We start from the raw sequence: 143,567 nt of genomic DNA, 5'->3' as shown, positions 1-143,567 counted from the left end.
CTCCCTCCAATTATAATGAATCCAGTTCTTATGAAAACATATTGATCTTTTATATAGGGGCAAACTGATAACTAGGGAACAAGTGCAACTAAAAATACAGGATGTTACAACCAACTGGCTACTTATAGAACAAGTACTAGTATTACCAAAAATGTTAGTTAAAATGCTAGGAAACTGGAGAGCTCGTACAAAGTATGAAATGGTCTGTGTTACTAAGGGTTTACTGACACAACTTTGTTGTTGGTTACCGAGGATTAAATGACACTGTTTTCTTGTTTGTTGGTTAACTGAAGAAAAGTTCCACATTCAATCATGCTAGAATAGCATGGGAATCTGATATATATATATATGAAATTATAGAGATATAGTGGGTTAAACAGTATTCTTTAGTTTTGTCAAACTCAGTGTCTGAACATATCAATAGAATAGAATAGAATCTTTATTATGCTCATAGACCAGAATAGATAAAAAGGGGATATGGAATAAAAGGAGGTAAAAACACAAGTTAAGAACAGTATTTAAAATATTATTTCAAATGTCACAGCTCCAGTATAGCAAGATAAGATTGGTACAAGCTCCAGTATAGCAAAACAAGATTAGTACTAGTCTACTATGGAAGTCACCTGGTGCATTTTAACAGCAGCTGCACAATCTGGCAACATTAAAATGTTGTATCAGGGTTGATGTCTGAAAGCAACAGAATAGTGTAAAATTGACCGGTATGTCCTTGGTACCTATGCAATAGTGGTGAAATAAGACTGAGACAGATGTCCCTGGAGTATGAGCACTGGAGCAACACATGCTCTGTTGTCTCTATTTGGCCAGAGTTACAGGGACATAATCTGTCTGAGAAAGGATCTTCTTATATCAGCCCTCAAGGACTCCTGAGGGAGGGTATGACATTGTGCCAAAGTAAAGCCTCTGTGAAGTGTTTAGGTACTTCATGTTTTGCGAAGTATGCCCATTCCTTCCTCTGATATATAGCCTAAAGACCTGATACTCATTGGGCCTTATCACACGTGAAACTGGAGCTCCAATCTGGGGCCCTTTCGCAGCCCTTCCATAATGAAAGAAAAGCAGGGTCACTTCGAATCCAAGGCAATTCACGTGATGTATTATCACATGTGAAGAACGAAATTGTGGTGATTCCTGAGTCAAAGCGGAGCGAGAGCACTTTGAATTACCACACTGGTATATACCATGCGGATTCAATGATTTGAATTGGCACCCTTGCGCATGCTCAGTGGGGGTCTGAACGCATTGAGACCTTTTACACTTCCGGGGTGAAGAAGGGGGCCACTTCCTGGTTCCACTTTCACGTGAATCGTTCCTGTCATCTCTCCCCCCAGCCTCCGATGACCCCTCCTTTGCTCCCATCTCTCCTTCCAGCCTCCTGTTTCATTCCCTTCATCCCTGCCAACTACATCTAAATCTACCCTCCATTTCAATCCCTTCACCCCTGTCATCTAGATCTAAATCTACCCTCCATTTCATTCCCTCCATCTTCTGTCATCTAGATCTAAATCTATCCTCCATTTCATTCCCTCCATCCTGCTTCCTGCAAATGTATCCTGATTCCCCCTGTCAGATTTCTCTACATCCCCCACTTTCTTTGCAGTGAAAGAATATTTTTATTATTTAAATATTTATTTAATATTTATTTATAATAATATTTCCTTAATAACAAATTATTATTATTATTATTATTATTATTATTATTTTGCAGTGCCTTGTTCTCCTTTAGGTACCCTGCCTCAAGCCTTGAGGAGAGGCAGGAAAGAAATTATTATTATTAAGGAATTATTATTATTGTTATTATTATTAATATTAATAAATAATAATAATATTTTATAATAATAAAATTCTTTCACTGCAAAATAGTGTAAAAGCTGCAAGTTTACTGGGAAGTAAATCCTTTGGATCTGAAGGAGACCCATTTTGAGGAGTGCAGAAATGATCCGGTTTCCCTTATTCTCCATGCTCCCTAAAGCTGCAGCTTTACTTGGAAGTAAATCCTTTGGATCTTCCAGAGAGCTTTGGTGCCTCAGCAAACTAATAAATTATTATTATTATTATTATTATTATTATTATTATTATTATGCAGTGCCTTGTTCTCCTTTGGGTACCCTGCCTCGAGCCTTGAGGAGAGACAGGAAAGAAATTATTATTATTATTATTATTATTATTATTATTATTATTATTTCTTTCCTGCCTCTCGTCAAGGCTGGAGGCAGGGTGCCTTGTTCTCCTTTGGGTACCTACAAATAAACATTGATAAGGTAATGTAAGTTAATTGTGGCAGCCCAAAATCTATTAATACTTTTTGGATTGTCTGTTTGGAGTTACTCTCCCTCTTTCTGTTTTTCCGGTGTTTTGCTTGTTTTCAAGAGCTCCTTAGGATGAAGAGCACCTTTCTTGCATGGATGTGTGTTGGGATGAAGACATTATCTTTTGGTTTCTCCTACCATCTGTATGCCGATGACACCCAGCTGTATCTTTCCACCCTTGACCTTTCTCCAAGGCTTGAACGGCAAGTCTCGTCTTGCCTCACAGCTGTCTCACAGTGGATGTGCCATCGGCGTTTGAAGCTCAACATGTCCAAGACAGAGCTTCTTGTCTTTCCCCCTAAGCCCACCCTTCAACACTCCTTTTCTGTCTCTGTGGACAACATTTCTATTCAACCAGTCCAGCAAGCCCGCAGTCTTGGTTTTATCTTTGACTCTTCTCTGTCGTGTATCCCTCAGATCCAGACCACAGCCAAGGCTTGTAGATTCTTTCTATACAATATTGCCAAAATCTGACCATATCTCTCCGCCTCTACTGCCAAGATCCTGGTCCATGCCCTAGTGATCTCACAACTTGATTACTGTAATGTTCTCCTGGCTGGGCTTCCTCTTTCTCACCTCCGTCCTTTAATCTCTGTCCAGCATTCAGCTGCACACATTATCACTTCCACCCACCGCTCTGACCACATCTCTCCTGTGCTGGCATCCCTTCACTGGCTCCCCCTCCCTTTCCGCATTCAGTACAAGCTCCTGCTGTTGACATTTAAAGCCCGTCATGGACTAGCCCCTCCTTACTTATCAGACCTTCTTTCTCCTCACCTTCCCACTAGGGCCCTCTGTTCTGGTAGTCAAGGTGTGCTGTCCCAGCCCATGATTTCCTCTGCCCTATCTCAAATTCGCCCCTTTTCACTCGCTGCCCCTCACTCCTGGAACCTTCTTCCCGCACGAGCAAGAGCCATCACTTCTTTAACCAGCTTCAAAACGGAGTTAAAGACCATCCTGTTCAGGGCAGCGTTCCCAGGCATTGCATAATTGTCACTTGCTATTTGATGTTCCTTTGTTTCCTGTTTTATTGAATCATTTCCTGTATTGCTATGTCCTCCCTCCAGTCCATCTCCCCTGATCCAGGCCTCGGAGGTAGAGAAGAACTGTTGGCCCACATCCCCTTCCCCTTCTCCTTTTGTGTCGTGTCTTTTTAGATTGTAAGCCTTAGGGCAGGGAACCATCCAATTAAAAAGATTGTATGTACAGCACTGTGTAAATTTACAGTGCTTTATAAATAAAGGTTAATAATAATAATAATAATAATAATAATAATACTATTATTATTATTATTATTATTATTATTAAAGAAATATTATGCAGTGTCAGTTCTTGAAGGAGCACCGGAAGCAAATGGAGCCAAATTGCAGCGCAGCATCATGGGAAATTTGCCACCTTGGAGGTTTGGGGGGATATACCAGCACTGAAGCAAAGTTGCATTCCACACCAGAACAATTCGGATTGAAAGCAAAGTGAGCTTGGAAACAATTTTTGTGAATTCACTTGTTACCGAATTCACAAAAATGAGAATTCACTTCGGATTGACTGTGGATCCGCTTCGGAACGACCCCCCATAGAAAGCATGGTTGGACCAGGAGTGACTCTGGATCTGAGCTGCAAAACCCCTCGTGTGATAACTGCCATTGTCAGTCTCCCATCCAAGTGCAACCAGGCACACCCAGCTTAGTTTCCAATATCAGATGGGACCTGGCACCTTTGTATTTAGGCCTACGATATGTATAGGACAATGGTGTAATTCTACACAGATTGTCTTTTCTTTTAGTGCCTTCATTGTTAAACAGCTTGTGAAGCACAATACTGACATGCAACCCTATTGGCTCTTACTAGGTTCATTCATGTACACATTGCAATATTCATCCCAGGAATTGAACAGGGTCAGTTAAAAGAACACTTAAGAGAAACTGCTGAAATCCAGGTGGGAATTGGGGCTGTTTGTGTTTTAACATGTAAAGTAACCCTTGAATATCTTTCATGCATTACGAACAAAAACAAACTGACACTGTTAAAGTACTACAGAAATCCCTCAGGAGCTACAGAACTCAATATAGTGTGTGATTTAGTTATCCTTACCTTTGATGAGTTCTTGCAGAAAGAACATGTTTTTTTTTAAACTTCTTAGCGTGTGGTTAATACCACCGGGAAGTGATTTTGCTGTCAGAAACGGATGCCAGGTCAGCTCTTGACACTGTAGATGAAAATCTTGCCATTAGTATTCTCCACCTTCCTACTAATGAACTGTCTAATCACATTGTTGCTGTCTGTACTGATAATCCTCCCCTGTTGCCAAGGTTGCAGGAGGTTTTTTAGAAAGAAGAAAATAATATATTTTAGCAAAAGCTTTCTACATCTTTCATAGCTAAACAGATTGTGAACTTTTTACCTTTCAGAGGAGGGATTAGTAACTGGCAATGCTTCGGGAAAATCTGGCATCTGGAAGACTGTGGCTTTCTATGTCCCAAAGCAAATGTGTTGTTGTTGTTGTTGTTACTATTATTAATTTATTTGTACCCGCATTCCGTCCAGAATTGGGACTCAAGATGGATTACAGTTTAACGGAGCAACACAGTTAAAAACATATAAAAAGTGAACATTAAGATGGAATTAAACCCATTTTAATTAGATTAAAATCTAGTCACGATATTAAAAACTCTTCATATCTCTAGTAAAAGAATAAATTACAATTAGAAGATTAAAAAGCTATTTAAAACAGTACAGTTTTAAACAATACAGCACCCCCTAACCCATTCTTTAAAAACTTTCTGTATTAAAAGCTGTTTGCTGAAATAAAGACACAAAGGAAAGGGCCATTATGACATCCCAGGAAGGGAGTTGCAGAGTCTCTGGAAGGCCCTCTCACACATTCCCACCAGCCTTGATTATAACTGAGAAGGGCCTCTTCTGATGATCCCAGGACCTGGATCAGGTCGTACAAATAGCCTTGACCTGAACCATACAGGGCTTTATAGGTCATAAGCAGCACTTTGAATTGTGCCTGGAAACAGTGGCACCATTATGGGGATGTGATAGTGTGGACCATACTGGGCAACACCCCAGAGGGGGGTGTCACCTGCTGGGGTAGTACACACCGGGTGGAGTGTGTGGCTGTCTTCCAGGTCCCATGTGGCAATGTCCACGTGGGACTCGGAAAGTGTGGGGAGATGGCTGCCTTCCACATCATATGTGGGACTTGGAAGGCTGGGCGGGGGACTGCTGAGAACACTGATCACTCCCCTCACCACATTGCAGTGGAGCCATTCTACACACCATGGCAGCGAGGTGAAGGAGTGCCCTTTTAGCCTGGCCTCCAGAAGCCCCACCTCCAGAAATTCCCACACCAGGTGACACCCCAGGCAGGGATGCCACTGCCCAGAAAAAACTGGCAGCCAGTACAACTGTTTCAACAGGGCCCCAGTTAACAGTCTGACTCCAGCTCTTTGAACCAGCTAAAGTTTCTAAACAATCTTCAAAGGGAGTCATAGAGTATATTACAGTAGTCCAAACAGGATGTAACTAAGGCATGTACCACTGTGGCCAGATCCAGCACCTTAAGAAATGAGTATAGTTGGTGCACAAGCTTTAAATGTGCAAAAGCATTCCTGGTCACTGCAGAAACCAGTGCCTCCAGGTTCAAAACTGAGTCTAGGAGTACACCCAAACTGCAAACCTGTGCCTTCAGGGGAGTCTACCCTCATCTAAAATATGCTGAATTTCTATTCCTTTATCTGCCTTTTATTTGATCAACAGCATCTCTGTCTTGTCTGGATTAAGTTTCAATTTGTTTGTCTCCATCCAGTCTTTGTTCCACAGACAGGCCTGAAACCAGATTGAAATGGATCTAGATAATTTGTTTTACCCAGGAATCACTGGACCTGCAAGGCCACCACACACTCCAATACCTTGGCCAAGAATGGTATGTTAGACACTGGCCAATAATTATCCGTTATAGAGGGATTCATTTTTCAAAAAAGGCCTCAGCTGCCTTCATGGCAAAAAAGAGAGAGAGAGAGAGAGAGAGAAGAGAAAAGAAAAGGAGGAGGAAAGAAAGAAAGAAAGAAAGAAAGAAAGAAAGAAAGAAATCTGTAAGTAAAATAAAGTGTGGAGGAAATCATGGCTATTAAACTCTGGAGTCAGATTTTGGCCACTGGTTGAACATCACCCACTTTTTTCGATCTAGAATGACCTTTCAGTTAAACTAATAGCTGGCCATTAAGGATACAAAGAATATTCAAAAATATTTGGAAAAATAGTTTTTAAAGGTGTTTCTCAAGTGTTGAGAAAACTTGATGAGAATCCTGAACAGACAAGAACCTTTGCATTTTGTGACTCATTCTATGCAAAATTGTTATGCGTAGAAAACAGCATTTTCTGCACAGAAGACAGAATCTACTGCACACAGAATGTAATATTTCCGTGCGTAAAAATTATTTTCTGTGCAGAAAATGTCATTTTTAATAGTACACCCAGCCCTCCATATCCACAGATTTTTTAACCCACTGATTCAAGTATCCACGGTTTGAAAATATTCAAAAAATACATAAATTCCAAAGAGGAAACCTTGACTTTGCCATCATATGCCATCTTATATATATGTTTGTTTGTTTTAAATACCAAGCTGTTTCCGGGAGAGGCAGATTTCTTATTGTCATCATTCTGGCCAGCTGGAATAATGCGCAGCCTGTTTCCGCTGAGCTTTCAGAAGTGGCTTCTATATCCTACTCTAATTAATTCTACCTTGGAGAGGAATGCTCTGTCTGAACAGAAATTAGCCATACTATTTTTAAAACATTGCATGTCTCTTCACTCATTTACTACTCATAAAATTTGGGACGTGGGATTGTAGAATTTTATAACAGGGCTCTTCCCTCCTCACCTCCCTAGCCAAACTCCAGAACGCTAGACAGTTTCTAAATAGTAGAGCAAAAAGGAACAGTTATATGCCTCTGAGCAATGTCATGTCAATATCAAATATTATTCCAGACAGCATTCATCATAATTTTGGTGCATTTCCTCCATGCCACAGCTTTGTACTAAAGTTACTTCTGAATGATTGTCATGGTAAGTTATTGTTCATGCACTTGCTAAGAAATGTTATGCATTGATCCAAAACTCTCTATATTCAATTTCTCTTTGAACTTTGGTCGGTCTAAACCAGATGTGGGTATATTGCTTAAATGCCCATCGGAGAATCCCCCAGTCAGCATGCCTTTCTGCTGGCTAGGGGATTCTAGGAGCTGCATGGTGCAAAAGAAATTTTTCTAAGCTCTGGCCATTACAGTTGAACCTTGGTATACACTAGAATTTGATTCCAGGACACAGACACACACCCTTAGGTACCATAATCCGTAAATGTTCAAGTCTTATTACCGTGATAGTGAACCTATGGCTCTCGTGCCACAGGTGGCACATGATGCCATTTCACCCAGCACGGGCCAGGGAGAAGAAGGAACAGGCATGTGCATGCTCACTCCTCCTCCATGCTGTTTCCCAACCTCCAGCTCTTTCTCCAAGATGGCTGGAAGCCAGAAAATGGTGCTGGGGAGAAACAACTCCTCCTCCCTGCATTCAACTGCCTCTCCAAGCAGCTGGAGACTGTGAAAAGGGTAAGGGAAGAGGAGCGACCGGCGTGCACCAGTTGCTCCTCCCTAGAGACTTTTTGGGCCTCAGCTATCTCCAGAGGGACAGCTGGGGGCAGGGAAAGGTCTGGGAAGAGGAGGACCAGGCATGTGCCCACTCCTCCTCCTCCTCACTTACCTTTCCTGACCCTTAGCTGCCTCCGGAAGGACAGCTGGGATCAGGAAAGGTCCAGGAAGAGGAGGACCAGGTACATGCCCACTCCTCATCCTCCCCACAGAGGATATTAATATAATTAATATTAGTTATTAGTTATGAGATATTAGTGGATATTAGTGAATTATAGATGGAAATTTATACCATCAAATACAAAAAAAGCTAAACACAAATCCAGATATTTGCACAGGAGCCTTTGTAAAGAAATTAAATTTTCTGTAAAAATTCTACATCAGAAAAAAAGACCCCAGATAATTAACATCCCAATGTTAGTTATATCTTGGCTAATCTGATCATATATATATATATATATTAGCATCTTGGTAGAAGAAGGGAATGCTGTAGACATAGCAAATCTTGATTTCAGTAATGCCTTTGACAAGGTCCCCATGATACTCTTGCAAAAAAAAAAACAAACCAATACCTAGTAATATGTGGGCTAGACAATGAAACTGTTAGGTGGATTAGTAATAGGTTGACCAGCTGAACCCAAAGGGTGCTCAGCTATGGCTCCTCTTCATCTTGGAGAGAAGTGACCAGTGGGGTGTCACAGGATTCTGTCTTGGGCCCAATGCTATTCAATGTCTTTATCAACGACTTGAATGAAAGAACAGAGGGCATGCTTATTAAATTTGCAGATGACACCAAATTAGGAAGAGTAGCTAATACCCCAGAGGACAGGATCAAAATTTAGAATGACTTTAATAGATTAGAAAGCTGGGGCAAAACTAACAAAATAAACTTCAACAGGGAGAAATGTAAGTATTGTACTTAGACAGAAAAAATGAAATGCATAGATATAGGATTATTATTATTATTATTATTATTATTATTATTATTATTATTTTATATCCCACCCTTCTCCCAAGATTGGGACTCAGGGTGACTTATAATATTAAAACAAAATCAAAACAGAATTAAAGTACTACAGTAATTAAAACAAATTATATATTAAAATATCAAATAGTTTTAAAAGATAAAAAAATGTATAAAACACATTAAAACATTAAAACACCCCAGCCCATTCCTTAAACATTTTCTGTTTTGAATGTCTGTCTGAAGAGGAAGATCTTCGCTTGTTGGTGAAAGGCCATCAAGGAAGGGGCCATTCTGGTTTCCCTGGGCAGGGAGTTCCAAAGTCTAGGGGCAGCCACTGAAAAGGCCCTCATGTCTCATGTCCCCACCAACCATGCTTGTGATGGTGGTGGGATGGAGAGAAGGGCCTCCTTTGAAGATCTCAGAGCCTAGGCCGGCTCATATAGGGAGATACGGTCTGTCAAACAGCCTGAACCTGAGCTATATAGGACTTTATAGTCATCACCAGCACTTTCAATTGTGTCCAGAAACAAACCAACAGGTAGTGGAGCTGTTTCAACAGGGGTGTTGTGTGATCTTTTTAACCTGCCCCAGTTAGCAGCCTGGCTGCAGCTGTTTGGACCAGTTAAAGTTTTCAAACACTCTTAAAAGGCAGCCCAAAGTACAGTGTGTTACCATGGTCCAAACTGGATGTAACCAAGGCATGTACCACTGAGGCCAGATTCGGTGTCTAGTTGGCGCACAAGTTTTAAATGTGCAAAAGCACTGCTGGTTATTTCAGCCTCCAGTTTCAAAGCTCAATCCAGGAGTACCCCTAAACTGAAAACCTGCAATTTCAAGGGGAGTGTGACCCCATCTAACACAGGCTGGATCCATATTTCCTGACCTGCCTTCCAGCTGACCAGGAGCACCTCTGTCTTGTCTGGATTAAGTTTCAACTTTTTGCCCTCATCAAGTCCATTACTGATGACAGACACTGGTTTTGGACCAGGACAGCTTCCTTGGATTGAGATGGAAAGAAGTAGTAGAGTTGAGTGTCATTGGCATATTGATGGCACCATACCCCAAAACTCCAGACGACCTCTCCCAGCAGCTTCATGTATATGTTAAATAGCATAGGGGACAACCCAGAAACCTGAGGGACCCCACCGGCCAACGGCCAGAGCATTGAGCAGGAGTCCCCCAGCATCACCTTCTGGATTTGCCCCTCCAGGAATCAACGGAGCCACTGTAAAACAGTACTTCCAAGTCCACAGAGAGGTGGCCCAGAAGGATACCATGGTCATTGGTATTGAAAACCACTGAGAGGTCCAGCAGAACTAACAAGAAGACACTCTCCCTGTCCGGTTCTCTGTGTAAGTCATCCACCAAGGCAACCAAGGCTGTCTCTGTTTCATAGCCAGGCCTGAAACCAGACTGAAATGAATCTAGGTAGTCTATTTCATCCCCAAACCCTTGGAGTTGGGAAGCCACCACACGTTCCACCACCTTGCCTAAAACAGTAGGTTGGACACTGGCTGATAATTACTGTATTCATTATAGTGGGATTCAGGGATGGCTTTTTTTAACAAAGGCCTCACAACTGCCACCTTTAGGCAAGATAGAACTCTGGAATGGGGGGGGGGGCATCTGGCTTAACAAGGTTACATGGGAAAGGGATCTGGGAGCTGAAACAGACTGGCAGTAAGTGTCAACATGGAGCCAGCGTTTGATGTGGTACCTAAAAAGGCCAATGAGATTCTAGGCTGCACCAATAGAAGTATAGTATCAAGGGAATTAATAATGTCACTCTATTCTGCTTTCTTTAGGCCTCACCTGGAATACTGTGTCCATTTCTGGGCACCACAATTCAAAAAGGATGTCGACAAGCTGGAGTGTGTCCAGAGGAGGGTGTTTAAAATGGTTAAGGGTCAGAAAACCATACCCTATGAGTAGAGACATAGGGAGTTGGATATGTTAAGCCTTGACAAGAGATGGTTAAGAGATGATACAATAACCCTGTTTAAACATTTGAAGGGGTGTCATATTTAAGAAGGAGCGAGCTTGTTTTCTGCTGCTCCAGAGAGAAAACAAATTTCACCTAAACTACAAGAAAACAAATTTCACCTAAACTTTCTGACAGTAAGAGCTGTTTGACAGTGGAGCACACTCCCTCGGAGAGTGGTGGAGTCTCCTTCTCTGGAGGTTTTTAAACAGAGGCTGGATGGCTATTGGTCAGGTATATTTTGATTGTGAGTTCTTGCATGGCAGGGGTTTGGACTGGATGGCCCTTGTGGCCTCTTCCAACTCTATGGACTTTATCACACAGGGAAAATTGGGGGGGGGGGGGGTTAAACAGCTATTATCCCATGAAAATTGTGCAGTCACAATTAATATTTTCACACGATGTCGCAATTAAAGTGCCATTATGCCAGGAATAAACAGGCAATAAACAGCAATAAATCATTCAAGGAGATGTCTTTGCTCACAATTAATCAAGTCAGAACTCCCCATGATTATTTTTTAAAAAAAGCACAGGAAGCTGAGTATGTGGTACTGACAATATGGGAATGGGTGTTGAAGGTGCAGCCATGTTATCCAGTTACAGCATCTTAAATTTAACCTACCATGCATTCTCCTGGACTATGGACAATTTCATTAGATACATCTAAAGGAAAGTTCATGTTCAAAAACATTTGTTAGTATTTAAGTTGCCACAGAATTTTATTTTATTTTTGTTGCCTATATGTTCATTGTCCAGAGCTGGCTAGCCAACCCTTACTCTTCAAATGAAAAGGGAAACGTATTTCCCAAATAATCATTAATCCATCTGAAATGTGGAATAGTGCTTTTCAAAAATTCCAAACGTGATTCATCAAACCCTGTTCTAACAATATCCCTCTATAAATCCAATTCACTTTTCTGTATTTGAACTACCTCATTGGGTACAGGCATTATGCTTTTCAGTGACAGGGCAATACTTTTTATATTAAAATGCACTGTGGCTATGTGGTGAGACGAAAAACTCTGCTGTAATATTCTGCTTAGTGGTGAATATTTGATACATGAGGTGACCTACTTGATGATATAGACAGCCGGTGTGGAATGGTGGTTTGAGCACTGGACTATGAATCTGGAGACCAGGGTTCAAGTCCCAGCTTGGCCATAGAAACCCAGAAGTTTATCGCATGGGGGTTAAACTGCTCCCCAGCGCGTTCTAACGGGGGTGAGCGGGGGCGCGCACGGAACGCGATGGGCACCGGATGGGGCCCAAAACGCGACTTTATCGCACGGGGGGACGCCGCCGCCGCCGCCGCGCGTTCCCATCGCGTCCCAATTCGGTTCCAGAGGGCGCCATTTCTGGGAACTGTTTCAAAGCGTCCCCAGAAATGGCGCCCTCTGGAACCGAATTGGGACGCGATGGGAACACGTGGCAGTGGCGGCGGCATCCCCCCATGCGATAAAGTCGCGTTTTGGGCCCCATCTGGTGCCCATCGCGTTCCGTGCACGTCCCCGCTCGCCCCCGTTAGAACGCGCTGGGGAGCGGTTTAACCCCCATGCGATAAACTCTATACTCTCTCAACCTCAGGGGATGGCAATGGCAAACCTCCTCTGAAGAAATTTGCCAAGAAAACCCCATGATAGAGTCACCATAAGTCAGAAATTACTTGAAGGCAAACAATAACTTGATGATGAAACCATCTGAAGATGAATTATCTTTGGTTGTTCGCACTCCACATTTGGAAGACCAAGGATATTTTCCACAGACTAGTAGAAGTACTAATACATTATACCTTTCCCTCTCTCCCTCCCTTTCTTGAGCAGGTATGGTCAAAGGAAATTTCAGAATCAAAAGTAGTTGCTTGAGTACAATTGATCAGAGAGAATAAATCACAATGGCCTTGAATAGTCATCTCATGCAAATGCCAAGGCAGACCTGAATCTGACTATTAAAAGATAGCCCCACTCCTCCTCCCTGCTCTTGCCAAAAAAAAAAAAAAACCCTAGTAAAATGTGGGCAAGACAATGCAACTATTAGGTGGATTAGTAATTGGTTGATCAGCCAAACCCAAAGGGTGCTCAACAATGGTTCCTTTTCATCCTGGAGAGAAGTGACCAGTGGGGTCCCACAGGGTTCTGTCCTGGGCCCAGTGCTATTCAACATCTTTATCAATGACATGGATGACAGAATTGGGGGCATACTTATCAAATTTGCAGATGACACCAAATTAGGAGGAGTAGCTAATACCCCAGAGGACAGGATCAAAATTCAAAATGACCTGAATAACTAGAAAGCTGGGCCAGCGCTAACAAAATGAAATTCAATATCGAGATATATAAGGTACTGCATTTAGAGCAGAAAAACGAAATGCATAGATATAGGATGGGGGACACCTGCCTGAATGAGACTATGTGTGAAAGGGATCTAGGAGTCCAAGTATGCCACAAGTTCAACATGAGTCAACAGTATGATGTGGCAGCTAAAAAGGCCATTGTGATTTTAGGCTGCATCAATAGAGGTATAGTGTCTAGATCAAGGGCAGTAATGGTGCCACTCTATTCTGCTTTGGTCAGGCCTCACCTGGAATACTGTGTCCAGTTCCAAATTTAAAAAAGGACATTGAGAAACTGGAGCGTGTCCAAAGGAGGGTGACTAACATGTTGAAGGGTCTGGAAACCATGCCCTATGAGGAACGAGTTAGGGAGCTGGGGATGTTTAGCCTGGAGAAGCAATGGTTAAGAGGTGATATGATAGCCCTGTTTAAATATTTAAAGGGATTTCATATTGAGGAGGGAGCAAGCTTGTTTTCTGCTGCTCCAGAGAACAGGACACGGAGCAATGGATGCAAACTGCAGGAAAAGAGATTCCACCTCAACATTAGGAGGAACCTCCTGACAGTAAGAGCTGTTCGACAGTGGAACAAACTCTCTCGGCGTCTCCTTCCTTGGAGGTCTTTAAACAGAGGCTTGATGGCCATCTGTTGGGGATGCTTTGACTGAGAGTTCCTGCATGGCAGGGGGTTGGACTGGATGGCCCTTGTGGTCTCTTCCAACTACAGTATATGATTCTATGATTCTATCTTTGTGATGGCCCTTAAAATATTTGAAGATAACTATCATAACACCACTCATCCACCTCTTTTCCAGGCTAAGCATGACTGTCTCTTTCAACTTTTTCTCTTATGACGTGGTTGTAATCTTGGGCTAAGCCCACTCCATAACTTTCCACAAAGGGTCCAATAATAAATAATAATAATAAATGTTATTTATATACTGCTTTTCCAAAAGATCAAAGCGGTTTACACAGAATTAAAACCAGTTACAAACACATCATAAAAATAGGTAAAAACCAGTAACACAATATACACTATACAAATCTAAAACAGTCATTCAATAGCGTGAGGCAGAGAGTCGATTGGATCAAAATACACAACTTCATTTTCCAGAGGGGAAGGCTTGACAGACGAGGAAGGTTTTAAGCCTCTTTTTAAATGTTTCCAGGGGGGAGATAAGGCGGAGCTCCTTGGGAAGACTGTTCCAGATTTGTGGGGCCGCTACTGAGAAGGCCATCTGGGATGTAGTAACATATTTAGAAGGTGGGATTTCCAGCAAGTTCTTCCCAGTTGTTCTGAGTGTGCGGGGCGGATTATATGGGGCGATGTGTGTCAGCGCAACTGCTGGGGTCCAACAACCCTTGTCAGCAACTCAAACGAGTCCTGGGGTTAAATCAGACCCTTGGAGCAGAGCTGGAAAATTTCCAGAAGCCGAAGCGTGGCTCCCAGAGTCCAATTGGGATGACAGCAACTGGATGTCTTCCAGGAACTGCAGCAATGCAGGAGCGTCCAGGGACACACAGCAAACCGATGCTGTAGCTTCTTCTGATAAACCACCAGAGAAACAAAAGTCCCCAAAGTGCTCTTTATTCACAGTGCTATAATACAAAACCAGATCTCTAAAACTCCAAAACATACCAATCCAACTCCTACTTCAAACCCACACCACACCCTTGCAACCCCTGGGTTTATATAGTCTCCAGACCATGTGGTCTCCCAAACCCAGTGAGTTCAGGTGTGTAGCCATGTCATGTGTCTCCTGTGCAGTCCAGACACATGTTTCATCATCCATGGCTACGTGTACTTGGACATTGAAGTGTCCTTGGCCCAATGAGCATCAGCTGTGGATGATCAGCCTTGCCACTATGCTGAAAGCTCATGGCCAAACACACACACACACACATCAAGCATTTCCCTGTGTGCTGTGTTTTAACCCTTCAAATCCTGACAATGTGTTCCCTCAAGTAACTCGGGCTCAAGCCATGTAGGGCTTTATTGGTAATAACCAATACCTTGCATTGCGCTCGGAAGCGAATAGGCAGCCAGTGCAGATCTTTCAGAATAGGTGTTATATGGTCAAACCTGGAAACACCAGTGACCAATCTGGCTGCCATATTCTGTACTAGCTGAAGCTTCCAGGCTTGATACAAGGGTTGCCCCAGAAATAGCTGTGATGCCATGGCTTTACAGCGCTCCTTCGTCACTGCATTGTATGGATGCAGTGCCAGAGGAGTGCCGTGAAGCCACGTACTGTGAAGTGTAGCACTTAGTATCACACTGCCCTGGGGGCGAAGCTGGGCCATGTGTCATACGGACGTTATGCCTGACTCTGCCCCCAACCCAGCCTTTCAGGCCGGTCTGCACATGGCCTTTATTGACTATTAAAGGATGCAGCAAATATTTCATAGCAAAGAAAAGCTGCTACTCTGTCTACAGTGGAGAGCTTCAGTCCACGGAGTGTACCTTTTGTAGACCATCATAATCTCTAATATGTGTGTATATTTCCCTGCTTTGGAGAGAAGCTTAAATTATGGTAGTGAAGTCTGACAAAGTCATCCTAGAAACTTCAAGAATAGAGAGGCAGACAACCACAGCAAATTCCCAACTCCACCACTTCTTAGGCCTAGGCTGAGTGGGGTATGAAAAAAACATTAATGTTTTTTTTTTTTTTGGGGGGGGGGGGCTCCTGAGTGCCCCAGATGGTCCTGGAAAATCCAAAGCAAAAGGTACATTTTAAAAAAAATTCAGTTTAAGACAGGGATGGTCCAGATTCAATGTGGAACTGGCCTTCCTATGTGAATACAGTCCACATTCAAATCAGGGCTTTGGCACTGTGTTCTTTGGAGAGGGCAACATGAGGGTGACAGAAACTGGTGTAAATGGCCCATACAGACATATTCCAGTTAAGTATGTAGACAATGGAGATATGGGCCTATATTTTTGGGGCTGTGTATGCAAATTAAGATGTGTGCGCTCATTGCAAGGGGCTAACATGACTGCTTGCTAACTCTAGTATCTATCATATCCTCAATCCTCAATCTCAGTTGTTGGATGTGTTCATATAGCAAGCTTCATGGCTAACTGCAGAGTTTAAAATAGCCTGACACTCCAACCTTTCTCCCACAGTAGCTCTCAAACGAGCAATCATCCAACAGGAACCTGAAACTGTACAAGCCTGGTTATGTTTTTCTTTTTTATTCTGCTGATTGTATGAACTGTAAATAATTTCCACTAAGCTTACTGTTTAATAGGTGTGTTTAAAACTGAAACCAAGGGGAATCAGTTCTGTGCATAAGAAAATAACAATACCGAAAGGTCTTCCTTTATTAATATTAAAGCAAACACAGTAGTCTGGTGTATATTATGCAAGTAGAATTAAAGAGAGTCTAGCTGTACTAGGCATAAAGCCATTAGGAATAATTGCACAGAAAATCAGCAAAATAAACCTTAATGTGCATTTTCATTCTGCCAGGGAAATGTTTTCCATAATAGAAAAGAACCATAGGCTAAAGGAGGCTTAGCAATCTAGGAGTTCAAGAACATTTGGCTTCTAAAGGTGAATTATCATAGTAATGCACATCATACTAATGGATCACTTAGCATTCTCAAATTTGCTATTTCTTCCAAAGCCTTAGAGGCTATTCAAACCATAAATATAGCGTTAAATAATGTAAATTACAGCCGATGCCAGCAGGATTCTCTCTTTAGTGAACAAATTTACAATGGGATTATATGCTTTGTGTCATAAATCCATATAATTAGCACTAGGCATAAAAATACAAACATAAAAATGATTTTTTTTTTAAAAAAAAAGAAAAATGTCAGAGGCACACATCAGAAATCTGTAGTAGAAGCAGGATTGACAACAGCCATATATACTTTGGATATCAAAATAGTAACCTTCACCAGTGTTTAAAAAACAAAACAAAATAGGAAGAGGATCATATTAAGAAGAACAAGATCACATTAAGAACAGCACTGGGTAGTACAGTTGCCAGCATTTTTATGAAATCCAGCACCTGGTGTTTTCCATAATGCATAAATGTAACATACCACAATACTTTCAGTTTTGTTTACTAATTATAAACATAAAATATATCCAGCTAAATATATCCAAAATATATCCAGCTAAATTCAGGATACTGGAAAGTGTTCTGTTTCAACTTTTGGGAAGAAAACCCTTGCCACTGGGGGACCATACCATTTTGGTTTTAAACCGAATTGCCACTGGCCATGGACTGTGCTTTTAACAGCAGAGTGGCACAAATAAAATTAGAAGAGGCTGTGTTTCCAAGGGTTTGATTCCCCACTCAGCCACGAAACCACTGGGCAACCTTGGGCAGGTCGCAAACTCTCAGAGTCAGAGGAAGGTAATGGCAAACCTCCTCTGACCAGATCTTGCTCAGAAAACCCCATGGTAAGTTCGCCTTAGGATTGCCATAAGTTGGAAACAACTTATGGGCATACAACAGCAACAACAAATGTTTGCAAGTAAGGAGATAAAGTGATGGGGAAAGCCTCACTATTTCATAAGAGTCTGCCGTCCAAGATTCCCCACTCAGCCATGAACAATTAAAACCTAGCAACTCTGTTTCCGTAACAGACTTGTATGGTTGATAAAGCTGAGAGGTAAGGAAGGATTCACATGAGGCCATTCAGGATGATTATGTCTGCCCAGTGTGTAGTCTTTGTATTACCTATATATATTAGCTGTATACTATAGAACAGAGGTCAGTTAAAGGAAACACGACAGCCTTAAAGAACTTACAGAAAAGGGTAAGGAAGCTGTGGCCTTCCAGATACTGATGATGGTACTGCCATAATTTCTTAACATTGACCAGAGAAATGGAGATGCGCAACACCTGAAGAGCCACAGATTTCCAGTCCTGTGCTAGAGAAAAAAATGAACTGATTCAATGCAGGGGCAAAACCTGGATTAGTCTGATATCCTGGGATCAAATTGGAGCAGTGCATAAATTCCTAACATCTCATCAATGATAATTTGAATGTTAATGTTCTTTTTTTAAAAAAAACTATAATTAAAGATTATTGGCTCTGTTATTATACTTGACCCTAGTGGAAGCCATTCTATATGACACATATTGGGTAATGCTCTGTCATATTGCTATGGGGATTAGATTTCTGTGCTATAGTGACATGATCACCAGAACGGCAGGTTTATTTTGATATACTGTTAAATTGCACCTCCCAGTGGACACATAACTCAGTTTTGTGGTACAATTGTGTTAATTTACTGGATTTAAGCACATAATATATCCACTGCTAAACACCCCGATCTTAAAGACACTTGAACTGCCCAGGCCCCAAGAGTATTAAGCAGCACTGCATGAGCAGTGTGTTTCTAAGAACAAATCCTTATTTATACAGTGTATAGACCTTTGGAATTGTTGTCTCCGTGGTATTCTATTTATGTCTACCAACTAGAATATATGTAATGGCTTTAAATTGTGGATATCAAGTGGTCAGACACATGGGTCAGGGTCAAACTGGTGTGTTTGTACTGTTCTTCTACATACACACTGTTCATAACAAGCCTTTGACCCTTCACATGCTTTACAAATCCCAAAAAGAAAGAAATGGATCCTTGAACAGATCAAGCCCGAATCAAATTGAGGCTGTCAGATTGAGGCTTTGGTCATATTGTGAGAAGGCATGACTCATTAGAAAAGACAATAATGTTGAGAAAGATTGACGGTAGCAGAAAGAGAGGAAGACTATGGGGCTCTACAGATGGGTAGAAGTGGCGGCAAGATGCCCCCCTTTCTGCCCCAGAATCAGGCTGCGGCAATCACACACCGTGGTCTTCACACAGAGCAAAAAGAAGCCCTGAAAAGGGGCTTCTTTTTGCACCATAGAAGGGGCGCCATAACCACTGTGGCCCAGCATTATGATGCCCCTTCTGTTGTTTGGTTTGAGTGCTGCACACGAAGGACATCATCGTGGCACACGCCGTGTAAACAGGGACGTGCCAAGATGGTGGCCTGACGGAGGAAGAAGGCCTTGAACGCTCAGCCCTTCTTCAGCCCTACTCTGCAGTCAGGCAGGCACAAAGTGCCTGTCTGTACTGCCTCTATATGCCAGATGGCTAGTCTCAATTAGGGAGGTCATGGGCATGAGTCTGCAAAATTTAAACAGAACAGTGGAAGACAGGGAATATTAATGTCATTACAAATACTGACTGGATTTGTTGGAATATAAGTATTACGTGTTTTGGACTTTGAACCAATGTGATATAGTGATATTACCTTATGATAAAGAACATTGGTTTTCATGGACTTGTATGACGTTGTCGTAACAAGATTAAATTTGTAAGAATGATGTTATAGAAAGCTCATAAATGATTATTAATTGTAAACAAAGTATAATTCAGCTTTCTATTTCTGGGGTTTGTCATATTCTCTATACTTATCACACCCAGAGGTTTGTTTTGTTGTGTTCATCCACACGGTTGTCATAAATCAAGGTCAACTCAAGGGAAGTTAATGACAACAAATATACACGTACTATATAGATAACCTGCTTTTATGCATGGTTTGTTCCAGATGTCAAACACATAATGATGATAAAATTAAAAGGAAGGGGAGGGGGAGAAGAAATGTGCAAATTTATAATATACCTTGTGGTAAATTCAAGGTTAGTCATATCTAGAGTTCGTTCTTGTGTGTCTTAAAGTCATGTCTGTCTTCCAGTGACCTTAAGAGGACCCCATCACAGGGTTTTCTCAGCAAATTTTGTTCAAAGAGGGTTTGCCATTGCTTTCCTCTGAGGCTGAAAGAGTGTGACTTGTCCAAGTTCACCCACTGGGTTTCCATGGTGATTCGACCCCTGGTCTCCCACTGTCCTGGTCTAGAACTCAAACCACTATACCTAAAGTAGACCAACTGAAATAAATTTATTCATATTCATTGCTATTATGAATCTCATCCATAAGTGTCTGCTCTTAGTAGGATTAACATTGGGTTTAGCCCCCTGTTTACTGGGACAGGAAGCATATATAAGGTTCACACTGGAATGGAAATCAATACCAAAAGCAGTATATACCAAAATGTATTTATGCACATTTCTAAGAAAGCAATGAACTGCAAGTTGCTGAAAATTTTTGCTTTTCCCTTTGATTCTATCGTTGGAGGGATGCAGAGAGGTCTGAATACTCTGATAGAGGAAAGATGTTCTGTTTTATTTTGTTTTGTTTCGGGGGGAAATCCTGCTTTAAATATTCATTTATTTAAACATAGCCAAAGTAGACCATGTGAGGTTTATTACAGTTTAAAACTTGTAAAGATTTGGAGAAAAAAATTAGACCCCAAAGACTTTAATAAAGAGTCATGCATTAACTTGCCAGTGCAAAGACTCCAATGTCAACCCCAACTGGGTCTCCAAAGGGAGGGCATTCCTCAGCTGAAGTGCTACAGTAAATAAAACCATTTCTCTTGCCATCACACGGTGTATTGTTCTCACTGGTGGGACACAGAGGAGGTTGAAGCTACTATTTGTATATTACCATGTCTGGGCACAAGCTTATCTCTTTATTCATGCCAGCAAATCACCTGTTAATTTGTTTGCTATTTCAGTGGCTACTCACTGGTGGGAACCTTTTAGGGATCAAGTGCCTAAACTAAAGGGCCTTCCAGCACTGGGTATTATCTGGTGCCAGTGGCAGGACTTCTGAGGCAGGACTTCCACCCTCCGGGGGGTGGGACTTCTGGGGCAGGACTTCTCCTCTCCGCCCTTCCGGGCCTTCAGTCTTGGGACAGTCTGGGAAGGAGGAGGAACAGGTGCATACCTGTTCCTCCCTCGCCCTCCACATGCCACAAAAAATGGTTTCATGTGCCATCTTTGGTACACGTGCCATAGGTTCGCCAATATGGGGCTACATCCTGCTAACACTGTAATGCCTTCAGCACTTGCCTCCAATTCCCCCCACTCTCAGCAACTAGCCTTTGCTGTTGCACCACTTAAAAGTGTGGGTGCCCCGATAAAGTAAGAGTCAGGAACCCAGTGGTGACTGGTCGTTCCCCTGTCATTGGGGTGGTGAATCCACTCTGAGTTTTATTCCAAATTTGAAGGAGCTGTCCAAAGTACTGAGCTTGTTTGGGAGACATGGTTCAAGACTATGAACTATTCATTCAACATTCACATTATAACCCAGGACAGCTTCATTACTCCACTGACATGGGAACCCCCAGCCACCTGTTTTGAACTAAATTCCTCACAGCCCCTTATCTTTGGATATATTGTTTGGGCTTTCAGGAACTGTCTGAAGTGCTAAACATCTGGTAGGCCAAAGCTCTGCTGCTGTGGTGCAATGATCCTTTGGGAAAGAACTAGTGAACAAAAACTGTGGCTATTTGTCATCCAGTCCTTTCAGCAATTATTTCTCTAATACTTCCCACCTACTGCTGAGAGGAAAAATATAGGGAAACAGCAATCCTCTCCTTTGTCTATGCTCTATCTTTGAAAGGCACAACACTGTGGCACCTCCCAGAGAAAAAATATCAGTGAACACAAGCAGCAGCCTTTTCTGGGAGTTGGTGAAAGCCAAAATGGAATGGGTTGGGACAGAATGATTAGTGCTAAAACCATAGAGATGCCTTTGACACACTTGAGTCTTGTGCTCTACTTCCTCAGATACATTTGGTCGTGTGGAAAGCCAGAGGCAGACTTATATATGGACTACGCTAATGGCATGTGGTATGTGGGAACTTCTTTCTTTCTGTTAGTCTCAAAGGTGCTACAAGATCTCTCTACATACTGATCCTGCAGACTAACATGGCTATATCTTTGAATTCTATCAGGAAAGTTAACACTTTTCACTGTTCTAATACAATTGTTTTTCCTGAAGGGATAAAGAATGTAATGTGGCTACTTGTGAAGTAGATTTGCCAAAGAAAATTCTGGCCCATTTTCCAGAATGTTTTGTTCTAAAATACATCTCAAGTGTGGCTAAACAGCTCCCAATATCTCCTGAGTAGAGTTTGCTATTACCCACTTTCTTGGTCCTTGCTTTCCCAGCAAAGTAAATATATATATATATATATATATATACAGTCAGCCCTTCTTATACACGGATTTTTTATACACGGATTCAAGCATACACGGTTTGAAAATGTTCCAATAAATTTACCTTGATGTTCCATTTTTTATTAGGGACACCATTTTGCTATGTCATTATACTTAATGGGACTTGAGCATACACGGATTTTGTTATACACGGGGGATCTTGGAACCAAACCCCAGCGTATAACAAGGATCCACTGTATATGGAGATTTCAGGCAACCAATGGCTACAGGAAGTTGTTACCAGGGCTTTCCAAATGCTCTCATGCCATCTCCTTTTGAGAGAGGTGCATCTACACTGTAGGAATAACACAGTTTGACACCGCTTTAACTGACATGGCTCCAGCCTAGAGATTCCTGGTATTTGTACCTTTGGTGAGCCACCAGCACTTTGGCAGAGAGGGCTAAAGACCTTATAAATTTACAAATACCAGGACTCCATAGGATGGAGCTGCAGGGCTGCGTTATTTCTACAGAGTAGATACACCCCTAGCCCCGATCACTGGCTTCCCATCTCTGGGTTTAATTGCACTCCGCATCTGTATGGGAGTGAGGAGTATAAAATCCTTCCATATTTATACTGCAGTGAAGATGTAGGACTTGGTTGTGTCTCGCCTTGTCCTCACATCAGTAGCATTTGTAACAGCATTAACTGTTTAAAAAATAAGAATTATGAATTGTGGAACACTTGATGGCAGTCTTATTTTCAGCTGCGGTACTGAATCACTGTGGGCGCATGTGCATGTACACTTGTCCCTCCATATTCACCAGGGTTAGGGGCACAAGACCCCCGTGAATATGGAAAAACTGCAAATAGCAAAAACACCATGTTTTTACCTGAGAGGACACCTCTCTAGGAATCTCTAGGTCCTCTGGTGCAACTCTGTGGTCAATATCCAAAAGACACTGACCACAGAGCTTCACTGGAGGAGCTACAAATGCCTAGTAGAGTGTTCTCTCTAGGAATCTCTAGGCCTTTCAGTGCAACTTTTGGCTAAAGTTGACCACAGAGTTGCACTGGAGGACCTAGAGATTCCTAGAGAGGACATATTAATCAAATCCGAGAATAATCAGATCCGCAAATATGGAGGGATGAGTGCACTGTATTTGATGAAACAGACTGAAACTGCCTTAAGAAGAGTGGAGTCCCCTCCCAACCCGAGGAGGCGTTGGCGGGGGGACGCTCTCTCAGCCTTATTCCTCCTACTCTATGGTTGAAAAAGAATGGGCCGCTCTACCCACACTTCTCCATGGTTCCCAGCCCTATTGGGGGACCATAGAGACGCGTGGGTAGAGCGGCCTACACGCTTGCCTCGCTTTCCCCGCACATTGAACGCTGAACCGGATGTGTGGCCGTCACTCGTTTCCCCCCTCATTCCCCTCCTCGCTCTGGCTCCGCCCCTTTTCCCATCCGCGTGCTGTAGGCCTGGAACTGTAAACAGGCTTTGGAAGGGGCACCCGGAAGTGATGGCGAGAGAGGTGTGTATGAGAGAGAGAGAGGGAAAGGGGCGGGGTTGTGCTGCCCTGCCCGCGAGCCGAGTGAGGGCCGTTGCCTGTCTGCTGCTGCTGCTCCGGCTGGCTGCCAATGAGCGAGAGGTGGGGAGTCCCTCCGCGGGGGCGCGCGCGCGCACTCCTGCCCTTGAAAACGACCGTTAGTGGCCCCGCGATGGGGGGCGCGTGCGGGGGGGGAAGAGAGGGAGAGGCGGTTGAAGCTCCGCCCCTTCCAGGGGCTGCTTCAGGGGGGCTTCCGAAGGGCGCGGCCCTGCGCTGCTACTGGACAGGCCCCTAGTCTATTAATATACCAGTGTGTGTGTATATATATGCATATACGTATATAGGTACACTAGTATGTATATGTGTGTATATATACATATACACACACTAGTATACTAATATATATGTGTATATATAGTAATAATAATGTTATGTAATATTATTACATATGCGCTGCTGGAGACCTTTTAGGATATTAATAAACGTGTGTGTGTGTGTGTATATATATATGTATGTATATAGATATACTAGTGTGTATGTCTGTGTGTATATGTATGTGTGTGTGTTATATGTTGTATGTATATATACACATGCTAATTTACTAATATACTAAAAGGTCTCCAGTAACGCATATGTAATAATATTGTATGTTATGTGTGTGTGTGTGTGTGTGTATTAATACTTAGTATATTATTGTAGTACTTTAGCATTTTATTCTCTTGTGTTTTTTTTCATTTTTATATGTTTTTCACATTCTGCCATTTGGTGGAAAGAGCATTATAAATAAACATTATCATTATTATTACTACTGCTATTGTACTGTCTGGGAGTGGGTTCTTCATTTTGCTTTGGCTAAGTCACACTCTCTCAGCCTCAGAGGATGGTCATGGCAAAAAAAAAAAAAAAAAACACCCTGTGAAGAAATCTTGCCAAGAAAGCCCTGTGATAGAGTCACCATAAGTTAGAAACCACTTGAACATGCACAGCCATAACAGAGATTCAGGTGTTGCTTTCTCTCTCTCTTCCTTTCCCCCTGAATTTGGGCAATCTGCTTTTTCTGGGCAGTTTAGGCATGTCTTGAACATGGATGTCACGCTGAATTAATCCAGTTTGACACTGCTTTTAACTGTTGTGGCTCTGTCCTGTGGAAGTCTGGGATTTGTAGTTTGTCCTGGCTCCAGCGCTCTCTGACAGAGGAGGTTAAATAGCTCACAGAACTACACATTACAATGACCTGGAGCAGTCAGCTCTTGCAAAAGTCAACGCATACCTGAATGTAATGGTAATAAAATAGTCCCCCTCCTCTTCTTAATTTAAAGAAAGCACCAAGCCTACATACATTTTCTTTCAGCGAGATCTGAAATTAATAATCCAGACAAAACCTTTGCTCTGAATTAAATGTATAAAGTTGCAGAAGCTGCATTTGCACCACAGAAATTATCCAGTCCGACACCGCTTTAACTGCCACGGCTGTATCCTGGGGAAGTCTGGGGTTTGTAGTTCATCGTGGCACAAGCCGGCAGAAAAAGGCTAAATAGCTCACAAAACTACAGATCCCAAAATTCCAGCTCACTGGACCCATGGCAATTAAAGTGGTGTCAAATTGCATTAGGTCTTCAGTGTAGATGCAGCTATCACTGGCATGAAGTCTGATGGTTGCTTTTTTGTGGGGGAAGGTGATTTGCTCAGCTGGTTTTGCCTGGAAGGGAAAAAAGCCCAGTGGAGAATAGACAGGAACAACCAGTAAAAGGCACTCTTTGCTTTTCTGTCCTGCCCTGCAAGGGGGGAAAGGGACTATTCAGCAAGTGCACCCAGTGCTTGGCACCTTCTCCTCTTGGGTCCTGCTACTTTTGAGAAGAGACAACAGCTGTGCCTGTCTGTCCTCTTTTACTCACCCTCACTGGGCACCTTGACAAGAAAGGATTGGGTTTATGATTTCTGCAGAGGAGAAGTTCCAACTTTGTGTCCCCTCATGCTGGATTATAAATCCCATGTTCCTGAGCCAGCATGGCTCTGGTGAGGGATAATGCAAGTTCTTGCAGGGCAATAGAATTTGGGAAAGGGGGGGGGGGGCTGAGTCCAAATGCTCTAGCACCTTTCAGTGCACTGGCCTTCTCTTTGAAGGGAATTTGAAAGCAGAAGAGCATTCAAAAATCCAGCTCTCCACCTGCAATCTGAAAAGGTGCAACCCTCCTATCATTTTCATTCTCACCCCATTTTAGTGCATGCTGAGGCCAGACCTTAAATAAATGTGATGACTGATGATAGGGAGAAATTAACTGAGGCTGCTTTCACATTGCAGGAATAAAGCAGTTTGGCACCACTTTTAACTTCCATAGCTCCATGCTATGGAATTCTTGGATTTGTAGTCTGGTGGTGCACCAAAACTCTGGGAGGTAAATCTAAATACAGTGAGCTTTTTTTTATCTGTGGGTTTGCCGTCTGCAGATTTGAGCTTCCATGGACAGCAAGTCCCATTTTTAAAAAATAGGCATACATGCATGGCCACGCACACATCGTACGCCTATAGAAAACATCAGGACTTGAGGTCCCGATGGTTTGTTGTTGTTGTTATCTGCGGGGGGGGGGGGCAGATTCCCTCGCAGGCAAGAAGAGATGACTATATCTTACAAAACTACAAATCCAAGAATCCCATAGCATTGAGTGATGATAGCTAAAGTGGCATCAAACTGCTCATTTCTGCAGTGTAGACACAACCTGAGTTTCATTATAAAAAGAAGGAATGAATCTTGTAGCACCATAAAGACTAACCAATGGATTTCAGTATAAAAGCTTTCATGGACCACATTTCCCTTCTTCAGATGCACAGAATGTATTCATCTGCGATCCATGCTTCTGGAGAAGTGGGATGTTGTCCATGATAGCATATGGTGAAGTAGACTTTAGGTTGCCACAAGGTGCCTCGTTTATATACTGCCATCTTACAGCTGTATTCAGTTTTTGCTCGCAAAAACTGGTACTACAATAATTTTGTTCTTGTTTTTTGGTAGTGATGCTAGAAGAAATGGCAAATGTCATATACAGTATAGATAGATTAGTGTTTATTGTAGGACAACAAATATAACAATGTCTATATACGTTGTGCCACCACTGTCATAGATAAACAGTCGTTTATATATGAAAAGGTTTCTTAATTTAAAATAGGTGGGCACATCTGTAGAACTGGAGGATAATTTTCAATTCCTCCTGACTCAGGATGGTTTCCAAAACTATTACTTTCAAGAACTAGAACTGAAGTTCTGGTTGCTTTCATCAATATTTGGGGCAATATTCAACTGGTTTAGGGCAGGGTGAAACTGCTACAATGGAAACTGAGGCCTGGTACACACTGCCAGGAAGTGGTGATAGTAGGGCTCGGGACCGTGCACGAACTGCATGGTCCCAAGCCGTACTATATGTGGGCAGCAGCCTAATTGCAGCCTCCCTTCCACACGGGGCCACCATCTTTATGTAAGGGAACCAGGCTCTTTTTACTCCGGAGCTGCCACAAATTTGTGACCTGATTTAGAACAACATAAAATTCTTACCTCTGCACAAACCTCTCATTACAAAAGTTTTGTATAAAGAGGAAAAATCACAATTTAAACAATTTATCATACTTGAGTTAGAAAAACCCCTCATTCCGGATACTACTGGATATATTAACGTGTTTTTAGATATGTGCTTACATGCAGGCTGTTTCAGACTGAAATCAAAATTACATTCTAATGTATCGAATAGGGGATAGGGATGATGCCAGCTTTGAGAAATCAATTAAACTCTTAACAGGTAGATCACTTTCTATAGAGAGATTACAAATGTAACAATGTCTGTATAGGTTGTACCACCACTGTCATATATAAACAGTCCTTTATATATGAAAACGGGTTTTTTAAAATTTAAAATAGTGACAAACAAATTATGTTTTTCATTGGCAGGTAATAACGTCAGGTGTTACTGAAACAACTGTCAGTTTGAGAGACCTTAGCCTACATATGAAGTTCCCAGTATTGAAGTCGCACATCTGCAATGAAGAAAAGGAGAAAGGTCACTGCAAATTTAAATGACAAAACACATCTTGATCACCAGAAAGAGTCTTCTAGAAAGATCTCTGTAGCAGACTCTGTGCAGGAAGCTATAGTTCATTCTGCGGGAGTCGCTCCTGCAGACCAGCTTGCATGTTCAAAAGGACTCCCTCCGTCACCAGAGCAAAGAAGGCTTTTAAGTTCCCTGCAGTACAACAAAAATCTTCTCAAATATTTAAATGATGATCGACAGAAACAACCATCTTTTTGTGATCTGCTCATAATTGTTGATGGGAAAGAATTCAGTGCCCACAAAGTGGTAGTTGCTGTCGGGAGTAGTTACTTTCATGCTTACTTGAGCAAAAATCCAAGCACAAATGTTATTACCTTAGATCATGTAACTCATTCAGTTTTCCGTCATCTCCTTGAGTTTCTCTATACATCAGAGTTTCTTGTGTATAAAAATGAAATCCCTTTCGTTTTAGAAGCAGCCAGGTTTTTAGATATTATAGATGCAGTAAAACTGCTAAATAGTGAAAGTGTTTCCAGTGTGGAGTCTGAAGACAAAACAGAAAATGCAGCACTGTTTGAAAAGCTCAGCGAACTAACTGTAACTGCTAAAGTACCAAATAGTCATCAATGCACTTTGTGCAATCGCAATTTCTGTTATAAGAAATCTTTAGAAAATCACCTGTCCAGAGCACACACATCTTCTCCATGGGGAAAAGGACATGGGCTAAAAATGGTTGAGAGATCTGAAATTTCTACCAGAAGATCAATGAGAAATCGTAAATGTCCAACGAAATTTGATCAGAGTTGCAATGAAAGTAGTGATGTATCTGATAGCAATTTAGATAAAGTCATTCCTGGCAAGGAAACCAGTGAGTCTCATAATGCATCTGAAGATAGTGGAAGTGAATATAATAGTGATGAAGACAGGCAGGAAGAAGACACTTCAGGAGATGATACCAAATCTGAAGACCAAAGTGAAGAAGAACCTGATAAAGAGAGACATGAGCCAGTTGGTCTGGGAGGAAATATTTCTGAAGGCAGTCTTTCCACATATATTCCTGTCATTGTTCAGAACAGAGGCAAAAAATGTTTGCAGTGTCCTAAATGTGATAAAGTATTTGATAGAGCAGGTAAGAGGGAAAGAGATTTTATTTCTTCCTTTATAGAGGGATAACGTTTGGTTGGAAGGCATACTAAAAGTTGGGCATTGCATCATGGGTATTATTTTATGCTCAAATTGATCTAACCTCCCCCCCCCCCCCATGCTCCTAAATCAATGGTGGGAATCAGTCCTCCGGATGTAGCTAAACTGCAACTCCTAGCTTTTCTCACCATTGGCTTATGCTGCCTAGGAAGAATGAAGCTTGCACCCCAACAGCCTCTGGAGTGCCACATGATTCTCACCCATGTTGATGACATATAGAATAAGTATTACAGTAAGAGAATTGAACAAATAGTACAACTGACACTCTTTGAGCAAGGGGAAAATAAGAAACACATATGTTCTTGTTTATTATAAGATCCTTACAAGTGAAGTTCTAATAGTTTGTCTCATTTTTAGTTGATATTTCTGGACAGCAGCTTAGGGTAGTCCAACAACATCAGGAGGGATGTTTGTTCCTCAGATCTGACCAATAGAAATAGAGAAAGTGGAATGTTAGAGATCTAGGCCTAATTTAAATACCTATTTGGTTCTATTCATAGCTGGTCATACAATGCATCTGCAACTCAATTGGGATCACATGAAGGTGTCAGTTGTACAAGCTGAAGTTGCTACATTGTGATGTTCATCACAATATGGCTGGTAATATATATATATATACTTTGCCTCAACAGTTAGGGATATCCAGTATGTTTACCTCCTACTTCAAGACACCATTTCATTCCATGGATAGAGTTGCATACTTTGTGGTTGTAGCAGAGTCCTTGTGTTTTCATAGCAATATGAATCATGTCCTAGACCAGGAATGGGCCATTTTTTGGGGCTAGGTACATTTGGCCCTCCTTATAGGTGGGCTTACCTTCCGCTGCTTTGAGCTTAAGCGGAGAGCAAGCCCTGGCAGAAATAATGGGGTGGGTACTCGTGCCACGCACCCCTTGCACTGCTGGGAACACGCGCCCCATTTCTGCGGGGCTTGAATATACACTCTTTTCCCCATATGTGGGTGGGTGGGTGGTGGTCTGGAACAGATCCCCGCATATGGGGAGGGGGGACTGTAGTATATATCATGAGGAGGAGGATAAAGTGGACACTAGCATGAGTATGAAGTCTGAAGATGCTCCTTATCAATTTTACCTGTCTAGTAAATCCAACTAATTTTAAAGGAGGGATAGCAGACCACTGGTGATAAAATTGACAAGAGATGTTTACAGATCTTGTATTGTGGTCTAGCTCTCTTGTAATTATAGGTGGCAAGATGGTGTTAGGTGATCTGGCAGAAATGGTAGCTACATACTGGCATATTTCACAAATGCCTATCTGCTCTGCAAAGTGTATTTTTCTAGCTGAAAAATAAAATACAGTATTTACAAAATGGAAGGGTTTTATTGAAGTATATTCCCTGTTGCATAATGCACTATGTAAACTGCTCTGTTTGAAAAGACACCCTTGCCCCAAAATGTAACACAATCTATGCTTATGCATGGCAATGCTAGATGTTAGCAGGACAGTTTGCCAACTGGTTATTTAATAATTTATTGTGAGTGGTTTGTTTTGTAGGGAAATTTGAGAGCCATGCTCGCGTACACACTGGTGAGAAGCCTTTTGAGTGTGATATTTGTCATCAGCGCTATTCAACCAAATCCAACTTAACTGTACATAGAAAGAAACACAATAATGAAATGGAATTCCATAAAAAGGAGCACAAATGTTCATACTGTAGCAAACTGCATGCCACGAAAAAGACCTTGATGAAGCATGTAAAGAGGCAAGTTTGAAGTAAATTATAGTATGGTAAGATAGTATAATTATGTGATTTCTTTTAAATATAAAACTATAAAAATGTATTGATATTTATGGTGATATAGAAACAATGTATTAGTTTAATGTATATTATTTTTAAAAGCCAGTTCTTGCACTTAGCAGTTTTCAGTTCTGTTAGTACAAGGAAGGATGGTCAAGACTGCTACACATGTATAATCATATGTTAAGTGAGAATCCTTACCGAGAGGGTAATCTTAACGAACAAACAAGCCACTGGACAAGATAGTTAAAGGAAGGAGAGACTGCTTATCAAAATAGCATTTTATAGCTGGCTTGAGCTTAAGGAGATGGGACACATGTATAATATTGCAATTTAATTTTTGAAAGGCTCAGATTTATCAAGAAATACATCCATCATTGTGGCTTCCTGTATCTACAGGAGAGGTGGACAAAGTACAGCCCATGGGCTTCATGAGTCTGCCCCCCAGCACCATTTGTATGACCCCCCCAAAAAATTATTTTGCTCCAGTATGTCCAAGAACAATCTCTAGGGGGTATTGAGGACTTCCCCACATGTTTGGAGTCCCGACCCCAGAACCCCAGGATTCAAAATGAATTTTTGAAAAAAATATAAAGGGTTTTTTTCTTGAAATGTCCTAAAATGCCTTTAGAGAAGGCCCCAAAACACACCATACCCTGTATAGGGTGTGCGGGTACAATGTATTTCTTATTTTTTTAAAAAAAAATGTGGCAACAGGTGTGGCCCAAAGACTCCTGGAGGACTAATGTGGTCTCTTTCTCTGTTCAGCAACATGGAAAGGATCACATTTTCTGGGAATAATAGTGCAGCTTTGGTAGAGTTAGCAGTACCAGAATTTAAAATGAATATGTACATGATAAAATGTATTCACTAAAGAAGTAATTTCTCACTCTGCCCTTCATAGGTACCATCCTGAAAATATACAGGAGTTTCTTTCCATTAAGAAGAAAAAGAGTGAAGGCTGGAAATGTGATGTAAGCATGATTTTGATATTCCTGGGAAGCAGGGATTTATAATTTTTACAACACTGTATCGTGAATCCAAAGAGAATACACTGAATTTCACCTCTGAAATGCAGCTTTTCATATTCCTGATGTGTTTGGGAATAATCATATTTGGTCATTCTTTGTTTATAGTGAAGACATTGCAAAACTGCATATTATATCAGTGGGAATGATAGAAAATAAATCATCCGTAATTAATGCTGTTGTCCTCTATTGGTAAAGGACATTTCCAGACAACTGCTGTTGTTTTTTTTAATGAAAGTATTCCATTTATTTCATTGATTCCCTGGTATCCTTCAGAAAGCTCAAAGCTATATACTTGACAAATTCCGATGGACACTTACAATTAACGGTTAGTTGACTCTTGTGTCACTTTAGATTTGCAATAAATCTTTTACAAGAAGGCCTCATCTGGAAGAACACATGATTCTTCACACTCAGGATAAGCCTTTCAAGTGTACCTATTGTGAAGAGCACTTTAAATCCCGCTTTGCTAGACTAAAGCATCAAGAAAAGTTCCACCTAGGTATGAAAACCTTATTTTGAGATGATTACATATAAATATGTTTTCTTCTATATATTTGTGTTAAATTGAGTGTAGTTTGAATTTAGTAATTTATGTAGATCTTTTGCAGAATTACATTTGGGTATATATGTGTTTTAAACTGTACAAAAGTAATTGGTATTGTGCTCTCCAACAGTGATAGTGTGCTTGTGGAATGCCCACCCCAGAACCAGCTCTCAAGAGTTGAAAAGCCATATGAAGCTAGCTTTTGGATAATGCGGATGGCTTCTGGACGGTGGGAAAGATAATACCACTTGATTAATGCTAGATTTAGTCCTTAGTTTTTAGAGGAGGGGGAAATTTAGTTGTGAAGGATATGCCCAGTTAAGTGACTTGCAGTCAAGGCTTTCTATATCCCACAGCTCATCTGCTAGGGGCTCAGGAAAATGAAACAAATTTTACAGCAGAGAGTGTGAGCTTTCCATAGTGAGAAGCCTAAAATCAAGTTGGCTGAGCCTCTCAAATATTCTATTTCTGTAGAGGTTTTATCTCTTTTGCTTAAATACAAACAAATTCTCCCTGTTAAAAAATTTTTTAATTTTGTTTCTATCCATAATAGTTTGAATGGTGTTAGGACAACCATACCATGTCTGATTCAGCTCCTTATCACTAGACAGTGTGGGTAGTTGTTCAGTTTCATTTGACAGTTGAAGAGTGAAATGCAAGTTTCACTTGTGTGTGATGTTTCACAGAGGTGATAATAAATTAATGGTGTTTTGTTTTGCTTTGCTTTGTATTCTTGTGCTACTGAATAACATGCTTAGTTGTAACAATCATTCTTTTTTCAAATTACAAAAATTATAATTTGTATTTATTTCTCTGCTCAGGTCCTTTTCCATGTGATATTTGTGGGCGCCAGTTTAATGACACTGGAAATCTGAAACGTCATATTGAATGTACTCATGGAGGAAAGAGAAAATGGACTTGCTTTATTTGTGGAAAATCAGTTAGAGAAAGGTATGTGATCAACCTCATACATAGATTTAAAGAAACTAGCAATTCTTCATTTGTGCTATGACCCCCAAAATTTATATAGTCATCCCTCCATATTTGCGGCTTTGATATTTGCGGATTTGATTATTCACGGATTTGATTAATATGTTCTCTCTAGGAATATCTAGGTCCTCCAGCGCAACTCTGTGGCCAGCTTTAACTAAAAGTTTCACTGAAAGCCGTAGAGATTCCTAGAGATAATACTCTACTAGGCCTTTGTAGCTCCTCCAGGACAGTTCTATGGTCAGTGTCTGTCGGGCATCAATCACAGAGTTGCACTGAAGGACCCAGAGATAACTAGAGAGGTGTCCTCTCAGTAAAAACATGGTGTTTTTGTTATTTGCGTTTTTTCCATATTCGCGGGGGTCTTCTGCCCCTAACCCTAGCGAATATGGAGGGACAACTGTATAGTAAATGCAGGATGGTTGAACTCATATTTCAGTTTTTAAAGATTTTTCTTAAGGGGACAGTGACAGAATTGTACATAAAGCAACTTGGAACAAAACTATATTGGTCTCCCAAAATAGGAATTCTGAACGTTGTTAATCGTGGTTCCATATAAATTCTTTGAAGCTAGTCACATGCAGTGACACCAGAATCAGACTTTAAATATGAGGAAGTAAGAGTTTATTGAATATGTTAACAAACCATATAAAAACAGACAATAAAAATATAGAATACATTCAGAGGGTAATAAATATCAGAAGTTGCACCCTTGCAGAACTACATATTATAAAATATATTAAAAGGTCAAATCACAGAATTCTATCATATTATACATCTGGGACCAGCAACAAAATGTTGAGGAAATTGGTCACTGAGGTGGGATATAGACTGCCCAAAAAGGGTGGTCTGCCCGTGCCTTGTTTTGCTGCACGAGGAAGCTGCAGCGGACAAACCGCGTGGCTTCCTCATGCAACAAAAAGAACCTGCAAAAAGCGGGGTCTTTCTGCCATGCCATGATGCCGCAGTGTGCCAATGGCACTTGCAACACCATTATGGGGGCGTGTACAGGGCGCCGCCATTTTGATGCCCTCATCACATGCTAGGGGTGAGGCATGTATGGGCTGTGTGCTCTCGACCAGTCCCTAACACGTGACAAGGGCACCCTATAGGCCCGTCTGGACAGGGCCTGAGTTATGCCAGTTTTCTGCTCTCTCTTTGCAACAGTTACTCCACCTACTGAGCATGCTGAATTCTCATTGGCTGTTTTAGAGCTATTTGTAATTAATTCTTTTTGCAAGAACTGTGCCATAATGTTATGGGATATATCTGATATTATTCCCAACTAGAATAGTGAGTGAAACTTTAAAATTCCATTGGTTCAGTGGGTCTCCTCTACTCTGTGGGTAACATCTGGATTTAAACTGGTAGTAGGAATTGTGTGGCCTTTCAGCTGTTGTCTGATTGCAACTGCCAGCAGTGCTTAACCACCATAGCCAGTGACGAGCAGGCTTCTGGTATCAGCAGTTGACCAGTTTGGAAGTGATTTTTGTCTTACTGTTTGTATTTGTGGGGTCTTGTGTCTGCACAAAAAGGACTAGGCTGCACATATATTTCCCCACCCTGATGTAACTTGGCTAAGAAATGGAACCCAGAATAAAAATGTGTAGATTGGCCCAGACCTGTTTCACAGTAGCTGCCTTGTTAAGGAAGAAATAGCATTAGCCCTGGTCCAGTAGTTTTCCCGAGTTGTGCATTTAAGTTTCTCTTGTGTAACTAAACATTAACCATCATATAAAATAGCAAACTCACTTTTCTGAGTAAACATCCTTCATCAAAATGGCATCATTAGTGCACTGAAGGGTGGTTACAGGTAAGCTTGAGGAAACTATAAGGTTTGCAGAAGTACAAAGAGCTTAAAGAAAAGAAAAAACAGGGAGTGAACCACTGTCCAAAGAGCCTGGTGGAAACTGAGCATGCTCAGTGAACAAAATATGAACAGGGAAAACAATTAAAAACTCAGTTGGGTGTAGTATTCTGCAGGAGGATGAGTTGGCAGGTCCCATGACTTCATCTCTGTGGAGAAGGTACTCTGCTTAAAAATACTATTTATGAGGAGGGCATTGCAGAGTTTTAATAATGAAGGAGCACAGGGCAAAATCAGTGTAGTAGTATTTATGCAATTTATAGTGGATTTTGTCTTTCATATTTTAATTGGAAAGGCTAGAAAATGTGTTCTTGATATTTTATTTTATTTCCTTTAGAACTACTTTAAAAGAACACTTACGAATCCACAGTGGAGAGAAACCTCATCTGTGTAGCATTTGTGGACAGAGTTTTCGTCATGGAAGCTCATACAGGTAATAGTGTCTATATTGTTTTGCCATTATTGGGAAATCGTTACTGACTTAAAATACTTATATTGTGATTTTCCTCTAAAGAGCTCATTCCAACCAACAGCAACAAATGAAAATTACGATGAAACAAAAGACATTAAGACATACGTTGACAAGTTACAAAAGATTGGCTACTATTCTATGCAAGCAAGCCTATTCAAGAGCGAGCCACTTTGTGTTGGAGGGGGCTTGTTTGCAGGAGATATGTATAGGATTATAATCTGGGACTGCATCTCATGACCTCCTGCCTTCCAAAATTTCAGAATGTTTGACTTTAAACTGACTAAATTGACTTTAAATACTGAGCTAAGCATGGCTTTCGGCACACCACACAAAAAGAGTAGAAACATAGAGATGTTTATTCTGTTGCATGTTCCTGAAAACTGTACATTTCCCCCCTCAGCATGGTGAGCTAACAGTAAGTGAAAATTCTATTTCTGGAGATGTAATCTGAAAATTTATAAGTACTGGATATCAATTTTGGCAGTTAGGCTTTCATTCTTGTGCAAATAGTTGATTTTGAGGCCCAGATTACATGTGGGTTGACTAATGACACCAAAATCCCAGTATAATTCCTGCTTTAATTCAGAGACATAGCTGTGTTAGTCTGGAAAATCAATATGCAAAGGGATTTTGTAGCACTTTTGAGACTAACTGAAAGATAGAAGTTCGTAGCATAAGCTTTTATAGACTTGATTCTACTTCCTCAGATCTTGCTTTTGTGCTGTTATTGATACAGGCTGCATCTGCGGGTCCACCATGATGACAAGAGATATGAATGTGAAGAATGTGGAAAGACATTTATTCGCCATGATCATCTAACAAAACACAAAAAAATACACTCAGGTAAATAGTTTTCTTTAATTAATTAATTTAGTTGCATTAACATTCGTTTTCTGAGACAAAGATTGCAGATAGCTGTGTATTGTTTCTTTACTTAAAATGGCCACTAGAGGGATGATTCACATCTAATACTGTACTGTGATTTACAGCTGCATATGTGAACTACAGCTAGGTGTGGGTTCACATGCTTCCTTCTTTTTACATGGCAGTGGAAGAGATCAAAAGCATTTGTTTGTAAAATAAATACAGTTCTTAGTTATGCACTCATCTGATTCAGCTCAAAGGGTATGAAAGTCCATATAAGCCTTTGTAGTGTTACCTCTGTTTGTTGTCCTTCCTTACTTGAATTTGTTTTTTTTTCCATTAAAGCCAATTCAGATTGTGATGTTGGTTCTCTTTAGGTGAAAAGGCCCATCAGTGTGAGGAGTGTGGGAAATGTTTTGGTCGAAGAGACCACCTCACTGTTCATTATAAAAGTGTTCATCTGGGAGAAAAGGTGTGGCAAAAGTAAGGTTCATTCTAAAACATATTCATATTTTCAGCAAATGTTGAGCTAGCTATTGTCTACAGTATGGCCCCATTAAGATAAAATGACATTGATTTGATAAGCCAAGACAGAAGGGAAATCTTGTGCTATTGTGCTTCTTCTTTATACTCTCCTAACAGGTGAGACTTTGAAGATGTCAAAGTTTGTTAAAGCTCATTTTCCCTTGATGTCCAGATCAGAAGACTGTTGTTATGTGTTAATTATAATCTTGAGATATTCACACTTGTAGAATATATTTTAGATCAGATAAATGGTGGGGGGGGGCATGTAAAAACTACTTTGGTACAGTTATATCATTCAAGTAAACCTCAAAAATATTCTTGGAGAGACAGCCAATTTTCTGACTTAATTCTGTTTCTTTGTTTTTCTTTGAAGGTATAAAGCAACATTTCATCAATGTGAAGTCTGTAAGAAAGTTTTTAAAGGGAAATCAAGTTTAGAAATGCATTTTAGGACACATTCAGGTAAACAGCAAGTTACTGTATACCAGTGGAATGATTTAAATGTTTGATATTCTGTGATACATAAAAGTAGCAAAAAGAACTGACAGCTCTTTTATTGGTCATGTCGATTTTACTTCCTTCGTGGCTACCTTTAACAACAAAGTCCCTGGTGGAAGATGAGCAAGTTTTATTCGGCATAGGTTTTTGTAGATTACAGCCAGTTGCATTAGAGGTATAGATTGTTGCCTTAGCTGGCAAATTACTGCACTTGATGGGGGAGTAAGAGAAATAAAATTAAAAGGTTAAAAACTATTGTTATTTCATTTGTGGTTAGTAACATAGAGTAGTGCTAGCAAAGACATCATGATATAAATAAGCATATTAATACACATATTGTAATGAGAGACATTCACCCATTCAGGTTACAAGAGTCAAGAGTTGAGCCACTCAAATACTTGTGGTTTGGGAGAATGTAATCATTAGAGCCAAGTGTAAATAGTAATAATTCTTTAAATAGTGGCTATTAACAAAGAGTAGTTGGGTGATAATATTAAATATTGCTGTATTGTTGATTAATATATATATTGAGATAAAATGCCTTGATTCCTGTTCAGGCCTTAGGAGATATTGTTAAAACTTCTTGATTATTGTTTGTTCGTCTCTTTTCAACTGTTGATATCTGCCTTTGAAATTCTTTTTTTAAGGGATGGCCACCTTGAGGTCAAGAACAGTATGTCTTAGGAGACTTAAGTGTTTTACCAGTTATTTATTTATTTATTTAATATGCCACTTGTCTCCTGAGATGGAAGCCAAAGTGGCTACCATTCATTTTTAAACACTGCCACTTCCAAAGTTTGATGTGTGTTCACTGATTCTTTTGTATAGATCCAAGGTGAGAATTGTACAGCCCTCCAGATGTACTGCTCACATTTCCTCGCACTACTGATGGCTGTGCAGGCAAGGACTACTGGGATTTATAGTCCAACAATACCTGGAAAGTGCCATGATTCCCACTTAAGTGGAAATACTGGCCTTTTTATTCTAAGTAAAATACAGCAAACAATTACAGTGTGCCCGCACCATACACGGGCACACTATACGTGGCTTCCTGCTTATGCGGAAGCTGTGTGATGATAAAAAATGGCACACGCATCTGCACACATGCACCGCCACCGCGTGCATGCACCCCATTGTTTCCTATGGGGCGCAAGCATACACGGATTTTCCCTTATGCAGGGGGGTCCAGAATGGATCCCCCACATAAGGAGAGGGCCCGCTGTATTGGCCAATGGTAGCCTATGTCACATTCAGTCAAGATTAGCAGGAACACGAATCCCTGATGTTAGGACTTCCAATAGTGTTTGTAGACATGAATACAGAGTTGGACTTGCCACAGGATCTGGCTTTTGTTTTTCCATCTCTTTCAGTAATGACATATATAAAACATCTCTCTGTGTGTATGTATGTATGGTTTATAATGTCATGTATGACATGAAACACTGGTGGCATGTGTTCTCAGAACTGAGTCCATATTCCCAGACATCCAACCTGTGACAGCATCAATGTCCAGAAAAAATAAGGTTAAAATTACCTAGTTTTTGTATTTTGGACAGAAGATGCCCATTCTAGGTTCATGAGCCGTAGGTATAAAAGGGAATTACTTTATCACATTTTGTAATTCTTTCCATTGGATTCTGAGGTTGAAGGATTGTAAAGTACAATCTTGGAGACTTCTCTATCAGCATCCCATTCACAGTCCAACTTGTTCATGATGACTTGTTATAATGTTACTGCAATATTAGTGCAATGTCACATTTTTCTGTCACATACCATATTCCAACATCTAGCTATTGGAAGTGAGTTTAGACCATAGATGTGTGATAGTACATTTGTATTCATTCCTGTGTCTAAACCCCTCATGTGGAAAGTACTTTTGAGATTAATTTTCTAGGCCAGGAAGGAACTTTTAGCCTTCCAGCCTAATGTGATAGTTTCTATGGGCAGGACCGTCTAGATGTGGGTAGACATTAAATCTAACTTTAATGGACACTCTCCACTTCCCAGGTGCTGGTTTGAGAAAGCATTGGCCAGGGAATTTTAACTTTTCGCAGAATTTTTTTTAATGAAGTTATATTTTTCTTTGGGATAAAAAAGCAGATTCTCACCAACACTCTATTTATGGCTATTTTGATTAATGTAATTATACAGACAGCTTACCAGTTGCTTTTTTAAAAAAATGAAATTAATTAGGTTTTTTATTGTCTCTTTAAGTGACTGTGAACTTTAAATGGACTTCTTTGACATTTTCTTTTTTAAATCTATATTCCAGGCATTCTATGTTGTGTAAAAATTTCTTGTTAAATGTTATTAAATAAATAAAATAATAATAATTTCTGCATGCCACAAAGAAACTGAGATAAAGAACAATATATATTATTTGTTCAGTAGGCAATATTTTTTTACTCTTCTAATACTGACTTTCCCACACAGGTGAAAAGCCATACAAATGTCAAATTTGTAACCAGTCCTTCAGAATTAAGAAGACATTAACTAAACATATGGTTATTCATTCAGATGCTCGTCCTTTTAACTGTCAATACTGCAATGCAACATTTAAAAGGAAAGATAAACTGAAGTACCATACTGACCATGTTCATGGAGGAAAGTCTGTAGAGGAATCTCCAAGCCCAGAGTCAGAGGAGAAAATTGTCTCTTTGCCAACCCAGTATACGCCTGATGACAAAGCTTTTCAAAGTGATTCTAAACCATTCATGGAACAGACCAAGCCTTACCAAGCAGAAACCAAAACAATGTTGCAGAATGTATCCCCAGACAATTGTGTTCCAGTAATGTTGATACCCGTACAAATGAATGAAACTCAGTCTGAACTTATACAGCATCCCGCCCCTGTTACATCTTCACCTAACAACGTTCTTCCTCCTCAGCCGCCTCCAGCAGACTATCGGCAAGCAACAGATCTGGCATTTCTAGAAAAATATACACTTACCCCACAGCCAGCAAATATAGTTCATCCTGTCAGACCCGAGCAAATATTGGATTCTAGAGAACAGTCTTATCTTGGAACTCTATTGGGTCTTGATTCAGCTTCTTCTGTACAGAATATTTCAAGTAATGAACAGTCATGATCATGTCTAACAGAATGGTGCATTCCAGGTGTTTTATTAATTCATGTTGATATCAGAAGGCTAATATGCCTGTTTCATTTTTCTTTGGCTTCTTCAGTCATTTGAAAGCTGCTGAGCACAAAGAAAAAAGAGTGTTGTTTTTACTCAAACCATCATGGTTTTTTAAAAAATATATAGAGAATTTGTTTTTTTTAAAAAAAGGAAGGCAATTGGAAAGGTACTAAAGTCAGGAATCGTCCTGTTTTATCTGGTTAATTGTGGATAACTCTTCACTTTTGTGTGTTTAATTTTTCTTGCATTTTTTTCAGGTATGAAAATTTTCTGAAAATCTTGAAGGTAAAAACCCCACAATCTGTACATTGACAGTTAGTTCCAGTCCAATTAAATTCGTTGTTGATCTGTAAAACTGTCGTTCTCTTACTATCAGAATTTGAGAAAAGATGATAAGACTGCAGTCCTATTACATTAAGGTTAATCGAATTCAATCAGTAATGAGTGCAGGAGCAGGGAAGGCTACAAATGTGTGAATGGTTGACACATCCACCAGAAATCCATTATTTTAAAACATTATTTAATTCTCAGTCCATGAAGAAGGAGCCATCCAAGAAAGTGTTAATCCAGTCACTGCCCAGGCAAGGCAAGGAGGAATTGCATGTTAATTTTGAAGAGTATTTCCAATTGTATCCCTTGCTCGTCTTTTTTTCTTTTTCTTTTTGCCTTGCTCAGGAATGATCTTATACTTGGTCTTCCACTTTCTCTTGGCTTTGCTTAACTGTTTTCCTCCATCTACCCTGCTATTTTTCCCTTCTGTCTGCTTTGCCTTTTTTTTTAAAAAAACACATTGTCGTCACTCCCCCCCCCCCCATCATGTCTTTCCTTTTTTGTGTCATTGTTTTCTGTGGTGGGGGTGGGAAGTTGGGAAAGCAACAACAAAAGCTAAGGACACTTCTGGACCCAAGAAGTCCCTCTGTGAAGCATGTGAGGGTTGTCCAGAGTGCTCTTAACAGAACCCCATGAGAGCTATATAGACACCCACTCATCCATAACGACCCCCTTCCTCCAGTATCTGCCCCCTCCAGAGTTGCCACTGCTGTTCAGTAGCTTGGATTTTCTGGGAAGGAAATAAACCGTATTGGAGCTGAAATCATCCTCTGACCTTGCTGAGGTGGCTGATGTTGATTTATTGTCCCAAATGGCACATACCCTGATAGCACCTCTACTGCTGTTAGCACAAAGAGTCATAAGGAGCCATAGATATAGAATAGGAGGCAGTCCTTAATTCTGCGGCATTTGACATACTTTAGTGTCTTGCAAAGGAGATTCAACACTTAAAGACTAACGAGTAGAGGGCAGACACTTCTTTCAAACACTCCCATGAAACCTCAGGCCCTATCTATTTACACATCTTCCATGGCATCTCTTATTGCTAGAGAGACTGTGCTGTGGGTCCAAGATGTATTTGAAAACTAGGACCTAGATGCAAAATGGTTACAGAAAGTCTTATGAAAAAACCTGTAAGTCCTTAGCCTTGGTAGCTGATGCTGCCAGAGATTCCTTGACCTTTTCCGCTTACAGCCACAAGTGTAGTCAGAAACTCCCATTGGCTTTGACAGTGGATTGCAGGCATGCAGTCCAGATCTAATTTGGCCACAGTCCCTTTCAAGGGAAATCTCTGTGTTGGTAAGAAACCGCTTAAGGACTTAGGCCTATTACAGACTGCCAAAATAAAGCTGCTTCGGGTCTCTTCGGAGGTATGCTATTTAAATGATGCATGAGTCCTAAGAGTCCAGAGGTCGCGCCAAAGCCACACTCCATTCCTAAGGACTGGAGTGCAGCTTTGGTGCAGCTTCCAGACTCATAGGACGCATGCATTATTGAAACACCATACCTCCAAAGTGACCTGAAGCACCTCTATTTTGGCCTGTCTGTATAGGGCCAATGATAAAGAAAAGACTATGCCTTCTATACCAAAAAAGGATCCAAAGTGGCAGGGTAAACAGTCTCAAACTTTTTATCCCTTCCACACATTCTCCCATTCAAGAGACTTCAGTTCTTTCAAACTCATCTTGTCTAGGCCTTAGATACCCATGAGTAGGATGCATGACTCCTTCATGGGCTGAGAATAACACATTGGGGAACTTACTGTAAGTGTCCATTCTAGCCAAGAAAAAGAAGCCACCCACCCCACCTATTTTTCCTTGTTTCTGAGGGTTCTTTCTGTTCTCTCTTTTCCTTTTTCTTGGCTTGTGAAGGAACTGAGGAGAAGCTAGGGATCCAATAGAAAATACTCTTCAAAAATAACACTATTATTCCTTGCCTTGCCTGGGTGGAGATCAAAATGAAACCATTCTTGGATGGTGTCTTCTTGGCTAGAATGGATCTTCAGGGCAAGTTCCTCAATGAGCCATTTCTTGCTTGTTACATTTAGTCTTTTTCAGTTTCTGGAAGAGCTTCAAAAATGAAAATATACTGGAGGTCATTACGTTATATATTCATTATAAGTCTAGAAATTTTGGTCAAAAAATTGACCCAAAAAATCTGGGTTGACTTGTTCACAAGTCAGTGTAAGCACTGTACTTTAACTCTTACCAAGAAAGGAACCTTCCCCTTCTCTGAGTAGAGTGGTGAAAGGTGAAAGCTCAGTCCGTCCTGGGAAATTGTAACAGAAGTACTTAGCTCCTCTACTCTCTCTGCCATGTTGCTACTTCTCACCTTGTATGCCTGGGTTGAAAAATGGTTGCAATGGCAGCTCCTTGGCCCTTAAGGGAGCACTGAGGAAATCAAGCTTTGAAGGATGTGAATAAGATATTTGTCTATGTTTGTCAGCTCTTCTGGGACAGGCAAAGTTATCACATTAAAGTTAAAAGCTACCATCACTGCTAATGTATTCACCATTTTCTTTGCTTTGTCTTTACATTCTTTTTGATGTACACATTTTCTTAGACCCATCCAAGCCTGTTCATCTCCCCCACAACCACCATTTACCATAGTTCGCTCCTCATCCATACAACCTTTAGAGTGAGTGAACACAAACAGTTATGCCTGCCAGATTTTTGTTCTTTGGCATCATTTTCCTTTGCTTCATCCTTTACATCCCTTTGTAGAATTCAGTATTTCTGACTCGACCCTGCTATTGGGCTCTTAGAACAGAATACAACCAGAAGAAGACCCAGATTAATAAAAGTACCGATTTATTGCACCACACTTTGTTATGTGCCCCTAAATTTTATCCTGTACATCATAGGACATATCAAAATCCATAATTTTTGCCCCCAAATATACCCTCAACTTATACATGAGGCTGACTTATACACAAGTAAATTTATACACAAGTAAATGTGTAAATTTACAGCGCTTTATAAATAAAGGTTAATAATAATAATAAGTAATATACACAGAATATTTATCGGTAATTTTTCCAAGTGAAAGTCTTTGTCTAAAAGCAGACTGAAAAATGAGTTGAAACATTGGCTCAACTCGTGTTCTTTGTGCACCACACTAGTGATTGCACTTTTCTGGGGTATGCAGGAAGGTGACAAAATCTGCAAGGTGTAGCTTACTTCTTCCATGTTTTATGTCAGGGCTGTTATGTATGTGTTCCTTTTCCTCCTGGTGCTATTATCTACACTGGCATAGTTATAATGTACCAACAGAATTCCAGACATTAATTTTAACTAGCTTTATTGTTTGTATGATGTAAAATCATCTGGAAAACCAGAGTAGGTTGGATAATGTATGTGGATATTTGAGGATAAAAGGCTGATGGAATGATGAATGATACTTTCTTCCAGTGATAACTTCAAAGGTCTATAACTAGAGTGTAACAGTGAACAGTGACCAAATTATCAATGGGGAATTTAATTAGCTCAAGGTCACAAGAGGAGGCCTGTTACTACACCTCAGGGATCGCCCCTTCGATCTGTATACCAGGAACTAGAAATCCAGAAATGAGGCAGAGGCTCTAAGTACAATCAATGTCCCTTTTATTGGAAACAGGGATTCAAACACACAGGCACATACGCACATGCATTCATACAAGACTCAGGAAATAACGTGGTAGATGTGGGGTAGATATTAGGCTTTTCTCATGGAAATACGCACCTGATGTAGAGGTTCTATCTTGGGAAGTCCAATTTGTGTGAGGGTTTGTAAATCTGCTAAATATTTAAGGCTTACCAGACCAAGTCAGAGAGACTCTGACTTCAAACTGACATAGATGTTGGCTGCAAACAACCTGAGACAGGCCATTGGCTGACAGTAGCTGAGAAAGGAAATTCGTTTACATATCAAAACCCATGGTTCCCCCTTGTTTCAGTGGGAACCTGTTATTTAGATCCCATGCTAGGGCCATACAGCTACTCAGGTCAAGATGTACTTTTGATATCAAGGTGCAGGTCAGAGGTTATCATTTGGATATATTAAAAAGGTGCAGCTCAATGCCTATCAAGAGCGCAGTACCTAGTCATTGTCATGGATACGTTGAGGTAGTGTATGGGCAGAGTATGGGCCTCCAAATGTTTCTGAACTGCGAATATCAGCAGTCCTAGCCAGCATAACCAAAGATAAAGTTTGATGGAATTGCAGTCTATCATCTGAAGGGCTGCACTTTGCCCATCTTGATGTAGATGAAAATAAGCTGCTTCCCTGTTGTTGTTTGAAATATATTATAATAACATTCTTCAGTTGCCCTGCTTCCATATGTGATGTTTAAAGCCAAAATGAAAGCATTCTGCCCCTCAAAAGTATTGATTGCAAAATCCCAAGAAAATGAAATCTTTCTTTTTGCCTTGTTAAATAGCTAGTCAGGGTGTACAAAAATTAGTACAGCCTTGGTTTTTCTTTGTGATCTCTGTGATTCACACATTTTGCACCAGAACAAAACCATGATGGGAACATTACAGATCTGCATTTTAAGACTGTGAAAAAACTATTTTAAAATCAAGATTTGCATTAAATTCATAACACTTTAATAAAGAAGATCCAAGTGAAAGGTTTAACAAAGCAACTCTACTTGGAAGTCATCTTGACCAGATTCAGCGTGACTGACCTCTGAACATACCTGTTTAGGACTGTATGGCTGGACAGACCTAACACTCACTTGTTAATCTGAACAGTGTCCAAAATTTTAAAACAATGTTTAGATCATATTTAAAAATGCATACCATTTCTAGTGCTACTGAGAACTGTCTGGAATCCTGCAAAACTTTTGTCAGGCCAGAACACACATGCCACCTCTGTGCAGTTACTTTAGCTAGTTGTGTTAAGAACCTAAAGTGTTTCCTTCTTTGTGAAGAAAGATTGGTACTATAAATGTAGTACTTGATACCTCATTACAGTGTTTTCCTTAATAAAAATAATAACTTCCATAAACTTAGGCAGCAGAGCCAAAAATTAGCTTGATCATGGGAAGACTCTTTTTCATGTCTGTACGCTGTGTTCAAACGGTTCTTATCCAGTTGGTCTATAGTTCTTTAGTGAGCATTAGGCAAATTTAAAAATTGTATCCAAAATGTAGAGGATTTTTTCTACATCTTAAGCCTGTTACAGACTGCCAAAATAAAGCTGCTTTGGGTCTCTTTGGAGGTATGCTATTTAAATGATTCATGGGTCCTAAGAGTCTGGAGGTCGCACCAAAGCCACACTCCATTCCTAAGCACTGGAGTGCAGCTTTGGTGCAGCTTCTGGATTCTTAGGGTGCATGTATCATTTAAATAGCATACCTCCAAAGAGACCCGAAGCAGCTTTATTTTGGCAGTCTGTAACAGGCCTTAGTGTTTCCCTAAATACCCCAAAGAGGGTTGTTAGCTATTGGGTAGTGCTACAACATGTAGCATTGAAGATAACTATCAAATTGGTCCCAAACTTGATTAATGGCTGTTCCACTTAAGTTTGTAAAAGAGGTAGGAGCATGTGTAGCAGCAATGGGGACAAATAACCTCAAAATGGTACTGGTGACATGGAAGTATATTGGATGAGACAAGACAGTTGCTTTGATTGGATTCAGACTCCATCATATTTAAAGTACAGTCACCCCTCCGTTCTTGCAGACTTGAGATCCACGGTCTTGAATATTCAAGGAGGGGCCACCTCTGTTATTTTCAATGGGGCGTGCCCCCATGGCGTATGCTTGCAGTCACATGCCCCATCTAAGTCTATGGGGCTTGAATATTGGTGAGTCTCCTTTTTTGCAGGGGGGGATCCGGTATGGATCCCCTGCGAAAACTGAAGGCCAACTGTAGTTTAATTGACATCCGTAGCAGTGAAGTCAATCATCATGGCCCCACTTACTTCAGCATTTTCTGTGTATATTATTTTTGCATACTCTGGCTGCCTTTTCATACTCTAAAATAGGGGAGGGCAATTGTCGTCCTCTGGATGATGTTGGGATACAGCTCATCAGTCCTAACCACCGTAGACAGTAATGAGGAATTATGGGTACTGTAGTACAATGCAGTCCAACATCTAGAGGCTACACCTTGCCCACCCCAGCAATAGAAAGTAAGCTATAGTGACTCATATTCTGTTATGTCTTATCAATGTATCCAGTAAAAGGGAACGCAAGATCTTGAGGCAATTTACTTTTAATCGTTTGTGCGATACTGTTTGTGGGTTGTGCTTCAAGCACACATTCGATGTTAAACTGCAACCAACTGGACAGCAGCAGCAATACTATCTTTTAAATGTGGAATACATGTGTTGGTCATTTTAAAATAAATCTTATTTACAAATTGATCATAAAATCAGAAACAACCATTGTGACTTTGTTGAATTTTGCAGAACGTTTACCACCATATTTCCACATTACTCTCTCTAGTCCCCTACAATGAGAGCTGTTTAATGAACTGTATGTATTTCCCATTTGTCTCCTAATCAGGTTTGCAGACTTTTTTGGACAGTGCTGCCTACGAAGAAGAACAGGCTTACGCTTGTATGATAGACACTGATGTTCTGCCGACAGCTGCAGATGGTGATGTGGCAGGTATTTGAAATGCAGGCCTGTTACAGACTGCCAAAATAAAGCTGCTTTGGGTCTCTTTGGAGGTATGCTATTTAAATGATGCATGGGTCTTAAGAGTCTGGAGGTCGCGCCAAAGCCACACTCCATTCATAAGCACCGGAGTGCAGCTTTTGGTGCAACTTCTGGATTCTTAGGATGCATGCATCATTTAAATAGCATGCCTCCAAAGAGACCCGAAGCAGCTTTATTTTGGCAGTAGTCTGTAACAGGCCACACGTTCACAAATGCAGGTGCGTTGAGGTTGTGATGATGACAAGTGCTAGAATAATGCAGTGGGCCATAACATCCTCTAGGTGAGAGCATACATACATTGGCACCTAGTTTGGCTAAGCGGGGTGGAAATTAAGACACATGGGCAGCGCTAGTGTGTGAGAATACATGGGAGACGCTCTCAGTCTTGCATTGTTGTTTTGATTCCTGAACCATTTCCAGATGTTGCCATGCTACTCCATCTCCTTCTTGTTCAGCACAAGCCTCTTGCACTCCTATATTTTGACGTGATGGCCCTGTGCTCTGTGCTCCTCCACAAGCGTGACCTCTAGATACTTCACACTGTAACTCTCTTGCCATCCCCAGTCATGGCGGAAGATGGAGCTGAAGCCCAAATAACATCTGGAGGAAAGCTAGGTAGTTTCTAATCCGGCCGCTGTTGCATTTCGGGGTTTGTAATTCAGCGAGGCTTAAGAGCCTTCCAAAATGCCTCCTTCCTCAACTACAAGTCCCAGAATGCAACAGGAGCATTGAAAAGCGACCTAGCCCCGTTTTAAGTGTATAAAGCGATATTCCCCGCAGCCCCGCCCACATCGCGTCGAATTTGAAAGCAAGCCCTGTCTCGCTATTGGCTGGATGTGGGGAAGGACCGTTTTTTTACAAAGGGGCGGAGCCGCAAGCGTCGCCATTGAGCCTTCCATTCTCCGATTGGAGGAAGAGCCCCGTGCGACGATTGGCTGCGGGCCCGTGACGTCCCCGGTTCTGATTGGCCGCGACGCTTAGTTTGAATGCGGGAGTGACATTGGGGCGAGTGCGAGAGCAGGGCGATGACAGCGCTGAGGGGAAGAGCGCTTTGCAAAAAGGGGCGGGGCCACGGAGGGGCGGGGCTATAAGAGTTGTCCAAGGAAAGGTCGCTGGTCGCGATTGGTTGAGCCTTCCGTTCTCCGATTGGAGGAGGAGCCCTCTGCGACGATTGGCTGCGGGTCCGTGACGTCCCCGCTCCTGATTGGCCGCGGCGCTGGGTTTGAATGTGGGAACGGCGGTTGATGGCGAGTGTGTTGTCACTCAGTGTGAGGGGGAAAGCGGCGTGATGGCTGCGCTGAGGGGACAGCAGCTGAGACGTCGCTGGGCCGTCAAAGGGGAAGAGGAGGAGGAGGAGGAGGAGGGCCCCTCGGTGCTGTCGCTCAGCCACTTCTCCCGGCCGCCCTTCCTCAGCTTCGGCCGCGTCCCAGTCGGCACCGCCTGCCTCCGCCGCCTGGCAGTGGAGAACCCCAACGCCGAGCCCGTCAGCCTGGCCCTCCACCGCCCTCCGCCCGCCGAGAAGGGCTTCGCCCTGGAGCAGACACACAGCCAACGCCTCCTGCAGGTGCTGCCTCCACACTGGAGAGGGAGCCCGGTTTGGCACCGCTTTCCCTGCCTCCCCGGCTCAAGGCTATGGAAGACCCCTGGGAGCTGGGCTTCGATGCGTATATAGATAGACATAGGCCTCTGGTTTAGACGGTGCCTTCCCTCTGGGGCCATTTCCTTTTCAATAGAGGCTGATATTTATTGGGGGGGAGAGGGTAGGTCTTAAAATGGGGAACCGTTCTTGTCAAACAGAAGCTGTTGTTGTTGTTGTTGTTGTTGTGTGACAGTGCAGTTAATCATGGTTAAGAGGTACTGTAATATACTACAATGCTGTATCACACACACACACACACACACACATATACATATTTATATATACACACACATATGCTAGGGTCTGTCAGTCAGAAGTGACTTTAAGACAAGTGACAACAACAACAAATATATATTTATATATAGTGTGTGTGTAAATATACATACACACACACACTCCTATGTGTTGTGTGTATGTGATTAAATATTGTGCAATACCATAGTATTTGTTAGCTATGGTTAACTGTACAATTCCAATATGGCCCATTGTGGCAGCAGCGTACTCCTTAGAGACTGGTTTAACTATTTAATCCTTGACTTCCATTTTCCAAATACAATAATAACAATGATGTTTATTTCTGATCCGGATCGAGGTGGAAGAACAATAATAGACCAACCGACATGTGTCAGTTGGGACACGAGTTTCACTGAAACGTAGAGGTAAAGGTGGTCCCTTGACATGAATGTCTGGTCGTAACCGACTGGAGGGGGCAGCGCTCCTCTCTGTTTCTAAGCCAAAGGGCCAGCGTTGTCCGATTGCTGCTCTGGCGGCCAGTATGGCTGCACCAAACGCTGTTGCCTTCCCACCAAAGTGGTACCTATTTATATACTTGCATTTGCATGGTTTCCAACTGCTAGGTTGGCAGAAGCTGGGACTAGTGACAGCTCACCCCATCATACAGCACCTGGGCCTCGAAATGCCAACCTTATGATCTTCCAATCATCAGAATTGGCGTCTTAACCACTAAGCCACCACATCCCATAGTTAAAACATACATCAATTTAAAAGAGAAAAGGCTTATTAGAACAAATCTACATTTAAAATTTACAGGTTTAAGTCAGTTTCTGACAGTAAGTATCCGCATATGGCAGAATGTATGCTCTGTTGTAAGACCTGATAGCAAGGAGTGGTAGTAATCCCATTTTTACTATGGGGGGGGGGGGTATCTGCATCCCTGAGGGATGACAGACTTTGGAGTCTTGGGACCACAGAGAGTGTTGTCTCTGATATTTCTTGTTATGTGCCATGGAATTGACATTAGTTGGTCCTATGAATGAGAGGACTCCAAGAGCCCCATCACAACTGCCCTCTCCAGGTCTTGTGAACCTGAAATGTGGCCTCCCTCTTTTCCTACTACCTTCCACTTACTATCATTTTCTGAGTGAGCCGTGTTGGCCCTTGATGTGTCCAAAGTATAAAACCCTCAGTTCAGTAATCTTGTCTTCTGATGAGGATTAAGGCTTGAGTTGCCCTAAAACCCATTTGTTTGTCTCTTTAGTAGAAATCTTCTCTAACACCTCATTTCAGATGGGAGCTCTGAAATCTGTAGTATAAATGAGTATTTTTTCTTGTTGAGCTCTGGATTAACTAAAGTGCTATAGTTGAGTTACTTCTGCTAGTTTAGAGCACAGCCATCTGGTGCAAGGTGAGATCCTAATCTTGATATTATGAATCTGTTAATGACTAGCCCCTCCACAGCTCTATGTTTCCCATGGTACTTTTCTGTCCACTGCTAAGCCTTATCTGTGTAAGGACAACATTATGATGGTGACGTATACTTTCATACATGCTTATCCTGCTCATATTTTCTTTGACTGGATAGCAGTGTGACTATTAAAGCTGTTCAGGCATCGGGCGCAGTGTATAAATAAATGCAAAAGGTTTGGTCTGTGATGTTGTATATGGATGTGTTATTCTGCAGAAGTCTGCACTCCAACAAATAAAGTTCCTGACTGAAGCTTCATTCTTTTTTTCTTTTGAAGCCTGGAGAGAGAATATTCATTTCAATAACATGGACACCATTGGAAGGTGGTAAAATTCGGGAGCTTATAACTTTTGTTGTAAATGGTGTTGTCAAACATCAAGCAGTTCTTTTGGGAACCGCTGAGCAGCCCATTAAGAAAAAGGTAAGATTTTAAGTCATTATTCACTAATCTGTTTCAGTTTGCAAAGTCTCTGTCTGGTTGTATATAATTCCACAGGAGATTTAAAAGCTCCTGTCTGTCAATTTTAGGTGAGATGTCTTGTACAGTGAATTTCCTGAAGCTGCAGAACACAAACTCTGGTGTGGTTTTGTCATGGCCTCAGCACAATCTATGTTAAAATATGTTGCCTGGGCTTGGTGTCATTGTATTGTGTCCAGCAGGAATATTTGTGTGCCTGCTACGACTTTGTATCTGCAGGACCGGTACTTGTGGTTTCACTTGTATACTTCCCTTGGTTTAAGCAACCTGGAACTTGTCAAATGCTCCGAACTCTGCAAAAATTTAAAATAGGCAGCATGGCTGCATATGCATAGATTGCTGTATGAATTCTGATCATTGGGTGTTTTGGGCCGGAGTGGTGCTAGCTGCACCCACTTGTTGTGTTTATTCTCTTTTACTTTATAGGATTGCATCAAAGCTGATGGAAGAAATCGTAACAATGATTTCTAAGCAATATTATTTACAGAGGAAGAGTAAAGCTCCACACAGCTTTACTCTTGCTTGATATGTGTGTATTGATAATTGTTTGTATTGGTATTATTTTCAGAAATGTCTCTGGGATACTATTAAAAAGAGAACTCCTTTGCAACAGTCGCGATGCAAGAAAAAACTACCCATCATCAAAAATGTTAATAAAACATTACAGATGTCTCAAAAAACAGATGGTGCTAGAAGCCCACTCCAGTCCTGCGAGAACCTGGAAATGAACAAAGATACCACATCACCCAATAGGGATTCCCTAACCATCTTGGAAAACAATCTGTCTCTCTCTCCCATTAATCCCATCCTTCAAGAAAATCAGCATGTCAGTTACACTCCTTTCTCACTGAGAAGATCAACTACATGTTCAGTTATTGGGACAGCATCATGTGACGAATTACTAAAGGATGTAAAAGAAACTTGTACTGTTAACCCACTCTGTGATTATCTTGTAGAAACTAAATTGAAAAGTCCACCTCATATTAGCTCAACAGAAGAACAAAATTCTAACACAAATTTAGTTTGCACTCCAGAGCAAAATCAGTACGTTCCTTTAAAACATAGGAGAATTTTAAGCCCTGATTCTTTTGTGAACAACAGTTATGAACTTACTGAGGAACCTTGTGTGGGTGCAACGGCACCAATTCTTTCACCCGATCAATTTTTAAAAGAAAATCAAATAGCTATTCAACCCCTTTTGCAAGTACGTAAATCTGTGCCCCCTTCATCAAATGTCAAGTCTTGTATGTCAGGTCCTACTTTACCAAAACAGACGGAAAAGACAAAAGCAGTATTTTTTCCTGTGGAACCTCATTTTTCAAACAGTGCCTTTAATGATATAAAAGACAGAAAGTATGCTTTACAAACTGTCACCAAGGTCAGGAAAGCAGGGAAAGATCAGACTTCCTGCCTCCAGAAAGAAAAGACTAAAAAAAAGCCAGTGCTTTCCAACACAGTTACCAAAAGTAAACCAGATCTGGCTGAGAGAAAAAAAGCAGACACACCAGTGTACCCAAAATCTAGAAAATGCCTTTCTAATGCAATACAGGAATGTGTGGATATTGTCCCTGAAAGGGCAAAACTGGAAATGCTGCGAAGGCTTCCAGTTATAGAACCTATCTCAGGTGAAATTAGGAGCAGCGATTTAAAAGCCACTTCTGCTCAATTGGAATCAGTTTCATGTGGTCGTAAAAGAAAAAGTGGAGAATATATGACAGACACTAATAATGGAAATGAAGCATATGAGGGGAAAATTGAAAGGAAAAAAATCCAGAGGGTTTGTGTAGAAAACGAAATCCAGTCTGCTTTGAAAATACCAGTTCCCAAATCTGTGAACAGGGAGAGACAAAGACCGAAACAGAGACCGGGTAAGTTAGCTTTGTTTCTGGTTTCTTTTGATACATTAAAATGTTTGATATTGTATATTGCCTGGGGTTAGCGTCATTGTACTGTGTCCTACGGGAGTATTTGTGTGCATAGTATGACTGTATCTGCAAGACTGGTACTTGCGGTTTCACTTACCCACGTCTGAAAAAATACATCCCAGGTCCTCAAGCACAATTCTATAATAAGCTTCTGCCGGACGTAATTCATTTCTATCGGGTTCATTATTACCCACAGTTTCACATTTCCCCGAGAAGTCTGGCAACGTAACCCCTGTTGATACGGGGGTTATATTTTTCATATATTCTTTCCTCCAAATAGTTGCCAATTAGAGGTTCAGTATCCCTTATCTGGAAATACACCAAAATCCAAAACGTTTTGAGCATTGACATGACAAGTTTCGATTTTGGATTTGGAGTTAGGAATGCAAGTAGCAAGTCTTTGTATTTGTGAATCAAGAGAGAGATGCAAGAGATGGGTAGCTAGACAGAGACATGGGGATCTGGAAAATAGAGGGAATCTAAGTGTAATGTTTGTCGTGAAAGCACACCTCTTTCCATTTAAATAAGGAGCTTCTGCAGATAAACTGGAGCTGAGGTGAAATCATTTGAAACGTTTGTGCCATTGTTTAGCAAAGACCCTGTCATGGTGACCTATGGTGTTCCTATCACACTAATGTCTCTTAAACATTAGAGAAGAACTACATAACTAGGGAGAATGTCCAAGTGAATACAGGATGGAGTAGAGAAGCACTGAAAGTTTATGGGCTCTTGGAACTGGGAAACTTTTTTTTAAGGAAGATGGTGGTAGAATTATGGTTTATTTGCATTATTTATTTGTCTTTGGTATTATTTTTTTGTTTAGTGTTCTGATCTGAACAGTATTCATGTTTCTAATTACAGTTTTCATATTTCCAATTTTCAGATTCCTTATCTCAAAAATTCAGGACTGTTAGAAGAACTAGAAGCGTAGTCCCTATTGCACAGTCTCAACTGACCTTTGTGAAACCTTTAAAAACAGGTGACACTGAAGTCTTGATGCTTTGTGTTTTCCAGGAGAAAGAAAACATTATTTGTATAAGTTAAAATTCTACACATTTGCTGGATTTTATCTGAGTTAAAGAAGTGAGTGTGTCTATTTTCTGACACACTATTGTATTAAAAAGTAAAGTTTTGTAGGATACTATCGTTCAATTCATAATTGGTAAAATGTGTATGATATCAAATTTTTGCTTCTGTTTCATGAGATGTCTTTGGAGGTACATATTATATTTGATGATTAAAATTGGCTGCGGTTTTTGCAATACTGACCTAGTATTTCATAAGTTATATTTTTATTCAGTTTTCAAACACTTTACGCTTAGTAAACTACCATTAAGACTAACATTGTTTCATACCTCAGTGATACTGACCTAGGGAATTTATTGACTGATCACATTTAAGTCTATCATAATACTCCGCCTACAAAGCTAGTATAATGAGATTATGGTATTTTCCATAGCACTACCTCTCCTAACATTTTCCTTTTCCTATCTCCTTGAGTAATTAAGGCATTTTGGAGACTGAGGGTTAGCAATTCAGGAGGCTCAAGATGGAATCTTTGAAAAGGACCTCAGTTTTAATTTATCCATCTCTAATGTAACAGCATATACACTTATCAGTGTAGACACATACAGAGTAAGCAAAAAAAATGATGGCTGCTCTATCTTTGTAGAGGTGGGATGCAGTTGAAATCAAGATATATTGAAAGGAAATACTATAAAAAAATTAGATGCTGTTGGCCATACAATGGTTTGCAAGTTTTGGTCTTCCAGATGTTTGGGACCTCAGCTCTCAGAGACCATAGCCAGGATTTCATGGAAACCCAAACCGTCTGTAGGACCAAAGGTTTAGAATTACTGCATAAGATAAAATGAGAGAGGGACAAATCTGAGTTGCCAGAGGGAGGACACAGGATGCAAATTTACTGATATGAAAACTCAGGTACAGGTTGAGTCTCCCTTATCCGAAATTCCGAAATCCAAAATGCAAAATTGTCTACATGGGTTGCTGAGATAATGGCACCTTTGTGTTTTGATTGTTTAATGTGTACAAACTTTGTTACATACACAAAATTATTAAGAATATGTATAAAATTATCTTCAGGCTATGTGTATAAGGTGTATACAAAACATAAATAAATTTTATATTTAGATTTGTTTCCTATCTACAAGGTATCTTAGTATGTATATACAAATATTACAGCACTGAAAAAACTCTGAAATCCAAAATACTTCTGGTCCCAACCATTTAAAATAAAGGAGACTCAAGCTGTAATATAGTTCTTTGATGGTTTCCATCAGTGTCCCACAGTTTGAATGTTTCTAACCTGAATTTGTTGTCTTTGATTGGGCACTGAAATATCTGACATTGTAGGACTGAGAATGTAGTGTTTTATGGAGAAAATTAATGGAACTTGTAATTATTTTAAAAGATATTCCTAGACATCCAATGCCTTTTGTGGCCAAGAACATGTTTTTTGATGAACGCTGGAAAGAGAAACAACAACGAGGCTTTACTTGGTGGCTGAATTTTGTACTTACTCCTGATGACTTCACTGTGAAAACAGACATTTCACAAGGTAAAACTAGTATGCAGAGTCTTAAAGGTTTTAGATAGTATTTATTTACAAGCATTGCTCAACTTACGTGTGCATACATCTGTGTACTTAGAACCTTTCTAGTAAAAGACCCCTTTCATGAATCAGCTGGGGAGCTCTCTTTCTACGTCTTACTTCCCTTGAAGTGCCTGCCAAAGGGAAATTCCCTGGCCCTATCCCTGATAAGATTCTAATTACATATGAAGACTTTTAAAAATTCCAATAAGCAGTTGACCAGCTGTATATATTATATTTATTTTTCTTTGATGCATATTTGGAATTTATTTATGGAATGATTATCTGCTGCTTCTTGACATTTTTGTTGAAGTTTTGCTTCTAGCTATTTCTAAGAAATTGTGTGAGCTGCATTTAGAATTGACTGATTTTTTATTTTTGAAGAAAATTACAAAGCAGACAATATACAATATTGTAAATTCCATGATATATTTAATATGAGAAAATTCAAGATCAACAGAGATTACAGTGCCAGATTACAGTACTACTTCTGTATGTAGTAGCTGGATGGAAAGGAAAGCATCTGCTGCCATGTAAGTAGTTGGATGGTAAATCAAGGGAACGTCTAGTCATAGATGAGATTTCAACTTGCATTAAGGTGATATGCCCCTAAATTTATTTGGTGCCTTTGTATATTATTTTGTAAAAAAAAAAACCCAGTTTTTCAAGTATAGAATTGGCAGAAGTAATGTACAGAGAAACTTTGCATCCAGTTTTAAATGTTTACTGATACAGACTGGCATCCACATTGCAGAAACAATCCAGTTTGATACCATGTTAACTGCCATGGCTCAGTGCTATGAGATTTGGGGAATTGTAGTTTGTTTGTTGCACTAGAGTTCTCTGACAAAGAAGGCTAAATGTCTCAAAAAACTACAATTCCCAGAAATCCATAGCATTGAACCATGGCAGTTAAAGTGGTGTCAGACTGGATTGTTCTTGCGGTGTGGATGCAGCCAGTGAATAGGAGGAGGAAAGAGAAACACAAAAACAAATATTTTTGGAAAGACAAAGTAAAAGTTATTACTTTATACCCTGGTGTTTTTTTTTAATGGATAGTTCACTATAGTTCAAGGTACAAAATGTAAAGCAATAAAACATATTCTCAATAAAAGCATGATATAACAAAGTTCTCAAATTTTACCCTTGGGACCTGTGTTTGTACCCCCCCTCCCAACTTGACATACTATATATATATATTGTTTATTTAGTGTATATTTTCATTCACACATTCATACGTATTCAGATTTTAACATTTTATAAGGAAATAAATGATATCATTCAAATTAAAACAGTTTTAATTAAGTAAATTAAATATTTAACTCAACGCATGTGTTCATTTACACACATTGAAAAGTTTAGGAAGAGGAGGAAGAAGGATCAGAGCCTCCAAGTCTTATCCCCCCCCCCCCCCCCCTTTGAGCAAGTCTTGCATCCTCCCACAGGTCCCGCCCGGCCATTCTCAAACTGATGTAAGCCCTTTTTAATAAGGAGTGTATGTTAATGTACTGTTTAATCTAAGCCAATGCTCGGATTCATATGAGCAGAATTTTAAGTCAAATGTTCTCCATATTCAGTAGGTGTTGCTAACTGCCTTCAAGTTGACCTCTAGTCAACCTCAACTCAAAGGACTGTGAAGAAAGCAAATAGGAAGAAAATAAACTAATTTGAGATGTGTGGCTGGAAAAGATTGCTTAGAATACCATCAACAGCCAAAAAGACAAACAAATGGGTTGTTGAACGGATCAAAACATAACTATCCCTGGAAGCCAAGATGATCTAATTGAGGCTATTGTACTTTGGCCCCATTATGAGAAGGCATGACTGACTTGAAAAGACAGTAATGCTTGGAACATGGAGGGCAGTAGAAGGACTGCACACCAGATGGCTAGACTCAATTAAGGAGGTCAGCTGCCTGAATCTACAGGACAATAGAGCAGGGGAGGATGGGGAGCTTGGTAATATCTCAGTCCCAGGGATACCATGAATCAGGGCTGACTTGTAGGCCACTAACTACATCATCTGGATATCTTAGATTCTTGGTATTCCTCCAGTCTTTATTCCACTCCTCTCCAATAGAAACTTGCCAAAATATTGTATATATTTGCCCAAACATTGGCATCTGCTGGAATGCCCTCTGCATCCCACCAATGGGAGCAATACATACTGTAATGTGGAGATAGAGGAGAGACTTTTTTTACTTTAACACTCCAGTTGTATAAAGACTAATATGGCTATGTCTTTGAATTCTAACTTCAGTTTTGGATAGTCCCAAATTTGGGGGCCCAATTGATGCTAGTGTAGACTTCATGTCTGTGCCAAATGTACACATGGCTCTTAACCAAAGCCTTTGGTTTACTTGGTTTACATTACTTTATATGTTTTACAGTGTCTTAAATGCATTTTTGTTTCTATGTTAGCATGGGATCTTTATGATACAGAGTAGGATATAAATATTTTATAACAAATGCCTTTGACTACCTTTTAAATTACCCTATAAAATATTGCAACATTACATTATTACTGTAATTATTATTATTATTATTATTATTATTACTATTACTATTCCAATAGCTTCACGGATGGTAGTGGATCAAGGGTCCATCGAGTCTCTTGCCACCAGGTTGGATAAACCAGTCATATAGCTTCCCTAACCAAACAAAAGTGTTTCTACAGAAAGATATTAGCAAAGAACATTGTTCCAGATAACTCAAGACAGTGAAACAAATATACATGTTCTAAGAGGATGAAATGCAATATTTAAGCACAAACTATTGTTTTTTCTTCACCAGTCAATGCAGCAACCCTTAACATGGGAATAGAATGCCATCATAAATCTAGTGTTTCTAAAGCACCAACAAAAGAGGAAGCATCCTTAAGAGCTTATACTGCTAGGTGCAAGTTAAACAAACTTCGTAGATCGGCTTGCCGTTTGTTTACCTGTGAGGAGAAGGTTAAAGCAATAAGAAGGCTGGAGATAGAAATTGAAACAAAACGCTTGCTTGTTCGAAAGGACAGACATCTGTGGAAGGATATTGGTGAGAATGTTACACTATTTTAGATTTTGTTACTTTTTTTTAGAAAAAAATTGAGCTGCAGTGTTAAATTGTGTATATAATAGAGAGGGAAGGTGTATGTGTTCTCTCTCTCTTCTCTCTCTCTCTCTCTCTCTCTAAATAATTAAATGGGTAGGTGTATTTATGTCCATTATTTTTATCATGGACATAGTGTAACCCTATGTACTATCTATTTTTCATGCTCTTGCTCCTGTGTTAGGAGAGCGACAGAAAATCCTCAACTGGCTTTTATGCTACAACCCACTATGGCTTCGCATAGGCCTGGAAGTAAGTGTACTTTTCTAATGTTTAAAATGTTTTTCAAGCATTACACTTTTTTTGCAGAATTTTGCTGAGAATGGAAACATATTTGTGGTAATGATGTTACCCATGCAGCAAAATAAAAGAAAACCCACAAAACTGTGAGAGCTGATAGTTGGTCTGATAATCAGTGGAACCAAAGACCATTCCCTTTTATTGTCTGTCTTTTTTACTGCCTTTTGTCCAAATGGCCAAGAAAGGGAGTGGCCTTTGCTTACATTGATATCCATCCTGACCATCTTATTTGGCAATAGAAGTACCATGAGGCAGAATGTTGGTCTGTGATTCTAACTTGGTTTTTTCTTCTGTACAATTTTTAACATTCTTCTTGCCTGATGAAGAAGTCAGTGAAACTACAAAAACATACATGAAGTATTTGGTGCTTTTTAGTTATTCCAAAAAAGGGTCACTGTTTTGTGGATTTTGAATTAATGATGTATGTTACTAAAAATGGTATTTGATACAACTAGATGTAATAAAATGAAATGAAAAACCTGATCCTAAGACTTGCTAGTATAGAATGTAAAACAGGATGGTGGTTATCAGTGGGTTATACTGCACCATTCTGTGTTTTGTGGCTGTAGAGATTCATTTACATTCACACGTAAAAATAAAGGCCTCGGCTACTACTGACTAAACTTACCTTATATGACTTCCATCATGAATTGTCTCCATCTGCTTACATCTGTCATATTATTCCCTACTTCCACATTTTTACTAAGTTTAGCCTTAAAACATCAGATAAAAATTGTGTGCCAACGGACGTTAAGAGTTGTATTAATGACTTCAATATGGATTTGATTGTTACTATTTTGAAATTAATTTAATAGAAATCATGTCACTTCTCAAGTGTGAAACAAATTCTGTTTGCCTGTTCAGGTTTACTGATATAAAACAACATATATCTTACGTTTTTAAGTTTAGTCTAATCGCTTTTTAAAAGGTTTTACCCTTTGGTTGGTTTACCATCAGATTAGTGCCTTACTGTCCAATCCAATAGCTTCATAACAGTTACACATTTCATGATGGGTGTAGGTGTGCATAAAATTGGTTTACGCATATATAACCATGTTAAGAAATTATATATTGAATGGGTATGAATTGCAAAACCACCTCACACCCTAAAAGAAGCATCAAATAATAGAAATTGTAATCTTGTAGGGCAATTTCTGTCCCATATTATTATGTATTAGAATCACAGAGTTGGAGGAGACCCAAAGAACCATCTAGTCCAAACCCCTGCCATGCAGGAAAACAAAATGAAAGCACCCCCGACACATGGCCATCCAGCCTGTGTTAGAAGACAGCTCCACTGGACTCCCGTGGAGATGTCTCTTACAGTCGGTTGTTCCTAATGTTTAGGTGGAATCTCGTTTCCTGTAATTTGAATCCATTGCTTTGTGTCCTAATCTCTGGAGCAGCAGAACACAAGCTTGGTCCATCCATGGATTAGCAAATTGTTTGATCGGGAAAACAAATATAAAGTAGAATATACTAATACAGTACATGATTGTCTTCTATGATTCTATGCCCCCAAAGTATTGTTCTCCTTTTTAATCTATATTTTTATCATCTAACAACATAAAATAAATCTATTCTTCAGATATTTACAATACAGAGATTATTACAAAGAAAAGGCTTTCTTGACCTGGTTGTTTCATTTCACTTGTGCACATTGTCAGTTCTTAATAGAAAGTTTGCTTAAACAGGTTGAACTGCTCTTTTTATGCAATGTAGGAATCTATCCTTATTCTTTCCATGTTATATCTGCCTCTGGAACCAAATGTTCTGTTAGAGAAGTAAAGCTCAGGAACACATTGTCTTTGTTAACTGAGGTATACCTGTATTGCTGTTAGTTTTCAGTATGTCTCCTGAAGATCTTAAGTGTATTGTTGTAGGAGCTTTATTTATTTTTTTAAAATGGTTTCTGTTATTCCCACATTAATAGACCGTTTATGGTGAACTGATTGCTTTGGAAAGTAACAGTGATGTAATGGGGTTAGCAGTGTTTATACTCAACCGTTTATTATGGAATCCTGACATCGCAGCTGAATACAGACACCCAACAGTGCCTCATCTTTATCGAGACGGTAATTTTTATTTGCTCTCCTATAATCTGATTTATTATTATAGGGTGTATTTTTGTGTGAAAGCTAATATTGTATCAATTCTAATAGGTCATGAAGAAGCACTGTCCAAATTTACACTGAAAAAGATTCTGCTACTTGTTTGCTTTCTTGATCATGCCAAATTGTCTCGGATTATTGATCATGACCCTTGCCTCTTCTGCAAAAATGCAGAATTCAAGGTATTTTCATTTAAATCTCATTTATGTTACATTTGTGCATAATTAGCCTTGATTGAGGGACTACCTAAGCAATCTGTTCTTTAAAAACATTTTGTGGCATTTCTATTATTTAACCTAAGCTTCAGAGGACTGGAACCCATTTCACTGAATGTGTGCAAGCATCTGATGGAGTGTGCTACAATTCATGAAAGCTTACATTGAATAAAACATATTAGAATTTAAGGTGCCAGGAGAATCTTCATAGTATATTTGGAAGTCACAAGGGAAAAAAGTACATATTCAATTTTAAGATACATTGATTTCCTGGGACAATATATTTTTTTTCTTTAGTGGGAGAAGAATTTTAAGTAGTGATGACAAAGCAAATTGATTTTTGTGTGCTGATTATTGTTGTTGAAGAATAGGCATTTGGCAATCTGTTTTCATAAGCTGTACAGTTAAATTTGAGATATTATTGGTAATAAGATGTCTTATTAATGATTGTTACCTATGTCTATGACTGAGTTAAAAGGTGAAAGGAAATTTTATTTGCTTTACAGCCAAATGCTTGGCATGTTTGCTCAGAAAAAAAAATCTTGTTGGGTACATATGATTGCCACTGTGCTCTGCATTTGTGTAATGGTTCATTTCTTTTTCTGTAGTCTAGCAAAGAGATATTGCTCGCATTTTCCAGAGACTTTCTAAGCGGAGAAGGTGATCTTTCTCGTCACCTGGGATTTCTGGGATTGCCAGTTAACCATGTACAAACTCCACTAGATGAATTCGACTTTGCTGTAACAAATCTTGCCACAGATTTGCAGTGTGGCATTCGTCTTGTGTAAGTTTTCACTTACTGTAATTTTGTTATTTAAGGATTTCACTTGAAGAAATGGGTTACTTTTAAAATTGAGTCTACTGTATTTTTAGGAGAGCATTGGAACTTCTGTCATCAGACTGGAGCCTTTCTAAAAAATTAAGAGTTCCTGCAATAAGCAGACTTCAGAAGATGCATAATGTCAACGTTGTTCTTCAGGTATTGAAAGATCACGGGATTGATTTGAAAGACGAATATGGTAAGAACTGGAAATTAGTATCAGGACAAAATTTTCTAAAATGTGAACTACTACTAATGAGTAACCAGTTTGTTTGATTTATAGGTGCAAAAATTGATGCCAAGGATATTGTGGATCGACATAGGGAGAAAACATTTGCTTTGCTGTGGAAAATAGTATTTGCTTTTCAGGTATTGCATAAAAATATTGGGACACTAATCTCTATGACTACACTGAGGGTATTTTGTATGTGTTCAGCTGGTTATAATACCTATATTGTCCTCTTCAAAAATTCATACTTTTCAGGGTGATGATAAAAAACATTTTATGTATTATATTATTATATTTATATTCTATCTTTTGTCCTGTCATTAGACCAAATTAACCTTGCTACTTGGTTAAAACCTAGAGCTAAAAACCTGATTCTTAATCTGATGATAGAGCTAAAAGTCCAGTGATAAAAAAGTTAAAACAACCAATTAAGCTGTCATATTAAAATAGCTTTTTAAAGGCAGGATGGAACTTTGCCCTACTGCAATGAGGCATTCACTATTCCCTTTATGTACTTAGTTCTGGAGCATGTGTGGTGGCTCTCACCTCCCCAAGGATCCTGTTCATATCTTCAGGCTGCACAAACTGAAATATATCCAAAACCACACAACAGGCAAGAGCCATGGTCACCTCCACTGGACCTGTTAATTGCACCATCCAAATCAGAGCAGATCCAGTCAATTTTGCTTGCAAATTCTTCACTGTGGGCTGTGTTCTGTTTTCGTGTAACAGAGACTGGAAGGCTCATTCAAGACAACTCCATTCAGCAACATTGTGTAGACAGAGTGGTGGCAGAGAAGTATGATTTCTTTGTTGTCACCACCATCACAGCATAGGCTTCCCAGTGGGCTCTAGCCCATGCCAGGTAGGACTTCTAAGGGTTCCACCATTTACACTTTAATCTCCATCTCACAAATTTCATTGCTACAACTTCTATGTAAAGCAGGGAGGTTACTCTGCTTTGTGTGAGTGGACACTTATAATGATCAAATCCATTATCTGATCATTTCTCTATCCTAGAAGTCAACCAGACCTTAGCAGAATTACCTGACAATACAGCATGAAACTCCCCAAGAACCATCAGGAATAGGTCTGTGTATGGAAATAAATACAATTGGCCCTCCAATTGAAGAAGAGAGTCCGAGGAGGCTGACCTAATTAAGCAGCAACTAGTGCACAAGCACACAAATAAGCAAAACTGAAAGGGAAACCCACAGATGTGGAGGGTCCATTGTACTACTGTGGGAACATTTGCAGGAACCATTCAGTGCATGTATCCAGTGTTTGGTAAGGAACTGGACCATGCCCGTTAATTGAAATGTCAACAATGCACTCAATAAATATGGCAGGGCCAGTACAGTAGATATAATCCTGCTTTATCTTGGTGTATGGAAGTTTTTATGCCATGTAACTGAGAGGCAACAACTATACAGTTATAATTAGCTACTGTGGAATGCAACATGCAACATACAGAAGATGTTTCTCTAGAAAAGATAACAAGGGTCTCCACCTTTAAAATACACATATATATTTATGAACAAATTGTTTTAATTTCAAATGAATATCCAGTTTGATCTGGCATCTGCTGGTAAAAAATTAAGATTTTAAGTTATCATAAAACAAAATATAGTAAGACAAAATAATCTAAAGATGTCTTATTGGCCTTTCCGTTTTGGTTGTACAACTGAATAAAATCCCATTTTGTTAAATTATTATTACCAAGTTATCGCAGAACTCTAAATTCCTAGGGTGTTTCACCACTACCCAATTTGTAGCAATTTGATATTACTTTATCAATTGTTAGTCCTGCCTAGAGTAGACCCACTGAAATTATACAAAGTTGATAAGTCAATATTTATATAGGCCCTTTTGATTCAGTGAGTGTGCTCTAGTAGGAATGTGTGGCTGTATTCAAATCTTGAAAAATCTCCATGTTGCCTTGAAAGTATTGATCTGAACTTTGGGCCACTTGCTGAGCATGTTTTTGAAAGTAATCTAATTTGAACATTGACAAACAATGTAAGATGTACATATTTAAATGTATTTTTTACTGATTTCTGCAAATTTCTGAGTTTGATTATTTATCTTTAAAGGTAAAGCAAGTTGTTTTAAATATATATTTGTGCTCTTGCTTAGGTGGATATTTCCCTTGATAAGGATCAAGTAAAAGAAGAAATTGAGTTCTTAAAGAACTTGCATATCTCAAAAATGAAATCAGCTTTGCAATCTTTTGCTTATAGTCATGCAAGAAAAGAAAGCAATAGCTTTTATTCATCTGAAAACTACAGTGAAAATGTAAAATTGCTGATGGACTGGGTGAATGCTGTCTGTCATTTTTACAATGTCACGGTAAAGTATTTGCCATTTCAACAATATAATGCAGCTGTGCTCTTTTCTTCTGTGTTTGAAAAACTGATTTGAGATGAAAAACTGTGATAGCCCAAAGTTTCAGTTCAGTAATTCGTCGACTGAATTAGTGGCGAGCCAGAACAAAATACATATTCGAACCTTTTGCAAATTATTATAGTCTATGTCTCCCGTATTGAAATCATTGGGAGCAGAAGGGTTTTGGAGTTTGGAATCTGTGGGATTTTGGAATACAGGTATTTCTAAATTTGGAATACAGTGGCTCTGGGGAGCACCCCACAACCATTGCCCAACCAAGTTGCCACTGCTGCTTCTGGCTCCCTGATGGTAAAATGAGGGTGATTGTCCAGAGCAGGAGGTGCCCATCTTCTTCAAGCAGAAGCTTGTGGCTGCCATTGCATCCGAGGCAGACTAGTGCACAGAGGTAGCCACAACATTGAAAAGGCAGTGGCATTTGTACTACCAAGTCCCTGGTGAAAGCCATCTCCTCCTCTTCCTTGACTGCTGGTGTGATGATTTCATCCGTGGCAGCAGAAACAGCTGGGGCAAAGATCTGAAGTTGCAAGTCAAGTCCTCCCACAATTGGATGCAGCCCCTTTATGTTGGCATTCATCTCCCATGCCCTGGGCACTGGTTCAAGGTGCTGCAGGAACAGAAAACAGCTTAGGAGGAGGGAGAGCAGGAGAGAGCAGCCCATCCACTGCTAGAGTTGGCTGTGATTACTGGCTTCCCATCTGCAGAAGATAAGTAGAAAAGGCACTGGCAGCTGGGACCCAACAGTGGAAGGAGAGAGACAGGAGAGGGATCGTGGCTTTTTGACATGGGGCTGTCCTCCAGGCCAAGGCTTGAGGAAACAGTCACCAGTAGCCACCACTACCACATCCTACTCTAGACCTCACTTTGGCTGGGGTAGTTGGCCATGGAGCAGCAGCTTGTGAAAAGCTTGGCTGTGAACTCGCACCATCTCCCATCATTCCACTCAAAGAATGTGTGGCTGGGACTTGACACCACCTCTACTGCTGCCTTGTCATGTCAGTGTTCAAAAAGTTAAGGATTTTGGACCATTTTAGAATGTACGTTACTTTTCTAGGAAGTGAAAGCCAAAGAAGTATGTAAAACAGTAGTTTGGGTTATGAGTCTGGAACGGCTTTGCTTACCACAGTTATGCCCGTTTTCCTTTTTTACTGATGCTAAAGTTATGTGAGAGAGTTATGTCTTGCCTGTGTGGCTTCTTTCTGTCTGCCTTTTGTATGTTTTTAAAAATGGATTTCAGTAAAGTAAGGTATGGCAGAATATGAGTAAACATGATAGGGTTTGAAATATACTAGCCATGGTCCAAGAAGATCTAATATGCACTGTACTACTGTTAGACTGGCTTGTTCTTATTGATCTGTTGGGACTGTTTTGCTGTCAGGTTACATAACAGAATCCTTACTATCTTCAGTAGTTAGATTTTTTGTCAGCCACTGTAGAAAACATAGTAAACTAATTGGTCAAATGGCTGGCTGATACTTATCTATTATAGAAGATATATCCTTTTTATCCTTTAGGCAGGTTGGAACTCTGTCTTGTAAGGAAGCATTAACTACCCTCATCACCCTATGAGCCAGTCTCTCTCCCCACCCCCCAACATAGTTAATGTAGACACTGGCAGCAGGTATGTCCATAGTTCTAATTTATGCATTTTAAAAAATTTAGGTAGAAAACTTCACAGTATCCTTCTCAGATGGAAGAGTGCTATGTTACCTGATTCATCATTATCATCCGTGCTATGTGGCTTTTGAATCTATATGTCAACGCACTACTCAAACAGTGGAATGCACCAAAAATGGTACAATTGCACTGAATTCCTCCTCAGAGTCTGATGCTTCTTTAAATCTACTGAATGGAAGTTTTGATCAAAGTGAGTTCATTAAATAATGCTTAAAAGCAAGTAGAAGATACTTGATACCATTGTATCAGATTTACAGGTTTTTTTTGTTTCATTCTTATAAAGCTATTACTACTTCACCACTTTATAAAGAGCTGCTTGACAATGAGAAAAAGAACTTCCAGTTGATTGATGCTGCAGTTTCTCATCTTGGTGGTATTCCAGAAATGATTCACTATTCAGACATGTCTAATACAATCCCTGATGAAAAGGTAATCAGTCATATTAATAAATTTTGAAATTGCTTTGTTCAGTCAGTGTATTAAATTTGTTCTATTTGTGTTTTCTTTTTTAGGTAGTCATCATTTATTTGTCATTTCTGTGTGCACGACTTCTAGAACTTTCTAAGGAGATTCGAGCAGCTCGGCTAATTCAGACTACTTGGAGGAAATACAGACAAAAAATAAAAGTTGCTCAGGTATTCCTTTCAGCTGCTTTGCATTTTGCTGATAATTATCAATAGAAATTGAATCTAGAGAAAATGACAGGGTTGCGTGTGTTCATTTAGTCTCATGTCAAATATTTTTTCTTTCCAGATGAAGCAGCAAAAATTAAATGCAACAGTTGTACTTCAGAAATACTGGAGAAGATATTTGGCTCAGATGGAACTTCAGAAATTAAAAAAGTCAAAACAGGAAGAAACTGAAAAAGCATTTCATATAGTCCTCCAGGTATGATTGGCTTCATATGAAATTGCTCTGTCAAAATATCTGAATTTCTCAACCATCTGAGATTACGGAGAGCTAAGGCATTGCTGTTCTGAAAGATCTTTTTAAATTACCATATATCTCGACTGTAAGTTGACCTAATGTGTAAGTTGAAGATAGGTTTTGGAGCCAAAATTATGGATTTTCATATGACCCATGGATAAGTCAAAGGTAAAACAGGGACATGTAACAAAGAATCTAAAGGATGAAGCAAAGGAAAAAAATGCCAAGGAACTTAAAAAAATTCAGCAGACATAGCTGTTTGTGCTCACACTAAAGGCTGGATGGATGAGAGAGTAGAGGGGGTTCGGTGCTTCCAGGACAGAATACACTTTTGCCTTTCACCAGGGAATGGTTAAAGTACAGTACTTACATTGACTTATGGATATGTCAACTCAGATTTTTGGGGTAAATTTCTGACTAAAATGTTTGAACTGATATTTACAGTAGTTACAGTAGCTTAAAGTTTTTAACTCCCCTTATTTTTAAAAAATAGATTTCTTGAATTCTAGATCATTCTAGTAGTGACAGCTGTACTTTACTGAATCTTGAATTCTTATGATTTTCTTGTATTAGACATGAATTGGAATAACTAATTCTAACAGTTTTCCTCTCTCTTCCACCCCCTTTGTGATTCAGAAACAGCATAAAGCTGCTGTTGTACTTCAGGCTTGGTACAAAATGAAGAAACAAAGAAAACTCTTCCTAAGGATGTCTGGAGCTGCTGCTGTCATTCAGAGATGCTACCGTGCTTACAGAAAGAAAACCTCTCTGAGGCTGAAATTCTTAGAAGTGAAAAAGGCAGTTGTGTGTTTGCAAGCAGCTTATAGGGGTTATAAACTACGCAAAATGCTTAGGTGCCAAAATATGGCTGCTGTTAAGATTCAGGCTGCATTCAGGGCTCACACTGCTAGAGTAAAATATCAAACCTTGATTCAAGCTTCCTGTGTGATTCAGAAATGGTACAGGGCTTCCACAATCAGAAAACAGTTTTTGAAGACTAAAGCATCTGTGATTTCATTGCAAGCAGCTGTGCGCGGCTGGCAAATAAGAAAACGGTTTAAAGAGCAGCATACAGCTGCAGTTATTATACAGTCTGCATTTAGGAGGTACAGCGCCCTGAAAAGATTCAGGATGGTGAAAAATGCTGTTCTAACTCTACAACAACATTACCGGGCCAGAATGTCAAGCAGAAAACAACAGGAATACATTGTGCTTTGCAACAACATCATACTGATCCAAGCAGCTTGGAGAGGGAGTCTTGTGAGGAGGCAAATGCAAAAACAACACCAGGCAGCAGTGATTATCCAATGCTACTACAGAATGTATGTCAGTCAAACAAACTTTAAACGTTTCCGAGGAGCTGCTGTCGTAATTCAGAGATGGTACCAGGGTGTTATTCTAGCTCACAAGAAAAGAGAGGAATACCTTGCTTTAAAGGAAGCAACTATTAAAATGCAAGCAATTTATAGAGGTGTAAGAGTAAGGCAAAAGCTTAAATGCAGGCATAAAGCAGCTGTTCGTATTCAAGCTATGTTTAGGATGCATCAATGCAATGTTAAATATGCAGCAATGAAACTGTCAGCTACTGTAATTCAGAGAAGATACAGAGCTTTTTGCGGAGGAAGAAGGGAACAGAAGAAGTATCAGGAGTTAAGGAAGTCCTGCATCATATTACAGTCTGCGTACAGAGGCATGAAAGTTAGGCAAGAGCTAAAAACTCTACACCACTCTGTTACTTCTCTTCAGTCATTTTATCGAATGCACAGACAGCGAAAAGCTTTCCTACAATTGATTGCAGCAGCAAAACTGATTCAGCAGTGGTATCGTGGTTGCAAAGATCGAAATACTCAGATGCAAAAATACATGCAGGTAAAAAAATCTATTCTTCAAATTCAGTCTGGATTTCGAGGCATGAAAGTAAGGCTTCATTTGAAAAGGATGCATACAGCTGCTACTATCATTCAGAGGAGATTTAGAACTTTTCTTCAGAGACGGAGTTTCCTTTCTCTTAAAACTGCTGCTGTGACAATTCAGAGGAAGTACAGAGGCACAGTGCTGTCTAAACAGCAACGTGAACAGTATCTCTGTCTCTGTAATGCTGCCATCATAATACAATCTGTCTTCCGAGGCCAAATAGCCAGGAAATCAGTGAAACGACTGAATGCTGCTGCTACAGTTATCCAGGCAGCCTTTAGAATGCACATAGCTTACATTCAATATCAGGCTGTGAAGCTTGCTTCTGTTACAATACAACAGCATTATAGAACATATCGGAAGACTAAGCATTTGAGAGAACTGTACTTAAAACAACATCAGTCTGTTTTACTTCTTCAGGCTGCCTACAGAGGAATGAAAACACGACTTCTCTTGAAGAAATGGCATGATGCTGCCACGGTCATACAGAGTAACTACAGAAAGTATAGGCAACAGTGTTACTATATTAAACTGCAATGGGCAGCCAAAGTTATTCAGGTAAGGTTCAGAGCCAATAAACTCCAAAAAATTGCAGTCCACCAATATATCTGTGTTAAGAGAGCCACCATTTGCATTCAAAAGGCTTTTCGCAGGATGAAGGCAAGACAGTATCAAAAAAGGCACCAAGCTGCTATTGTACTTCAGCGGAGTTTTAAAATGCAGAGAGAACGTAGAAGGTACATGATTGTAAAAGCAACTACCATACTCCTTCAGAGAAAGTACAGGGCATCTATTTTGGCAAGCAAACAGGCTTGGGAATACAGTTCTTTTTGTGCAGCAGTTTGTATCCAGTCTTTCTACAGAGGTTTTAGAGTAAGGAAGGAAGTTGAGCACATGCATTTAGCAGCAAGGATGATTCAGGCATCATTCAGAATGCATAGAACTAGGCGCTCATACCAGAGGCTGAGAAATGCAGCTGTCACCATACAGAATTACTACCGATCTTACCTAAAAGGAAAACATCAGAAAAATGCATACCTTGCTATTCAGAGATCTGCAGTAGTGCTTCAGGCCACTTACAGAGGTATACAAACACGGCAAGAACTCAAAGCCATGCACATCTCAGCAACGGTCATCCAGTCTTTTTATCGCATGCACATGCAATACAGACACTACAGGCGGATACGCTGGGCTGTGATAACTATTCAGTCTGCTTACCGTGGAACAGTAGGACGCAAAAAGGCAAAGGAAATGCATGCTGCAATGATTCAATCTTTGGGTATGGATGCACAAAATGAGTATAGAAAGTCCACTCAGTATTCTACTGAAGCTCTTGTATTACAGGATCAGCATTACAGAGTATATCATAGAGAACTGTACCAGAAATACTGGGAAGCTGCACTTTTAATACAACAGCATTATCGATCTTACTTAGCTATGAAACATGAGAGAGCAGCTTATCTACAAACTCTGAGGAGTATCATCATTCTGCAAGCTGTGGTCCGGGGCTTCCTTGAACGTCAAAGGTTTCACAGAATGAAGAGAAGTGTAATAAAAATGCAGGTATTTAAGAGTTCTGGGGTTTTTTTTTTTATATGTTTATTAAGAAGACTGAGGTTAAAAGCAGATGGGGAGTAGGGATGTAAATTATTGACTACTCTATCTTCACAGGCCAGAACAAATTATTACAGTAGTTTTCTTCCCATTGTGCAGAAAAAATGAATATTACTCTACAGTATTCTAACATTGGAGCATTCTTTTTAGGAATAATTTTTGTTAAAGTTTAATTACAATATAAAAGAAGAATTATAACATAAAAGAAGAAAAAAGAAAGAAAACAATAATATAACACACATAACAAAACAAGTTTCCATAATGACCAAAACAACACACAAATATCCCCCATCCCTCACCTCCTTCACTTAATGCACATCACTAACTTCATATTTTGAATTCAAATCTAATATTACTCCTTTCTAACTTTTATCCTTTTGTGTGTGTATATACATTTTCTTGTTAACTCCCCTTGGGTCGAATCTGACACATGACAACCATGTGGATGAAAGATCTCCAAGCCCACCTGTCCTCCACTGATCTTCTTAGGTCCTGTAAATTCCTAGTTGTGGCCTCCTTAATTGAGTCTATCAATCTCATTTGTGGACTTCCTCTCTTTCTACTTCCCTCTACCTTTCCTAGCATTACTGACTGAGGTACAACAGCCTCCGTTTGATAGTTTATCTGATGCTGCAAAGTCCAATGATTTCTACATCCATTATTTGACATTTAGGAATCCCAAAGATTGGGTTCAGAAATTATTGGATTTGGCAGTATCAGATAAACTAACAAATTGGTCTTGTCTTCTTTTTCCGGTATTTTGCACAGCCCATCCTTGGTGCTGTAATCATATCACATAATAACTTTTCTTTCAGTTTTTCTTCTAAATCAAACAAATTTAAGAGAATTAATATTGTAAATCTTATGGAGGAATAATTATCCACAGGGAAAAAAATTCTCCCCTCCCTCCCCCCCCCCCCAAAAAAAAACCCCAAAACAAATTCTTTACAGAACAGTTCCTCTGCAACAGTTTGGGATAAAATTGAACAAAATTCTCATTTGATTTTTGCTGTCAGGAAACTCATTTTTTGACCTAGGAATGACTATAGTCTTTCAGTCTCTAGTTGCTACTAAATTGCTACCATAATGAAGGTGTGATAGTTTTCTCTGAAATCCTGTATCTTACAAGTTTGCCATGCTATCTCTTCCTAATTATCTCGTCATTGAAAATGCTTCATATGCAAATACGTACGTTATATTTGAAACGCTAATTTATATACTAAAAAGAAGAGTCTAAATAATTTTTGTGGGTTTTTTTTGTTCAGGAAGAATTTATTCCTGATGTTTTGCAAGCATTTGTGGCTGGCATCTTCAGAGGTTGGTAGTGAGTGGGGTATAGATACTGTGTATATACCCCACTCACAGTATATATACCCCACTCAATTCCGTTCCACCAATCTCTGAAGATGCCAACCATAGATGCAGGTGAAAGGTCAGGAATAAATTCTTCCAGGGCACAGCCACATAGCCTGAAAAACCCACAAAAAAACTATGGATGCTGGCCATGAAAGCCTTCGACTTCTCAGAGTCTAAATCATTTCAGTTAATATAAATTGTATTTTGAAAGAATATGGTGAGGATATCATCCAGTAGAAAGTATCCTCCCCCCCAAGTCTCCTTGAACAACACCAGAATTTGCTCTGGAGGTTTAGGAAATTCTTCAGATCAGGTTTTCAGTCTCAGGAAGGGCTAAAGGGAAGATACAGATGGAAGAAAGTTCCATGGTGCTAGAGATTGGGGTTATTCTGCTATTGGATTTAGGCTTCTAATATCCAGTCCCAAAACAAATAGTGCGAGGTATTTTTAATGTGTTAGTAAAGCAAGTGAGCATGGCTTTTTAGCTTTCTTATTCATCATCAAGGTCCTTAGGTTTGGTACTGAAATTAATCTAGTCCTGATTTCCTTTTGATACTTTACCATCACCCTAAGATTTCACTGAAGATTTGAAAAGAGGTCTCGGCAATAAATCAGGGAGTAGTATCTTGTGAACTACATTCAGCTTACCAAAGATCATATTATATGAATAACAAGTCTCTTTCAACCTGCCTGCTGTCAGTGAATAACGTCCACTGATAGAATAACATTACACTGAAATTGGTTGGAAAATTGTATAGAATTGACCTTGAGAAGTAAGTGCAAACATTCACTCCCATTGCATTGCAAAATACTGTGAATTTCTCCTTCTGTGCCTCTTGATATTGTCTTCTTTTCTCTTCTTACTTGTAAGGCATTGTGGAGAGGACATTCATGGAGGATAAAGACAGACACTCCAGAAACTAGAGCTCTGCGAGATAGCTTGGTGATTGCCAATAAGAAAAGTAAAGAAGAGGAAAAGCTGTGTAACCGAACTGCACTTGCTATTGATCGCCTCCTCAAATATAAGCACTTTTCTTACATTCTGGCAGCTTTAAAAGAACTGGGTTAGTTATTCCTTTTAAAAATATTCTGTGATATATCATTATGCAGATTACCAGATTTTACATGTACAAGTATGTCAAAGTAAAAAAGACAAAGTAAAAAAGATTTTGAAATAATAGTTATTGACACTTGAATAAGAAAGGCAATGTAATTCTAGGCTGTATCAGTAGGGGTACAGTATCCAGATCAAGAGAAGTAATAGTAGCACTCTATTCTTTGGTCAGACCTCAACTGGAATATTGTATCCACTTCTAGGCACCAGAATTCAATAAGGATGTTAACAAGCTGGAGCATGTCCATAGGAGGGCCAAAATGTTAAAAGATCTAGACACCATGCCTTCTGAGGAGCAGCTTAGGGAGCTGAATATGTTTAGCATGGGGAAGGGAAGGCTTAGAAGTGACACCATAGCAATATTTCAATATTTGAAAAGATACCCTATGGAAGAAGTAGCAAGCTTATTTTCTGCTGCTCTAGAGATTTAAATGACATAATAGCCTAAATCTTAAAAGTTTAAAATGCTGGGCTCTGAATTGATTATGAAGCCTACATGAGTACAGCCAGGTGTCCTTGCAGCACATGCAACTCTAACAAAGGGATGTGACAAGATCAGAGAATGGGAATATGGTAGAGAGAATGGAGCCACTCTGAATCCTCTCTTCTCTTCACACGATTCTAGAGAATATGGATAGAAAAAGTGAATAGGGATCATCTGGCAGAATTTATTGGTGGTTTTACTTTCTATCAGGCATGTACCTTGGGCTACCTATCAACATTTGGAAAATATATCACAATGGTTCCTCTCTTTTCTCCAGAGGTTGTAACTAGGCTATCTCCTGTCTGTTGTGAAAGCATGGCAAAGACTGAAGCCGTTTCCACTATTTTTACTTTGATACGGAGCTGCAATCGGAGTGTTCCTTGCATGGATGTTATCAGACATTCTGTCCAAGTCCTGCTCAATTTGTCAAAGGTATTTATAGATGTCCAGGTTTTTGTGGTTTTTTTTTTTTTTTTTTTGTAAACAACTTTGTTTTGTGATAATTTTGTATTAGAGAATAATGGCATACCCATGGAATAATTACATGCACATGGAGCATGTGCAAGGCTGCTTGTGGGCAGGCACACCCATTTTAATGATAGCACCTCATCCCTCCCACAAAAGCCAAGACTCCAAGTCCGCACATATGGGGGGATGACTGTATATGTAATTACATATATATAATTACTTATAAACATATATAGGCCTGTTACAGACTGCCAAAATAAAGCTGCTTCGGGTCTCTTTGGAGGTATGCTATTTAAATGATGCATGGGTCCTAAGAGTCCGGAGGTCGCGCCAAAGCCACACTCCATTCCTAAGCACTGGAGTGCAGCTTTGGTGCAGCTTCCGGATTCTTAGGATGCATGCATCATTTAAATAGCATACCTCCAAAGAGACCCGAAGCAGCTTTATATTGGCAGTCTGTAACAGGCCATAGATACTTTTTCTTTCTAGGAGACACCTAAATGCATCCACAGTATTTAAACAGTGTGCACCTTAACATGAAATACAACCTAGTGTGCTTTAATTTTGATTGAGTGATTGGGTTTATCCAGAAACGGGCTATAAACCAAAAGTCAGTGCACATCACCATTTGTATTTGGGAACTAACATAGTTGCTAAAATTGTAAGCAGTCTTAAGTGGACTCTGTACTTTTTATGTACTTTTTATGCTTATTATTAACAAAATAGCAACTAGAATTCCTTGTCTCTATTGAGTAGGTAGATCTTGTAGCACAAAGTAGACTGAAATCTACAAAAGCTCATGCTGCCAATTTCTTTCTTTCAGTTAGTCTCAAAGGTGCTACAAGATCTCTCTCTGTACTGATTCTACAGACTAACGCAGCTATATGTTTGAACTGTCTTTATTCAGTTATTCTGAGCAAATAATTGATATTAATATCTTCACAGTAAATAATTTACTGATACTAAGTACAATTTGGACAGTCTTGCTCAAAGTCAGTATGCCAGAAAGTATTAAATGTGCAATATGGTCTTCTCTTCAAGTATGAAAGGACAACTGACACTGTTTACGCTGTGGAAAGGTGTGTGGAAACTCTGTTGGACCTACTTCAGATGTACAGAGACAGAGCTGGTGACAAAATTTCCGATAAAGGTGGAAGCATTTTTATCAAAACATGCTGCCTGTTTGCTCTTCTTTCGGAGGATTCAAGAAGAGCTTCAGTAAGCTACAATTCTTTCTTTCCCTTTGCATCTTCCTATTTTTTGAAATTACCAGATCAAGAGTCTTATCATTACAATTGCTGGTATACACAGTTGATATATGTTAGTATAAGCCTAGCCCAATAAAATGTTCTCCAGCACTGTTGTGACTGCTGATGTTTCCAGTGTCAACGCCAGATCCAAATGCACCTCCCATAAAGTGAGGGGTCCAAACCCTTCTGGAACATGTGGAATACCACAAGTTGAGTCAAGGGCGAAACAGGCTGCCCCTGACAAAGCCGGATTGGGGACATGGCAGCTACACGCTGCCACCCCAATCTGCTGTGACCCCCAGCTGAAAAGCCATCTTTAGCATCTCTTCCACAGTCCTTCCTAGCATGTTGGGGCTTGCTGCATGTAACTGCCATGCCCCCAAGATGCCCATAAGCCAGCCCACATGTGGGAAGGCTGGAAGCTGGCTTCGGGCAGTACCAAAACACCATGCTCTGAAGCCATGTGGACAGAGGTGCAAAAGGGTGGTTTGTTTCACCCCTCAGTCAAATTAACCATTCACCAACTGTATCTCTGTGTTGTGTGGTTGGTATCTCAGTTTATTAGTTCTGTATCAATACTACAGACTACTGAAGCACTTAGTCACTGATTCAGAACATTGAGTGCCTCATCTAGATTTAATTGAAATGAGAGAATTGTTATCATTGGCTTTTGTTGCCACCTCACTCTGTACCTCTGGAAAATCTTTCCCATGGGTTCCTTGTCAAACAGCATGAGCACTGAAATACTACTCTGTGGAATCCTGTGGCTTTCAAGGGGCAGAGCAGGTTAGTCTTCTAGCATTTGGCTGTCTAAGAAGGAGAATGAGCACCACAGTACAGTACCTTCAGTCTGTCGAGATAGCTTGCCCAGAATATTATGAAGCCAAAATCATTGAGTTCAGTGAGAGATCAAAGAGAATCAAGAGGATCACAGTCAGTAACTACCCCTTTCTCAGCAGAAATTATCCCAGGACAACCAAATTCAAGCTAGATCATTATTTTAATTAAGGGTTGTCTGGAACCAGATGATAACCACTTGTTCAAACACATTGCCAAGGAAAGGGGATGTTAACAATAGTCCTATAATTGTTGACATCTTCCAGATCCAGGTTAGGATTCTTCAGGGATGGCCCCTGTAAAGAGACAGGTATAACCTGCCCACCACAAGACACACACACCCCAGCCAGGAAGGGGACCCCTCAACTTCCACTTGCCCCTGAAGGTGCTCCTCTCTAGTTTGGAAGAAGGCCCCCCAGGGTTCCCCTCCTTGCTGGGCACCTCCCAAATTTTTCCCCTGGGTCCCCTGCCCCGAAATTGGGGGCTATTCTCTTCATCACTCTTCCACTGAGACCCCAACTCTCCCAACCCTCTCACTTGTTTCCCCTCTTTCACCCTGACTGGCATTCTACACTATCTTGTCCTCTTTGTGGCACTTGCTCCCCCTCAGCAACTCTTAGAATATAAATAATATGAATGCAATTAAGTCTGAATAAATATCAAGAATTCCAACAAGTTACAACTTCGGAGTTTACTGAACAAAGGAATTACCTTTTCTTTAACAAAAATGGTGGTTTGCTTTTTCAGGAGATCCGAAGCAGTCCTCAAGTAGTCGCTCGCCTTCAGAGCCTGTACAGACTCACAGTACGTAAACATCGAATGGATGCCCAGAGAAACCTTGTCAGACAGAAATCAGCTGCATACATAAATGGGCGCTCTGTCCCAGTAAGCCCGTTGAGAACAAAAGTGGTTTCAAGGTAGGAAGTCATATTAAAGTTTCACTTTTTGACTTAATTCTTTTTTCCTTAAAAACAAAACAAAACCCCTTTTTATAATTATAACATTTTCTTCACCTTACAGGCAAAGGCCAGCCTGGGTTTTGAAGAAAGATAACATTCAAGAAATTGTTGATCCACTGCAAGCTATTCAAATGGTGATGGACACACTTGGAATTTCTTGCAACTAAAGCCTAATAATGTGCTTGATTTTTTTAAAAAAGATACTATCTGTTTTGAAAAGAGATATAATTAATAGCATGTCACATATTATGTAAAACTGCTCTATTTATATTCAATTCTGTTTATTACAATGTATTTCAGCTGTAATACTTATATTTTACTGCAGTTGGTATATCACCTGATGATTATTTTTCATCTTTTGTATTATGCAAATTTCTTGAATATGGCTATTAAGTAACAAATTGTGTATTTTGTACAGATTTTTTTTTTGTAAGGCTACACTGAAGATGTCTCATATGGCTTTTGTTTTTTATTTGGATTTGGATTTGACTATATTAAAGTAATGGATGTAACCTCTATATGAACGTTTCTCACAATAGTGAATAAGGACAGTCCACTACAGAAAACAGGTTATTGGAATTTATCATTACAGATTTTCTTGTCTCTTAAAGCTTGCTTCCACTTGCCAAGTTGGCACTCAAGAACATTAAACAACAAATAGGATTTTAAAAAACCTGGCTCCTCCATTAGACTTTTGTATTGCGATGTGGTCACTTGGAAAATAATTTGATTTCCAGGGACCACAGTATTCCTATGGAGGCTGTGTTTGGACCTAGGGTGCATCTATGCTGTAAAAACAATGCAGTTTGATACTAGCTTAAGTGCTCCAACATAAACCTGTGTATTTCTGGAATGTGTAGTTTTACAATGTCTTTAGCTTTCTCTGCCAGACTGTTGGGGCCTCATAAAACTACAAATCCCAGAATTCTGTAGAATGGCACCATGGCAGTTAAAGTGGTGTCAAACAACATTATAGTCGGCCCTGCTTATACACAGATTTTTTTATACATGGATTCAAGCATCCAAGGTTTGAAAATGTTCAAAAAAAAGTATAAATTTCAAATATCAAACCTTGATTTTCCATTTTTTATAAGGGACGCCATTTTGCTATGTCATTATATTTAATGGGACTTGAGCATACATGGATTTTGTTATCCACAGGGGATCTTGGAACCAAACCCCAGCGTATCAAGGGTCCACTGTATTTCTACAGTGTGGATCCATCAGTAATATAGGGAAATTGTTTGTTTAGTTTATTATAGTTTGTACATTAGAATCCATCCACAGTGTGAAGAATTGGCTTGTGAATACTGGTTGTATTAATTATGATTTATCATTAACATCTCAGCTGACTGTCCTGATTTAATTGTAGGCTATTTTGACACTTTTGCTTTCATGATATTTCTACCTGCTACAATCTTTCCAGCACTATGCTATGTAAGGACTATGGAGAACTCAAATTATCAGCTGCCTAACACCCCTTGAGATACAGTGTTGTACTCATGAAAATACTCTAAGCAAGTCTTTGTAAGAACAGAAAAACTTTTAATACAGATAAGTCACTGTAAATGTTTCATATATGAAACAAGGATGCATAAAATACTCAAACTGTTAAGTCCCTGTAGAGATGGACAAAATAGTGTCTTGCTCTGAGGAAACAAACACTGCAATTAATTTTTAAAAAATGTAACAGCACTTTGGAGAAACCTGATTGTATAAGAACTGCAAAGGGGAGGCACATCTGGGTGCAAAAAGAGGGCAGGAAATTGAACGCATTGTCTCTGTGGCAATTCTAGAACTATTTTTCTGTAAAACAATGTCATAATGGAAGAAGTGGACTAGGGGGAATGAAGTGTGCTCAGGAGAGGGGCTGCTAAAGCATTGTTTAGGGTTGCCTTTAAATCAACACAGGGTGCCCAGCAAACTTTTACTTTCCTAACTCTGATTGATCCCCTGCCTAGTCTTTTCATTTGGAATGGCTGTAGGTAGCAGCATTTTCCCGCTTTCCCTGTGCCAGAGAAACAGACTTCCAGGTTTCTTCAAACCATCATCCTAAAATGGAGCACAAAAGCCAGGTTGTGGGTGGAACATGAACAATTGTCACACACAGCCCATGTCATTTCACACACAAGGCATTGACTCAAGGCAAAAAAGAAAAAAGAAATCCTGTAAAAATGGGCACATGGGTTACATATAACTACTGGGGAAAGTATTACAGTCGGCCCTCCTTATCCACAGATTTTTTTATCCACGGATTCAAGCATCCACGGCTTGATAAATATTCAAAAAAAGAATACATTCCAAATAGTAAACCTTGATTTTCTATTTTATATAAGAGATACCATTTTGCTATGCCATTACATTTAATGGCACTTGAGCATCCACAGATTTTGTTATCCATGGAGGATCCTGAAACCAAACCCCAGTGGATAACAAGAGCCCACTGTACATTCAGCTAAGGAGAAAATTGTGGCAGTTGATTGGCATTAGCTGGAAGCAGACCAGGACATGAGAATACTTTGGACCTCACCAAAAAAGAAAAAAGTTGCAATGAAAACCCATGTAGTTTATTTATTTACATACTACCATCAGTGCACAGGGTACTTTACAAGTAAAAGCATAGCAAAACAGTTCCCTGCCTTCAGTCTTGTAATCTAATTTGAGCCATGACATAAAGGAAAGGGGGTGATGGTAGCAGTGTTTGAGGGGATTAAGTCCAGAGGGTACTGCCTCTTCTCTCCCTCAGAGTCCAGGGCAGTGTCGCTTGAGATGGAGGGGAGGGCCTTTTCATCTGCTTCTGGCCTAGGGATGAAGGAACAGTGTCTTCCCCTTCTTGCTACATGTGGCCACTCTGGATGAGTTCACTATCTGTTTCTCTGAAAATGAAAACAAAGCAGATGAAGCAGTGTTAAATATCGGACAAAATCAACACTAACAATTATTCATGAATTACAGTGCAGTACTTCCAATACTCCCAATCTATTTTACTTAGATACTTTGCTATAATAATGTATATTTTCCATTTCTCGTGTGCCTGAAATACTGTGTATTTAAGTACTGTATATACTCGACTATAAGTCGACCTCATGAATAAGTCGAGGGCAAGTTTTGGGACCAAAATTAAGAATTTTGCTATGACCCGTAGATAAGTCGAGGGCAAAATTTAGGGGCATATAGCAAAGATCAAAAGGATGAAGCAAAGCAAAACAATGTCAAAGAATCTATAAAATTCCATCAGACATAACTCTTCGTGCTTACTCTTAAGAATGGATGGATGAGAGAGTAGAGGGGGTCAGTGCTTCACATATTATTTAAAAGAATACTCTTGTCTTTCACCAGGAGATGGTTCCTTCTTTCAAATAAGAGTTAAGATACAGTACTTACATTGACCCGTGGATAAGTCGAGTCAGGTTTTTTGGGTCAATTTTTGACCTAAATATCTAGACTTATACTTGAGTATATACGGTATATTTTGCTATTTTGGGCATCTCTATAAATGTTCTTTAATACTTCATTTGGGCCAGGAAATTCTTAGCGTCATGAATAAATCCAGATTTTAAATGTTTCTTTTTTTATTTTTATTGTAGTTCATGGTTCCATGCTGTATAGTTAAATTTGTACAATATACATTGTAAGAGCTGTTATTACTAGGGTTTTTTTCAATTTTTAAAAAGACCGCTGTCCATTTACATTCTATAACTATACTTATTATCACACTTATCATTCAACTAGATTCCAGGATATTTATATTTGTCAACCAGTCCTGCCCTTTACATAATTTTGGAACTTTTAATTGCATTTCTTGGGCTGCTTATCTTTTACTAATTTCCATGGATATGTTTTCCCTAACATTCAGTTTAAGACCATGATAATTACTTCACTGACTTTATCAATTAACCAAGGGCATCAGGATTTTCCTACCAACCCAGTGACTGCTTGTGCATGGATGGAAGTTAATTTCTGGTTTGACGGAGTGCTAATGCAACTCAGGATGGTATTCAAGAGTTTTATTTGTTTTGTTGTAGCTCAGATACAAACACATGAGATTATATTTAAGGAATGAATGTAGCACTAGAAGCAAGCAAAAGAGTTGATCGTGTAAATTATTAACTGAATTTCCTGCTGAAACTCTCTAAACCAGCAGAGTGATTGTAATACAGCACTCAGGATGGGATATAAAAGCTGGATTTTTCTATTGTTACTGGTTGCCCCAGGGGAACTTCTTGCAGAAGGTAAAAGTATTGAGGGGGGGGGGGGGTGTTGTTCTGTACACGAAAAGCCTGTAAATTCTGTATAATGTGTGTTTCAGTTGAAGAGGTAGTTGATTCACTGATGTTATAGCTAGCATGCCTTAATATTTCTTCAGTCCTTACAGGGCAATTCCCATACTACTCCTGATCAGTAACATGTTTCTGTGTGTGAGAAAGACACACACACAGAGAGAGAGAGAGAGAATATGAATCATGGAAGATTTTAGGGTCATGCATCAGACAGTTGAACATAATACACACAAGCTCATGTTATAATAAATTTGTCTGTCTTAAAGGTGTCACATAACAGTCATTCTAGTATTGCTATGGGGCAGTCCCCATAATATAAAGGCTTTCTTGATTTCTAGTGATCTGTACCTATAAACAAAAATGTGTACCTCTGGAAGGAGAGACTGATGGTTAGCAAGTGTATTCCATCTTCTTTCCCTTTAGAATAATTTGGAGCAGTTAGGGCATTAAAGAAACGCCCCAAACATTTCATAACTGAATATAGGCTTCTGAATATCCTATTACCTGTCAAATGTAACAATTCCTACAGCAATTGTTTCTGGACAAATGCTTTCAGACCAGTCAGAAAAACTTGCAAACTGGAAATGCATGTTTTAATTTAGGGCCACCAATACATGGCAGATGATGCACTTTTTACCTTTGTAGCATTTATATATGAGAAGAGAATAGAAAATGTTTCTCTCAAGGACAAATGAAGGTTGCAGTTTTTAAGGAAGATTGCTTTAGTACAATGATATTTTCCTCTTTGCCCAGACTTGGCAAGATACCAGATTCTTCCATCTTTCCCTCTTCCCCTCCCTCCTTTCAAAGTAAATTTTATTTACAAAACCTTGACACGCTTTAGGATTTATCAAAGTATGTGTGGCCTGAAAGAGTTGCTTTTAAAGCAGACAGCGAAGTAGGCGAAGGGTATGTTTACAATGCATTTGGATAAGATAAAGGACCAAAGGATTGCTGCTTCTGCAGGTTTTTTGGAAAGCATACTGTTTGGCAGTTGTGTGTTATGTGCCTTCAAGTCATTTCTGACTTACGATGACCTTATCACAGGGTTTCCTCTGCAAGTTTCTTCAGGGGGGTGGTTGCCACTGCCATCTTCAGAGGCTGAGAGAGTGTGACTTGCCCAAGGCTACCCAGTGGGTTTTACATGGCTGACCTGGGATTTGAACCCTGGTCTCCAGAGTCACAGTCCAGTGCTCAAACCACTATGCCACACCAGTCAGGTCAAAAATAGATACAGCAAAGTTAGTTTGCAATATTTGCATTCTTTTCATCTGGAACAAATATGGGAAATTATTTTACAGAGTGGAAAAAAACATTTTCTCAGTTACATTTTTAGCACTATTAAACAGTGTTGCTTTTTGATAACACATAGCAATTGTATTCAAACCCAAATTTTTCCCCCCAAGCAAACCAAAAATTTTCTTACTCTTTTAAATGGTAGCTTCCATTAAGCACCTCACTAGGTACATTATTTAGTTAGTTAGTTATTTTACAGTTGGGCTATAGAAACCGCTCTTTTCCCAATAATACTTATCATGGAAATCAAAATGATTCTAACAATAATAACTAAATATTTGGGGAGGGGAGAGAGCGAGATGATAATGATGATCAAAAGGACAATCCTAGCCATGCATGTCTGTTCAGAAGCAAGCATTATTGAGTTTAATGGGACTTAGAATTTCAGAATTTTGAGAATCCAACTTATCCCAATCACAGAATTCATTTTTTGGGGGGAAAGGGCAAAAGCAAAATAATTTGGAACAAAAGAAGGAAGAACAAAGACATTGTATATTGCTAGGAAAATGGGGGTTAAGAGGACCAATAAAGAAAAAGAGGAGAGTGAAAAAAGTGTACGCAGGTGTACTGGGGAGAAGGAGAAAAGAAAAGAGCTGCAGAGAAGGAGGAAAGTTTGGGAATGAAGAAAAGGGAAGAGAGGAAGGCAAATAGAGACATTTAGTCTGGAATCTTGACCAGCTTGAGAAGATGAATAATAAGTGAGAGGATAGAAAAAAAGGAAGGAAAGGGAATACACACACACACACACACACACACGAGTTAGTGAGGGAGTGGAAGCATAAGAAAAAGGGAAATGAAATCATGAAGTAAAAAAAAATCAATTGCCTAAACAGAAGTGAAGTGAGGGCAGGGGGAAACCCACACATTTGTACCATGCTTTTTAGGGCCAAGGTAGAACTCTTGTGCCTCAGATCAAAAAAGGAAGCATACTGTGGCTTGAATCATTTATGATGAAGTGCAGAAGCTGGGAACAAAAAAGTCAACAGTAAGATAGGAAGAGCCAGAAAGCAACAATCCTGTCATACCATCCTCGACAACCAACAGTGCCTACCGAGGAGAGCTCAGTATTTTCCAGCATTGACCCATTCTTTCTGCTGAGCCATTGTCCTGGTTGTGGTTTGAGAACTTTGAGAGCGGGAGGAGGTAGTCAAACAGATGCCACCTGAGATCCATAGCCATCATTCCAAAGCAGCCAGGCCAGCACCGCACATGTGTGCTTGTGTGTGTGTGTACACATACCCAAACATTTATTTTTTAAGACAGCACTCTCATTCTGAGATCCCTCCCCAAGCTGTGAGGCACCCCCCAAAATGGGCAGAGCTGAAAAAAGCAATAGATACGGAGAGATGGAGATGGCAAGATGCATGTAACCACATGCATTAGTATTTTACTGGATACAGTAGTCATTAATATGTAAGAAATATTTGATCACTTGAACAAGGAGAAGATTTGCTATTGCCATATATTTGTGTGGTCTTTTGAAGTCAAATTGTTTGCTGGAAAAAGTGCACATCCGGAATATAGATGCCATGCCTAAAGATCATCTGCACTATAGGCAGCTGCTTGCCAAGTTTCAAGTTCCTGTTTGCTCATTAGCCTTTTTTGTAGATAAGGTAGTGGAACAGTATTCAATTCAAGTTGTTTCTTAAATAAGGTTTATATGTTGGATGAATATTTTCCATTGACTGTTAACCCATTTTTTTTCTAGACAAGCTTTGTGAATTGCCCAACATAGAAAATGGAAGAATTGCCCCATATTACTATAGTTTTAGAAATTACTACTTTCCAATGAAGAAAAATGGAAAACTTTCTTATTCCTGTTTGGCTGGTTATACAACTGAGAGTGGGAGTCAAGAGGGAAGGATAAACTGCACAACGAGAGGATGGTCGCCAGCCCCGAAATGTTATAGTAAGTCAGTGTCAGTGTCAGTGTCTTTTCAAGTCAAAGATGATTTTTCAAAACAATAAAGGGAAACCAACAGTTATTATGTACCTTCTTTTATTTCATGGGGGTAAGTGATTATTATTATGATGATGCTTTATTTATATAGCACTGTAGATTTGTACAGCGCTGTACATACAAACAATAAGATAGGCAAGAGTAAACCCACCCATGGCGTACAATCTAAGAAATAATAGCATAATGCATATAAATAATACATAATACAGGAAAGGGTTCAATAAAACAGGCAACAAATTAAAAACGTCAAATAGCAAATAATAGTCACGCAATGCCTGGGAACACTTCTCTGAACAGAATGGTCCAACTCAGTTTTGAAACTGGTTAAAGAAGTGATGACCCGTGTAGCTCGTGTGGGAAGGAGGTTCCAGGAGTGAAGGGCAGCAAGTGAAAAGGGGCGAATCCAGGACAGGGCAGAGGAAATCCTGGGCTGAGACAGCAGACCTTGGCTACCAGAATGGAGGGCCTGAGCGTGAAGGTGAGGAGAAAGAAGGTCTGATAAATAAGGAGGGGCCAGCCCATGGGGGGCTTTAAACATCGACAGCAGGAGCTTATACTGAATACAGAAGGGGAAGGGGAGCCAGTGAAGGGATGATAACAAAGGAGAGATATGGTCACAGCGGGGGGTGGATGTAATAATGCATGCAGCTGTGATGACAAACCCTCCTTCACCTTATGGCAGTCCTATGGGGTTTTCTCATCCCACCGTGCTGCCACTAATTTCTGTAATGAACCCCCTTTAATATGTGGCAGGCGCTTGGGACTTTTATTATCTCATCGCTGCCACCAAATATGTAACACCTCTTTATTCACTACCACCAAATATAATTGATGACAGCACCCTGTTTAAAACTCAGGTTCACAGTATTATATAATATAGTAGTGTGGATATAATATATATGGTACACAAGCCTTTAGATAAAACAAAATATGAACTTTATCGAACAAAGGGTTTGAACAGATATGACTTGAACTGAATGGTATTAAACAGCTGTTAGTTCAGGCACGTGTTACTTCTTAGTGGTTACTTTGTTACAACAACTACTTGTTACAGAACATTATTATTACTATGTTAAGAACACTGACACTGTCCTTCCTGCCTACTTTCTTAAACTTAGACACCACAGTATTGCCACTCAGGCTTATTATAACAACTCCCTCAATTAGAGTCCCTCACTGGTTAAAAGTCCCTCACTCTAGACTATAACCAAATTCCCCTCTGGAACAGACCCTTCCTCTAACTGTCCCCCTCTGGACCAAGCAGTTCCCTATCTGACTACTCCCTCAGAAACTTCTGTAACTGAAACCCCTCTTTCTGGGTCTGGCTACACTGAGTCTCTCGTTTCTAGACTCCCAAACTAATACTGTCCCTCTCTGGACCTATCAGACCCTTTCTTGGTCTGTTATCAACTGCTGTTCCCTCAGGAACTATCAGAACCCAGTCCTCTCTTGGACTCTACCGTTCCCCAACTCTTCCCAACTGTCAACCTTCCCTAACTGACAATGTTCAAAGGTCCCAGCCCACATTCTATTGGCTGGACCTCAGCTGCCTTCTGATTGGTCAGCTGGGTGTTGTCTGCATCAAAGCAGCTGAATGCTGGACAGGAATTAAAGGACGGAGGTGAGAAAGAGGAAGCCCTGCCAGAAGGAGGTTACAATAGTTTAGTTGTGAGACAACCAGAGCGTGGACCAGAGTCTTGGCACTAGAGGCTGAAAGAAATGGATGGATTGTAGCAATACTGTAGAGAAAGAATCTACAGGCCTTGGCTGTGGCCTGGATCTGGGGGATACATAACAGAGAAGAATCAAAAATGAAACCAAGACTGTGGGCTTCCTGGACTGGTTGAATAGAGATCTCGTCAACAGAAACAGAAAAGGAATATTAAGGGGTGGGCTTAGGTGGAAAGACAAGAAGCTCCATCTGGGACATGTTGAGCTTCAAATGCCAATGGCGCATCCACTGTGAGACAAGATGAAACTTGCTGTTCAAGCCCTAGAGACAGGTCAGGGGTGGAAAGATACAGCTGAGTGTCATTGGCGTACATTTGATAGGAAAAACCAAAAGAACTGGTAAGTTTTCCTAGGGACAATGTGTAAAGAGAGAATAGTAGGGGACCCAAAACAGCTCTGGGGAACTCCAACAAATAAGGGAATAAAGGATGAAGTCTGACAACCCATGACCACAGCAAAAGATCTATCTGACAAATAAGATTTAAACCAATCAAGAACAGAGTCCGAGAACCCGAGGTCAGAAAGTATATTAACTATGAGGCAGTGATCCATGGTGTCGAAGGCCGCAGAAAAATCAAGAAGAACGAGAACAGAGTAAAGGCTGTTCGCCTTGGCCCGTAAAAGGTCATTCGAGATCTTAGTGAGAGCTGTCTCTGTAGAATGCCGTGGGCGGAAACCGGACTGAAAGGGATCTAGAATGGAATTGGCTTCAGGAAACTCAAGACAGTGAGAATAAACGACCTGTTGCAAAACCTTAGAAAGAAAAGGAAGAGGATAGCTAGACAAAGAAGAGGGGTCAAGAGAAGTTTTTTTTCAGAGTAGGAGAAACTAAAGCATGTTTAAAGACCGAAGGGAAAGTACCCATAGAAAGAAAGAGATTAAAGATACAGAGAAGCGAGGCCAGAAAAGAGGGAGCTATAGAAATTAGAAGACAAGTAGGAATTGGATCAGGAGAACAAGTTACAGGTTTGGAAGTGAGAAGATAACGTTTATTTTTTACTACCTAAAAAAGCCAAGAATTAAGTTTTGAGCATGCTATTTTCATTATTGTTTCATTCATTAATTTCTTTACAAGTAAAATTATACTATAATGTAGGAAACATTAAAATGTGTATTATTTAAAAATTCAGGTCCAGTTTCCCAGCTACATAAGTATGGTTTGGTAGATAAGGGTCTATACCCTTATGGTGAATCAAGAGTCCCCACACCTGAAAAGCATCTCTGGTTTCAGATGAAATGAGAAGTCAGCTACTATAGTTATTAACACATAGATAGAGTCTGAAGATTAACATTATCACACTTAGGTAAGGGGGAAAAAAGATGGCTATGAGGAGATGTGTGTGCAGATAAGCAGTAGTTGTAGTAATACTTGTTTTACACAAAACTTAGTAAGCTACTTTTTCAAAACAGTCCATTCCCATACCCATTAGTTCTTGTGAATTATCCTCTTATGATTACTCATGCAGTGTAGAAAAAGTAACTCAGGCACTTTACAGAGCACCCAAAAAGGGCGCTCTGCCGGCACCCGTGGTTGCTGCGCCAGGGAACTGCAGTGGACAAACCACGCGATTCCCTGGCACAGCAAAAAGAAGCTGCAAAAAGCAGGTTCTTTTTGTGGCAGGAAAATGATGCTGCAAGGCGCCAATGGCGCACTTGCGGCATCATTTCTGTGCCGAGACGTGCGGACACTAAGCGTCCGCTATGTCAAAATGGCAGCGCCCATGTAGAATGGGCACCACCATTTTGTACATGCTCGGCACGTACTAGGGTTGGGGCGTCCGGAAAGGACGCCCCTTCCTAACCCTAGTACGTGCCGAGCACGTACTTTTCGGCAGTCTAGAACCCACCTCATTTTGATATTTTAATACTGCTCTTTATTTTTCTATCACTTTCTATTACATTTTGAGAGAGTGAAACCCCTTAGTAATCATAAGAATGACATGAAGTTCCTGTAAAAAACAGTCAAGGTGCCACAAAATTTCCCTTCATTTGAAAGCTATAAGAAACTGGTGCTCATTGCATCAACAAAAGTTTTAGAAATTGTTCATTGTATGGTATTTTTTTAATGTGACCTTGTTACCTCTCCAACATCCCAATACACATTATAAGTAACTGTGGTGCGTTACAGACCACCCAAAACGGGCGGTCTCGCGCCGCTGCCGGTTGCTCCATGAGGGAGCTGCAGCAGCCAAACCGCGCGGCTCCCTCGCGGAGCAAAAAGAACCCCCAAAATGGTGCTTCTTCTTGCGCCCCGGATGGGACGCCGCAAGGCGCTACTCGCGCACTCATGGCGTCATATTCAGGGTGCGATGTGCGGACACTATGCATCCGGCATGTAAAAATGGCAACGCCCGTGTGTATAGGGCGCCACCATTATTATGCCCCCGTCACGTGCTAGGGGTGAGGCCGGTGTGGATGCTAGGTCCTCGGCCAACCCCTAGCATGTGACGGGGGCGCTGCAAAGGCCCGTTTGTAATGGGCCTGTGTTACCATTAACTTGTAACTTTCAAGCTCTTATAAGCACCTGTTCTACCTCTTACCTGTATGCACTGTACATCTAAGATTACGCATCTTGTAAATCCACATAGCCTGCTTGCCTTGTTGTTGTTGTTGTCAACTTTATAACTAAGCTTTTACTCTAAACTCGGACTCATGGCAGAATCAGATTAACCTGATTACTGTAAATTTATCACAACATGTTCATGCTAATGGATAGAATGCTTCTTTGACGGAAAGGATTAGACTAGGTGACTCATGTGTCTTCTATCAATATGTTTCTCTGCCATGTAAGTATGCTGGCAAATGACTAATAACATTTTCCTCATGTTTTTTTATCCAACATGTACATTTGATTAGAGAAATGTGTGAAACCTCCCCTGAATAATGGTGCTTTTTCTGATACAAAACTGTCCTACATAATATGGGAGACCCTCCAGTACACTTGTGATTCAGGATATTGGACTCCTGAAGGAAGCAAGGATGAAACTGCACAGTGTCTTCAAGATGGATGGTCAGCCCAGCCAAGATGCATCAAAGCAACTGGTATGGCTTTACATATGCACTCCCCCAATTAAACTGTTTATAAGCGTTCTGAAGATAGTCCATCATCAAAATACTTCCTTATCCCTCTAAAGAACTGTGGCCATGAGTCCTGAATTTCTTTGACTGTGGAGAACTTGAGTGCCAGCACTGCAAGAACTGTTGTTTGGATCATAGGGTAAACCAGACAACCCCATAGGAGTCTACGGCTGTGATCAAACCAGAACTGTGGTGACTGCATAGCCCACTTCCCAAGTGGGCCACTGCTGCAGTCCCAAACTGGAGCTGCCAGGAGTAGATTATTTCATCTAAAAGCTACACCCTCAAAGCAGCCAGAAGTCACTTTATTTGGCCTGTGCATCTCAGGCCCTTGTCATGTAACCATGTTTCATCAACAGTGATGAGTTATTTTAAAAAAATACCACTGGATCAGTAAAAATGCTGCAAAATCAACTTGAGGGTATCCACTCACTTTTGTTTCTGCTTAGCATCCAAACATTACAACACTCATTTGGCTGGCAGCTTCTGCAAACAGTTTCTGTTAGCATCATACACTCATGGGTTCCCTTTATAGTTTTCTTCTGCAGTAACAGGGGCTTCCTGATGGTCCAAAGATCAGCACTTGAAAATTCTACATGTTTTATTGACACGGTTCTATCAATTAGTTTAGTTGAACTCCGCCCCCCCCCCCCAGGTCAATGGTCTGGGGGGGGGGGTTAGGGATAGAACTACAATCCTGCAAGGTGTCAGTTTTCAATACAAAAGAACACTCTTTTAAAGTACATTGACAAAATTATGCTCCGATTTTGGAAAATGTATTGGGCCGAGAACTTTTGAGTAACCCCCCCCCCCCCCATATTGGTTGGTCCCAACTAGAATAAATCCATTCTATCTGATATTGAATGGCAAGTCAGTACCTAGATTAATCCAGTTAATTCCACAGCTATCTTTCAGTCTAGACTAATAGTTACCTTTAGAACCATATTGTTTTTGTTTTCATTAATGCACACCTCTCAGCATATTTGTATGAGAAAAGGACTAATAGCACAACCCTATACATGCCTATGCAGAAGCACCTGTGAGTAGGATTTAATCTCAGGTAACGAGATTTCATCCGTAGCATTGCCCAGCCTACATGTATAGACTTGAATTTAAGGCTGAAATCATATGCACCTATACCTAGAAGGAACTCCCATTAAACTCAGGACAACTTCTGTATAGCTGTTTTTGTAGGATACGATTAAAATAAATATTTTGCAAATATTGGAGGTTAGTTAAATAGGCAGTCCGTGGCAACCCTATCTGTGCCTCAGATCTCAAAATTGGAAATCTGGTGTCCACGCCAGAACCTCATCTAGAAAGCCATCTTAAAGTCTGTGTCCCATGTGCTACTATACCACAGGAGGGAGTTGCTGAATTGTAGCTTAGTGCACTTCAGCAGAATCTGTGCTACAGCCCAGAAAGTGGAAGTGCAAATGTACCTCTTTCTGGGTTCTATGAGGCCAATCATACACAAATATTATAAACAAAATCACATGTTAAGTCCATAACGTTTTTTTTAAAATACAATACTGTACCAAATTATATATTAAAACTGAACATGTGTCAAGTGTCTTAAAAGTTCCATGCATGCAATGAGCTGCCAATGTAGAATTGTTCTCAGTAGCAACTTTGGAGGCAAACCTTAAAGCCCTAAATGAAAGAAAATGAAAAGGGCAAAATACATAACAGAAATTCCACTATATGGAACTTACCATTTTGTCCTTTTTAATACATAAATGAAATACTATTGTATTCAAGGTGAAAAGGGCTGTCTTTCTGACCTGAATAAAAATGGACCATAAGTTACAGGATTTATACAACATGTTTGGATACAGTAATTCTTGCTGGGAATGAAGCACTGTAACTGGGATATGTGGTCACTGTGCCTTTGTTTGAAAAGAAAGGCATTTTTAGATGACTGACAAGATGGCCCATCACCACAAGAACGGCCATTGGAGCTCTGATGCACCATCATATTTTTGTATTTGTGGTGCTAGCCAAATTATTGTATTTCTGGTACATGTCAGTTTCATATGCAGTTAGTCATAAGCCTGTTTGATCCAGTCTGAATCAGTCTGTTGTGTTTGTTTTTAAAATAAGAAGCTGCATAGCATTTATGGTTGTAAGCAATCCGACTGTTTGGCCTTTATATATGCAATTGTTTGATATCCTTCCTCTTCTTTTTGCTCATGTCTGTCTCATTATTCCATTTCACAGAATACACTGAGCAACATCTTTTTTTTTTAAAGGTACTTGTTCAGCACCAGACCTTCCCCATGGGCACTACCATATATCCCAGAGAGTGTTCAGTCCTAATGAGAAACTCAAATATAGCTGTGTTGAGGGATATCTTACTACTGGAGGCAACCCAACAGAGGAAGTGCTGTGTACTCTTCAAGGCTGGTCCCTTCTTCCCAAGTGTACCAGTAGGTTGATTTGCATATTCTTCATTTTTAACTGTCCTTGGTCAGCATTTGCTTTGGCTGAAGCAAGGATTCTGTGCACCTGATATTTTGCAAAAATGGAATGCTTCCTTGTTTTTCATGTTTATGCTGCGTTCTTTCTTAGAACTGGGATGTTCCTTTATAAATCCTATAGAACACGGAGGTGTTCGTCCCAGGAAGGGAAGGTATGAAGAAGGAGATGTTGTTCAGTTTTTCTGTTTGGAAGGCTATTCCTTGAAAGGAGCAGAATTAATTCAGTGCTATTACTTTGGCTGGTCCCCAGAGCCTCCAGTATGTGAAGGTAATTCTTTTACAGTTATTATGAAGTCAAGAATAGGAGAGTTCACTAGAATTTCTCTCTTTCCAAGCAATTCTAAACTGACTCCAATAATCAATCTTTCAGTTTAAAGTCTTTCTCCTTATGTACCCCTGCACAACAGAGTTTGATTTCTTTTGAATATTTTCTTTTGCATAAGAAAGTAGGAAGAAGCAATACTACAAAAATGAACTGTATGTGTTTCTTGTATGTAACATTATGTAAAGGGATCTTGTAGCACCTTTGAGACTAACTTAGCAAAAGAAATTGTAGCATAAGCTTTTGTAAACCTGGTCTATTTCCTCAGATGTGTGCATGTGCTACAAGATACCTTTACAGGCTGATATTCCAGACTGATATGGCAGGATCTCTGAATTCTATGTAGCATGTCCATCTTTTGCTACTTTGTCAAACATTTCAGCATGATGGTAGAGTGTTAATTGATAATAACTTTAACATATATCTGGGCAACACAGCTTTAAAAACATTTAAAGAACAAGATGGCTGTTGCTGTAAACTAAGAAACTAAAAAGAAACTACAAAAAGAGAAAGGAAGGGAAAGGGGGATAAAATGAGAAAAGTCAGACACAAGTTGTTAACGTTGTGAGGTGCATCAGCTTTGGATGGCTTCAGAATGGTAGTTTGAAGCAGAGGCAAACTGTGATGCAGCTGCCTTCCAGGGACGTAGCCGGGGGGGGGGGTTCTTGGGGTCCGGACCCCCCCTTCCATTAGAAAAATGAATGGTGTTTGCTGCTCCACCACACCTAAGCCCCATTATAATGGTGGCACTTAGTCTGGATCCCCCCTTCCTAAAATCCTAGCTACGTCCCTGTACCTTCTCAAGAGGTCTGATGGTGAAAAAAACATTTAAAAAGCTGTTTTGCCTAGATATATGTTAAAGTTGTTATCAATTCCCACTCTACCATCATGCTATTTTCTTACTAGGCAAGGGTTACCCTTGCAATAACAAAAGCCAAGAGCCCCCCAAAACTTTAATTTGGATTCAGAGAAAAATGCACAGACTCCTGTAGAATGCAACAGGGCTTTTCTGACCCCTCTGCCCCATAGTGGAGTATGTTCTGCCCACCCTGCCATGCTCCGTAAAGTCAATGGACTTTGAGAAGTTGTGGAATGGGATTGAAAGGACTTGTAGTGAGGATGGAAATGATGTTTGAGAATTTTTTTTTTTAATTTTGCAAAAAGCTGATGATAAAAACCCTGAATTGGTTAGAATCTTCACAGTTCAGGACTTACTCTGTACAAAATTTGCATGTAGTATTTTTGCATGGAAAACAGCTGTGTCCTGTGCAGAAAATGCTGGGTTTGTGTGTGTGTGTATGTGTCAGAACACCAAATGTAAATTTTGTGCAGAATACATTCCCGTATATAGTATTTTCTGCACTGGAAATTTCATAGGAAATGATATTATTTTCTGAACAGAAAATGTTTCCTGTGCAAAAATAGCATTTTCTGCTCAAAATGCAAATTTTGTGCAGAATAAGTTCTGAACTGCAAATCATCTTCAAAAATTGCTAAGTTTTTGAAGACTTTTTCACAGCAGGGAGGAAATTGCTAAAATTGCTCATTGCTTCCTTGAAGAATAGAATTAGTGAAGAATTGCATCCCTGATTTCTAGTATTATGGTGGAAAAATCAGAAGAATTTGTAGAGGGTTGCCTTAAGCAAACAGAGCTACATTTCCACGACTGCAAGCTCTCAATCCAGGCCTTTATCATGAGCCCAAAGTTACTGTAAAATGAGTAAAGGATTTCAAAATGATTGTATGATGAAGGTTCATATAACCAAACAGAACCTAGATGCTTTTCCTCCTCCTTTTTACCAGAAATAAGGAACAAGTGTCCTCCTCCACCCCAACCCCCTAATACAAAAGTACTAACCAACTCAAGGACTTACCATCATGGAGACACACTACATTTAGAGTGTGAGCAGCCATTTGAAATCAGAGGAGCAGAAGACATTCAGTGTGAGAATGGCAAGTGGACTTCACCACCCAAATGTATAGGTCAGTTGCCTAATAAAACATGTGAGATTAAAAGATACTGAGCAATATTTTAGTATGTATTTTGTTGTGTGTTTTCTTTCAAAAATTATATTGAAATGATCATTTTGGGGCATTTAAATGGCCAGGAACTATGTTAAACTATTAGGAGAAAGATAAAACTTGGTTCTAATCCACATGGTAGCCAGAGGAATAGATATAGGTAAGAAGCAAGCATATAGTGCCTCTAGTGCAGCGGTTCCCAACCTTTGTTGGGCCGTGACCCCCATTCTGGGTGAAAGTCCCGCCCGCAACCTCCCTCGTTGGTTGGGAGGCGAGGAAGGGGCAGGACTTTTGACTGCCTACAAGCCCCAGCGGGCATTGCGGCTGGATGTCCCGCCCCTTCCCGGCCTCCCAACCAATCAGGGAGGCCACCAGGGAAGAAGGGGCGGGACTTCCGGCCACAAAGGCCACTGAGGCTTGCAGTCCTGTCCCCTTCTCCTCGTGGGTGCCTTCGATGGCACCCGTGGGGAGAAGGGGCGGGACTTCTGGCCACAAAGGCCACTGGGGCTTGCAGTCCTGTCCCCTTCTCCTCGCGGGTGCCTTTGATGGCACCCGCGGGGAGAAGGGAAAGGGAGGAGGCGGCCACGGCCCTTTTCCCTTCCCCGCTCGGGTGTCTTCGATGGCATCCGAGCCGGTACCCACGGGGAAAAAGGGAGGAGGGGGAGGCAGGGGGGAATCCCAACCTGGCAACCCCCAAGAAAGGGTCGAGCGACCCCCAAAGGGGTCACAACCCCCAGGTTGGGAACCCCTGCTCTAGTGAGTTGACTATTTGCTGGCACACCAAATTATCCATATATCACAAAATCATAACTGCTCTACCTTTGCTCATCACTTTGCCTTCCTCACTCCCTTCCCAGAAACCCTGTTTCCAAATCTATACCCTAGTGGTGCAGTGGTTAAATGCTTGTACTGCAGCCACTCACTCACAAACCACAAGGTTGTGAGTTCAATCCTAGCCAGGTGCTCAGGGTTGACTCACTATTGCATCCTTCCAAGGGTGCTAAAATGAGTACCCAGCTTGTTAAGGGCAATTAGCTTTCAGTTGTAAGCCACTTAGAGACTGCTTAGCAGGGTATGAAGTGGTATATAAATGAAGCTGCTATTGCTATATCCCACTGTATCTCCTTCAGAACTACCGTATCTACTCGACTATAAGTCATTTTCATGTATAAGTCAAAGTCAAGTTTTGGGGCCAAAATTATGGATTTTAATATGACTCAAGAGTGTGGTCACTGCCCTTCTCCTCCACTAGCTTCTTGGTGCACTTTTGAGTGGCTGCTGCCACCGAGCCATCGCTGTTGCTTTCCTTGCCTTTTGGTGCTCCATGAGGGCAAGCACCAAAGAGCCTTCTCTGCTGCCGCATCCCTACTGCTCCCACTCTCTTCCCCTTCCCCCTCTCCCATCCTTTTGCCTCTCTTTTTGGGCTAACTCAAGGAACTGCTCAGATTTATTTGTTTTGTTTCTTTGTCTATTTTGGAGTGGAAAAAAATTAAAGAGAGACTCCCTTCCCCCCTCCTTTTCAGTTCGGGCTCTCCAGCAAGTATTACGTTTCTGCCTCTTTAAGAATAGAGCAGCTAAACAGAACTCTCCCCGTCTCCTTTTCTTTTTCCTGATGCTGGTGAAATCAGGCAATCTGGCTTCTCCCAGCCATGGCTGCAGCTTGTGTTAAGTTTCTTCCCCTTTAAAAAGTGAGCAAATGAACAGACCTCCACTCCCCCTTTTCCTGAGATAGCCTCTCCTCCATGCTAGCCACTCAGAAAAAGGAGGAGGGGAGGTCTGTTCATTTGCTCTCTTTTTAAAGGAGAAGAAGTGCCTAATACTGGCTCCTCGTGCTACAAAGCCCAAAGGGACAGACAGGGATGGCTCTTTTTTGCCCTCATGGAGCAACAGAGGGAAGGAGAGCAGCAAGGATGCCTCCACAGTTGCAGCAGCAACTCTTTCACTGGCAAGGCAAGCAGAGCGGTTTGGGAGGGCAACATATTTTTTACAGGACAGTCTCCCCAAATAAAAGGAAGTACTAATCAAGTCCCACTCTCTCCCGCTGTGGCACTTTGAAATTTCATTCTGCAGTCTTTGCCTTTGAAGACACCGTCTGCTTTTGGTGGCAAAGAAATCCAAAAGAACTGCCACTGCCATTTTTTAAAGCAATGTTACTGTATTGACCTGTATATAAGTTGACTCAGATTTTTGAATCCATTTTTGAGGTATAAATTTTCCAATTTATAGACAAGTATATACGGGCCTGTTACAGACTGCCAAAATAAAGCTGCTTCGGGTCTCTTTGGAGGTATTCTATTTAAATGATGCATGCATCCTAAGAATCCGGAAGCTGCACCAAAGCTGCACTCCAGTGCTTAGGAATGGAGTGTGGCTTTGGTGCGACCTCCGGACTCTTAGGACCCATGCATCATTTAAATAGCATACCTTCAAGGAGACCCGAAGCAGCTTTATTTTGGCAGTCTGTAACAGGTCACGGTATGTTTTCTTATTCCCAGCCTCCTTTTTTTCCTCTAAAGAACCATATTTGTCTCCTATACAAAATAGCTGCCACAGTGAAATCTGCAGATGTTGCTGAATGTCAGCAATGGTGACAAAACCTGTGAAGATGCAAATTATGGTAGATATTGTGATCATTATAGACCCTATTCAGTACAGGAAGTTTTCACCCCAGTATAAGAATTTTCAAAAACCAAATCCTTCAATTATCACTAGTTCTCAAATATCAGAACTTTATCTTTTCCAGGACAGGGACGAAGGAAAGTGTGGATTATCTAGCATCATTTATATCCAGGAACTTTGCTGTGGAGAAGTTGGATTTGTCCCAGCCATCTTCCAGAACTTTTTATGATCTAATCCAGTGGTTACCAAACTTTGGTCCTCCAGACCTTTTGGACTTCAGCTCCTAAATTCCTGACTATTGGCCAAGCTGACTGGGGCTTCTTGGGGTTGAAGTCCAAAACACCTGGAAGACCAAAGTTTGGAAATTACTGATGTAATCCTAATGTATTTAGCAAAGTTATGGAGAGATTTTTAAATATGTAAAAGAACACTGCTGTGGACAATGACATTTACATTATTAAGTGATAAAACTAAATGAATATCACCAGAGATGTTTACTTTTGATTGCTTGATTTCCCCCCTCAGAGATAGACGAAGCAGCAAGTAGACATGGTCATCACAATCTTGAAACTGATGGAAGCTGCAGTTCCCCTCCTATAATTGAAAATAGCATCATAATTAATAGAATCAATCCACTGATGAGCTACAGAAGTGGTTCTTTAGTGGAATACAGATGTCTCCAGTTCCATCTGATGAAAGGACCTAATACAATTCACTGCATTCAAGGAAGCTGGACAAACCCTCCAATTTGTTTAAGTAAGTTTAAGAGAATAACAAAAGCACTATAATAAATATCTGCATACAAATTAGAAGGGTCAATAGCAGAATAAGTCTAGTAGCTGGTGAGCTCTGTGTCCCCTTTTAAAAGAGGTTGGTTCTCTATTTGAAAGCTTGTCAGAAGTCAGACTTCTTTTGAAGTCATCCTCCATCTGAAGACCTGCCCAGTTCTAGATTCAGCAGGCATACAGATCACCTAATAGCAGTCTTCTCCATTCAGATGAGAGATATACTTCAATTTGTTTTAAATTATAAAAGCCGTTTCTAATTTTGTAACTGTACAGATAAATCAGCATGTGCATGCTTGTAATCTTCTGTTTTTGTGAAGCTCATGACACACTACAGTGAACATCAGCTGTTTATATAGTTAAAATGTCTTATCAGGCATATTGTGTAATTTTGGATTTAATTGCAGATAAGCCTCTCCAGATGCCAAAAGTCCACAGAACAATGTTAAATTGCAATTCTGGAGACTGGTTGTTATGGATATTGGATAGTGATTTGCGACACAATCATACAATCACTCTCTGAGCTTTTGTGGATGCTTCCTAAGCATCCATGCTCAAAATCCAAAAACTGTTGCAACAGCTGCAGCCTTCAAAGGAGGAATTTTCTCAGAAACTGTGAGCATGCTCTTAGCTCTCAGTTAAAGATTTCCAGCTGTCATGTACAGGATGCTTTCAGCTCAGAGACACAAACCTCAGTTGAACAGAAAGCTTTATTGCAGAAACTAAAGGTGTTTACAGCACTACATTAGTGACAGGACTAAAGCATTTTCGGGTACAGAGTATATTAAAAGCACAAATACTTCAACTGTTTCATGAATTTGCATCCCATTTGCCTTAAAACCAAAGCAATCCTGTTCCCAGCGGTGTCCCTCCTTTCCCACTTAATGCCAAGCATTCCCATCGACTTGAACTTGATAGTTCAAAGTGCATTCTTCATCACTCACATCTACTTGTTAGCCACCCTCAACAGATAACATTCTTTCCGCCCAGCACCACTACTGCAATAACAGAACCCATCATCCAGTAGTACAAAGCATATACATATTATATGGCCAGCAAGCATGGCAGGACTTATGATCCTGACATTAGCCCTCTCACAAAATTGGGGCAAAAGGTCACCTCTGTGTGTGTGGGTCTAATCCTGTTCATAAATTATTTATTTATTTATGTGATATATATCCATCTTTCTCCCAAAATGGGATTCAAAGTTGCTTGGAAGGTAGATGACCCATAAAATCTTCTATTCAGAAGAGTTTTGCCATTCCATCCTGAGAGAGTGTGGCCTGCCCAAGGTGGATTTCCATGGCTGAGCAAGGATTCAGACCCAGGTCTCCAGATTCATGGTCCATTGCTCAAACCACTATGCCATGCTGGCTTTAGTATGACAAGAAGCAGATAATGATTGACTAGATAGCTAGGGCCATAAGCAGATTGGCAGGATACCATGGAATAAGCCTGTGGCATCATGCTACTGTTTTTGACATGGATGACTCCCTGGGCTGGTGTGGTGATGCGTGAATATTTACATTCCAGCCTGCTGCCATGCCACACACCATTGCCACCACACATCCCACACCTGCAAATGCTGCCGTGTTCATCTGAAAGGTCCTTGCCATGACCTGTAAACTTTGAAATGGGGTGCCTGGTTACACTCATGTGGCCTATCAGCCTCTTTTGACATCAGAGTGTGCAGCAGGGCCTTCCAGGTGGATGCAACAGTGATGGGAGGTACGAGGCCTGTGGGGTTGTTTCACCTGCCAGCTGTTGGCATGGAGTTTCCTAGAAACTCCGTGGCAAACAGATAGTATTTTGGGACTGGGTTAAGACCCTTTTGGCCAGAATCAATGTGGATCCACTGGATCTATGTCTGATTTGCCCGATTCAAGCCCACGTCTGATTGTCCAGACAGGATAATCAGACATGAATCCGTGGAGATCACAGACCTTTTGGCTTATGCGTACAGGCCCTAGGACATTCTGCTTCCTGTCTTCAACCCCCACTATTGATAGAGAACATCGTCAAAAATTATTCCTGTGTTAGGGGAAGAAATGATTGGGTGCCAGATTTTGTAGGTTCTTTGTTTTTCATCAGCTACATAATTATTGATCTTTATTTTTCAGAACCATGTTTGATTAATGTAGAAACCTTTGGCAATTACAATATAGAAATGAAATGGAGGCTGGAAGGAGAATTGTATTTCTTACATGGTGAAACTACTGAATTCGTATGTAAACCAGGATATGTTTTGTCCTCAGCAACTAGAGAATCCCAGTTGCTGGTGCAGTGCAATAATGGACAGCTAAAATATCCCAAGTGTGTTTTTAAAGGTAAAATATCAACTTTCTTTTAGAAGTTTTAGTAGAGTTCTGGCACTTCAGAAGAGTTAGCCCTACATTTGTGGGTTAGATAATGCTTAGTATATCCAGCATAAAATTCTAATAGAGATGTTAAATTGGTTTAAATCAATAAACTATGAAGATGAAAGATTGTCTAGGAATGCTGGGTAAAATGGTCTGTCTCTTTTGTAAGAAGAATGGCACATACATGTGAAAACTGCATTTCACTGCCATCGCTTAGAAATAAGCAGTGAACTGAGAACTTGTCATTTGAAAGTTTGAGTATCTCTAGAAAATTGCCATAGCTCTATGAGCTCATTTTATTGGGAGGTCAGGTTTGGGGTGGGGGGGACTAGTAATTCTTCCCTGGATGTATATACAGATTTCTCAATTACTGATACATGTAGGGATGCAGACATTTTCTTTACTAAGAGGAAATTCTTGTGGTACAGGTAATGTTATATTTGATTTGCCCCTTATTATGTGTTACCTATTTTGAATCCTATTGATACTTTGTTTCTCTAAGGAGATCAGGTGGACTTAATACTTTGGTATCCCATGTTATCCTAATAACCCTGCAGAATAGATTGGGTAGTAAGACAGCGGCTTCCTACATTGCCTGTTTAACCTTAAAGACTGAATAGACATTTCAGTCCAGGTTTCTCTGGTCCAAATATCCATCCTTTGTCCACGATATCATTCTGCTTCATATTTTCATATATAGAGCAGATTGCAAGACACTTTTTAGTAAGTAATTACTTTTTCTTGATCATGTGAAAACATAGGCGGGGTACAGACCACCGAAAAGAGGTGCCTCCTCGGCGCCTCTCTCTGCTGCGCAGGAGCACAGCAACATACAAATTGCATGGCGCTGCTGTGCAGCAAAGAAGGAGCTCCCAAAGGCGGCTCCTGTTTGCGGCGCCGCAAACCACCAAAGATGACATGGTTACGTCACAGCTGCGTAGCGCCATTTCAAGGCGGCGCAGGTGCGACGTAATCGTTGTGCGCGCCATATGTATGGTGCTGCGCAACTGCGGCATGTGCATGACATGCTAGGGTTATGAAGCGTGTGCATGTGCCACCCTGAGGCAACCCTAGCACATCATGGATGTGCCGCAAAGGGCCATCTGAACAGGACCATAGACATCTACCATGTGCTTCACAAACACAATTTTTAAAGTTTTGACATGCATTTTGAAGTTGACTGGGGAATGTTTTTAGGCAGAAAGATGGTGTTTGTTGGGGAGATAGCAGATTTCACAAGCTTGCTTCTCTTTCTTTTTCCACATGCTGTTCACTGCTGTTACTTCCCCTGTCTCCATCTATTACACCACCATTTCCTTCCCCCCCGCCCCCCCAAAAAGGGAAGCTGGCCTCTTTTGACTTCAATTCCAATCAATATAATGATATCATAAAACCTGTTAGATTCGACTATGTGATTACACCACAAAGCCAAATAAGAGTGAGGGCAAGGCTTCCTGTCTTCATTCTGAAATGGTGAACATTTTTGTCCATTTTTTACTGCATATCCCCAAATGATCAAATCAGAAATTAGAAACAGAAAGAGGTAACCCATGCCAATTTTTAAAGTCTTAATCACAGCAGTTTGGAAATTGCTATCTTAAAATGGTTGTCTCTCATCTCTTTTTGTTGCATTTCCCTCCCATTTTGTAGGCACAAATGAAAACTGTGGCTCTCCGCCTTCCATAGAAAATGGAGTTATTGTGGGCTCAACAACAACAAACTATGCCCATGGTTCAACAGTAGAATACAGTTGCCCCGAATATCATTTTTTGCAAGGATCTAGAACAGTGTCCTGTTCACGTGGCCAGTGGACTACTCCACCCACTTGCATAGGTATTGTCCAATGTTAGGTTTTGAACATAGCAGTGATAAGAAACCTGCACTAATCTGGTTGCCAATTTTGTCATGTTCTTCAGTTGCCCAGATATTGGAAAAGCAGACTGTATTTAATACTTTTCCAGTATGGAAGTGGAAAGGCCTGCATCCAGAAGGTCTCAGTTTTATTTTTCAGTGTCTTCTTGAAGGGATAGAAAAGCTTCCTGTCTACAAACTCAAGAACCAAAGCCAGTCAATGCAAATAATATTGAGCAGGTTAAGACTGCTGCATCTTTTATAAAGTAGATAGGCTTGGATGTTGAAATCTGTAATGGGCCAATGAGCATTCTAAATGATATGGTGATTAAATGTATGCCAATTCATTCAATTATACATTTTAACATAAAAGAGTATGCATCAGACCAATCAGAAGTGACCCCCAATTAATCTGATGTGTTCTTTCAACATCAATGTGTAATTTTCAAAACACATTTGCACAGCAGTTCAGCTACCATCTTATTTATGTAATGCACTATTACGTTGTATAAATGTTTTTTTTAAACCAATCAGTTTCTTTTTAACCACCCAACCGAATTGAACAGTAAATGACTGACAGCTCTCATACATTAATCACATCCCTTTTGAATGGATATGGGTCAGCAAAAATATTAGCATTAGAAGGGTTTGCTGATACCGTGCTATATTAAATGCTATCATCAGAAAATACTAATACAATATTTATTTTTATAGAACCATGTACCCTATCACAGGAGGAGATGGCTAACAATAATTTGATTCTGAGATGGAGTTTTGACAATCGGCCTTATTTTCTGCATGGAGAATTTGTTGAGTTTATATGTAAACAATATCACATGAGACCGCCATCAAGTTCACTAGCTGATTTTAGAGTACAGTGTCAGAATGGGCAACTGCTATATCCACGGTGCATTGAGATAAGAGGGTAAGTTTCTAAATCATCTGCAAAATATGAAAGGTAACTTCAGAGACCTGATGTTTGATGTTACCCAATGTGTTGTAGGTGAAATGTAGCAATGGCATGTTATTCAGCCCATCCTTCCATATCTGCAATATGGAGGTAATCCAGATGTTGAGTAGGGAGCAGCACTGTTTATATCACTACAGGTATAAATATAAGGATTCATGCATTTGAATTGAAGAACCTTTTCACATCCCATAATTGTTTATCAACAAAGGTAAATCTCATTGATTCTATGGATTTACTTTGTTTGGAAATGTCTATAGGATTCAAGCACAGTACTTTGGGGGGAAATTAGGCTAATGTATAAACATCCCATTTTAATTGCTGGCACTTAATTTGTAAAATTTTGACTTGGAAGTGCATTCAAGTGATATGATCTCTTAAACATTGAACTGAAGCAATATCTGTGGAATGTCTGCTGGAGTTTGCTGTCCTCACCAATGCCCTTTTTAGATTGCTGAATGATATTGTGACTTCATTACAAGTTCCATGTGGTGCATGATTGTACCCAAAATAGACATAATGGACCTATACAGACAGGCCAATATAAAGCTGCTTCAGGTCACTTTGGAGGTATGGTGTTTCAATGATGCATGCGTCCTAAGAGTCTGGAAGCTGCACCAGAGCTGCACTGCAGTCCTTAGGATTGGATTGTGGCTTTGGTGCAGCTTCCAGACTCTTAGGACACACGTATCTTTCAAACAGCATACCTCCAAAGTGACTCGAAGCAGCTTTATTTTGGCCTGTCTGTATCAGGCCATAGTCTATTTGACCAGATTATCTCTGCTTTGAATAACATTCATTGTATTTCTTTCTTTCTTTTTTTAGGTGAGAATTGGGGAAAAGAATGTCTAGATGACTCACTAGCCTCTTTCCATATTGCAAGGTGGTTGCCAGTATGAATTTTGACTTAGATGCTGGCTGCTACAAAGTAATTTAAACACCCAAGATGACTGGGATAGCTGATGATCTCAACTTAGAACATCATTTGAATATTCTTTTAAATGTATAAAGCACAAATGTTTGTTCTAATAAACATGAGTAACATTTTGTTACCTTAAGTTTCCTGAAATGTTAAGCTGCTGCTCATTTTTTTAATTAGCTAATATGCTTAGGAAGTGGGACTATCAGATAGTGGTGTCTCGCACTGGGGTGTCACCTGGTGCAGGGAGGGGGGCTATGGGGATGGAGATTCAGGGAGTGGGGCCAAAGGACTTGACCTCACCCTCTGCCAGCGTGTCTGTACACGTGTGTAAAGCCACACTGGCCAAGGAGAAAAGGAGAGGCCCACATGAGGAATGCTGTGCCGAGCAGGGAGAAAGGGGTACCCTGGGCCTCTACCTCCCTACCCAGCATGGCTTTACATGTGAATAAAGCCATGCTGAGCATGGAAGAAGGGGTTACCTGGCACTCTCCCTCCGTGCTGTGTGCTGTGGTGCATAGCAGTGAGGTGTTGAGGGGGCACTCAGCCAGGTGTCACCCTTCTTCTGGGGTGTCACTCAATGTGGGCCACACACCCTGCACCCCACTGCCCCAGTGATGCTACTGCTATCAGATATGTTCGTTTTGTCTACACTTTCCATTTCAAACTGATGCTTAAAATATCTTAGATATTCATCTAATGAAATGCAAGACGTGGCCAGGCTCTCTGACATACTGCTTCCTACCAAGTAATTTTTATGGTTCCTTCATGTAAGCTCTTCTTACAATACCACCACAATTCTGTATTTTAAAAGCTTCAAACGGGTTTTCAAGAATGCTGAAAGGATCAGATAAATGTAGCAGCAGGAAGTATTCTTTTTAAAAATATATATTTCATTTCATCACAATGCCATATGACATGTCTCACAATGCCTTAATATATCTATATCATATTTAACCAAAGTACCACATCACAAACATCTGTACCGTTCCACCTACTTATTTACCTACCTAGTTTTGGGGGAGGCACCATAGATGAAACATAATTAGCCAGTCGCTGACAAATATCACAATGGATCCCTCTAAACCCACCTCTCCCATTTCTTTTGGAAAGCTTAGCATTTTTGTTTTGTTTTGTTTTGTTTTTTGGAGGGGTGGCTTCTCTGTCACTTAAAATATCATATCTTTTACCTTGGTAACAATTGCACTAAGAACACACATGAAAAAAATGAAGGTTCGCTTTCAAGCCAGGGGCATGAGAAGGAGGGCTGGGGATGTGGGTCTCACTAGGTGACACTTTAAGGGGTTTGTGTGATATTCCCTTTCGGCAGAAATGGGCTGTGATGTTTGCCTGTGTCTCTTTAAAATGCTGAAGAGATGGTGTGAGTGGGGAAAGGCTCAGCGGGAAGAGAAAGGAGAGGCCTCGGTTTTAAGAGGTTTTTTTAATTACAAAAATAGGTTTTAAATTTAAAAAACTTTTTCTAATTTTAATTTTTAAATTCTTTTAAAATTTCCTTTTAAAAATCACACCTACTCTTTAATCACACGAAACTATATACATGTAAAACATTTAGTATGTGTGCATGATGTTGTAATTTAAAAGTATAATTTTAATTTTGCTAGTTTATGTCACAACCATTGCCTTTACATTCGGTGATGTACGGAAATGACGATTTATGAATAACATTAGTACAAAAAACATGACTAAGGATTCCGTATGGTGTGGTATGAGAGGAGGTTAATGGAGGGTGACATCACGAGTTACTGCACCAAGTGAGCCCAGTTTCCAAGCAAGATATCTACTCTATTATTATATGCAAATGATACGGTTTTATCGCATGGATATGCCATAATATATGATTATATTATAAAGTTATATCATATGATTATACTAGATGAGAGCCAAGGTGGTGTAGTGGTTTCAGCATTGCACTATGACTCTCAAGACCAGGGTTCAAATAATGTTGATTTTTGTTTTGTTTTGTTTTTATATAGCAAAGATCTATCAGTTTTGAATTCATAAGAAAGGTGGAGGGTGGTGATTTTTTAAAAAAAATATCACTGGATGTATTTTAGAAGAAGCTTTCAAGTAGTATCCTGGTATCCAGAAGATTCACAATGTTTTTAGTTATGCAATGTTACCAGATCTGTTGGTTTCACATGTGCATATTGCTAGTTTCTAACACAAAATTGCTGAAACTGCCTTTCTTTTTTTGTAGTATAGAAACCTATCCCTATTATTCCCATGTTATTTCTGCCTCTGATCAAATGTTGTATTAAAGGAGTAGTGCCTAGGAACACATCTATGTTGTTAATTGAGTTTGCCTGTATACCCAACATTAGAAAAGGTATACTCTGAAGGGACAAAATCAGAATCCACAATTTAATAAATGGAAATAAAAAGCAAAAAGTTGGAAGAGCACTGTTTAAATAAAAAGTAATAAATTAACTTTTCAGACAGCTATCTGTTACATAATAGCTGAATACCAACCAGAATGATAGTAGGTCAAACAGCAGAAATTTGTAATTAATTTTGTAAGCAATGTCAACTGTATCTGACTATTATATGCCTTTTCTAGTAGCACTTATTCAGAAAGATAATTTCTCTGTTATCTGTATTTTTTTGTCTATGTGGAAGATCTTATTTGTCATTGTTTAAAGAAAGAAGTCTAAAGAAATATCAGTTTCAGTCTTATGTTACCAATATCTTTGGCCTGCACTTTACCCCCACCTGCCTTGTTGTCATCTCCACAGTAAGGAAGAAAGGTAGAAAAGTAGTGGAGAAACAAGGGCTGAAACTGCACTGCAGAAGTAATGCAGTTTGATACAGCTTTAACTGCCATGACTCCATGCTTAGTTCTGTGAGATATTTAGCTTTCTCTGTCAGAGAACTCTGGTACCATAAGTCCCAGGATTCCATAGCATGGAGCCATGGTAGTTAAAGCAGTGTCAAACTAAATTATTTCTGCAATGCATATTCAGACAATGGACGTTAACATCTGCATGACAACAATATTGAAGCCCCTTGTAAAATTCAGCAAAAAATGTCAGCGTAATGATGGAAGAAAAGTTTCCTCTGAAACTCTCAAAGAATCCTTTCCAAGGGATACACTGATTTCGTTGGGCAATTTGTACCTGTACAAAAGCAATAAAAGGGTGAAGCAGATGCCTGGGAAAGTGCAGCCTGAGGCCGCTCCGGCCACAAGCAGATTGACTTCGTGGTGACTACACGGCCCACTCCAAAAGTGGGCCAGCAGCAGTGGCCCTAAGACATGCTACCAGGAGTTGGATTATCCTGGCTCCTTTTTGCTCCGGCCTAAAGGACCAAAACGCAGCCTCAGTTCAGCTTCTGGCCATGTTGGAGACAGGCATCATATAAATGGCGCATTTCCAATGCAGCTGGAAGCCATTTCCTATGGTCCATGTGTTTCAGGCCAATGTTGTGATTTGGTAGACTAAACAGGTTTACTCACTGCTGTAAAATGTGAGAGCCTGAAAGCCGAGAGAAACAGCAGAAGCACTTTTTTGGGGGGAAATTGACAAAGATTGCTTGGGTGAGTATTTTGCTCTGTTTGCACAATGCCTTCTCCCTAAATAGAAGGTTTTGTGCATGGGTGTTTGTGTGTGTGTGTGTGTGTGTGTGTGTGTTGCAACTGAATTAAAAGGGGCGTGACTGTAGAAGAAAAGGCTTAAGCAAGGTCATTCCCTGGAATAGTTAGAAAAAGTCAGAGTCCACTCAATAGAGGGATAGAATAAACCAAGCAGAAGCTATTGGTGAGAGCTCTTTGGGGAGGCTCTGTGATGGCACACTATTTGCTGGGCTCCACTGGTCTGCTCTTGCTATGGATCTGTTGCACAGCACAGAATGGTAAGTAGTCTTTGAATTTGAAACAGATGCAATCAATAATATCTAGCAATGTTAAAATAACATACAGATATAACCCTTTACTTAACTTCTTTATGGGCTGGAATCCTAAGTACAACGGACCCTCCCCTTACACGGGGGATCCATTCTGGATCCCCCTATGTAAGGGAAAATCGACCTATTCTCAAGCCCCATAGGAAATAATGGGGTGTGTGCCTGTGGCGGTGTGGCACACACGCGCCACAAGAACAAGCACCATTGCTTTTCTCCCTGTGCAGCTTCTGCGTAAGCTGGCAGCAGCATAAAATGCACCCATGCATGGTGCAACCACACTGTACCCCCAGTTCAGCACCTAAAAAAACATTTGTTGGACCTTTCTTGTGAATTTTCAGGAGTATCTGGTCTGCTTGACATTAAAGAGGCTTCCTGAGCAGTTACTGAACAATGCTCATCCCAATATTTACATTCATCTACTTTTGCCATAATTGTGTATTTACGTGTAGCCCATGCTTTAAAATTCCTATGTAGATTTAGTTCTGTTCATAATCTGTCCAGGAATTTATACAGACACACACACTGCATTCACAGAACATTTGAAGAATCCTTGTATTCCTTAAGACAATTTCCATCCAACACTATATTCATGATAGTATCTCTCTCTCTCTCCCCCTGTAGCCTTCGTGGTTTTCAAAACCTGCAGGGAGCTGCCCCAACAATCTGGAACATTTTCTTAGGTTATAGCAGAGCATGTACACTCGTCCCTCCACATTTCTGGCTTTGATTTCTGCATATTTGATTATTTGCATATTTGATTAATATGCTCTCTCCCATGGAATCTCTAGGTCCTCTAGAGAAATCCTGCTGGAAATTGACCATAGGGTTGCACTGGAGGACCTAAAGATTCCTAAAAGAAAACACGTTTCTAGGCATTTGTAGATCCTGCAACATAATTCTATGGTCAAATTCTGGCAGATGTTGACCACAGCATTATAATAATAAATAATAATAAATAGTTTATTTATATCCCGCTTTTCCAATTTTTGACCAAAGCATTCTGCTGGAGGACCTAGGAATTCCTAGAGAGGTGTTCTCTCAAGTTAAAAAAGTACTGTTTATTTATTTTTGGTGTTTGGACATTATTGGATCTGGCTTAGGTTGCTTCCCCAAAGAGATAATTTATTATCCATTTTTCTACAGCAAAGAAGTAAGCTTGGTGGGTTTTACACTATGGCTAAGAGTAAATAATTAATCTAGTGGAAATAGAGACTGGGAAAGACCTTTGGAAGGACAGTTAGTAGAATCATTTGTTAAAAGTCTAAAAGAGCCCTGCTGGACATTGCCAACAACTTGAAAAACTGACATTTGTCTGGGTTATACTGTTCTGTTCTTCTGCTGTGCTTTGCAAACAGGTAAGTACAAGTAAATAATACACTTTGTAAAAGTAAAGCCTGTCTCAGGAAACTGTTAAGATTTGTTTAATCTCTATTCAATTAAAATATTAGGTCAGATTGTTTCACTGCTTATGTTTCCGCTAGCATCTGGCCAATTAATTGCTTTTTTAAAAAATGGCATTGTATTCTGAGGTGAAAAGTAGAATAAACACAATTAAACATTTAAAAGCAATGATTTGGTTGGACAAGCTAGTGAATGCATACTTCAGTGTTTTCATTTTTCACATCTAATATGATGCAATTTGTTATACTCTTAGGCTTGCAGGGTTCAGCATTCACACACTGTTGCCTGCCATCTTGTCCCAGATAAAAATATTTTCTCCCTGTATATTGTCTTAGTTTTGCTATGTTTTCTGTTTCTCAAAACAACAAATAAAATAAACATTTTTTTAAATAAAAGGAGTTCCTCAATGCATTGGATTTAATGGCAAAAAACAAAGCAAAACAAAAGTTAATCAGATGGCACCTCAGCTGGTATGCCAAGAGTAAGCATTTCTTCAGATGGTCATCTGGAGAATGCTTTTGGTGCAAAACTGCCCTGCACACACACCAACGGTATTGCAGAAATTCCAGCAATGTTGCCCCCAAATGTGTTAAATGGGAAACAGTTTGTTAATGGGTTGATGGGAGTCCAGTTCTGCAGAGAACTTATGACTGAGAGGAGTCATTCCTGAGATGGGTGTCTGTGACAATTTTTCAAGGGGAAGGGGGTCCACACTGCACAAAGGCATTTACACCACATACTTGTGTATTTGCTTTTTGTATATGTTTCACAACTTTGGGGTGAAACAGACGACCCCAAAAGGGCAGATTGCGGCCACACCAATCTGCTTGCGACAGCACCATGACAACTACACACAACAGCCCCAATCCACCCCAGATTTGGTCCAAATAGGAATGGAAAAGATTAGCTCTTATTTGGTCCAGTAAAAGGCTGCCTTAGGCACCCTGACTCAGCCTCAAGATGGCTTCCGTGTGCTCTGGTGGCGTGCGGCATCTAAACGCCATGTCCCCAGAGTGACTTGAAGCGGGCCCCGTGTTATTGCCCAGCATGACTTCCGGGCATCTTGGGGTCATGTGATGTCTAAATGCCATGCTCCCAAGCTGCCTAGAAGCTGGCTTTTCAGGCCTGTCTGTTCTGGCCCTTAGTTACCTCCTGTGGCTTTTACTGGGAGGAGCATCCAGGGATTTTGACAGCTATGATTAAGAAATGTGTGCTTCAAACTTCAGAAGAAGAATCATGAATTCTAATAAAACCTAAGCATGGGGATCCATAGGGCTAAACCAGATGCCTTTATGGGGGTCGAGGTCTGGCTCAAGAGAACTTTGTAAGTGGGTTTAGCTGAATGTAGTAGCAGTTACAGAGATCTCTTCAACCATTTGTGTTCAATGTATGGAGATCTAACTTACTTCTGGGTAGTCATGGACATTGGGAGAAGGGACTTGTGTTGCATTCCAACTCCAATCCCCAATTTAGACCTATGCATTCCTAAGCAGGGTTTTTATTCTGGGTGAGGTTTCTCCATTCAAATGAAGACTATCAATAAATCCATCACTTTAATTATACTACAACATTTCCCCAGTACTGGAGTTCAGGTTGTCTAGAGAGACAGACACACAGAGATAATAAACAAGTGGGGAAATTTGTGAAGAAAGGTTGTTTAAAAATATTCAAAGTGTGGTTGATAAAGGTGTCTCTTGAGTATCAAGAAACCCCAGTGTGAAAAATCCTGGATGAGAATCTCTGCTGTTCAGATGATTCAAGACAAAATTTGCACATGAAGAAACAGCATTTTATGAGCAGAAAAAAGAACTTGCTGTGCAGAACATAGTATTTATGCTCAGAACTATTATTTTTTATGAAGAAAAATCTGTTATCTGAACACAAATGCCACATGTAAATTTTGTCCTGAACTATGAATAGTCATCAAAAACTACATAGTTTTTGGAAACTCTCTTGCAGCAAGAATTTCTAGAATTACTCGTTGGTTCCTTCAAGAAGAAAATTAGCAAAGAATTCCATCCCCAGAACACAAACAGCTGCACAAACCCAATACAAAGAAAGCATGGCTATTTTATGGAACAATCTCCTTTATAACAGTAATACTTTCATTTATCAGATAAGAAAATTGATCCCATTTTCTAAAAGAAGGATGGGCAACTTCCCCGTGTTTGCAGTCTGTGATGTCCATCCTTCACCCTTCTTCCAACCCACCCTTTTACAGTTTTTGAAGATTAATTAAAAAGAAGCCATTGAGGAACTATAGGGGGCATTGGGGACTTGGGCGGTCACACCCCGAAGCATATAGGGTGCACTGTAACTATACTAAAAAGAATTACTTAATATTGGAAACACCAGTGGACACTTTAGGACAGGGCTGGGAAACCTTTGACTATTGAACATTTTTGGTCTATCTTTGGTTTTAATGTTTGAAATTATATGTTTTATTCTTGCATTTTATTGTTACTGTTAGGTTGTAATCCCGCCTCGATCCACCTGGGAGAGATGGGAAAATACAAATCATCATCATCATCATCATCATCATCATCATCATCATCCCCATCAGACTCCCACTCAGAATGACTAATGGAAAGGAATTACCATTAATTTATGGGTGATACTGCAGCATATTCATATTTCTTTCTTCTTTTTCAGTCCCCATATACCAACAGGGACAAGTTGCTTATGACGATTTGGTGAACCTCTTGACTGATTCGGGTAAGATTACACTGCACCAGCCTAAAATAAACTAAAATAATTTCTACCACAAATTTCTATTAGGAAAACTACCTTACACCAGGAGAGCGGAAAGTTCAGCCCATTTTGTAGTCCCAAAGTCCCCAGACCACCCATTCCAGTTAATATTTCCCATTGGCATTTTTTGCCTCAAATGACCCCCAAGTGGTCAAAATTACCATCCAACAGAGTGGTCTTTCCTGCAATCCACTGACTCACATCCACCCCACCCCAAAATGTTAAAAAAGCCATTCAAACCTATTGTTGCTGGAGGAGGGGGTAGGCTTCTTCTCTTCATTGTTGTCCCACATTTTAGACATATTTAGAATTTTATTATTGTGCAGTAAGAAATATATACCCCAAAAGTATTCTCGGCATTTGCAAACTCACTCTGTTGTTCAACCTAGTTTTTGTATACTTTAACATTTACCTAGTAATATCACATTGATTAACATTTTGGACATTCATTCCCTTTGGATTTTCTTCAGATTGTATAAATTTTTCACCCTTTACTAAAGATTTCTGGGGAAAGGAACATTTATCAAAACACTGAGTTTTGATCCTTGCGGAAGGTGAAGATCTTGCATATATGCAACTTAAGAAAAGATTGAATCAAGACAAGAGAAATGTAGCCATAGAGGTCAGAAAAAGAGTTTTATTTAGAATTATGTAAAGATGATGACCATGTAATTAACGAAGTCTATAAAGCTAGAAACAGAAGATGCTTGTAAAAGAATATATGATAAGGTGGGCTCCAAATTATGGGCATAATGTTCATATGTATGTATGGGAAATATGTGGCTTAGGCCTGTTACAGACTGCCAAAATAAAGCTGCTTCGGGTCTCTTTGGAGGTATGCTGTTTAAATGACGCATGCATCCTAAGAATCCAGAAGCTGCACCATAGCTGCACTCCAGTGCTTAGGAATGGAGTGTGGCTTTGGCGCGACCTCCGGACTCTTAGGACCCATGCATCATTTAAATAGCATGCCTCCAAACAGACTCAAAGCAGCTTTATTTTGGCAGTCTGTAACAGGCCTTAAAGATATAAAATTTACATTGTGCAGCAATTTAAAAGAAAACCTGTATAAGAAACAGTTTTGGTGATGTCACGATAAAGAGGGCTTTTAAGACGGTGAAAAGTTACTGGCCTATGATTTATATGTAAATTTTAAAAAGTAGATATTTTAATGCTACCAGAAATACTTTTGTTTGATATTATGGATAAAGAACTGGCAAGTAAATATGGATTACTTCTTCAGTTTATGACAACAGCAGCAAAAAAATATTTGTTCAACGTTGGAAAGTAACTGGAGCACCAATGATGAAAGGATGAAGTGTTAAAGTTGCTTGGCCCAAATGGCCAAATTAACTTAGGTTTTAAAGTATAAGCCAGTTTAAGATTTTTTGAAACATTTCAACTGTTTGTGGATTTTTGGAGCAATAAAAAAACAAATGCTGTAGCATATGGTTATATTTTTGTAATTTTAGTACAATTATTTAGTTGGCTCTGTAATGGTAGAATAATTACCCCCCTTTTTCATTACAGACAGGATGGCAGGGTTAAAGCCCTATTGTGAATTAATTTTTTGCCTTTTTTCTTTTTCTTTTCCCCCCTGCTTTTTCTTTTCAGAATGTATATTATTTTGATTGTTAATTAGATGGTTCATGTTAAAATTAATTTAAAAATTTATCTTGCATGTTGAAACGGTGTTTTGTATGCTTAGAAACTGGAAGGACTCAAGCAGTGTCAGAGACAGAGATTTCAGCCCTCACCAAGTCTTATTTTACCATCATATTGCCATCGTATTCTTCAATATTTCCATTGTAGAGATTCCAGCCAAGTGTGGTCCTCCACCAGCTATTGACAATGCAATGCTTATTGCCCGCCGAGCACAAGAATACTTATCGGGTGCAACTGTGATATACCAGTGCTATAGACTGTATGAAATGGAAGGCACTCCAATTGCATGGTGTTCAAATGGTTACTGGAGAGGTGTGCCCAGATGTGTCCGTAAGTGTTATAACTATAAACCTGACTATCCTGTATTAGTGAAGAAGGACCTTGAAAAAAAGTGAGATAGACATGACCATTTTCTTTAATATCCCCCTCAGTGAGGCCAGACCACCTGATGTCAAAGGCTAAGGGTAGGTTTTACTATCACTGCAGTGCAGGTCCTTGCTTTGCTTTAAAGAGCAGCAATATGTCAGTTTTATTTGAAAGCATATACATGGATCTAGCTGGAGGCATCGTTGGGCAAGTACTATTGGTCCCTTGTGACTGCACTACAACCACTGTGAATTGAGCTTGAATCAAACTGTGCAGCTTTATCTTATGTCCTGGTTATGGTCTCATTCAGGTGTAAAAAATATTGGAAGTTGGTTTGTATTTATTCATAGGAACAGAAATAGGATTTTGCTTTAAACAACTGAAGCAAGTTTTTAAGCTGTACATTGATTTCAGTCCCCAACAGATATATACTCTGAGTGGACTTCCTTTTGGAAGGGGTCTGCTGTCATCCTCATTTTGATGACCAAACCTCTCCTCACCTCTCCTCACCTATCACCAAATGAAGTAGAAGCAGCTTCATGATTGATACAAAGGAAAGCAAATATGCACTGTGCGGACATAGTTCTGTATTAAATTAGAGCCAAGTATTTGGGATCCTTAGGCCCGAGACAGATGGGCCAAAAGAACCATTTTGTCACCAAAACTAGTATTCCAGAGCACATGGCAACCGCACACTCCAGAATCCTAGTAGTTGCAGGCAGCAGCCTAATGGCGGCCTCCCATACACACAGGGGGCGCCGTCTTTAAGCAAGCAATCCACAGCGCATACATGTCACTGCGCATCACTTATGTCACGAGTTTGGCTGCTACAGTGTCCATCCAGAGAGAAAAAGGCCGCCACCAGGCCGCCCTTTCCCGGAGGTATGTACCGGGCCTTAGACAACTACTAGGAAATGGGACTTCCTCAGGTCATTGCCTGTCACATTTTCCCCTACTCTTGATGCCAAGGTCCACATGTTAGGCTTGAACATCTGAAAAAAGGAGAGCCTAAGCAGACAGATCTGTATGGGTAGGATTGCCCACCATGGACATCCATTCCTATTGATAGAATCATAGGGGAAAGGCCAGGAACAAACTGTGAGTTTACTTCCACAGTTAATTCACCACTGCAATAATATACATCTCTCTTAGCTGAATGTCAAACACAAGTCAGAGTGACTAGTAAGCACCCCAAGTTTTGGTTGACCAAGCTGAATAACCTTGCTAGAACTGATTCTCAACCAGGTAAAGTGAGTTGTGTATAGAAGCCAACGTTTTTGCTACTCAGGCCATAATAGTTTAACAATAATTACACAGAGTCAGGGTGACATATAAATTATTTCTGTTTTTGCTTCAGAGACCTGTAGAGCAGATAAAAGTGAGATGGACCATAACAACATACAACTGAGATCAATAACTAAGTCAACATCCATGAGAGCATCTGATTATTGGATGGAATTTGAGTGTAAAGCAGGATTTCATATGGATCCATCATCACCACCTTTTAGAAAACAATGTGTAAAGGGAAGATGGGTGTATCCAAGATGCCTATAGAAGAGTAAGTATTATTGGTTCAGTTACAGAAAATACACACCATATGTATACTAAATCCTCATCATAATAAACAATAGTAGGAGCATTTTGAGCCAGGCTGGTATAGTGGTTTGAACACTGACTACAACTCTGGTGATCAGGGCTCAAATACCTGCTCAGCCATGGAAACCCACTGGATGTCCTTGGGCAAGTCACACTCTCTCTGCCTTAGAGGGAGGCAAAATCAAACCCATTCTGAACAAATCTTCCCAAGAAAATCTCATTGGCACGTACACCTTAGTGTCTCTATAAGTAGAAAACAACTGGAAGGCACACAACAACAAAGGAATACCATATACTTGTGTATAAGTTGACCTCGTATATAAGTCGAGGGCAGGTTTTGGGACCAAAATCATGGATCAAACTCAGGGGCATGTAACAAAGGATCTAAAGGGGAAACATTACTTCTCTTTCTCCTTCTACTTCTCTGGATCTCTTCCAAGGAGTACAGTCTTGGAATGGAAAATGAGGAGACATACTTCCAACTTTTCTCCCTTTCTCTCTCTCTCCTCCCTCTCTTCCCCACCATCTTTTCCAAGGCTCATAGTCTAGGCATTGGAGCAGCATTACTGTATTAACCCATATATAAGTTGATCCAGGATTTTGGAGTTCATTTTTGGGCTTAATTTTTTTTGACTTATAGACGAGTATATACGGTATTTCTCATGCTCACTCAGGTAGTTGAGAGAACCCTCTTTATGATACTTTTTAATTAGAAACTCCCTGCATGGCACCAGGATTCCCTCTAAAGTTCATTGTAGTCCATTTAGCACAACCTTCAATCCTTCAGACTTCATTCTATCTGTTCCTTCACTATATTTTTAAAAGTCTGATCTGATTGATCACTAAGGTTTGATGAACGGGCAGAAATTGGACTTCTTTATTTTAGTGCTACATCATTGGCATAAAGAGATTTTCAGTTACTTTATTTAAAAATTGCTTTATGTATGATTTTTATTGCTAGAGTCAAAAGAAATGTTTTAAAAAATCCACTTTGCCATACTCTTTAAATAAAATTAATCACAGACAATGGTTTATGTAACTCACTTTTATTTATGGTAAACTATAAAATAGTCTACTTTACAAAGCATCACTATAATTTGAAGTATTTTTAGATTGTTCTTAGCTGTCCAAGGGGCGAAATAGATGGGTTGAAGGGGTGGCTTGAAGCTGCCCCTTCCAAAGATGGATTGAGGCTATGGCAAATATATGCTGCAGCCCCAACCCATCTTTTTTTCCCTGCCTAAAAATGATGCAGCGAATTTCCACTCTTTTTTCATCCAGCAAAAAGCCAGCTTTTCACGCCCCACAGCGACTTGAAGCCAGCTGCAAGGCACTCTGGCAGCATATAAATGCTACTTCACCAGAGTGTCTTGAAGCCATCAATGTTTAAACAGTTGGGCAGCTTCAAAATGTCTTGGCGAGGCATGTAGCATATAAACACCATGCTCCCAAACCTTTGAGAAGCTGGCTTTTAGAGCTGGTCTCTTCTGGTTCTAAGACTATTAAGAAGCGATTTTTCTCCTGTCCAATGCCTTTTCTACATATGCCTGTTTCATGTAGAGATACTGTATATATTAAGTTACATATTTTGTAGAGCATTATTTAATAGTTTTGCTTCTTTGTCAAATTGTTCATTATGTAACATTTTGGATATAATCTTTTAAAATCTCTTACGTAAAATTACTTGAAAGGTCTAGCAAAGTGAGTGCAGACACAGCTTTGCCTTTCAAGCCTCATTCCAAGAAGGATTTTCCCGCAATGAAAACATCAATTACAGAAGAGTAGTTTTCCTTAGGACAAGATGCATGAAGGAAAAAAACTACATTTCTCCTGCCTGCTGATTACAATCCCATTAGTTAGTAGTTCCTCCCCAGCCAGCTAAGAAAAGTTGGATACAAAAACAAATTTAATAAATGAAATTGTGTGGGACATGAAAATTCCTGCACATGAAACACAATTTTCTGCATGGAAAATAATATTTCAACACTGAAATATTAATTCCTGTGTGGGGAAAAAAAGGTTTTGTTATGTGCAGAAAATGCTATAATTGGGGATTTATTTTACGTACAATTTGCACGTGGTTGATTTGAATAGAAAGCAACATTTGCTGCACATACAAAAGCATTTTCTGCACAGTTAGTACTTCTGCATTGAAATATTACTCTTCATTCAGAAAATCTTGTTTCAGATGCAGGAAATGCAGTTTTCTGCATAAAACCATGAAGGATTCATTTTGGGCAGAATAAGTCCCAAATTGTGAGCAGCCTTCAAAAACTGCATCATTTTCAAAGACTTTCTCACAACAGGAAGAAAATTCCTAAATTAACGTTTTGCTGCTTTCAAGAAAATATTTAATGAAGGACTGTATCCCTAGATCAAATAACAAGTAAAAGCCTCCACCCTCATTACTATTTTTCTTTAACAGATGACTTGTCTTGCAACTTGGTGATCATTCTTTTAGATGGCGTGGTTATTTTTAATGTAAGATCAGTGATTGGGTTTTATGAGAAAGCATTGTATTATTCTGTGTGTATACACAGGTGTGACAAGTACAGAATGAACATTATTATCCATGATTTCTTGCTAAATTGTACAATAAATTTTCTGTCATTTCCCCCCCTTTTATTCTTCCAGCATCTGGAATCTGGATGAAATTCAATAGATAGAAATGTATTTTAACGTATAGTTTTCATCAGACAAAGAGGTCAAAGCACTTTGAATTTACTTACTGGCAACCTGAAGGCAAGAATACGGATTGTTTTCAGATCAAATGTGAAATTCAGTCTCTGTATACTTCTACTTTTTTGCATCTTTGCATTTGAGTATTTCTTTCTAATCCTCCCAAACCCTGCTTTGGCACAAGATGCAACATCTCTGTCCCAATATTGCGTGTACTGACCCTCTATCTTCACAATTCCAGGCCTATAATTGTGATTCTTTGAAGATGAATAATAAAAGAAACCACGGTCCGTTCTTCAATGTCCAGTAATTTTTATTACAAGTAGTTGCAACTGTCATCTATCCTCCTGTTTTCTGTTCTTGTTACATTTTTCTGTGATGAAATGTCATATTATTAATATGGAAACATGAAAAACAAAAGTATGATTATTGGCTTATGTTGCTGCATATCTTAATCTTGCTGGGTTGCTCATGCATGTGAAATCAAAGCAATGACACATACATGATTCAAAGTTTCAATAAAAATATGCATTCTGGTTCTGGTTCTCTCTAACTACACAAATCTAGTTTGAACTTTGGTAGCTTTAATATGCTAAAATGGGCAACTGAGATTTCTAAGCATCCACATTTCTGACCAATTCCTGAAAAACTTTACAATTCCTTTCAAACTATGCAATAAAAGCACTATGGGGCTCAACAAACTGCCCCCTTGAAGCAGCCTACAGCTGCCCCTTTCCTTGCCTGATTGGGGCCATGCCTACTACACACCACTTCCCTGATCTGGCCTTTCCATGGTGCAAAAAGAAGTGCAGTGTGTGTAAAGATGCAGCATGATGCTGCCTGGTATGGACACAGAGTCGGAGTGGCTGGCATGTGGTCGCCATGCCCCCACTCTTCCCCCATGCCAGCTCTTTATGCTGATCTGTAGAGGGCCTATGATTCCAGCTTCACTGATTTGGTTCCATCCTGTGGAATCTTGGGATTTTTCATTTAAGGAGGGATTTTTAGAATTCTCAGCCAGAGAGATCTAGTGCTTCACCAAGCTACAAATTTCAGGAATCCACATTATATAGCAGATGGCATTTGAAGTGGAATCCTCATGATATAATTGCATAGTATCAAAGGGCTAAGTGAAGGAATTGGATAACCAGAGGCAATTATTCTAGGGGGCCATTCACACTGGCGGCATTGCACTGGAAGGAACTGGGCAGATTCAGGGGGCCCCTCCTGAATCTCTCCATTAGCAAGTGCCCACTACGATTTGAGGGGCATTTAAACCCAAATGCCAATCGTGTTTAACTTGAAGGTGCCTGCTGTCAATCAAGCGATCGTCATAGGTGACGTTTGCAGCACTCATTGGGGCATGTTTCCCCCTCCTTTTCTTTAAAGAGCCAGGCACAAAATGCACCAAAATGTGCACATTTTGTCAAATAAACCTCTTTTGTGTGTATGTGGTGGGCATATGGATCAGTGCAGGTTATGATCTGCCCTTGGCCCCATTTTCAACCCCAAAATGCAAGTTAATGCATCCTGTATCCCCCACTCCTTGCCAACCCAGAATGCCTCTTTCACATGTAATAATAATAATAGTAATAATAATAAATTCCTCACCTCGGAAATGCCAGAAAAGGATGCGATTGTCATGCATTCTTTTTTGCTTTTAAAAGGCTACCCCTGAATTCCTTAGAGACAGTAACAAAAGCATGTATCATTTTGCCAATTAACCAAAGTTACAAGAGCAGCAAATGTAACATTTGAATTGTTACATTCATTTGCAATTCTAGCCCTTTGCAACATTTCCCCTTTGCTGGAAGCCAGCAAATGAAAGGGAAAGTTAACAAGCTGCCAGCCACGTTCTGTCTATCTATATATCTGCCTCAAAAAAAACCATGCACATATTTTGTCAAAAATAATTTTTAAAAATAAAAAAGGGGGGAAGGTGCCTGGTGCGAGCTCCGTTCGTGCCCTGCCTGTGACCTGAACTGAACTGACCCCTTTCCTCCTGCTACATTCTCTTCAGAGGAGCTTTGCCATTGCCTTCCACTGAGGCTGAGAGAGAGTGACCTATCATCAGTCACCCAAAAAATCATGTGCATACATTATCAAAAATAAAAGAGGGTCCTTCTGCTACAGCTTGATTTCCCTACCTCTCCCGGCTTATCCCCGCAGCCTAATTTCCTTTGGCAATCCTCCTCCTTCTCCTTCCTTCCTTCCGACCCTCCCCTCCCTCTGAGGTGCCCTGAATTGACCCTTCTCCCCCGGCTCCTTCATCCTCCTCCTCCTGCTCCGTTACAGAATGCCCTCCATGGCTCCCTTCTTCCCACGGTTCCTTCATCCTCCTCCTCCTCCTCCTCCTCCTCCTCCTCCTCCTCCATCACTTTCTCCATCCCCCCCTTTGCCAGCCCTTTGCAGCCCAGTCACCCTATTTCCCCTTTTGCCTCCTGTCACCCTTTGCATCCAGATTCCCCTTTTTCCTTTGGCTCTTTCCTCCTCCCCTCCCCTCGGATGAGGGGAGGGAATGCTCTGACCTCTGCCCGCCCTCTGACCTTAATCCCTCCCTGAATTTGCCCCGATAATGACCGGGGGCAAGTTCATATTTCACGGAACCTGGGTCATTTCAGAAAAGACTGATTTTAGCCTGATTCTGGGTACCCCGGGGTAAGGGGCATTTCCTTGTGCAACCCTCAACATGGATTGTGACAGAATCGGGCCCAATATGAACTTCACGTGGACGAATCAATTTCAAAACTGGGTTAAAAGGTAATGTGAATGGCCCCTAGGATAGAAGTGGACTCTTTCCAAGATATTATTATCAAAACAAACCTTGAGGGGATGCACACCAAGTTAGGGACTGTATGAAATTGGGAGAGCTTACATTTGCTGAAATATCAGGATTATTTATATCAGTATTGGTCTCTGAGAACCGAGGAGACAGGAGGCTGTATGCTGAATCAGTTCATCCTTCAGAGAGTCATCATCAAATAAATGAAGAAAGTGTAGCTTCAATCATGAACGTCATCATTGGATGTTTATAAATGTAACAATTTAACAAGAAAGAAAAATTTAACACAATACAGATATGTTGTTTACACAACATTGACAAAAGTCAAACCCATTAACCAGACCTTTGAGAACTGAATTGTCTGCTCAAAATTTCAGAACTCTATGGATGGATTTGCATTTAGTTTCAGATTTTAAACTCCAGGGAATTTTTTTTTTTAAAAAAAAAAAAGAAATGTTGCATTGTCCAAAAACTCAGGTTTTGACCCTCTTCTCAAACCCATTTAAACATATTTGCATTAAAGCTTATAAGGAAAGCAGTGTGGGAAATGGCATTTCAATGCCAACAACTATAACTTTGCAAAAAAATTTCTATTTTTAAAATTTGTTGCCAAACAAAAAAGGAAATAACTGTCAACGTATGAGGTTTATTGTAACTTTTCAACTTAACCAACTTTAGAATTTGGCTGAGGCTCCAAAGTATCTGTAGGCAATGAGGCCTAGCTGAAATATTTTTGAAGGGTATTGATCATCAGCATGACCATCTTCCAACACACACATATTATAGAATTACGGAAAAATCTTATTAGTTTTAAAAACAATAGTGTTTCTTGCAGGTGATCTTAGACATATGAGTCCATGAGATAGATCATTGAGCCCCCAGTATTGTATACTGGAGAGAGACAGGAAAGATGAAGAAAATCCTGTAGAATATGTGCAACCAACAACAAGAAACCAGGAGAGTTCGGGAAAACCACAGTACATGCATAGACAAAACTTGCAAGACCATGGACAGATCAGTGGATATAAGCAAATGGAATACATAGGATCCTAGAGATGGAAGGGAATCCCAAGGGCCACCAAATCCACCCTCTTCTTCTGCCATGGAGGAATACATAGGGTCCTAAAGATGGAAGGGAACCTCAAGGGCCATCCAGTCCAGCCCCCTCTTCTGCCAAAAAGGAATACATAGGACCCTAGAGATGGAAGGGAATCCCAAGGCCATCCAGTACAGCCCCTTTTTCTGCCATGAAGGAATACATAGGGTCCTAAAGATGGAAGGGAACCCCAAGGGCCATCCAGTCCAGCCCCCTCTTCTGCCAAAAAGGAATACATAGGACCCTAGAGAGGGAAGGGAATCCCAAGGCCATCCAGTACAGCCCCTTTTTCTGCCATGAAGGAATACATAGGGTCCTAAAGATGGAAGGGAACCCCAAGGGCCATCCAGTACAGCCCCTTCTTCTGCCAAAAAGGAATACATAGGACCCTAGAGATGGAAGGGAATCCCAAGGGTCACCAAGTCCATCCCCTTCTTCTGCTCTGAAGGAACACAAAGGATCCTGTAAAAGGAAGGGAATCCCAAGGGCCACCAAGTCCATCCCATTCTTCTGCCATGCAGGAATACCTAGGGTCCTGTAGATGGAAGGGAATCCCGAGGGCTATCCAGTCCATTCCCTTCTACTGCCATCCAGGAATTCATAGGGTTCTAGAAATGGAAGGAAATCCCAAGGGCCACCAAGTCCATCCTCTTCCTCTGCCATGGAGGAATACATAGGATCCTAGAGATGGAAAGGAACCCCAAGGCCATCCAGTCCTGCCTCTTCTTCTGACATGAAGTAACACATAGGGTCATAGAGATGGAAGGAATCTGAAGGCCATCCAGTCCATCCCCTTCTTCTGCCATGCACTGGAATACATACGGTCCTAGAGATGGAAGGGATCCCCAAGGGTCATCCATTCTTCTGCCATGTAGGAATACATAACAATCCTAGAGATGGAAGGGAATCACAAGGGCCATCCAGTCTATCCCCTTCTTCTGTCATGCAGGAATACATAGGGTCCTAGAGATGGAAGGGAACCCCAAGGTCCATCCAGTCCAGCCCCTTCTTCTGCCATGAAGGAATACATACCTTCCAGAGAACCAAGTGCAAATGTAAAAGTCCAGCTCATGTGTCGGTGGATGCAAGCTCCAGGAAAAGAAATTCCCTCAAAAACTTTAGGAGGAACTTCTTGAGAGCAAAGGCTGTATGACATTGGAAGAGATTGCCTTGGAGATTGGTGGAGTCTCCTTCTTTGGAGGCTGTCTTTAAGCGGAGGCTGGATGGCCATCTCTCAAAATAGGGCTGCCTTGATGGAGAGTTCCTGCATGGCAGAAGCAGGGGCTTGGACTGGGTCAGGGCCCTTCTTGGGTCTCTTCCAACTCTACGATTCCGTGAAATCCAGACAGCGTATTATTATAAGACTTTAAATCAGTCACTGAAAATAACTATAAACAAGCTTGTCGCTTGAGGGCTTTAAAAACCTTGGGTTTTATTGGACCACTGCAGTTTTCCCCCAGAATCCCCTGCAGCAGCTATGCCATGGTTGTGGAGGAGGAGGGGATTCTGGGAAAAACTGCAGTGGCCCAAGGTTAGTTTTCCCTCTGCTCTCTAAGCCAGGAAAACCCATAGACGCTGGGGCTCTCTTTACTTCTATAGGCTTTATGTGTATGTTTGTGTCTGCATTTATGTATAATAAAGATGTAATAGAGTGTATAAAGTACAAAGGCAGAGCTTGTGAGTGTGTTTATGTGTGTGTTTGTGTATATATATATATAAATATTCACACACATACATATATGCATATAGACTAAGCATAGAATAAAGTGTATAAAGCACAAGGCAGAGTTTGTGTGTGTGTGTATATACAGTATATCCATTGCAGGCGCCTTTCCATCAGAGGCTCCAGTCCTCTCTATGGTCGGCACCCATTTTAGGGCCTGGCGGAAGTAGGGCCTGGGCGCTCTGACTCCGCCCCTTTCCTCCTCCTTGATCCAAGCGTGGGAGGGGCCTCTGTTTCCGGTGCTCAGAAGAGGAGGAAGAAGGTGAGTGGGGCAGAAGTGAGTGGCAGAGACTGGGGGCCCTTGGCCTTTCCCCGGGCCTTTAGGTCCTTTTGGGGGATGATGGGATAGGCCACTCCTCCCACAAAAAGACCTCCGACATTTAGGCCTCCCTTCCCCTCTTTCCTGCTGTGGACGGGAGAAAAAGGCAGGCTTTGGAAGGAAGAGAAGCCGGGCCTCCAGAACCAGAACCAGAGGGAGCAGGACTTAACGAGAAAGTGGCTTTTGAGTAAAGGAAGGGAGGGGGCTGAATGGGGAGAGAAGGCGAGCATTTGGGGGCCCCATCCCCACAGTCCCCAGAAGAAGGAGGGGGCCTCCTCTCTGAATGTGTTCCCCAGAATCCCCTGGTCAGAATGGCTCCAAAGAGGGGATTCTTGGTGTTGCCTTCATCCCTTAACAGCAGGCATTGCTCTTCCACTCAGGACTCCTTCCTCTCGGACTGCATCCCCCAGAATCCCCTGGTCAGAATGGCTCCAAAGAGGGGATTCTTGGTGTTGCCTTCATCCCTGAAGAGGAGACATTGCTCTTCCACTCAGGACTCCTTCCTCTCGGGCTGCATCCCCCAGAATCCCCAGGTCAGAATGGCTCCAAAGAGGGGATTCTTGGTGTTGCCTTCATCCCTGAAGAGGAGGCATTGCTCTTCCATTCAGGACTCCTTCCTCTCGGACTGCATCCCCCAGAATCCCCAGGTCAGAATGGCTCTAAAGAGGGGATTCTTGGTGTTGCCTTCATCCCTTAACAGCAGGCATTGCTCTTCCACTCAGGACTCCTTCCTCTCGGACTGCATCCCCCAGAATCCCCTGGTCAGAATGGCTCCAAAGAGGGGATTCTTGGTGTTGCCTTCATCCCTTAACAGCAGGCATTGCTCTTCCACTCAGGACTCCTTCCTCTCGGACTGCATCCCCCAGAATCCCCTGGTCAGAATGGCTCCAAAGAGGGGATTCTTGGTGTTGCCTTCATCCCTGAAGAGGAGGCATTGCTCTTCCACTCAGGACTCCTTCCTCTCGGACTGCATCCCCCAGAATCCCCAGGTCAGAATGGCTCCAAAGAGGGGATTCTTGGTGTTGCCTTCATCCCTGAAGAGGAGACATTGCTCTTCCACTCAGGACTCCTTCCTCTCGGGCTGCATCCTCCAGAATCCCCTGGTCAGAATGGCTCCAAAGAGGGGATTCTTGGTGTTGCCTTCATCCCTGAAGAGGAGGCATTGCTCTTCCATTCAGGACTCCTTCCTCTCGGACTGCATCCCCCAGAATCCCCAGGTCAGAATGGCTCTAAAGAGGGGATTCTTGGTGTTGCCTTCATCCCTTAACAGCAGGCATTGCTCTTCCACTCAGGACTCCTTCCTCTCGGACTGCATCCCCCAGAATCCCCTGGTCAGAATGGCTCCAAAGAGGGGATTCTTGGTGTTGCCTTCATCCCTTAACAGCAGGCATTGCTCTTCCACTCAGGACTCCTTCCTCTCGGACTGCATCCCCCAGAATCCCCTGGTCAGAATGGCTCCAAAGAGGGGATTCTTGGTGTTGCCTTCATCCCTGAAGAGGAGACATTGCTCTTCCACTCAGGACTCCTTCCTCTCGGGCTGCATCCCCCAGAATCCCCAGGTCAGAATGGCTCCAAAGAGGGGATTCTTGGTGTTGCCTTCATCCCTTAACAGCAGGCATTGCTCTTCCACTCAGGACTCCTTCCTCTCGGACTGCATCCCCCAGAATCCCCTGGTCAGAATGGCTCCAAAGAGGGGATTCTTGGTGTTGCCTTCATCCCTGAAGAGGAGACATTGCTCTTCCACTCAGGACTCCTTCCTCTCGGGCTGCATCCCCCAGAATCCCCAGGTCAGAATGGCTCTAAAGAGGGGATTCTTGGTGTTGCCTTCATCCCTGAAGAGGAGGCATTGCTCTTCCACTCAGGACTCCTTCCTCTCGGACTGCATCCCCCAGAATCCCCTGGTCAGAATGACTCTAAAGAGGGGATTCTTGGTGTTGCCTTCATCCCTGAAGAGGAGGCATTGCTCTTCCACTCAGGACTCCTTCCTCTCGGGCTGCATCCCCCAGAATCCCCTGGTAAGAATGGCTCCAAAGAGGGGATTCTTGGTGTTGCCTTCATCCCTGAAGAGGAGGCATTGCTCTTCCACTCAGGACTCCTTCCTCTCGGGCTGCATCCCCCAGAATCCCCAGGTCAGAATGGCTCCAAAGAGGGGATTCTTGGTGTTGCCTTCATCCCTTAACAGCAGGCATTGGTCTTCCACCCTGGACTCCTTCCTCTCGGGCTGCATCCCCCAGAATCCCCAGGTCAGAATGGCTCTAAAGAGGGGATTCTTGGTGTTGCCTTCATCCCTGAAGAGGAGGCATTGCTCTTCCACTCAGGACTCCTTCCTCTCGGACTGCATCCCCCAGAATTCCCTGGTAAGAATGGCTCCAAAGAGGGGATTCTTGGTGTTGCCTTCATCCCTTAACAGCAGGCATTGCTCTTCCACTCAGGACTCCTTCCTCTCGGACTGCATCCCCCAGAATCCCCAGGTCAGAATGGCTCCAAAGAGGGGATTCTTGGTGTTGCCTTCATCCCTGAAGAGGAGGCATTGCTCTTCCACTCAGGACTCCTTCCTCTCGGACTGCATCCCCCAGAATCCCCTGGTCAGAATGGCTCTAAAGAGGGGATTCTTGGTGTTGCCTTCATCCCTGAAGAGGAGGCATTGCTCTTCCACTCAGGGCTCCTTCCTCTCGGACTGTATCCCCCAGAATCCCCTGGTCAGAATGGCTCCAAAGAGGGGATTCTTGGTGTTGCCTTCATCCCTGAAGAGGAGGCATTGCTCTTCCACTCATGACTCCTTCCTCTCGGACTGCATCCCCCAGAATCCCCTGGTCAGAATGGCTCCAAAGAGGGGATTCTTGGTGTTGCCTTCATCCCTGAAGAGGAGGCATTGCTCTTCCACTCAGGACTCCTTCCTCTCGGACTGCATCCCCCAGAATCCCCTGGTCAGAATGGCTCCAAAGAGGGGATTCTTGGTGTTGCCTTCATCCCTGAAGAGGAGGCATTGCTCTTCCACTCAGGACTCCTTCCTCTCGGACTGCATCCCCCAGAATCCCCTGGTCAGAATGGCTCCAAAGAGGGGATTCTTGGTGTTGCCTTCATCCCTGAAGAGGAGGCATTGCTCTTCCACTCAGGTCTCCTTCCTCTCGGGCTGCATCCCCCAGAATCCCCTGGTCAGAATGGCTCCAAAGAGGGGATTCTTGGTGTTGCCTTCATCCCTGAAGAGGAGGCATTGCTCTTCCACTCAGGTCTCCTTCCTCTCGGGCTGCATCCCCCAGAATCCCCTGGTCAGAATGGCTCCAAAGAGGGGATTCTTGGTGTTGCCTTCATCCCTGAAGAGGAGGCATTGCTCTTCCACTCAGGACTCCTTCCTCTCGGGCTGCATCCCCCAGAATCCCCAGGTCAGAATGGCTCCAAAGAGGGGATTCTTGGTGTTGCCTTCATCCCTGAAGAGGAGGCATTGCTCTTCCACTCAGGACTCCTTCCTCTCGGACTGCATCCCCCAGAATCCCCTGGTCAGAATGACTCTAAAGAGGGGATTCTTGGTGTTGCCTTCATCCCTGAAGAGGAGGCATTGCTCTTCCACTCAGGACTCCTTCCTCTCGGGCTGCATCCCCCAGAATCCCCAGGTCAGAATGGCTCCAAAGAGGGGATTCTTGGTGTTGCCTTCATCCCTGAAGAGGAGGCATTGCTCTTCCATTCAGGACTCCTTCCTCTCGGACTGCATCCCCCAGAATCCCCAGGTCAGAATGGCTCTAAAGAGGGGATTCTTGGTGTTGCCTTCATCCCTTAACAGCAGGCATTGCTCTTCCACTCAGGACTCCTTCCTTTTGGACTACATCCCCCAGAATCCCCTGGTCAGAATGGCTCCAAAGAGGGGATTCTTGGTGTTGCCTTCATCCCTGAAGAGGAGGCATTGCTCTTCCACTCAGGACTCCTTCCTTTTGGACTACATCCCCCAGAATCCCCAGGTCAGAATGGCTCCAAAGAGGGGATTCTTGGTGTTGCCTTCATCCCTGAAGAGGAGGCATTGCTCTTCCACTCAGGACTCCTTCCTCTCGGACTGCATCCCCCAGAATCCCCTGGTAAGAATGGCTCCAAAGAGGGGATTCTTGGTGTTGCCTTCATCCCTTAACAGCAGGCATTGCTCTTCCACTCAGGACTCCTTCCTCTCGGACTGCATCCCCCAGAATCCCCAGGTCAGAATGGCTCCAAAGAGGGGATTCTTGGTGTTGCCTTCATCCCTGAAGAGGAGACATTGCTCTTCCACTCAGGACTCCTTCCTCTCGGGCTGCATCCTCCAGAATCCCCTGGTCAGAATGGCTCCAAAGAGGGGATTCTTGGTGTTGCCTTCATCCCTGAAGAGGAGGCATTGCTCTTCCATTCAGGACTCCTTCCTCTCGGACTGCATCCCCCAGAATCCCCAGGTCAGAATGGCTCCAAAGAGGGGATTCTTGGTGTTGCCTTCATCCCTGAAGAGGAGGCATTGCTCTTCCACTCAGGACTCCTTCCTCTCGGACTGCATCCCCCAGAATCCCCTGGTCAGAATGACTCTAAAGAGGGGATTCTGGGGGTTGCTTCATCCCTGAAGAGGAGGCATTGCTCTTCCACCCAGGACTCCTTCCTCTTGGACTGCATCCCCCAGAATCCCCTGGTCAGAATGACTCTAAAGAGGGGATTCTTGGTTTTGCCTTCATCCCTGAAGAGGAGGCATTGCTCTTCCACTCAGGGCTCCTTCCTCTCGGACTGCATCCCCCAGAATCCCCTGGTCAGAATGGCTCCAAAGAGGGGATTCTTGGTGTTGCCTTCATCCCTGAAGAGGAGGCATTGCTCTTCCACTCAGGACTCCTTCCTCTCGGACTGCATCCCCCAGAATCCCCTGGTCAGAATGGCTCCAAAGAGGGGATTCTTGGTGTTGCCTTCATCCCTGAAGAGGAGGCATTGCTCTTCCACTCAGGTCTCCTTCCTCTCGGGCTGCATCCCCCAGAATCCCCTGGTCAGAATGGCTCCAAAGAGGGGATTCTTGGTGTTGCCTTCATCCCTGAAGAGGAGGCATTGCTCTTCCACTCAGGTCTCCTTCCTCTCGGGCTGCATCCCCCAGAATCCCCTGGTCAGAATGGCTCCAAAGAGGGGATTCTTGGTGTTGCCTTCATCCCTGAAGAGGAGGCATTGCTCTTCCACTCAGGACTCCTTCCTCTCGGGCTGCATCCCCCAGAATCCCCAGGTCAGAATGGCTCCAAAGAGGGGATTCTTGGTGTTGCCTTCATCCCTGAAGAGGAGGCATTGCTCTTCCACTCAGGACTCCTTCCTCTCGGACTGCATCCCCCAGAATCCCCTGGTCAGAATGACTCTAAAGAGGGGATTCTTGGTGTTGCCTTCATCCCTGAAGAGGAGGCATTGCTCTTCCACTCAGGACTCCTTCCTCTCGGGCTGCATCCCCCAGAATCCCCAGGTCAGAATGGCTCCAAAGAGGGGATTCTTGGTGTTGCCTTCATCCCTGAAGAGGAGGCATTGCTCTTCCACTCAGGACTCCTTCCTCTCGGACTGCATCCCCCAGAATCCCCTGGTCAGAATGGCTCCAAAGAGGGGATTCTGGTTGTTGCTTCATCCCTTAACAGCAGGCATTGCTCTTCCACTCAGGACTCCTTCCTTTTGGACTACATCCCCCAGAATCCCCAGGTCAGAATGGCTCCAAAGAGGGGATTCTTGGTGTTGCCTTCATCCCTGAAGAGGAGGCATTGCTCTTCCACTCAGGACTCCTTCCTCTCGGACTGCATCCCCCAGAATTCCCTGGTAAGAATGGCTCCAAAGAGGGGATTCTTGGTGTTGCCTTCATCCCTTAACAGCAGGCATTGCTCTTCCACTCAGGACTCCTTCCTCTCGGACTGCATCCCCCAGAATCCCCAGGTCAGAATGGCTCCAAAGAGGGGATTCTTGGTGTTGCCTTCATCCCTGAAGAGGAGGCATTGCTCTTCCACTCAGGACTCCTTCCTCTCGGACTGCATCCCCCAGAATCCCCTGGTCAGAATGGCTCTAAAGAGGGGATTCTTGGTGTTGCCTTCATCCCTTAACAGCAGGCATTGCTCTTCCACTCAGGACTCCTTCCTCTCGGACTGCATCCCCCAGAATCCCCTGGTCAGAATGGCTCCAAAGAGGGGATTCTTGGTGTTGCCTTCATCCCTGAAGAGGAGGCATTGCTCTTCCACTCAGGACTCCTTCCTCTCGGACTGCATCCCCCAGAATCCCCTGGTCAGAATGGCTCTAAAGAGGGGATTCTTGGTGTTGCCTTCATCCCTTAACAGCAGGCATTGCTCTTCCACTCAGGACTCCTTCCTCTCGGACTGCATCCCCCAGAATCCCCTGGTCAGAATGGCTCCAAAGAGGGGATTCTTGGTGTTGCCTTCATCCCTGAAGAGGAGGCATTGCTCTTCCACTCAGGACTCCTTCCTTTTGGACTACATCCCCCAGAATCCCCAGGTCAGAATGGCTCCAAAGAGGGGATTCTTGGTGTTGCCTTCATCCCTGAAGAGGAGGCATTGCTCTTCCACTCAGGACTCCTTCCTCTCGGACTGCATCCCCCAGAATCCCCTGGTAAGAATGGCTCCAAAGAGGGGATTCTTGGTGTTGCCTTCATCCCTTAACAGCAGGCATTGCTCTTCCACTCAGGACTCCTTCCTCTCGGACTGCATCCCCCAGAATCCCCAGGTCAGAATGGCTCCAAAGAGGGGATTCTTGGTGTTGCCTTCATCCCTGAAGAGGAGACATTGCTCTTCCACTCAGGACTCCTTCCTCTCGGGCTGCATCCTCCAGAATCCCCTGGTCAGAATGGCTCCAAAGAGGGGATTCTTGGTGTTGCCTTCATCCCTGAAGAGGAGGCATTGCTCTTCCATTCAGGACTCCTTCCTCTCGGACTGCATCCCCCAGAATCCCCAGGTCAGAATGGCTCTAAAGAGGGGATTCTTGGTGTTGCCTTCATCCCTTAACAGCAGGCATTGCTCTTCCACTCAGGACTCCTTCCTCTCGGACTGCATCCCCCAGAATCCCCTGGTCAGAATGGCTCCAAAGAGGGGATTCTTGGTGTTGCCTTCATCCCTGAAGAGGAGGCATTGCTCTTCCACTCAGGACTCCTTCCTTTTGGACTACATCCCCCAGAATCCCCAGGTCAGAATGGCTCCAAAGAGGGGATTCTTGGTGTTGCCTTCATCCCTGAAGAGGAGGCATTGCTCTTCCACTCAGGACTCCTTCCTCTCGGACTGCATCCCCCAGAATCCCCTGGTAAGAATGGCTCCAAAGAGGGGATTCTTGGTGTTGCCTTCATCCCTTAACAGCAGGCATTGCTCTTCCACTCAGGACTCCTTCCTCTCGGACTGCATCCCCCAGAATCCCCAGGTCAGAATGGCTCCAAAGAGGGGATTCTTGGTGTTGCCTTCATCCCTGAAGAGGAGACATTGCTCTTTCACTCAGGACTCCTTCCTCTCGGGCTGCATCCTCCAGAATCCCCTGGTCAGAATGGCTCCAAAGAGGGGATTCTTGGTGTTGCCTTCATCCCTGAAGAGGAGGCATTGCTCTTCCATTCAGGACTCCTTCCTCTCGGACTGCATCCCCCAGAATCCCCAGGTCAGAATGGCTCCAAAGAGGGGATTCTTGGTGTTGCCTTCATCCCTGAAGAGGAGGCATTGCTCTTCCACTCAGGACTCCTTCCTCTCGGACTGCATCCCCCAGAATCCCCTGGTCAGAATGACTCTAAAGAGGGGATTCTGGGGGTTGCTTCATCCCTGAAGAGGAGGCATTGCTCTTCCACCCAGGACTCCTTCCTCTTGGACTGCATCCCCCAGAATCCCCTGGTCAGAATGACTCTAAAGAGGGGATTCTTGGTTTTGCCTTCATCCCTGAAGAGGAGGCATTGCTCTTCCACTCAGGGCTCCTTCCTCTCGGGCTGCATCCCCCAGAATCCCCTGGTCAGAATGGCTCCAAAGAGGGGATTCTTGGTGTTGCCTTCATCCCTGAAGAGGAGGCATTGCTCTTCCACTCAGGACTCCTTCCTCTTGGACTGCATCCCCCAGAATCCCCTGGTCAGAATGGCTCCAAAGAGGGGATTCTTGGTGTTGCCTTCATCCCTGAAGAGGAGGCATTGCTCTTCCACTCAGGACTCCTTCCTCTCGGACTGCATCCCCCAGAATCCCCTGGTAAGAATGGCTCCAAAGAGGGGATTCTTGGTGTTGCCTTCATCCCTTAACAGCAGGCATTGCTCTTCCACTCAGGACTCCTTCCTCTCGGACTGCATCCCCCAGAATCCCCAGGTCAGAATGGCTCCAAAGAGGGGATTCTTGGTGTTGCCTTCATCCCTGAAGAGGAGGCATTGCTCTTCCACTCAGGACTCCTTCCTCTCGGACTGCATCCCCCAGAATCCCCTGGTCAGAATGACTCTAAAGAGGGGATTCTGGGGGTTGCTTCATCCCTGAAGAGGAGGCATTGCTCTTCCACCCAGGACTCCTTCCTCTTGGACTGCATCCCCCAGAATCCCCTGGTCAGAATGACTCTAAAGAGGGGATTCTTGGTTTTGCCTTCATCCCTGAAGAGGAGGCATTGCTCTTCCACTCAGGGCTCCTTCCTCTCGGGCTGCATCCCCCAGAATCCCCTGGTCAGAATGGCTCCAAAGAGGGGATTCTTGGTGTTGCCTTCATCCCTGAAGAGGAGGCATTGCTCTTCCACTCAGGACTCCTTCCTCTTGGACTGCATCCCCCAGAATCCCCTGGTCAGAATGACTCTAAAGAGGGGATTCTTGGTGTTGCCTTCATCCCTGAATAGGAGGCATTGCTCTTCCACTCAGGACTCCTTCCTCTCGGGCTTCATCCCCCAGAATCCCCTGGTCAGAATGGCTCCAAAGAGGGGATTCTGGGGGTTGCTTCATCCCTGAAGAGGAGGCATTGCTCTTCCACTCAGGACTCCTTCCTCTCGGACTGCATCCCCCAGAATCCCCTGGTCAGAATGACTCCAAAGAGGGGATTCTCGGGGTTGCTTCATCCCTGAGGAGGAGGCATTGCTCTTCCACTCATGACTCCTTCCTCTAGGACTGCATCCCCCAGAATCTCCTGGTCAGAATGACTCTAAAGAGGGGATTCTGGCGGTTGCTTCATCCCTGAAGAGGAGGCATTGGTCTTCCACCCTGGACACCTTCCTCTCGGACTGCATCCCCCAGAATCCCCTGGTCAGAATGGCTCCAAAGAGGGGATTCTTGGTGTTGCCTTCATCCCTGAAGAGGAGGCATTGCTCTTCCACTCAGGACTCCTTCCTCTCGAACTGCATCCCCCAGAATCCCAAGGTCAGAATGGCTCCAAAGAGGGGATTCTTGGTGTTGCCTTCATCCCTGAAGAGGAGGCATTGCTCTTCCACTCAGGACTCCTTCCTCTCGGACTGCATCCCCCAGAATCCCCAGGTCAGAATGGCTCCAAAGAGGGGATTCTTGGTGTTGCCTTCATCCCTGAAGAGGAGGCATTGCTCTTCCACCCAGGACTCCTTCCTCTCGGACTGCATCCCCCAGAATCCCCTGGTCACAATGGTTCCAAAGACAGGATTCTTGGTGTTGCCTTCATCCCTGAAGAGGAGGCATTGCTCTTCCACTCAGGACTCCTTCCTCTTGGACTGCATCCCCCAAAATCCCCTGGTCAGAATGGCTCTAAAGAGGGGATTCTGGGTGTTGCTTCATCCCTTAAGAGGTGGCATTGCTTATCCACTCAAGACTCCTTCCTCTTGGACTGCATCCCCCAGAATCCCCAGAGCTTTGTGCAGAGACAAGGGAAGTCTTGCGTGCTCCTTCCTCTGGGTGTCCTGTGTCTGGAGCTTCATGGAGGCACTTAGGATTCCCCAAAAGAGAGGTCAAGCATCAGAGTTCAGGGAACTACACTGGAAACCCCCCAAAACTGCAGCCTCTCAGAGTCTCTAGGAGAGCCCCCTCCTCTGTGGGCAGATGCCCCTGGGCCCCTTTTGGCTCCCCCTTGTTCATGGGGGGCAGAGAAGGGGCTGCTTTGCACCCAGTGGTTCCTTTGGGGAAGGGAAACCCCTGTACCCCCAAATAGAATCAGATGGGGCTGAGACAGAGGGGTCCCACTGGGTCCCATGATCCAGCAGAAAGGAGGGGGGTTCCCTTTTCCAGCCCCATTTGAGGGTCCCATCTGCATTCATCCCCTTCTTCTCTCTGGAAGCACTTTTGGGGAAGCAGAGCCTGACCTCCCCCTTCCCTTCCAAAGAAAGGAAGAGGAGCTGCTCATTCGGACATCATTCGGAAGGAGCTCTGAAGGAAGATGGAGAAAGAACAGCAGCAGCAGAAAGGTAAGCGACCTCCAAGAGAGAAGGAAAGAAAGAACGGGACCCCCAAGACCTCTTCCTCTCGGCCCCATGGCCTTCTCCCTCTTGCCCCTCTCAGTCCCAGGTTGGCCTTAGAGAAAGGGAGCTGACCCCTAAGAGAGAAAGAAAGAGGGGGACCCACAAGACCCCTTCCTCTGTGCCCCATGGCCTTCACCCCCTAGAGACCACCCATGGGTCATCCAGTCCAATCTCCTGTAGCTTGAATCCATTGCTCTGGATCCTATTTATTGGCGCAGCAGAAAACAGGTTTTCTCCCTCCTCAATGTGACATTCCTTCAAATACTTAAACAGTGCTGTTATCATACAGTGGGGGAAAAAATATTTAGTCAGCCACCAATTGTGCAAGTTCTCCCACTGAAAAAGATGAGAGAGGCCTGTAATTGACATCATAGGTAGACCTCAACTATGAGAAAACAAATCCACACAGTCGCATTGTCTTGATTTTTAAAGAATTTATTTGCAAATTATGGTGGAAAATAAGTATTTGGTCAATATCAAAAGTTCATCTCAATACTTTGTTATATATCCTTTGTTGGCAATGACAGAGGTCAAATGTTTCCTGTAAGTCTTCACAAGGTTGGCACACACTGTTGCTGTATGTTGGCCCATTCCTCCATGCAGATCTCCTCTAGAGCAGTGATGTTTTGGGGCTGTTGCTGGGCAACACGGACTTTCAACTCCCTCCTAAGGTTTTCTATGGGGTTGAGATCTGGAGACTGGCTAGGCCACTCCAGGACCTTAAAACACATCTTACAAAGCCACCCCTTCATTGCCCTGGTGGTGTGTTTGGGATCGTTGTCATGCTGAAAGACCCAGCCACGTTTCATCTTCAATGCCCTTGCTGATGGAAGGAGGTTTGCACTCAAAATCTCATGATACATGGCCCCATTCATTCTTTCCGGTACACGGATCAGTCATCCTGGTCCCTTTGCAGAGAAACAGCCCCAAAGCATGATGTTGCCACCCCCATGCTTCACAGTAGCTATGGTGTTCTTTGGATGCAAATCAGCATTCTCTCTCCTCTAAACATGATGAGTTGAGTTTCTACCAAACAGTTCTACTTTGGTTTCATCAGACCATATGACATTCTCCCATTCTCACCTGGATCATCCACGTGCTCTTTAGCAAACTTGAGACAGGCCTGGACATGTACTGGCTTAAGCAGGGGGACACGTCTGGCACTGCAGGATCTCAGTCCCTGGTGGCATAGTGTGTTACTGATGGTAGCCTTTGTTACATTGGTCCCAGCTCTTCACAGGTCATTCACTAGGTCCCCCCGTGTGGTTCTGGGATTTTTGCTCACCGTCCTTGTGATCATTTTGACTCCACGGGGTGAGATCTTGCGTGGAGCCCCAGATCGAGGGCGATTATCAGTGGTCTTGTATGTCTTCCATTTTCTAATTATTGCTCCCACAGTTGATTTCTTCACACCAAGCTGCTCGCCTATTGTAGATTCAGTCTTCCCAGCCTGGTGCAGGTCTACAATTTTGTTTCTGGTGTCCTTCGACAGCTCTTTGGTCTTCACCATAGTTGAGTTTAGAGTGTGACTGTTTGAGGTTGTGGACAGGGGTCTTTTATACTGATAAAGGGTTCAAATGGGTGCCATTAATACAGGTAATGAGTGGAGGACAGAGGAGCCTCTTAAAGAAGAAGTTGCAGGTCTGTGAGAGCCAGAAATCTTGCTTGTTTGTCGGTGACCAAATACTTATTTTCCACCATAATTTGCAAATAAATTATTTAAAAATCAAGACAATGTGATTATTTGGATTTGTTTTCTCATTTTGTCTCTCATAGTTGAGGCCTACTTTTGATGTCAATTACAGGCCCCTCTCATCTTTTTAAGTAGGAGAACTTGCACAATTGGTGGCTGACTAAATACTTTTTTGCCCCACTGTATCACTTCTTAACCTTCTCTTCTCCAGTCTAAACATGCCCAGCAATCCCCTCAGTCTCTCCTCATAGGGCTTCATGGTTTCCAGACCCTTCCCCATTTTGGTCGCTCTCCTCAGGAAGGCTCTCTATTGAAAAGTCCCTCCCATTGATGTCAGTCTGAGCAGGAGGTACCGTATATACGCATGTATAAGTTGACCTCATGTATAAGTCGAGAGCAGTTTTTGGATCTAAAATCATGGATTTTGATATGACCCGAGGATAAGTCGAGGGGCAAACACTGGAGGATATTACAAAAGATCTAAAGGAGGCGGGAAACAAAGCACCACTTCCCTCCCTATATCTCACTCTCTGGACCTCTCCCAAGCATCAGTCTCAGCATGGAAAAGGGGAAACGAACCTCAGCGTGCGCATGCACGCACACACACACACTCTTCCCCTTACAAGAAGCATCTCCAAGGCTCATGGCTTGTGAAACGGAGGACAGACTCCACTGTCTCTCTGCTTGTCACCCCCAGGACTCCAAGGTACATGGCTTGCAGAAATAATGGAGGACAAAGCATTCTCTCTCTGCCTTTCACCACCCAAGACCCCCCCCCCCCCGGCCCATAGCTTGCAGAAATGGAGGACAAAGCATTCTCTCTCTCTCTGCCTTTCACCCCTCAGGCCCATCACTTGCAGAAATGGAGGACAAAGCTTTCTCTTTCTCTGCCTTTCACCCCCAGGACTTCCAGGCAAAACGGGGTACAAGCCTGGGCATACTTTCTGTATGTTCCTTTCCTCAGCAAGTCAGCAGCAGCTTGTTAGGTAGGTCTGGCTGCGCAGGAAGGCAGAGAGGGAAATACACATACACACGCAGAAGAGGGAGAGAGGAGGAAATGAGAGCCAGTGCCAGGGCTTCAAACAGGGAGCCGTTACAAGGCTACAGAGGAAGGTGGACACTTATTCTTTCACAAACTTTTTTAGCATTAACTCATTGACCCTTCCATTAGTCTACCCAGGATTTTGGAGTTCATTTTGGGGCATAAATTTTCCGACTTATAGTCGAGTATATACGGTAATCGTTTGGCTCCTCTTTTGTTCCCCTTTTTGAAGATGGAGATGATGTTTGCCCTCCTCCAGTCAGCTGGGAATTCTCTGGGAATCCTCAAAGATTATTGCCAATGGCCCTGAGATTACTTCTGCCCGTTCTTTCCATCTGCCCTCCTCCATGAATTTGCACACACATCCTGGGCATATCCAGTCCCAGCCATTGTCCTGACTGCCAAGATGGCCCCAGCTCTGATTCCTTCTGTAGGACCTGGACTGGCAATGGGCGCCATGCTGCCGAGGGAGTGAAAGGCAACACACACATCTGTCTCTCCTCAGCATCTGGGATGGTGTCCCCACCCGGCCTCATGGCGGGACTAGTCCTCCAACGCCTTCCATGGATCTTGGCATTTTCTTGGTGCAATGGAAGAAATTGGAGAGCATAGCAGTTAAGCCAAAATATTAGGGAGCATGTTTGGAGGACCACATATAGAGCATTTTAAGAGATGTCCTCAAGGGGGATGAAGGGGGCAGTGGGCTTGGTGAAGGTCTCTGACCCATGGGTAAATAATGAATGACTCTGTTGGGCTGACCATACCTTGACCTCTGGCCCAAGACAAAGGCATGGATATCAACATTGTTCTTCATGCCAACTCAAACATTTCCCACATTCCATGCATTTGTTCAGTTTGTCCCCAGGATAGAGTCCCCAGGGTTTAGTGTTATTCATACTTGTTGAATTTCCCTCAGCAGAATAAAGTCCCCAGTCTTGGCCTTGCTCCTCCTCCTCTTTTCTGCCTAACCAGGGGCTTCCTTTGACTTGGAACAGATAGAAAAGACTGGCATTAGGAAGTTCGTTTTCCCATTCCATGGAGTTTTCTTCCTCTAGTCTTGCTAGACTTGTTGAGTATCCTTTGCGTCTCAGAAGCTTCTGGAACTGGAAACTCCTGTTGTATAACATGATGATGAACATTTTAGTCTATTGGAGCTAAGGAGGAAATTGACCAGAATGGAATGGATGATTTCTTGGCTGAGAGAGTCTCCTATTCCAAAGGGGAAAAAATCATGTTTAAAAGAATGGGGAGATTATAACATAAAAGAAGTAATTCAGATTGATTCTGTGCTTGGCTCCTAATTACTTCTCCTTTTTCCTGAATCAGATAATGAGAAGCAAATTAAGAAATATGAGGAGCCACCTGCAACGTCAATGGAAATTATGGAGCCTTTCATGGAGAAAGAGGAGTTTGGAAATCAAAAGGAATTGAAAAGACAAAGGAGAAACCAAAGGAAAATTGAGGAGAACAACTCCTCTGCCTCTCAGGGTGCCGAACTTGCTGAACATCTGACTCCAGGCTCAGATCAAGAAGAGTGTCATGTCTGTGGGAGAATGTGCAAATGTAAATCACAATTGAACACACACTTCAGTGTTCCCATCAGTCAGAGTGGTAGTCTACGTTCACATCAAAGAACCCACACAGGGGAGAAACCATACAAATGTATGGAATGTGAGAAGAGCTTCAGTGACAGTGGAAATCTACATAAACATCAAAGAACCCACACAGGGACGAAGCCATATAAATGCATGGAATGTGGGAAGAGCTTCAGTGGCAGTGGAACTCTGCGTCTACATCAAAGAACCCACACAGGAGAGAAACCATATAAATGCATAGAATGTGGGAAGAGCTTCAATCACAGTGGAGATCTACGTAAACATCAAAGAACACATACAGTGGAGAAACCATATAAATGCATGGAATGTGGGAAGAGCTTCAGTCAGAGTGGAAATCTACATAAACATCAAAGAACCCACACAGGAGAGAAACCATATAAATGCATGGAATGTGGAAAGAGCTTCAGTCACAGTGGAGATCTACATAAACATCAAAGAATCCACACAGGGGAGAAACCATATAAATGCATGGAATGTGGGAAGAGCTTCAATCAGAGTAATAATCTACGTCTACATCAAAGAACCCACACAGGAGAGAAACCATATAAATGCATGGAATGCGGTAAGAGCTTCAGTGACAGTGGAGCTCTACGTCTACATAAAACAACCCACACAGGAGAGAAACCCTATAAATGCATGGAATGCAGGAAGAGATTCAATTACAGTGGAGATCTACATAAACATCAAAGAACACATACAGGGGAGAAACCATATAAATGCATGGAATGTGGGAAGAGCTTCAATCGGAGTAATAATCTACGTCTACATCAAAGAACGCACACAGGGGAGAAACCATATAAATGCATGGAATGTTGGAAGAGCTTCAGTCACAGTGGAGATCTACATAAACATCAAAGAATCCACACAGGGGAGAAACCATATAAATGCATGGAATGTGGGAAGAGCTTCAATTGGAGTAATAATCTACGTCTGCATCAAAGAACCCACACAGGAGAGAAACCATATAAATGCATGGAATGCGGTAAGAGCTTCAGTGACAGTGGAACTCTACGTCTACATAAAACAACCCACACAGGAGAGAAACCCTATAAATGCATGGAATGCAGGAAGAGATTCAATCACAGTGGAGATCTACATAAACATCAAATAACACATACAGGGGAGAAACCATATAAATGCATGGAATGTGGGAAGAGCTTCAATCGGAGTAATCTACGTCTACATCAAAGAACTCACACAGGGGAGAAACCATATAAATGCATGGAATGTTGGAAGAGCTTCAGTGACAGTGGAAATCTACATAAACATCAAAGGACCCACACAGGAGAGAAACCATATAAATGCATGGAATGTGGGAAGAGCTTCAGTCACAGTGGAAATCTACATAAACATCAAAGAACACATACAGGGGAGAAACCATATAAATGCATGGAATGTGGGAAGAGCTTCAATCGGAGTAATAATCTACGTCTACATCAAAGAACGCACACAGGGGAGAAACCATATAAATGCATGGAATGTTGGAAGAGCTTCAGTCACAGTGGAGATCTACATAAACATCAAAGAATCCACACAGGGGAGAAACCATATAAATGCATGGAATGTGGGAAGAGCTTCAGTGACAGTGGAAATCTATGTAAACATCAAAGAACCCACACAGGGGAGAAACCATATAAATGCATGGAATGTGGGAAGAGCTTCAGTGACAGTGGAAATCTATATAAACATCAAAGAACCCACACAGGCAAGAAACTACTGAGGAACTGACATCTGGTGTCCCTCAGGATGCTATTCTATTCCCCATGCTTTTTAACATTTACATGAAGCCGCTGGGAGAGATCATCCGGAGACATAGGGCGCGGTGTTATCAATATGCCGATGACACCCAAATTCACTTCTCTGTCTCCGACTGCTGCAGTGACTAAGGATGGCATCTCTCCTCTGAATGCCTGCCTTGAGTCTGTAATGGGCTTGATGAGGGGAAACAAACTGAAGCTGAATCCAGAAAAAACGGAGGTGCTCGTGATAGGTGCCCCTGGTGCAGCAGGGGAGATCTGCCAACCCATCCTTGATGGGGTCACACTACCCCTGTAAAATGAAGTCCACAGTTTGGGAGTGCTACTGGACTTGTCTCTACAGTTGGCATCTCAGGTGGAGGCGATAGCCAGTAGTGCATGGTATCAGCTTCGGCTGATACGCCAACTGCATCCCTACCTGGCTCAGGAGGACCTTGAAACAGTAGTACATGCACTGGTAATCTCTCAGTTAGATTTTTGTAATGCTCTCTACATGAGGTACCTTTGTATCAAGTTCGGAAGCTCCAAATCAGGGGTCGGCAACATACGGCCCGCAGGCCGGATCCGGCCCGCGGGCACTGTAGGAGCGGCCCCAGGCCTACCCTGCCGCCGATTGCCGCCGCTGGCACGCTTCTTCCCCGGCCCTCTGGGCCGGCCTCTGCCTTCCCTGAGGGGCGGGGAAAGCACTGGGGCCGCCGGCGCTCGCCTTTCCCCGCCCCTCAGAGCCGGCCTCTGCCTTCCCTGAGGGGCGGGGAAAGCGCTGGGGCCGCCGGCGCTCGCCTTTCCCCGCCCCTCAGAGCCGGCCTCTGCCTGCCCTGAGGGGCGGGGAAAGCGCTGGGGCTGCCGGCGCTCGCCTGTCCCCGCCCCTCAGAGCCGGCCTCTGCCTGCCCTGAGGGGCGGGGAAAGCGCTGGGGCTGCCGGCGCTCGCCTTCCCCCCGCCCTGTGGGGAAGCCTTGGCCCTCCCAGAGGGCAGGGAGAGGCAGTGGGGCCGCGGGCCTGGGGAGAGGGAGGCGGGGGTCTGCAGGGGAAGAGGAGGAGGGAGGAAGGAAGGAGCACGAGGAAGAGGGAAGTAAGGAGGAAGAAGGAGGAGGGAGGGAGGGAGGAAGGAGGAAGAAGAAGAGGAGGAAGAAGCAGGAAGGAAAGAGCAGGAGGAGGGAGGGAGGGAGGAGGAAGGAAGGAGCAGGAGGAGGAGGAGGAAGAAGACATGCAGTTCTCAGCTTCAAACAGTGTGACTTTCCAAAGTGCATTTCTGTGTATTTTCTGTGCTTTCAGTACTAAAAGATCTGCTTTTACAATGAGAGTGGTAGTGATGATGATGATGATGATATGTCAGTTTCAGAGACATGCAGTCTTTCTGAAGCTGAGACAGTGTGACTTTGCAAAGTGCATTTCTGTGTATTTTCAGTGCTTTTAATGCTAAAAGGTCTGCTTTAACAATGATAGTGGCTTCGGCCGTCCCTTCGGCCGAAAGGGCCCCTTGGAGCCCGTTCAGCCGAAGGAAGGGGCCGAGGAGGAGAGGGCAGGCACACGCCTCCTCCTCCCCGCGGGGCTTTGGCAGCCCTGAGGTGTCCTTCAGAGGACACCTGAGGCCTGGCAGAGCCCCGAGGACAGGAGCAGGGACCGCGCGCCTGTTGTTCTTGCCCCTCACAGGCCCTTACTGGTTCTCTGGGAGGCAGCTGGGGGCCAAGGAAGGGCAGGAGGAGCAGGCGCGCGCCTGTCACCCCCTCTCCCAATCCCCCCCCCCCCCACTTCTAGCTGTCTCTCAGACAGCTGGAGGTCGGGAAAGGGAGCAGAGAAAGCCCTGCCCCAGAGGATGGAAGCTCCGCCCCGGCATGTGGCCCCGCCCCAGAGGGCGGAAGCTCCGCCCCGGCATGTGGCCCCGCCCCCAGAGGATGGAAGCTCCACCCCTGGCATGCGGCCCCGCCCCCGGAGGGTGGAAGCTCCCCCCACTTCGGCCCCCCAGTTGTCTGAGGGACAGCAACCCGGCCCCCGGCTCAAAAAGGTTGCCTACCCCTGCTCCAAATGATTCAGAATGCTGCTGCCAGACTGATCACCAAGACACCGAGATCAGAGCACATTACACCGGTGCTGAAATCTCTACATTGGCTGCCAATTAGCTTCCGGGCACAATACAAAGTGTTGGTTATTACCTATAAAGCCCTACGTGGCCTTGGCCCGAGGTACTTGAGGGAATGCCTCTCCCTACACAATCCGCCCCGCACTCTCAGGACATCTGGCACAAAAATATTAGAAC

At 41.8% G+C, this 143,567-nt stretch overlaps 5 protein-coding genes and 1 pseudogene across 11 annotated transcripts; all 6 read left to right on the top strand.

Moving 5' to 3' along the window:
- The first annotated feature begins 23,750 nt into the window (after positions 1 to 23,750).
- On the top strand, positions 23,751 to 41,122 carry ZBTB41 (zinc finger and BTB domain containing 41). 5 transcript variants are annotated; one of them, XM_089516481.1, is made up of 12 exons: positions 25,049 to 25,118; positions 27,775 to 29,003; positions 30,593 to 30,800; positions 31,741 to 31,810; positions 32,219 to 32,366; positions 33,233 to 33,362; positions 35,606 to 35,701; positions 36,477 to 36,583; positions 36,982 to 37,087; positions 37,503 to 37,591; positions 40,061 to 40,744; positions 41,025 to 41,122. In XM_089516481.1, the coding sequence occupies exons 2-11, from the start codon at positions 27,866 to 27,868 to the stop codon at positions 40,714 to 40,716; spliced, it is 2,748 nt and encodes a 915-aa protein (XP_089372607.1). In that variant the 5' UTR covers positions 25,049 to 25,118; positions 27,775 to 27,865; the 3' UTR covers positions 40,717 to 40,744; positions 41,025 to 41,122. The 5 variants fall into 5 exon arrangements, with proteins under 5 accessions (XP_089372610.1, XP_089372608.1, XP_089372609.1 ...); XM_089516484.1 differs by lacking the exon at positions 25,049 to 25,118 and adding an exon at positions 23,751 to 23,821 and having other exon boundaries at positions 40,061 to 41,122; XM_089516482.1 differs by lacking the exon at positions 25,049 to 25,118 and adding an exon at positions 23,872 to 23,938 and having other exon boundaries at positions 40,061 to 41,122.
- A 7,876-nt stretch (positions 41,123 to 48,998) lies between these two features.
- Positions 48,999 to 78,309, top strand: LOC149316901 (abnormal spindle-like microcephaly-associated protein homolog). 2 transcript variants are annotated; one of them, XM_089516478.1, is made up of 23 exons: positions 48,999 to 49,310; positions 51,368 to 51,511; positions 52,137 to 53,436; positions 54,377 to 54,472; positions 55,925 to 56,071; positions 58,897 to 59,142; positions 59,381 to 59,448; positions 61,430 to 61,571; positions 61,659 to 61,789; positions 62,431 to 62,606; positions 62,696 to 62,841; positions 62,926 to 63,011; positions 65,008 to 65,220; positions 66,937 to 67,141; positions 67,235 to 67,380; positions 67,464 to 67,586; positions 67,705 to 67,839; positions 68,515 to 71,355; positions 73,634 to 73,826; positions 74,638 to 74,792; positions 75,870 to 76,046; positions 77,663 to 77,832; positions 77,936 to 78,309. In XM_089516478.1, the coding sequence occupies exons 1-23, from the start codon at positions 49,035 to 49,037 to the stop codon at positions 78,039 to 78,041; spliced, it is 7,422 nt and encodes a 2,473-aa protein (XP_089372604.1). In that variant the 5' UTR covers positions 48,999 to 49,034; the 3' UTR covers positions 78,042 to 78,309. The 2 variants fall into 2 exon arrangements, with proteins under 2 accessions (XP_089372604.1, XP_089372605.1); XM_089516479.1 differs by lacking the exon at positions 65,008 to 65,220.
- A 3,733-nt stretch (positions 78,310 to 82,042) lies between these two features.
- Positions 82,043 to 104,694, top strand: F13B (coagulation factor XIII B chain). 2 transcript variants are annotated; one of them, XM_089516486.1, is made up of 11 exons: positions 82,043 to 82,106; positions 85,159 to 85,359; positions 89,998 to 90,183; positions 92,472 to 92,648; positions 92,791 to 92,967; positions 94,825 to 95,004; positions 98,188 to 98,418; positions 100,568 to 100,774; positions 102,458 to 102,640; positions 103,373 to 103,583; positions 104,451 to 104,694. In XM_089516486.1, exons 1-11 carry the CDS (start codon positions 82,043 to 82,045, stop codon positions 104,452 to 104,454), a joined length of 1,821 nt encoding a protein of 606 aa, XP_089372612.1. In that variant the 3' UTR covers positions 104,455 to 104,694. The 2 variants fall into 2 exon arrangements, with proteins under 2 accessions (XP_089372612.1, XP_089372613.1); XM_089516487.1 differs by lacking the exon at positions 104,451 to 104,694 and having other exon boundaries at positions 103,373 to 103,587.
- Positions 104,695 to 108,280: 3,586 nt separating this feature from the next.
- LOC149316898 (complement factor H-related protein 2-like) lies at positions 108,281 to 119,214 on the top strand. The gene is made up of 5 exons (XM_089516488.1): positions 108,281 to 108,411; positions 112,516 to 112,578; positions 114,427 to 114,609; positions 116,003 to 116,203; positions 118,876 to 119,214. The coding sequence occupies exons 1-4, from the start codon at positions 108,345 to 108,347 to the stop codon at positions 116,197 to 116,199; spliced, it is 510 nt and encodes a 169-aa protein (XP_089372614.1). The 5' UTR covers positions 108,281 to 108,344; the 3' UTR covers positions 116,200 to 116,203; positions 118,876 to 119,214.
- LOC149316899 (U5 spliceosomal RNA) lies at positions 113,067 to 113,170 on the top strand (annotated as a pseudogene).
- A 5,551-nt stretch (positions 119,215 to 124,765) lies between the features above and the next one.
- Positions 124,766 to 141,944, top strand: LOC149316897 (uncharacterized). The gene is made up of 3 exons (XM_089516485.1): positions 124,766 to 124,783; positions 135,070 to 135,151; positions 139,267 to 141,944. The coding sequence occupies exons 2-3, from the start codon at positions 135,124 to 135,126 to the stop codon at positions 141,282 to 141,284; spliced, it is 2,046 nt and encodes a 681-aa protein (XP_089372611.1). The 5' UTR covers positions 124,766 to 124,783; positions 135,070 to 135,123; the 3' UTR covers positions 141,285 to 141,944.
- The last annotated feature ends 1,623 nt before the right edge of the window (positions 141,945 to 143,567 follow it).

Source organism: Sceloporus occidentalis, unplaced genomic scaffold (genome assembly GCF_023333645.1).
Source record: "Sceloporus occidentalis isolate IW3139 unplaced genomic scaffold, rSceOcc1.0.p SCAF_3, whole genome shotgun sequence".
NCBI lineage: Eukaryota > Metazoa > Chordata > Lepidosauria > Squamata > Phrynosomatidae > Sceloporus > Sceloporus occidentalis.
The sequence above is the reverse complement of the archived record's forward strand: the minus strand, read 5'-3'. Positions and strand labels throughout refer to the sequence as shown.

What these genes read in the sequence shown, in the direction of transcription:
- LOC149316897 (XM_089516485.1), top strand. Translation starts at nt 135,124, where the DNA reads ATGGAGAAAGAACAGCAGCAGCAGAAAG. An exon ending in AGAACAGCAGCAGCAGAAAG is followed by an intron (nt 135,152 to 139,266) that starts GTAAGCGACCTC and finishes TTCCTGAATCAG; the next exon opens with ATAATGAGAAGCAAATTAAG.
- LOC149316898 (XM_089516488.1), top strand. Translation starts at nt 108,345, where the DNA reads ATGGCACACTATTTGCTGGGCTCCACTGGTCTGCTCTTGCTATGGATC. An exon ending in GAACCTCTTGACTGATTCGG is followed by an intron (nt 112,579 to 114,426) that starts GTAAGATTACAC and finishes TTTCCATTGTAG; the next exon opens with AGATTCCAGCCAAGTGTGGT. An exon ending in AGGTGTGCCCAGATGTGTCC is followed by an intron (nt 114,610 to 116,002) that starts GTAAGTGTTATA and finishes TTTTTGCTTCAG; the next exon opens with AGACCTGTAGAGCAGATAAA.
- F13B (XM_089516486.1), top strand. Translation starts at nt 82,043, where the DNA reads ATGGGATATAAAAGCTGGATTTTTCTATTGTTACTGGTTGCCCCAGGG. An exon ending in AAACCCTCCAATTTGTTTAA is followed by an intron (nt 98,419 to 100,567) that starts GTAAGTTTAAGA and finishes TTTATTTTTCAG; the next exon opens with AACCATGTTTGATTAATGTA. An exon ending in TACTCCACCCACTTGCATAG is followed by an intron (nt 102,641 to 103,372) that starts GTATTGTCCAAT and finishes TTATTTTTATAG; the next exon opens with AACCATGTACCCTATCACAG.
- ZBTB41 (XM_089516484.1), top strand. Translation starts at nt 27,866, where the DNA reads ATGAAGAAAAGGAGAAAGGTCACTGCAAATTTAAATGACAAAACACAT. An exon ending in ACACAAAAAAATACACTCAG is followed by an intron (nt 36,584 to 36,981) that starts GTAAATAGTTTT and finishes GGTTCTCTTTAG; the next exon opens with GTGAAAAGGCCCATCAGTGT. An exon ending in GGAGAAAAGGTGTGGCAAAA is followed by an intron (nt 37,088 to 37,502) that starts GTAAGGTTCATT and finishes TTTTCTTTGAAG; the next exon opens with GTATAAAGCAACATTTCATC.
- LOC149316901 (XM_089516478.1), top strand. Translation starts at nt 49,035, where the DNA reads ATGGCTGCGCTGAGGGGACAGCAGCTGAGACGTCGCTGGGCCGTCAAA. An exon ending in ATACAATCCCTGATGAAAAG is followed by an intron (nt 67,381 to 67,463) that starts GTAATCAGTCAT and finishes TTTCTTTTTTAG; the next exon opens with GTAGTCATCATTTATTTGTC. An exon ending in AGAACAAAAGTGGTTTCAAG is followed by an intron (nt 77,833 to 77,935) that starts GTAGGAAGTCAT and finishes TTCACCTTACAG; the next exon opens with GCAAAGGCCAGCCTGGGTTT.